The sequence below is a fragment of the Lynx rufus genome, unplaced genomic scaffold, assembly GCF_022079265.1.
Source record: "Lynx rufus isolate CCGP_SWC_20201006 ecotype Redwood Valley unplaced genomic scaffold, mLynRuf1.p SCAF_4, whole genome shotgun sequence".
Taxonomy (NCBI): Eukaryota; Metazoa; Chordata; class Mammalia; order Carnivora; family Felidae; genus Lynx; species Lynx rufus.
Genome location: NW_025814856.1, coordinates 11429383 through 11567906, shown reverse-complemented (window position 1 = coordinate 11567906; position 138524 = coordinate 11429383). Strand labels below are relative to the sequence as shown.

Genomic DNA, 138524 nt, shown 5'->3' with positions numbered 1-138524 from the left:
TAAGACCTAGGATGTTCAGTTACATTTGGACTTCAGTTACACTGCATTTTCTAGCATAAATATGTCCCCAATACGGCATCCCCTCTCCATTAAAAAAGAAAAAGTTAAAATCATTTCATGGATTTTTGTAGGCCTTCCCTATTTCATTTTTCTCTCCTGAGGTAAGAAAAATAGAAGTGTTTTTTAAAAATATTTATTTACTTATTTTTTTTTTATATTTTATTTTTGGGACAGAGAGAGACAGAGCATGAACGGGGGAGGGGCAGAGAGAGAGGGAGACACAGAATCGGAAGCAGGCTCCAAGCCATCAGCCCAGAGCCCGACGCGGGGCTCGAACTCACAGACCGCGAGATCGTGACCTGGCTGAAGTTGGACGCTTAACCGACTGCGCCACCCAGGCGCCCCTTTATTTACTTATTTTTGAGAGAGAGAGAGAGAGAGAGAGAGAACACAAGCAAGGGGGCGGGGCAGAGAGAGAGGGGGACACAGAATCCGAAGCAGGCTCCAGGCTCCGAGCTGTCAGCGCAGAGCCCGACACGGGGCTCGAACTCACGGACCGCGAGATCGTGACCTGAGCCGAAGTCAGATGCCCAACCGACTGAGCCACCCAGACGCCCCAAAACAGAAGTCTTTTTTCTGCCCTAGGAGTTCTTTTTCCTCTTTTTCCTTATTTAAAAGACACTAAGACATTTCTGTGGACTCAGTGTACCAGGGCTCTGGGTCTCTTCTCTCTGATGCGTCAGTCGGGCCCTGGACAAGGTGGCCTTCCCTCATAGCCATGTCCTGGGCTGGACAGTGACAGGAGAGGTTTCTCTACGTGGCGGTGACCAACGTCTCCCAGGCTTCGTGCCTGTGCAGGGCCTGGGCCCGGGTTCTGGGAAAGATCGAGGGGAAAAGTTGCCTGTCGAGGCCGACCTGCCCCTCACAGAGATGCTTCCGGCCCTGGCGGGCTGCGTTTGAATACGAGGAAGCGTGAATCAGACCTCGGTGCCCCGGGAGGCAGGCCTTGGTGAGGTGTCTTTTCACGGGGCTACCCTGTACGCTCACCCTTTGCTCACTGGCCTTCCGGCGGCCTGGGGTTGGGGACAAATTTAGATCGTTTGTCATCTGACCGAAACAGACCTTCAAAGATTTCCCAGGGTCTCAACAAAGTCTTTGTCACCAGACCTCTCTCCAGGAACCCGCGGAGAACTGGAGACGTCTCAGATGTAAGTTCAGGTCCCAGTGGGGGTGCCCTGACTCGAGCCAGGAGGATTGGATGCTTGGGGCCCAAAATGCCCCCGGAGTTGCCTCCGATTTCTGCTTGGCTGTGATTCCGGGGATTTCTCTCTGGCTGTGAGAAGCAATTGTCACGAAGGCCGGCCACCAGACTTAGCAGACGAGATACAGGATGCCCGGTGGAATTCGGGTTTCAGATAAACAACATTTTTTTAAGTGCAAGTATATCCCAAATTTTGCATGGAATGGGATATACTAAAAAATGATCTATTGTTTATCTGCGTCCTGGGTTTTATCTGGGAACCTCACACTGAGGCGATGACAGAAAACTTGGGGAGAGTAGGGGGACGGCAGAGCGGCCACTTTGCTTGAGGTCCCTGCTGGGCTTTTCCTGTGTCACCTCCTTAAATTGTCATTGCGGTCGATGCACCGATGAGGGAGCCCCGGGCTGAGAGAATTTGGCAAGTGTGAGGGCCTTTCCGGGCAGGCAGCTGCGAGGGTTCCACGCACAGCAGGTGGGTCCACAGGGGCACGGAGAATTCTGGCTTAATTCTGGCAGGGTCAAAAGGGGGGAGGATTCCTCGAAAGGGTAAAATGGAGAGTTATCATATGACACGGGTAGTCCACTCCTGGGGATCTTCCCCCGAGAAATGAAAACACGACACAGGTTCACGGCAACTCTGCTCACCATCGCCAAAAGGTAGAAACAACCCAAATGTCCGACAGCGGACGCGGGGATAAACACCATGTGGCCCGCCCACCCGGTGGAATATTACTCAGTCGTAAAAAGGAATGGACCTCTGACATGCACTACGATGTGGATGAGTCTTGAAAATGTCGTGCTGAGTGAAAGCCAGACACGAGGCCACATAGTGTATGATCCCTTTTATAAGAAATGTCCAGAACAGGAAAATCCAGAGAGAGAGAGAGAGAGAGAGAGACAGAGTTGGGGCAGGGGGAGGGGCGGTGAGTGCTCATGGGGACGAGGTGTCCTCTGGGGTGATGGCAGTGTTCTGGAACTCGATCGAGGTGATGGTTACATGACATTGTGAATGTCCTAAACGCCACTAGATTGCACACATGGTTAAAATGGAAGGGGCGCCTGGGTGGCTCAGTCAGTTAGGCGGCCGATGTCGGCTCAGGTCATGATCTCGAGGTCCGTGAGTTCGAGCCCCGCATCGGGCTCTGTGCTGATGGCTCAGAGCCTGAAGCCGCTTCGGATTCTGTGTCTCCCTTTCTCTCTGCCCCTCCCCCGCTCATGCTCTGTCTCTGTCTCTGAAAAATAAAGATTTAAAAAATAATAATAAAAAAATAAAATGGTTAACACGGTAAATGTCACGTTATGTATATTTTTCCACCGTTTAACAAAATCGGGCAGGGCACGTCTGGGAGGAAACCTTTTGTTACACAAGTGGGAGCTGAGGCCATGAGGTCAGGGAGCTTGCCCAGGGACTCAGCGTGGCCAGCTGGGATTCCAATGCCAGCCTGTGTGACCCCTGAGCCCAGGGCGTCCCTTCAGGGACATACCATCTATAGGCCAAAGGTTCTCAGGTCACAGCTGGGGGGTGGGCCCATGGGAGAGCCCCCAGGGGGCCAGCCCCTGCCTGGAGTGGGGGTACTGGGGAAGGATCGGGGTCAGGGCTGCTCCTCCGATGGCACTGCCCCCTCCGAGGCAGCCTCATGGGCTGTGACTCCCCACCCCCCGGCCGGGGGCCTGCCCGCCCCCCGCCAGACCCAGCATGCAGGACTAAGTGTTGATCACAAAAGAGCTTGAACCTCAATAATCAGGAGATACTTTAGTCAAGAGCCTAGCTCCTGGAGCCAGGCAAACACCCTTATTGGGCGGGGGGAGGGACTTCACCTCTCTGAGCCTCAGTTTCCCCTCTGGGCTTGCCCCCAACGTGGAGAAGCATTAGCAGGAGGGTCTGCTGCGCGAGGGTGGTTCCAAGTGGAGCCCAACCCTTCAGGAGCTCACCATCCCCCAGGACTTCTCGGTAAGAATGGGAATTCTCTTCCCAGAGGGGCCTGGGTATCCATTTGTTTAATTAAGAAACTTGAATCACAGAGAGAAGTCAGCTTGCTCTGCTGGTAAGTGGCACCCGGGGACGAGCACACACGGGGCGCTCTGGGGAGGTGATATGGGAACGATTGGTCCACCCGTCCGTCCGTGATGTTTCCTCCGATTAAAGAAAACGTGGCGGCAGAGCTGGTCGTCTCTGTTTTCGGAGGAGAGAGTGGTTCCCTGCTCAGGCAGAGCTGAGCAGAAATGTCCCGCGTCCCACGGACGGGGTGGTCAGAGTGAGCGAGAGTAGGGGAGAGCCCGAGAGCGAGAGAGTGAGAGGGCGAGAGAGAAAGATGGAAAGAAGGTGAGAGAGCCAGAGATGGAGAGAGAGCTAGAGAGAGACAGGCAGAGGCAGAGACACGGAGACAGACGGAGCGAGACCCCCCCAATGGATGGATGGAATTTGGCCCTGGTGCTACTTTGGAATTGAAGCCCCTGGCGGGATGCCCCCATTGACAGATGAGGAAACTGAGGCCGGGAGTGGCGACCGGGCGCCTCCATTCACGGTGGCCCAGGCCGGAGGGCAGTGCCCCACGTGGAGCTCCCCGGCTGGCCTGCCACATCCCTCGGCCTGGCAGACGCCCCCCCCCCCGCCCCCCTTCACCGCGCGCTCCCGGCCCATAACAAGTCCCCTTTGGCCAGTTAAAAATAGATGATGGAGGAAAACAGTAAGTCCTGAAAGGGGCCTCAGAGCGCCGGCCAGAGTCGGCACTAATTGTGGCAACACTCAGGGTACAAAGGCGCCGTTCAGGGGGACTGGCAGGTCTGGATCGGATTTCTGGAGAGCAAGCGTTTCTTTCATTTCCCCGAGCCCCGGCGGGGATCTGCACTAACGGCAGAGGAAAACATCCCCCTGGAACAGGATCTCTTTGGTGGGGGGGGCTGGGAAGGGGGGGGCCCAGCGCTCTGCTGAACAGCAGCACGTAAGGGAGTCCCCAGCGCACCCTGCACCCCCCACCCCCCGTGGGGAAGGAGTCGGGGAGCCTTGTCTCCCGCTCAAGCTGCACGAAAGCATTTGTGCAGAGCTGGCCGTCCTCCCTCCCTGAAATGTTTGGGGAAATTTACCAGTGATGCTCTCCAGACCTGGAGTTTTCCTTGCGGGAAGGGTTTCCACCACACCATCCATTTCTTTCATAGTATGGCTCTCCCGGTGATGATCTAGTTCTTGGGTGAGCTTCGGGAATTTGTACCTTTCAAGGAATTTGTGTCATCTGAGCCACTGAGTTGATTGGCATCGAATTGTTTATAATGTGCCCTTGTGATCCTCTAGAAAAACATTTTTTTTTTAATGTTTATTTCTTTTTGCGAGAGAGCGGGCACGTGAGCAGGGGAGGGGCAGAGGTGGTGGGGGGGGGCGGGGGACAGAGGATCCGAAGCGGCCTCCACGCTAACAGCAGAGATGCTGATGCAGGGCTCGGACTCGTGAACCGTGAGATCATGACCTGAGCTGAAGTCGGACGCTCGACCGACTGAGCCACCCAGGCGCCCCGATTGTGATCGTTTTAATATGTGTAAGATCTGTCATGGGTCACTTCTTTCCTTCCTGATATTGGTCATTTGTGTCTTTTTTTTTTTAAGAGGCTTTATTTTATTTTATTTATTTAATAAGTGGGGGAGAGGGGCAGAGGGAGAGAGAGAAAGAGAAAGAGAATCTTGAGCCCCGACGAGGGGCTCGATCCCACGACCCTGGGATCGCCACCTGAGCTGAAATCAAGAGCTGGGCACGCAACTGACTGAGCCACCCGGGGCTCCCACTTGTGGCTTATTTTTCTCATCGATGTGGCTCAGCCCAGAACGAGGACCCCCAAGCCCTGGCGTTGGGTTTGTCCTAAAGTTCAGGTAGCAGCGGGTTCCTATTCTCTTCACCGTTCTGATGGCAATGACAGCCCCTGCTGAGAAGGTGACCTTGCCCGGCTCAGAACACGGAAAATCTGCCCACTATGGGCAATGATCGTCTACCTCCCCAATGTGCCCTCCTGACTCTCGAAAGTTTAACTTGTAAGGATGGAACAGAGAAAGCACGAGCCTTCAAGGTAGGAAGAACTTGGTTCAAATCTCTGTGACTTTTCATCAGGGCTGGGATAGGGTGAGGCAGGCAAGGCATCATTTCCGGAGGTGTTATCTCCGCAGGCTCCGAAAAAACTCCGGGGACAACCGGGCCCTGCAGTGTTGTGTCACCGTGCCAACACATGACGCCTATCCTCGAATTATGGGGGTGGGGGGGGGCGGGGTAAGGGGGTGGTGGGGCGATACTAGAACGGATGTGCAGGTTAAATGAGATAATATATGGCTGATGATAAGTCACAGTGACGGCTCGGCCTCCTATAAAACACGCACCAGGGCTCTTCTGCGTGTTTAGCGTTGGCAACAACGTGGGAACTACTGTTAGTCCCATTTCGCAGATGAGGAGATGGGGATCCAGAGTTGAATGGCGGAGCCAGGATTCAAACCCTGGCCGTCGGGGCCCCCCCCAGCCTGTGTGAGCCGTGGACGTCACTGCCACACTCCGCCAGAATCACAGCTCAGCGGAGTTCCTGTCCCCTGATAGCGCCTGGGGGGTTGCATTCTCTGCTAGAAGAAAAGCGATTAAAACAGGAACACCCACGGTGTCCCGGACTCTGCCTAAGTTCTGGAAGCCAGCAGCGTCGGGACTCTGAGCTTGGCTGAGGTTTCCCCCAGCCCCCGGCTCGGGACGGGGGTTTGGCCCGCCTCGGGCCCCAAACCACCTGCTCGGCCCTGCGTCCAGCCGGCCTGCGCGCGAGTGAGGGAGAGAGGGGACCCTCCACTGTCTTTATATACCGGGGTTATTTTTAACCCGGCCTTCCAGAACATTACGGAGCTTCCTCTCTCCGACGCGCAGGAAGCCCTACTTGGCTGTGTTTCCTGCTAACACGCGGCCCCGAGATTGCTGAGAACAACAGGCCCAAGACTGCTCGGCTCCGGGGAAAAAACCTGGCCCCCTTTCAAAGCCCTGACAGAAAAGCCTTCAGAACCCTGCACACCCGCCAGCCCGAGCACGGCCCCCAGAGGGCTGGCAAATTGGCCAAGACTGTGCACAGGACTCCCAGGCTGGGGCCCCCCGACTCCATCGTCCTTCCCCCGCAAAAAAAAAAAAAAAAAAAAAAAAGGCATGTGCCCACCTGTACCCACCCCCCGCCCCCAGCTGGGTAGACAAATGCTTGCATTGGTGGATTTTTCTAGGCTTCTGTTGTTTTTTTTTTTTTTATTTTTATCCAAGTATTTTTATTGAGGTGAAATTCACATAACATAAAATTAGCCATTTTAAAGTGGAAACTTCAGTGGCATTTGGTAGGTTCACTGTGTTGTGCAACCACCACCTCTGTCCTGTTCCAGAACATTTTCATGACTCTGGAAGGAAGCCCCGTCCCCGTGAGCTGTCACCGCCCCCCCACCTCCCCCCCCCCCCCCGCCACCCGATCCGTCCTGCTCCCCCAGCCCCTGGCAGCCTCTGTGGATTGGTCTGTTCTCGATGTGTCCCACAAATGGGATAGTGCAGTAGGTGGCTTTTCGTGTCTCTCTTCTGTCTCTGCAAACGACGTTGTCGAGAGCCCCCCACCAGGAAGCACCAGGCAGGGCTCCACTCCTTTGTATGGTGAATAATATTCCACTGCACGGGTCCATCCCTTCTCCGTCTTCTCCATTCATCTGCTGATGGAGGGACTTCGTGATTCAACATCACTTTAAGGCTGGGATTTGGAAGACCTTGTTTTTGTCAATGTCGCGTCATTTTCACCTTGGAAACGAGTCCCTCGGAGGCAGACTAATTCACGCTTGCTTGGGGGCACTTTGGCAGAAGGCGCGGAGCAAAGGTGCCCTGAGACAGAGGCACCTCGACACCCATGTGCAGGCTTGACGTGCTCTTCTTCCCACGGTCTCCCGTGCGCCGTGGCGGTTTCTGTCCGGGAGGGAGTGGGATGCGGGCGGGAACCCAGACGGGGTTCAAATCCGCCCTCCGTCATTTACCAGCCGTGGGGCACTGGGCAGAGACTTTGGTTTCGTTCCTTGTTTTGGTTGGCTTTGTTTGTTTTGGTTTTTAGGGTTTTTTTTTATGCTTTTTATTTTATTTTGAGAGAGAGAGCGAGCGAGCACGTGCAAGCTGGGGAAAGACGGAGGGAGAGGGAGACTCTGAGCTCACTGCAGAGCCCAAAACCGGGCTCGATCTCACTACCTCGAGATCACAACCTGAGCTGGTATCCAGAGTTGGGCACTCAACCGACTGAGCCACCCGGGCGCACCTATTCTCTAAAGTCTATGGGGCGTGTGAATGGCGCAGTCGCTTAAAGTGTCCAAATTTGATTCAGGTCACCATCTCACGGTTCGTGGCTTCGAGCTCCACATCAGGCCCTGTGCTGACAGCTCAGAGCCTGGAGCCTCCTTCGGGTTCTGGGTCTCCCTCGCTCTCTGCCCCTCCCCCACTCACACCCTGTCTCTCAAAAAATAAATAAACATTAAAAATCTAGATAACCCACCCCTTGTGCTCTGACAGCCGCCAGTATCCAGAGGAACTTGGGGCACAGGAGGACCCTTCCTTATGCAGATGGAGAAACTGAGGCTTGGAGAGTCCACGTGACTTGCCCAAAGTCTATGGGTGCAAGACGAGTGGGTATGAGGCCCCCACCCCAGTCCCCACTGGAAGGGAGCTTCTCTCCCGGGGGGCGGGGGGACCCTCATAAGCAGCCCCTCCCTCTGTGCCTCCGGGCCTCTCTGCTCGGGCTGCTGAGAAGCCCTCAGAGAAGCTTCTGCCCCCTTGTTCCCTCTCTTTTGACGTCACCTCCTGGGGTCACCTGTTCCACTGTTTCCTTCTTTGTGGTTTTGTCTCAGATGGGACTTTGTCACCCCCGTCCGAAGACATTTCCCTGAGTCAGGTGATTCTGCGGCAATGTCTGGAGACGTTTTTGGTTGTTACAACTGAGGGTTGGCGGGGAGCTACTCGCATCGAGGGGGCAGAGACCAGGGATGCCACTCAGCACCTTGCGGTGCACAGGACGGTCCCCACCGCAGACGATGCTGGAGCCCCCGGTGTCGGCAGTGACGGGGCGAGAAACCCTGCCCTAGCATGAGAGAGACCCTGTCTGCTGTCTGTTTCCATCTGTCTCTCTGTCCATCTATCATCTAGCATCCATGTACCCATCACAGAGAATGATCTGACCCCAAACATCAGCAATTCTGAGAAACGCCAGCCTGAATGCTCAGATGTCTGTGACAGAAGGAACAGGGGTCCTTCGTGGGCCCGGTCCTGCTTGCCTCCTACCCTGTGTGATCCTCCTGCAGCCCTGTGAGGGGGGTCCCAGTGAGGAAACTGGGACCCAGGGGCCTCATGTGAGAAGTGGAGCTCAGACTTCATTCTGTGGGCAGTAGGGAGCCATGAGAGGTGTGAGAGAAGAGGAGGAAGCTGGTTGGGTCTGTGTGTTGGGGAGATGCCTCGAGGGCCTGGATCTGGACTTGAATGAGGCTGGGAGCCCAGAGAGAACCCCCATGGGAGAGCTGGAGGACCCCTGAGGGCCGGGGGCAGGGAAGAGGGGTAACCCAAGTGGGGTTGAGGAGAGGTATGGGAGAGACAAAGGAGAGGGTCTCTCTGTAAAGGCAGCTGCGGGATGTGGCTGCAGAACGGAGGAAGGAGCCTGAGGACTGGCCTCACAGGACTCCTCCCGGGTCGGGATGGGAGGAAGGATGGCCATCTTCCAGCGGCTAACCTTTGCCTCTCCCACTTGTCACTGGATACACGTTCGTCAACACCTTCTCTAGGACAGGTACTGTTCAGTGGGGACACGGGGCTATTTTAAGTGAGGACCTGGCATGGGCGGGGGGGTCCCAGACTGGGGGACACAGAACTGGACACAGACACTCCCAGGCCTGTGGCGTCAGAGCTGGAAGGACCCCAGTGCTGGAGGTGCCCAGAGGGGAGGCAGGGGCTGTGTCTGGGGGCGGGGGAGCGTGGCCACACCGCACAGTTAAATGATGTTCCGGTCCAGCCACACACGGGGGAAGGGCATCCCAGGCGGAGGGCAGAGCACAGGCAAAGGCCCGGCATCGAGAACTTAGAAAATTTGGGAAATAGGAGGTATTCAGTGTGTCAGAGGGAAATCCAGGGAGGTGAGGCTGGGTTATAAAAGATCATAACGCGAGTTGGAAGAGATGCCTCAGGCAGTAGTGGGGATCAGATCCTCTCCCTGCCAGCTCCCGGCCCCAGAACCCCACAGACGGCATCAGCCTTGGGGCCTCATCTCAATCGGGACAAGGGGCCCTTGGCTCGGGGCTAGTTTAAAAGGTGCATCTAAAGGCGCCTGGGTGGCTCAGTCGGTTAAGCGTCCGACTTGATTTTGGCTCAGGTCGTGATCTCACTGTTGTGAGATCGAGTCCCGTGTCGGGCTCTGCGCTGACAGCTCAGAGTCTGTTTGGGATTCTCTCTCTCCTTCTGTCTCTGCCCCTCCCCTCCCTCTTTCTCAAAATAGATAAATAAGCGTTTAAAAAAAATAAAAGGCACGCCTAAATTCTTATCCCATGTAGCTTCCAAGCCTACAGCCATTTCTGGTCCCCCAGGTTGGGGCCTGCCGCCCGGGACACCTCACCCTCTCGTAGCTGGCTCTGCCCGTCCACCTGCCCCCCTGCTTTCCCCGGCACTGAGCTCGGCCACCGGGCTTCACACTTCCCTGTGCCGGGCCCTGAGCCTTCGCCGGAGGCTACTGAAGCCCTCCAGCAAACCCTCGGGCTTTGGCTGCGTGCGGCCGGGGCCCCTGGAAAGACTCAACTCCATCGGGCCCACGCCTGAGGGGCCCTGAGTCTGGGAAGAAAAAACGCAACATGGACACCCAGCTGGGGAAGTCCGTGCAGGGCCAGGGGAGGGGAAACAGCAGCCCCCAAAATGCACTCTAACACGTGGAGCTGAGAAGGGGAGAGAGACGGGCGGTCAGTCCCTGCGGGGGAACAGCATGTGTGAAGACCGGGGCCCGCTCATGCAGGACCGGGCGGCTGTGCCTGGGGACTGAGAGCCTGGATGTGACTTGAAGGTGAAGGGGGGCGGCCCTTGGAAGGGTTGAGGCTGGGGAGTGGCTGAGCCACTCTCCAGTGGGGAGAGCCCAAGGGTCTGGCTGCTTTCCAATGGGTCAGCTCCTGGGGCCCAGGGGACCGGCCAGCATCTTTTGGCTTCTCACTTCCATGGCCCCCTGGCCGTGTCTTATTAAAATGCGCAGATTTTATTGCCAGCAGCCCCCCCACTCCATTTTTGTCCATGCCCCCTCACTCATCATCCCTTCTCTATCCCAGGAGCCTGGCACTCAGCCTGTTGGCATCTCCCTAGACCCCAGACTCACTGCGGCCAGGGCACCTGTTGCCCTTCCCGGAACAGGTGCGCCCTCACCCGGTGTTGCCTTGTGGGTAAGTTTCCCTTGGCCCCTCCGTGTGGGCCGGCCCAGGGGTCTGCAAACTCTGGCCTGGGGGCCAAATCTGGCTTGCCGCCTGTCTGTGTACAGCCTGCGGGCTGAGAATGTTTGTTTCCTTTTTCTATTTTAACGGTGGTAAAATACACAGAACGAAATTTACCCTTGTAACAAGTTTTTCGGGGGAAGTGCCAAACTGGAATTCGGTCCCCATCGGACACCAACTCCGCGTCCCCTCCCCCAGCCCCTGGCGCCCACCGACTTACTTCCTGTCTCGATGAATCTGACTCCTCTGGGGACCTCATATTAGTGAGATCATACAGCATTTTCTTTTTGTGACTGGCTTATTCACTCAGCATAATCTCCTCAATGTGCATCCACATTGTATCATGTGTCAGAATTTCCTTCCTTTTTGTGGCCGAATATAAGATCACACTGCATGGATGGAGCGCATTTGGCTCGTTCCTTCACCCATCGACAGGCATTTGGGTTGTTTCTACCTTTGGCTATTGTGTTTTTTCTTTTTATAACAGCTTTATTGAGGAGCGATCCACATACCGTACAATTTCACCCACTTAGATTGTCCGGTTGGATGATTGTTGGGTCTATTCACAGAGCTCTACATCCAACACGCAACTGATTTCAGATCATTTTCATCACCCCCAAAAGGAGCCCCGCACCCCTCGGCTGTCACCCCCTGATAAGAATGGTGTTTACATTTTTTTTAAAGCTTATTTATTTATTTTGAGAGAGAAAAGGCAGGAGGGGCAGAGAGAAGAAAGAGAGGCTCCCAAGCAGGCTCCCGCTGTCAGCGCAGAGCCCGATGCGGGGCTCGAACTCACGAACCATGAGATCATGACCTGAGCCGAACACAAGAGTCGGATGCTTAACTGAATGAGCCACCCAGGTACCCCAGTTTTTTCATAGTTGAAAAATATTAAGAGGAATAGTCTTTTGGGACATGCGACGTATAATTTCTCCTCGTATCCCCAGCCGATCCTCTGTCTCGGCCTCTGTATCCCTCCGTGCCGAGGCCAGCCTCCTGCTTCCTCCCCTGCCAGATCATTTTGCCCCAGAGTGTGAACATCAACCGTGGCCGGTGCCAGGTGGGGCTTGCAAATATCCCTCAGGGGGCACGTTGGGACCTCAGCTCAGATGTCCCCCTCCGATGGCTCCCTTAGTCCAGGAATTCTCAACCTCAGCGCTGCTGACATCTGGGACTGGATCATTCTCTGGGTGCCAAACAGCATTCTTGGTCACCCCCCACCAGATGCCAGTGATCTGCACCCGCCCCCCTTCCAGGGGGAGGCGGGGGGGGGGGGGGTGACGGTATCCCCCTGGGAGTAAAACTGCCCCTGGGTGAGATTTGCTAGAACACTTCATTTTTCTAAAAGCAGTTTAACGTCCAATTTTATGAATATATCATTGCATATATTTCGTATATATATTGTTTCCCTGCCTCAGCTGCTTCCAGTGTTTCACCATTGTTAGGAATAATGTAAGACACATACCTGCGTGTAACACTGAATCACATTTTATTTTTTATTTTTTTAAAGTTAATTTATTTTTGAGAGAGAGAGAGAGAGAGAAACAGAGCGTGAGTCGGGAGAGGGGCAGAGGGAGACACAGAATCCGAAGCAGGTTCCAGGCTCCGAGCTGTCAACACAGAGCCCGACGCGGGGCTCGAACCCACGAACCGTGAGATCATGACCTGAGCTGAAGTCGGACGCTTAACCGACGGAGCCACCCAGGCGCCCCCCAAATCATATTTTAAATCGCAACGCCACCTACATGGCAGTCATCCGGATGCATGAGAGAGACAATATTTTTCTCCAGTAGGTTCTTGCCCCCCACCACCGCTGACATTTGGGGCTGGATCTCAAATGGCGGGGCCGTCCTGTACCCTGTAGGGGGCTGAGCAGTGTCCCTGGTCTCCACCACCATGTGCCAGGAGCACCCCCTGCCAGTGGTGATAACCCAAGACGCCTTGAGGCATCAGCCAGTATCCCCTGGAGGCAGAAGGGGAGACACCCACGGGCTGACTCTGGGATGGACTTTTTCCGCCCAGCGTCCCTCCTGCGAGGTGTGAGGTGCTCACCCCTTTAGCAGACGGGTAAACTGAGATTGCATGAGGGAAGCTAGTCATCTCTCTTCCCGCTCCCTTCCCACCAGGCTTTCTCTGCGCAGAAGGAATTACAGCCCTCAGAACCCAAAATAGCTCCTCTCTCTCCCTCCAAGGCCACCAAACACACTGGCCTGCGGTTGGTTCAGACTGCAAATCTGGGAAAGCGCCATGAGTATCTGATGGGGAGAGTCAACATGAGCCCCTGGATGGGGGAGGGGAGTGGCAGTGAACCCCTGGGCTGTCCCGCTGGATGAGCTCAGAAGGAGGTTCCTATAGACCTTTTGGCAAGAGCCTGGGATCCTGGGATCGCACTGGGTGCAGCCACTTGTAGGCATAGCTGACAGCTCTCCTTCTCCAGGGAGCCCTCCAAGAATGCATCCCACCCGTCCTCACCTGGCCCCCTTTGTGAACCTCCTCAGGGCTAGGGACGAGTTTGAGCCGTGCCTGGGTTCCGTTGGCTCCTTTTCAGCTGGCCAGACAAGACGCCAGGGTGAGGAAGTCCCAAGGTGGGTAAAGAGGCTCACGTCAAACGGGGCTTTGCAACTTCTCTGCATGTGCAGCGAAGAGAAGGGATCTAAGGCTGTTGTCTCCGGCTCTGCCAGAATGTTCCCGTGCCCTGGGGAGTCTTTAAGACCGATGATTCCACCACCCGACCCAAGCGAGCACAAGTAACATCACCGGGCACGGGGCAAGCCAACCCCAGGGGCCACGCATGCGTCACTTCTGTGGGACCCACCCTGAGATGCACAGTCCAGACCCGGTTACAAGGAACCAACAGGCCAACCCCCCCGGGGGGGGGGCTGTTCTTGGAAACAACTGCCTCGACTCTCCAAAAATACGAGTGTCTCGAAAGACACGGGAAGGCTGGGACACCGCTCCCGAGGAAGGGAGACAGGAGAACGAAGGCAGCAGGTGAGTCTGGATGGGACCCTGAATGAGAAAAGAAAAGTTGCCATCCTGGTCTGTTTGGGCAGCGGTAACAGAGTACGGGAGACAGGGTGGCTTGTGAACCAAAACTTACTTCTCACAGTTCAAGATCGAGGTGCTGGTAGACTTGGTGTTTGGTGGGAACCCTCTCCTTGGTTCACAGATGCCGCCCCCTGCCGTGTCCTCACATGCCAGACCGGACAAGGGAGCGCTCTGGGGTCCCTCTGATAAGCGCCCCGATTCCCTTCATGGGGCTCCAATCCTCAGGACCCGATCACCCCCAAAGGCCCCACCTCTTCATACTATCTCACTGGGGCTGGGGTTGCAACATGTGAATTTTAGGGGGACACACACGTTCAAACCCTGGCAGGTATTACCGGGGAGGTTAGGGTTATGTGACAACCGTAGATGAGTCATTTTTTTTTTAATTTTTTTTTTAACGTTTATTTATTTTTGAGGCAGAGAGAGACAGAGCATGAGCAGGGGAGGGGCAGAGAGAGAGGGAGACACAGAATCCGAAGCAGGCTCCAGGCTCCGAGCTGTCAGCACAGAGCCCGACGCGGGGCTCGAACTCACGGACTGTGAGATCATGACCTGAGCCGAAGTCGGATGCTTAACCGACTGAGCCACCCAGGTGCCCCAGATGAGTCATTTTTCAATGTGAAACTTGGGGAGTGTGACATTTGTCTGGGGGTTGTGTGGGAGAATCTCGTGGTTCTCAGGAGTCATGGAGAGTGACGTCTGCAGGGCACCTTCAAATGGCCCAAAAATGGTATTATATCGGGGCGCCTGGGCGGCTCTGTCAGGTTCGCGTCCGACTCTTGATCTCGGCTCAGGTCATGATCTCACAGTTTGTGGGTTCGAGTCCTGCGTCGGGCTCTGCGGTGACATCGTGGAGCCTGCTCGGGAATCTCTCTCTCTTCTTCTCTCTCTGACCCTCCCCTGCGCTCTCTCTCTCTCTCTTTCTCTCATTCTCAAAATAAATAAACATTTTTTAAAAGAATTAAAAATGGTATTATATTATTATATTATATTATATTATATTATATTATATTATAATGGACTGAATATTCCTATCCTTGCACCCAAACTCATACGTTGAAGTCCTACCATCCCCCAGCACCTCAGAATGTGACTGTCTAGAGACTGGGCCTTGAATGAGGTGACTAAGGTAAAATCAGGCCGTAGAGTAGGCCCTCGTCTGATCTGACCGGTGTCCTTAGAAGAGAAAGGGGACACAGACACAGAAAGAGGACATCGGGGACGGGTGTGCCCTCAGAGGAAAGATGTGCAGAGCCCAGCAAGAGGGTGGCCGTCTGCCCACCAAAGAGACAGGACTCAGGAGAAACCAATCCTGCCAACGCCTTGACCTTCGACTTCCAGCCTGCAGAGAGGACACCTGGTCGGTAGGGGGGTGGTATTTTGCTGTGGTGGCCTGGCAGACGAATACAAATGTATGTTAATATATAAGCTATGTGAATACACCATTTCTATCCCTGGCATGTATATTTATATAAAAATTGATATATTTATATTAATTGTGCGTTAATTGCATTTATAGTCATTGTATGTCCATGTTCATGGAAACATTGATATATTGATATTAACTGTCTATTAATTGTAATTGTATTGGGAGAGAGAGAGAGAGAGGTAACTTGTTAAGTCTGTGGGTCTGGATGCAGGATAGACAGATGTTCGTCGTATCATTCTGGAACCGTTTCTGTAGGTTGCACATTTTTTCAGAATAAAATGTTGCAGAACGGAGCCTTGGTTCCCCCTCGCACCCACAGCCCGGTTAAGCCAGATCTCTGGGTATGAGGTGGGCACTAGAACTTCTGAAAGCAGCACCCCAGCTTCAGAACGGGGGTTTGAGCTGACTGGAGACATCCGTGGCTGAGGCGGGGGGGGCCAGGGCGGACAGACCCCCTGTGGGGGGGAGGCAGGGGGAGGGTGTGGGGTGCAGGCCTGGGGCGGAGGGTCCCGGGACTGCCCCTTCTCCTCTGCCCCACTGGCCCCCTCACCCACCTCGGCAAAAGCTCAGGTGCATTTGACCGGTCTCTGGAGCAGCCCTGATCTAAGAGCCGCGTTTGCGCCAGTTTGCGGGAATGGGCGGCGACAGGTCTGGTGGCCAAAAGCCGAGGTGCTGCATACGCCAGAGGAGAGGAACCCGCACCTCCCACCGACACGTCTCCAAGCTGGCCAGCACCCATCTCCCCCCCATCTTTGGACATTTCGTATAAATGCGACTATATAACACGAGGCCTTTTGTGTCTGGCTTCTTTTTTCTTAATGTTTGTTTATTTAAAAAAAAATTTTTTTTTAATGTTTATTTTTTTTTTTAATTTTTTTTTCAATGTTTATTTATTTTTGGGACAGAGAGAGACAGAGCATGAACGGGGGAGGGGCAGAGAGAGAGGGAGACACAGAATCGGAAACAGGCTCCAGGCTCCGAGCCATCAGCCCAGAGCCCGACGCGGGGCTCGAACTCACGGACCGCGAGATCGTGACCTGGCTGAAGTCGGACGCTCAACCGACTGCGCCACCCAGGCGCCCCTTAATGTTTATTTTTGAGACAGAGAGAGACAGAGCATGAACGGGGGAGGGTCAGAGAGAGAGGGAGACACAGAATCCGAAGCAGGCTCCAGGCTCTGAGCTGTCAGCACAGAGCCCGACGCGGGGCTCGAACTCACGGACCGTGAGATCATGACCTGAGCCGAAGTCGGACGCTTAACCGACTGAGCCACCCAGGCACCCCAATGTTTGTTTATTTTTAAGAGAGAGAGAGAGAGAGAATGAGCATGGAGGGGCAGAGAGAGAGAGAGAGGGAGAGAAGAGAATCCCAAGCAGGCTCTGCGGGGTCAGCACAGAGCCCAGCACGGGACCCGAACCCACAAACTGCGAGATCACGACCTGAGCGGAGATCAAGAGTCAGATGCCTAACCCAGCTGGAGCCACCCAGGCGCCCCTGGCTTCTTTTGATAATAGTAACAGTGTTGAGGTTCCCTTGGGTTGTAGCAGGCTTCCATCCCCCGCCCCCCCCGCCCCCGTACGGCTGATCAAATACGTTATTTTCTAAAATCAGGGCTTCGCTTATAGAAATGCAAAAATGCTATATTTGGCGAACATCAAACAATGTTTGGTTTTATGTGTTTTTTTTTTTTTTATCCCCTCCACAAATAGCTCAAAATTGACTCAAGCTGCCAAACATCACACACGCCCGACGCGTAAGCCGCAAGCCCGTGGGTCTCCTGGGGAAGGGGTCCCGGGCTGGAGCAGCCTTGCTCGGCCCCTGCGGGAATAACATTTTAATTAAAAAGTCTTACAATGACAGGCTCCAAATGTAAACTCCCAGGCAGCGGAGGCCCCGGCCTGGCAGGGCGCGGGCCATGCCTTGCATTCCAGGCTGGCCTCCTTGGAGCCCCAGCAGCCACAGAAGTCCCCAAGCCGAGCCAGGAATAGTTCTGCCTTTTATTTGGAAAGAGAATTACAGGGCGCATGGCCCAGCCCCGAGCTTGCCGCTTCGCAGCCGTATTTTTGAACACGCCCGTAACTGCACACTTGCTTTCGATCGTCCGCGCCAGGCTAAACGCTGCCAGCTGCCCAGACACTCAGCGCGCGGCTCTAAACACAGGTTCTTTGTCATTCCTGTCCTAAGATCCGTCCGGCTATTTCTGGGCAAAAACAGATTTAAAATCTCACTGCAGGAGTCCACGGCAGCTACCAAGGCCGCCCTCTCCCCTCCGCTCCCTGTTAAGTGGATCTCAGGCCTGCCTTGTCCATGGGGATTTTCTTAGCTGGAGGGGTTGTCTCTGCTTCCCCTGATTCTACCTCCTCCCCACGCCCCACCAAATCCCGAGGAGTCCGGGGCTCTGGGGTTGACAGACCCACCGGCCGGGACGCAAGGGTGATTCCTGGAAGGAGAACTGGGTGTTGCCACCGGGAGAAGCAGGATGCCTGGCGGGGGAAAGAACAGGATCACGTGGTCACAGTGGTGGAGCGAAGATTTGAACTCGGGTCCTAGGCAGGTGAAAGTTGCAATGATGGAACAGTACTGAGCCCTTGCTGAGGGGAAGTCTAAAACGGTACAGTCACTGAAGCTTGGCATTTCCTCAAAAATGTAAACATAGAATTACCATAGGACCCAGCAATTAGACTCCCAGGAATATACGCTCCAAAATCAAAAACAGGTGTTCGAATAAAACTTGCACACGCACGTTCCCAGCAGCACTGATCACAAGCGCCAAACGGTGAAAAAGACCCAAATGTCCATCAAACGATGACGTGAGAAAAAACGTGGTCTGTCTACACCGTGGATTATTACTCAGCCATAAAAAGTCACGGGGCCCCCACACACGCTCCACCGTAGACGAACCTCGAAAACATCAGGCTGAGCGGAAGAAGCCAGACCCAAAGGGCCACCTGTTGTGGGGTCACGTCTGTACAAAACGTCCAGAACAGGCAAATCCATAGACATAGAAAGTAGACGAGCGGTTGCCGGGGGCCGGGGGAGGGGAAATGGGGACGGGGTCTCCTTTGGGGTGATGAAACAGTTCTGGAATTAGGCAGAGGTGACGGTGGCATGACCTTGTGAATGTGCTAAAGGCCACTCCGTTGTTTACTTTAAAATAGTAGGTTTTGTGTTACGTGAATTTCACCACAATAATAAAAAAATAACAAGGCTCAGCCCTGCCCTTGGGTTCAAGGAAAGGAAGTGTCCAGGAGCAGGTGGGGGAGATAACGGCATGTCAGTAGCACCTGTGAGAAAAACTTCAGGGTTCCGTTGGGTTGATATGACTCAGCAGGGGGCGGGGGGGGGAGGGCCCTGGCAGCGGTGAGGCTCTGCCACATCAACAGAGGTATATGGTCCAGATAGAGGGAGGTGGGTTCTCTGGCCAAGGAGTTGGGCTCAAAAGCTGGGGAGGTGGGGCAAGGACACAGCAGGGGTCTGAGGATGGGCTCAGGAGGGCTGAGAAAATTTGAAAGCCGATCCCTTTAAAGGAGAAATCGTGGGGCGCCTGGGTGGCGCAGTCGGTTGAGCGTCCGACTTCAGCCAGGTCACGATCTCGCGGTCCGTGAGTTCGAGCCCCGCGTCGGGCTCTGGGCTGATGGCTCGGAGCCTGGAGCCTGTTTCCGGTTCTGTGTCTCCCTCTCTCTCTGCCCCTCCCCCGTTCATGCTCTGTCTCTCTCTGTCCCAAAAATAAATAAACGTTGAAAAAAAAAATTTAAAAAAAAATAAAGGAGAAATTGTGCCCCGTGCACTTTCAAGGTGGGCGGACTGCATTCAAATCCCAGTTCTGCCACTTAGCAGCTGTGTGACCTTGGGCAAGCCATTTAACCTCCGAGTCTCGGGTTCCTCATCTGTAAAATGGGGATGCCAGTGGTACCTGTTTCACAGCTGGGAGAATTCAGCGCCTCGGGCATACGCCACGCGGGCACGAATACCGTCTCAGGGAGGGAGCGAGTCCTGAGGCACCCAGATAATAAGCAGTAACTGAGGACAGTGGAGCTGTGACCGTAAGAGAGATCACGGCAAGACTGTGGGCTGAATGGGGGCGGGGACTCTTTTCTTGGCCGATGCCACCCGCCCCGTGCCCTGTGTGAATGTGTGGTGGCTGAATGGATACCCGGACGGGAATAAGCAGGAGTGATGTCACAGAGGAAGACGTTTGGGGCTGGGTTTTGATGGATGAGTAGGAGTTTTCTGTGTTGCTGGCGGAGCAGGCGAGAGGGCCATTCCAGGCACAGGGAACTGCATGTGGAAAGGCGTGGAGACGCGAGGTAGTGTGGCAGAGCAGTGAACAGCGAGCTGGTCTCGAGGGAGCCCGGGTCTCCGCCTCGGAGACCACTAGGCGCACAGTAGGTGGTCAGACGGCTTGTGAGGACCTGCCGGCCTTTGCCGGAAGGAGGCCGCCCACACTTGCTCTTTGCTTCCGAGTGGCCCCCAGGAATTAACAACATGTTCGAATCCAAAGAAGATATACAAATGGCCCAAGAGCACATCAGGGAAATGCAAATCAAAACCACCACGAGATACCAATTCACACCCATTAGAATAGCTGCTACCAAAACCCCAGAAAATAACAAGTGTGGGGGAGGATGTGGAGGCATTTGAACCCCGGCGCCCTGTTGGTGGAAATGTCGAAATGGCGCAGCCCCTGTGGGAAACAATATGGCTGTCCCTAAAAAGATTAAACATAGAATTAGCGTGTGGTCCAGCAACCCCACTTCTGGGTGTATCTCTGAAAGAATTGAGAGCAGGGTCTCAAAGAGGCACTTGTACACCATGGCCACGGAGGCGTTATTCACGGTAGTCGAACAAAAGACGGAATGAACCCACCCGTCCAAGGTCGGGTACACAAAGCGTGGCATCCGTATGATGGAATCACATTTGGTCTTTGTGTGTGTGTGTTTTTAACGTTTATTTATTATTGAGAGACAGACAGGGACAGAGCATGAGCAGGGGAGGGGCAGAGAGAGAGGGAGACCCAGAATCCGAAGCAGGCTCCAGGCTCTGAGCTGTCGGCACAGAGCCCGATGCGGGGCTCGAGCTCATGGACCGTGAGATCATGACCTGAGCCGAAGTCGGATGCTTAACCGACTGAGCCACCCAGGCTCCCCAGAATCATATTCGGTCTTAAAAAGGAAAGAAACTTTTTTTAAAATGTTTATTTGTTTTTGAGAGGTGGGGGACAGCGTGTGAGCAGGGGAGGGGCAGAGAGAGAGGGAGACCCAGAATCCGAAGCAGGCTCCAGGCTCTGAGCCGTCGGCAGAGAGCCCGATGCGGGGCTTGAACTCACGGACCGCGAGATCATGACCGGGGCCGAAGCTGGACACTTAACCGAGGGAGGCACCCAGGCGCTCCAAAAAGGAAAGACATTCTGCCCCACGGTACAACACGGATGAACCTTGATGACATCAAATTGAGTGAAGTCAGCCAGCCTTAAAAGGACAAAGACAGCATGATTCCACTTATATGAGGCCCCTGGAGTGATCACCTTCACAGAGACAGGAAGTAGGATGTGGGGCGCCAGGGGCTGGGGGAGGGGGTGGGGAGTTCATGTTTAATGGGGACAGAGGCTGTTTTGCAAGATGAACCGGTTCTGGAGACGGAAGGTGGTGACACCAGCGGCCCACCTATGGGAATGTGCTTCATGTCACCGGGCTGTGTGCTTAAAAATGGTTACGATGGAGTATTTTGTTACAAAAACTACCACCAGGTTTTTTTAAAAAACGTCTGCACGTTCCGAAGTGTGTCTGTATGGGGGTGGGAAGGGTTCCCGGCCCATCCATGTGTCTCTCTTGGGGAATCAGACCCTGCGGGTTCTGTTTTGGTCTAAGGAACTGTACGTCTGCCCCTTTATTCCACGGGCGGATGCTGAGGCCTTCGGGCACCCGTAAAACTAAACTAAACGTATAAAACTAAAACGTGCCGACATTTGTCGAGTGCCTACCGGTGCCCAGCCCGTTCTCCCAGGAGGCCAGCCCTCCACGCGTGTTATAGAAGATCAAACAGGCTCAGAGAGGTGAAGCGACCCGCTCAAGGTCACACAGCAGGATATGGCTGCCGAGCTGGAACTAGAAGCCCTAACCCGCCCGACCCCAAACTTGAAGTCATGGGAGGCTGAGGCTCCCGCCCCGTACGTGTTTCAGGGGGGCTGTCCTCGTGACGGTTTAAAACCACGGGCAGCGTAGCATCTTCGATCTGACCAACGCACCACGGTCGGGGGAAACCGGGCGAAGGGCATTTGGAACCCTGTCATCGCTCAGCCAGTCTGGAAATGCAAAAATGTATTAACTCCCTGGAACGTGGTGGGGAAGGCGGAGAAAATGCTGGTGAAAATTGACGGCTAACTGGGGGTGTCCAGGTGGGATCCTGGAACACCAGAGGGAGACCTGAAGAAATCCGAAGAAGGCCTGGAGTTTGGCGAACAGCGTTGTCCCCACGTGAATTCGTCTGCTTTGAGAGACACATGAGAAGTTGGTGCTCAGGGTGGCGGGGGGTTGGGAGGAAGCGGAGGGAAGGGGAGACCAGAACTCTCTGCACGGTCATTGCAACTTTTCCAAAATCATAATCTGGGGGATCTAAAAATGGTTTTCTTTTAAAACTTCCTTTTTATGAAATCGCTGCAGTTTGGGCCCAGACAGGGATGCGTCTGTTGGGGGGGCCTCTGCCTCCGGCCAGAGAGGACACAAGCCTTTTGTCAGCCTCGAGGGTCAGTGACGTTGGTCAAGACTGCCTCGGTTCACCGGGACTTGGGCCTGGGATCACCCTGGGGCCGAGTGGATTGGAGAGAGGAACGTGAGACAGATGAGATGGGGTCTGACCCCCTCAGAGACGTGAGGGATAGTCGCCCAACCGCTTCCTCTCCTTTCCCCCCTCATTCAGGCCATTGGAACATTCTCGGCCTCCATAATGTCTCCTGACCCTGCTCCTTCCCTCCACTGTCGCCCTGCTCCAGCCTCCCTTGTAGAAGTTCCCAGACACCCTTCTGGCCAACCCACCCTCCCCTTGTCTCCTTCCCCCACTCTGTTCCAGCCACACAGGCCTCCCTGCCTCAGGGCCTTTGCACTGGCTGTTCCCTCTGCTCAGAACACCCTACCCCCAGGAAGCCACATGGCTCCTCTCCCCACCTCCTTGGGGTCTGTGGTCCAGCGTGACCCAGTAGGCAGCCGTCCCCATTCACCTGGAATAAAACAGCCCCCCTCACTGCTTCCTTCCCATGCTTCCTGCCTGTCTCCCCGCCAGGAGCACAGGAGATGCAGGTTATAGCTTTACTGCGATATGGTGCACGCGTAATAAACTGCACTTATATAGACTGTGCAAAGGATGTGTTTTCAGACAACCGGAGACCCACGATGGAATTCGTGGCCAGGTCATCCCTGCACATTTCCTGGGTCCCCTGTGACCCCTGTCCGCCCTGCCCCCAACACCCGCCTTCATCCCAGGCATCCACGGTCTGCTTTCTGTCTCCCTCCGTCTACGCTTTCTGGAATCTCACATAGATGGGATCACCCAGGAGGTGAGACCCTGTCTTCTTCCTCTTGGCATCGTACTCCTGGGCTCCCTCCGTGCTGTTGTGTGTCACAGCACTTCCTCCTCGCGGCTGACGCCTGTTCCGTGCGTGGGTGGACAGTGTGTTCCTCCCTCCACCAGTTGATGGACATACGTGTTCTCCCCCGTCTCCGAGATTACGACTAAAGGCGCTACGAACATTCCAAAGACGTATCTTTTCATTTCTCTTGAGTAAATACCTGCGTGAAGAATGACTGGGTCAAATGGAACGTGTGTTGTTTAATCTTTTTTTTTTTTTAATTTTTTAATGTTTATTTTTGAGAGAGAGAGAGAGAGAGAGACGGAGAGAGAGCGTGAGCGGGGGAGGGGGAGGGGCAGAGAGAGAGGGAGACAGAGAATCCGAAACTGGCTCCAGGCTCTGAGCTGTCAGCACAGAGCCCGACGCGGGGCTCGAACTTGTGAACCATGAGATCATGATCTGAGCCACCCAGGGACCCCTAATTCTTTCTTTTTTTTTTTTTTTAATGGAGGTGAAATTTGAGTGACAGAAACTTAACCGTCTTCAAGCGAACGTTTCAGGGCACTGAGTTCATCCACGTTGTTATGCAACCATCTCGCCCGTCTTGTGCCAGAACGTTTCCATCACCCACAACGGTTCAGGGCTTCAAGCTGCCAGGCTGTTTTCCAAAGTGGTTGCACCCTCTCACATTCCCTCAGCAAGCTTTGAGAAAAGTTCCAGCTCCCCACCTCGCACTCTGTCTCTCTCTCTCTCTCTCTCAAAATAAATAAACACGGAAAAAAAGAGAAATATTTGTGAAATACGCGAGCGAATGAACGACCATGATCATTCCTGGGGCAGCCCAGGGCCTGGACCAAATCCAGTGAGTGGTGAAGGGGGAGACGACCCCCTGAAGCATGGACACCCTGGGGCATCTGGGTCACAGTGGAGCTCCACGTGCCGGAGCTGGGCGGCAACACGTGTCCCGTTCACACAGGGGAAAACTGAGGCTCAGAGAGCACCTGGAGGCTGTAGCGTTAGCGAGGACCCTCCAAGGACCCCAGGGACGAGGACAGAAGGCCTGGCCTGCAGAAAAGCCAGATAAGAGAGGTTGGCGTGGTGACAGGCACTGGGCTCAGTCCCAGCTCTGCCGCTGTCACTGTGTGGACCCAGGCAGGCCAGCCACCGTCCTGAGCTCCCTCTCCTCCTTCCGTGAAGGATTTATATACATGTATGTTTTAAATGTTTATTTATTTTTTGAGAGGGAGGGGCAGAGAGAGCAGGGGAGACAGGATCTGAACTGGGCTCTGAGCTGTCAGCAGAGAGCCCGATGTGGGGCTCGAACCCACGAAATGTGAGATCGTGACCTGAGCCGAAGTCGGATGCTCAACCGACAGCCACCCAGGCACCCCCACGACGGATTTACATTGAGGGTCTTGTGCGTGTGGGGGTCTCAGCGGTGACCTGAACACTCAGGCCCATCAAGCCAGATTCTAGGAGGTGAGACCAAGGAGGAGGGACAAGTCAGGTACCAACTGGGGTTTATTTATGTCTTTCTGGTTTTTTTAACCAGCGAATCTCCACCATCCCTCACTTCCACATATATAATATATAAATATATATTGCATGTTTACCTATATAAATATGTATAGGTCAATATGTATTTATGATATTTATATATTTGTAGTTTAAATACATGGGGCGCCTGGGTGGCTCCGTCGGTTAAGCATCCAACTTCAGCTCAGGTCATTATCTCGCGGTCTGTGAGTTTGAGCCCCGCGTCAGGCTCTGTGCTGACAGCTCAGAGCCTGAAGCCTGCTTCGGATTCTGTGTCTCCTTCTCTCTCTGCCCCTCCCCTGCTCACGCTCCGTCTCTCTCAAAAATAGGTAAACATTAAAAAAAATAAAAAATATATATTTGTAGTCAAATACAGATTTACATACTATGCGTCAATACTTTTATATAATTGCAGATATTATACACGAAGATACGCAGTCACTCCTCATTATTTGCAGATTCTCTTTTTGCGAATTCTCCCGCTCACTAGAATTTATTTGTGACCCCCTACATGGGTTCATGGACACACGCGGAGTGGCAAAAATTTGAGTTGCTGACGCGCACGTTCCCAGCTGAGGCGGACCTGGCGTGGCCTCCTCGTTCTATAGCTCTTGCGTTTTTCGTTGGTGACTTTGCTGTTTGAAAGGCCCCCACGTGTAGCTGTCAGGGGTCTGAAGTGTGAGGACGCGAGCTGCGCGGAGGAAATACGGTCAATGAACTTCATTCCGGCACGAGTCGTAGCGCTGTTGGCCGTGGGTTGTTAACGAATCAGCAGCACTGTATTCAACCAAGAAGTGTCTTTTTTTTTTTAATGTTTATTTATTTATTTGTGGGGGGGGAGGACAGAGAGAGAGAGCAGGAGAGAGAGGCTCCCAAGCAGCCTCCCGCAGGCAGTGCAGAGCCCGAGGCAGGGCTCGATCTCACGATCGTGAGATCGTGACCTGAGCCCGGATCGAGAGTCGGACGCTTAACCCACTGAGCCACCCGCCGCAACAAGGCGCCTGTGAACAGAAACACACATAAAACAAGGTTGTCTGTGGTCCGGTTGATGAACACGTTGTGCCCAGAGGCTTGTAGGAAACTAACCCTGTATTTCCCGTGGGGTGGATGGTCCAGTATTCACGAATTCAGTGTTTCTGGTGAATAATGAGGATTGTGTGCACGTGTGCGTGTGCATATGTGATATACAGATACGAATGGTATCGTGTAAATGCATGTGAATCTAGTATATGCAAACATATGTGAATATATGATGCATGTGAATCATATACAGTATACAAATACACATACACTATATACAAATATATACCAACATTTTAGATTTATATTTGTATAATTAAGAACAAATATATATATATGTTTCTTTTTGCAATTGGTTTGTTTGAGTCCTTTTCGAACCCAGTGTAGCACTGAGTTGCAATATCTCTTACGTCTCTTTAACAGAAAGCTTCTCCTCTCTCCTTCTTTATTTCTCCTTGCTCTTTGTTTATGAGGGTCCCTTGTCCCTTGTCCTGCAGCTCCCTGCAGTCTGGATCCTGCCACTGGTGTCCCCGGCCCCGTGTTGGCCACCTCCCTGTGACACTCAGCTGGAGCCTGAGGGCCAGACCTCCCATCAGTGCTCCCGTGGGCCTGGCCTCTGACGATCTCCGCCCGGAACCAGAACTTCGTCAGGAACTGCATCTGGGGCTGGACGGCCATCCCTCCAAAGCCTGGTTTCCCTCTGGGATTGGAATGGGGACAGTGAGGCAAGATCCCACCCGTGTTGGGTCAGCCCTGTCTTTATTCAGGATGGCCGTGCTCTGTTCGTGGTGGCTGTTTTCGCACCCGTTTTGATTTTCGAAAATGTTGCATCATGTGTTCCTTATCTTGAAGACAGAGTTTTCTGGAGCACCCCGGGCCCCCACTTCCCCTCTCTGGGCCCCTGAGTCTGTTCCTCATCTGCACAGGGGAATAGTGATGGCACCTCTTCTCGCTGCAGGGCTTGGGGAAGGCCGAGAGGAACCCACAGGCAAGAGTGTGTTTGACCCCCGCCCCCCCCAGGATGAGGTGGCTCTGGGGAGGGAAGTGGTTCAAGGGAGGATATTGAGAAAGAAAAGGGTCAATGGGGTCACTGGGGCATTGGTTGGGGGGCAGGGACAGAGGACTTGGGCACATCCCCGCCGCCCCTGGCCCCACTGCTGGGTCTGTAGCATGAAGCGACAGCCCCGTTCTTCTGCCTCCCTCTCTGCCTGCAGGCATCAGCCTTCCCCAAATGGGTGTCCTTGGTTCTCTGAGTTTCCTGAGCACCTACCAGGTGTCAGGTTCCCCCCCTCCCGCCCCCCTCCCCAGCACCCCGGGGACACAGCAGTAAACAAGATAGACCCAGTCCTGCTTCACGGAGCTGACGTTCCGGGGGAAGGGGGGTCTGATGATCCTATTATAAGTCCTGGTAGAGACAGGGAATTGGGTAAACAGGAGCACTGAGAGAGGGGGGAGAGGTGGCCCTGTTAGTCCCTGGGGGGGACCTCTCCAGGGGCCCTCTCTGAGGAGGTGACGTTTGAGCTGAGACTTGAAGGAGGGGAGAAATGTGTGAGAATTGAGGAGACTGGCGCTCTGGGCAGAAGTAACAGCACGTGCAAAGGTCCTGTGGTGGGACACGACTGGGCTCCCGAGGAGCCATGAGACTGCAGATTATGTGAGGCAGGTGGTGGGGGGACCAGGGTGGGGAGGGGAGCAGGTGTTTGCCAGAAACTTCAGAGACCCGGGAGATCAGTTTGGAGGAAAACGTGCTAAACTCGCTTCCAGGCATCATTTCTCGGTGTCTTGCCTTTCTGGGGCCCGTTGGCCATACTGTGCCTCTGACACACCCCTCCCCCGCCAGAAAAGGGCCGGCCTCCCTCTGAAGAGAGATCATCTCACAGATCATCATAATAGCGGTAATGATATCGCAAATGCACAAGCTGTGACCAGAGGCAGGATTTGAACCCAGGTTTTGTTTGCCAGCTCAGCCCTCACGCATGACTGTCCTCCAGGGCCCCGTCCCCAGCCCAGGCTCCCACGTTCCCTCGGCCCAGACAGAAGGGCATACCTGCACGCCTCCCCACCTTGGGGCAGTGCGTTGGGAAACAGATTTGTGTCCGTTGGCCTTGGAGCCAGCTAGAAATGCTTGGGGGTGGGGCAAGGGGGCCCCCAGGTTTCGGGCGGGGGTGTAGAAACCGTGGGAGAGCCCCAGGAACCCCCAACCCGGCTCCGGATAGGCACGGATATCCCGGAGGCCTTCTCAGAGATAGCGTCCAAACGGAGGCCTGTTCCCAAGCGGCCATATGGGGTAGGGACTTGCTAAGGGCCGTGTCCCAGGCCCCTGACTGGGGCTGTGCTTGGGCCCTGAGAGACCCCACGATTTTACATCCCTCCTTCTCCTTGCCGGTGATCTCTCTGGTCAGGCCCTGGCTCAGGAGAACGGTCCCTGGACAGCCAGGAACCGAGCTCCCAGTGATCGTGCACAGAGGCCCGGAGTGAAGGGTCTTTTTCCCCTTATGTTCCTTCTGGTTTGGGGACCACCCGTAGGCAGGCGGTGGTGGGCAATGCAGCTCCGGGCCACTGCGGGTCTCGGTGGGGGGTCCCCAGGGTCCTGCTACTCAGAGTTGGCCTCTTGGAGGTGGGAGGTAGGACGATCCAACCTGACCCTTCTCCGAGCAGAGAGTTTCTTTGAGCTTTAAGGCTTACTCTGAAAACTCGCCTGAAGTTTTTACTCGACTCTCCGACATTTTCTTGCCAACTTGGCTGTAAAGTCACACGCCATGTTCCCCTTGAATTTGTGCACACAGTTTCGGTAGACTGGCTTCCTTAATCACGTGAAGAATAGACCCGGAGCCCCTGCTGGGTGTCAGGGACTGTGGGAGTCCTTTGCTTTACGGGATTCTCAGGCCGCTGGGAGACGAGTGGAAGATATCAGTAGGTAGACACAAAATAGAATTTCAGGTCCTGAGGGGCCCAGGAGAGGAATGAAGTAAGGTGAGGGGGAGAGAGGGTGCATCTGTGCATGAGGGTGGGGGGAGTCGGGGAGGGGAGAGAGTCCAGGGAGAACTGTGCACCCGGCAGGGGGCACAGCCAGTGCAAAGACCCTGTGGCCGCATCCATTCTGGGTGGTTGGCGATCTTAGCCCCGTTGCTTAGGAGTAGCAACCGAGCAGCTCGGCTATCCTGGAGGACCCCCGGGGGGTCAGCGGCAATGCCGGCCCTGACTCTGGACCCCTCTTTCTAGAAAGAGGGTCTGAAACGGATACTCCCTCCCGATGTGTAGGGTCCTCCATAGGCAGCTCACCAGGAAGCAGGACAAGGGAATGCGGGTGGGTGAGGGAGGGCCAGGCCTTGCCAGGAGCGGAGGGGTGGGGCGGGGGGGAAGCCAGGTGCCTGTCAAGCAGACAGACAGACAGGCAGGCGGCAGCCCGTGGAGGAAGTGGCTTAGCAGGTAGACAGGTAGCAAATGTGCACGGAAACCCCAGGCTGGCCCAGTCTCGTGGGCGGGCAGGGGGCCCGGTGCCTGATGCCACATCTGAGGGGCGGCTCCTGGCACCTGTCCCGCCAGAGGAGGGGGAGGCGCCGCTGGGTCGGTTGGAGTTCCCGGCGGAGGCTCACCCGGTTCCGACTTGGGTGACGGGGAGGTTACTACCTCCCTCCTTCAGCACCTCTCCCTGAAACACCTCCTACCGGGAGGCTCGGGTTTGGAGCTCTGCCAGGAGGTGAGAGAGGCCTCCCGCGCTTTCCAGCTCTAAAGCGGAAGGGCCTCCTCTGTCTTCAGTTTTCTGAGATATAACGGCACGTAGCATCATTCACCCACTTAAAGCCTGAAGGCCATGGTTTTCGGTGTATCTGCAGGGCTGTGCCGCCACCACCACGGGCCGCTTCCGAGCATCTCAGGAAGCAGCCCCATGACTCTTAGCTCTCAGCCTCCCAATCCCCCCGCGCCCCCAGCCCTGGGTGCCCACGACTCTACCTTCCATCCCCACGGGGTTCCCATTTCTCGATAGTACTGCCGGGCCGGCCCCCTTCGGCTCATCCCTGCCTGGGGCTCGTCCCTTAATGCGCATCCCGAGACCTTGCACTTTTTCCTCACGGCACCCAGGCGGGGCCGGTGCTCCCACCATCCCCATTTCACAGATGGGAACCCCGAGGCTCAGAGTGCAAGCTGAGGTCCCTTTACGTGGCCAGGGCAGGACGGGGGATCCGACCCTCACCCTTGGTCCCCCCGCCTCGCCCTCCCCGGTTTAAACTGCAAAATCCCCACCGCCCCTGAGATGAGAGCCCCAGCTCTCTTGGAGGTCCTCACCTCCAAGACTTTGACCGTGGGGGTCCCTCTGCCCCCAGTGCCCTCCCCGCCTTCTGTCACGAACCCTCACTCACTCCCCCCGAGACCCTTTCCAGTGTCCCTTCCTCCAGGAAGCCCCGCAGCACAACCCTGCCTTCCCTCTCCCCAGCTCTGACCCCTTGGCTGTGAGACCAGGAGGCATCCGGCCGAAAATCTTAAACATAAGTCCCGTAAACAAGTCTTTGGGGACGTTAAAGGCTCTAATCGGGCCAGGATCACGATGAGGAGGCCTGATAACCTGGCTGTTTTGTGCCACCTACCCTATGATGACATGGGCCCGCTCTTCTGAGAAGCACACATACTTCGAGGCCCCAAAACCACCCTCACCCCTGCCGCTGATAGCAGATAACAGCCCCTGAGCTGTGGTTTTCACAGAGATCAAACTTGTGGTGCCAGATCGACCGAACAGAGCGAGATCAAAACGGTGTCTGGGCCCAGCCACGGTCAGGAATGGAAGGGCACGCGTGGGGTGCTCGGGGACACCGGGGTGAGGCAGGGCCCCCAGCCCTCGACGGTAGCGTTGGGTTGGTATCATGCATATGGGGGCTTTTTCCATCCACTCCACTGATGGGGTAACTGGTGCCCTGTTGGTCCTCATGCCCCATTTCCTGGGTCTGGCTTGGTCATTTGGGTCTCAAATGCCCTTTGCTTTAGAGATGGGGTTCAGGAGTAGTGGAATGAGCCCCCATCGGGCCTGGGACTGTCCGTGGGAAATGTGTGAGGCTGAGTGCTAACAGCTCAGTTTCCTCTGTCCCGCATGGTGGCCTCTTTTCTGTTACAAAGTCAAGTTTCTGTGAAAGGGCAGCACATGGGGGCCAGTTAAGTCTTCCTGGCTTCAGGCTTGAGGTTGGCAGTTGTTGGCTAAGGGCTCAGGTCCTGGAGAGGCCATCTGAGCTCAGTGCTGCCGGGGACAGCCTTGGTTCCTGAATGCACCCGTGCTATTCCACACAGTTTCACACTGTTCCAGCTTCCTCAGGAAAGCTTGAATTCTCTGCACCCCGAGGCCTCCCAGGGCAGGTATGAAGGGTCTGAAGCCCCAAAGGCAGGGCTGGGCCTGCATAACAGCTGTACTGTCCCGGACCCTGCCCTGGGTATGTCCACAGGCATGTTTGGGATAAGATCCAAACTCCTTGCCGAGACCCACGAGGTGCTGTGGTCTGGGCCTGGCTACTCCGGAGAAGACTCCATCTTCTTCCACTCCCAACACTCCAGCCTCCCTCTTGTTCCACGACCACACTAGGCACAGCCCTGCCTCAGGGCCTTTGCACTGGCTGTTCCCGCTGCTGAGAATGCTGTTCCATTGGCTCATTCCCTCACCTCCTGCAGGTCTGAGCTCCGACAAAGGAGGCCCTTCTGGCTAAAATGGCCCTTCTGGCTTTAGCCTTCCTGGCTCAAGCAACCCTGCGAGTTCCACCCACCTCCTTATCCTGATTCATTTTTCTGTAGCATTTTTCCATTTTACCTGATGTAATTTGCATGTTTGTACATCTACTGTTTCTCTCCCCAATATCAGGGATCCTGTCTGTCTTGCTCTGTCCCCAAGCTGGGCCACTGCAGCTGCAGAGGAAATAGTTGTGAACGGATGCATAAAGTCCAGCAGAGGTGTGGGGAGGGGAGGCAGCCGATGGGGTTGGGGGAGGCCAGCCGGGGGTCGCCGGAATCTCGTATTCTGACATTTTGTTTTTCTGCTCCCCCAGTGGGATTTTGGGTGTTGCTGTGTGTTCGTGTCCAGCTCACTCTTTAAAGTTTTTATTTTGGAATAATTCCAGGCTTCCAGAAAGGTCACACGGGCAGTACAGGGGGAGCACTGAGTGCTCCCTTCAACTTTCCCCATCGGTGTCCCACATAAATCACGGTACCTTTGCCAAACCGAAGCAACGGATACTGGGGCATTTACGCTGCCAGTGAATGAAATGTCAGACTTTATTTGAACGTCACCAGCTTCTCTGCTGGTGTTCTTTTTCTGTTCCAAGATCCCGCATTGCATTCCATTGCTCAGCTGTTTTTAAAATACGGATTTCAGGGGCACCTGGGTGGCTCAACCGGTTAAGCGTCTGACTTCGGCTCAGGTCATGATCTCATGGCTTGTGAGTTCGAGCCCCGCATCGGGCTCTGTGCTGACAGCTCAGAGCCTGGAGCCTGCTTCGGATTCTGTGTCTCCCTCTCTCTCTGCCCCTCCCATGCTCATGCTCTTTCTCTGTCTCTCAATAATAAATAAACGTTAAAAAAAATTAAAAAAAAAAAAAAGGATTGATGGGGCGCCTGGGTGGCTGAGTCAGTTAAGCGTCCATCTTTAGCTCAGGTCACGATCTCACGGTTTGTAGGCTCGAGCTCTGCATCGGGCTTTCTGCTGTCAACGCAGAGCCCGCTTTGGATCCTCTGTCCCCCTCTCTCTCTGCCCCTCCCCCACATGCTCACGCATGCTCTCTCTCTTTCCCCCAAAAATAAACATTAATTTTTTTTTAGTGTTTATTTATTTTTGAGAGAGAGAGAGAGACAGACCGTGAGAAGGGTAAGGGCAGAGAGAGAGGGAGACACAGAATCCGAAGCAGGGTCCAGGCTCCGAGCTGTCAGCACAGAGCCCGACGCGGGGCTCGAACTCACAAACCGTGAGATCATGACCTGAGCCAAAGTCAGACGCTTAACCTACTGAGCCACCTGGCCGCCCCACACATTAATTTAAAAAAAAAAAAAAAAAAAGGATGGATGGATGGATGGATAAACAACATGTGGTCTAGCTGCACAAGGGAATATTACTCAGCCATAAAAAGGAACAAAGGGCCGGTTCAAGCTACAATGTGGATGAACCTTGAAAACGTGGTGTTGAGCGAAAGAAGCCAGACACAAAAGGTCACAGGTTGTCTGATCTCATTGATATGAAAAGTCCAGAACAGGCAAATCCGTAGAGACAAGAAGTGGCTGCCAGGGGCTGGGGGAGGGGGAGAGGGGTGGGGAGAGACTGCTTTTGGGGACGGGGTCTTGGTTCAAGCTGGGTGTCCACCAGCCTTCCCCCCCACTACGCCCTGGTGGCCGCCTCCCAGGCTAAGGTTAGGTAAAGGGGGAAGTGGGGCCTTTCGAGGTCGCTGGGCCCCTGGATTTGCATTGGCCACTTTTACATAAAAATCTTTCCAAGCTGTGCCCAGCGGGCCCTGAAGCCGGCTGTGGGGTCAGGCTGTGCATGGGGGTCAGGCTTGCTAGAGGTTTCTGCAACACTGGGCCCAACCCGCTGGTTCCTGTTTTGGGGGAATGTTATCACCACTGGCTTCTTAGAAAGAGCCCGAGGCGGGGGAGCCTGCCAGCCCCCCGATGTCCTCATAGTTGGCTCTGCCCTCTTTTTCCCCGGAGTGGTCATCCCAAGGTCGGCGGGGATGGGAGGTGGGCCCGGAGGGGGGATGCCAGTGGCCATTTATGGAGCACTTCCTGTGTCCCTAGCTCTCTGCGTGCCATGGGTTATCCCCTGGGACCCCCTAGAAGATGTGTCACCCCAGACTCGTCGTTTAGCTGAGGACACTGGGACCCCTGGAAGGGTGGTGGCCGGACTTTTGAGGCCAGGCTGGGCTCAGCCGCCGTGATGCTGAGCCCAGGCCGATAAAGCCTCCCCCCACCTTGAGATAAGACAGGACGCTGACCTACCACCATTTATTTAGGCAACAAATATTTACTGAGCACCTCCGGGTGCCAGGGTCCAGGCCGGGAGCCGGAAATTCGATGGGGAACCAGCCAAGGAGGTCTCACCCTCCCGATGATTGATGGCCGATGGCCAGGGGACAGGCGGAGCCAAAGGAGCAAGGTGACTCCAGACAGCAGAGTGGGGGGATGGCGGCGGGGTCCCAGAGCCGCAGTGAGGGGCCAGGTGGAGAGGGAGGCAGGGCTTGGTGGCAAGCGGGCCCCTGCTCTGCACGAGGAGGGTATCCCCTGACACAACGTCTCTGCCTCAAGGTTCTCTTTTCTGCTTCGGTTTTACCCCCCTAGGCCTGAATTTGCATCACTGGGACGTTTCTTTTTAAAACTCCCACCTCCCACCCTCTCTGCAGAATCTCTCTGGGTGCAGGTTAAGAGAGGCCACCACACGGGCCAAGCGGTTCCTCCTCAGCTTCAGGCTTCTCAGAAAAGCCGCCCCTGAGGTGCCCGGCTGTGAGATGCCCCGTGGGCTGGCCAGGCGCCCGCTGGCCCGCGAACTCACTGCCTGTTGAGCGCCCCCTGCAGGGGGGGGGGAGATGGCCTCCCGGGCTCCCATTTCACAGAGGAGGACACTGAGGCCAGTGAGCTCAGATCGGGACTCAAACCCACGGTGCCTGGCTGCTCTCTGGGCACTTTCTACCCTCCAGCCGCATGGCGACAGGGGACCAGAAAGAAAGGGCCCCTGGGAGAGCCCGGGCAGGCTCCCGGACATGTGGCCAAGCTGTTGGGCCTCAGTTTCCCCCTATGGCAAAGGGGCTGAGCACCCCTCACTTGCTCCTGTTTGTGGCCCTGATGGCCTTTACATGCGTCCACCCCATCAGCCTCCACTTAAATCTCTTGGTGGCATTGCCCTGGCCGCACAGTAATGTCCCCATGCTTGGCTGTGGCTTTTGAGGCTCTACATGGCCAGCCCTTGCCCTCCACCTGGGCCACGTGCGCCCTTACCGGGTCCCTAAGCACATCAGGCTGCCTCAGGACCCCAGGTCTTTGCACCTGCTATGACTGTCGCCTGGGATACCCTTCCCGCGTCCACCCATGCCCCACACCAATCTACGGATTGCCTCCTCGCCAACCGGTCCCAGCCTGTCGCCAAACTGCCTTCTTCCCTTCCCTTCTCTTTAGCCGTTTTATCCAAAAGTGACATATGGACATAAAAGTGCCTAACCCCACTGGTACAGCTCGATCGATTTTCACAGCACAACACAACCCTGTAACCACCACCGAGTTCAAGAAACAGAACATTCCCAGCCTCACCCTCTCCCGACAAAGCTCCCTTTTGAACTGATGATTCGTGATTCCGTGAGGGGCCCTCCGCCTCTGACGTCGCGGCTCAATGAGCTGCTGGATTTATGGGTCGCATTAATAGAGGACGGACGCCAGAATGAGGGAGGTGATTTCCTTCCTCATTCTGGGCTGGTCAGAGCAGGCAGGAAGCTGCCCCTGCCAGTTTGAAAGGGGGTGGGCACATGGCGGGGGGGGTTCAGGGAAGACCATCAGCCACCGTGGTGCGCGTGTGTGTGCGTGTGTGTGTGCACTTCTGAGTGATGCCCGGGGAGAGGGGGTGTTTAATCTAGACAAGGACAGACCCAGGTCCCTGTCACCTGCTCCAGGTGGCTCCATGGCAGAGCAGGGTGGGGTCCGGGTCCACTCTGAGGGAGCCACCAACTCTCAGCAGACAGTCTCTGGGCTCCAGCGCAGGCTGCTTTGAACGGTAGTGAGCATCCTGTCAGGGGAGAGATGCGAGCCCAGTGCCCCCTTGGCCACAAGCTGAGCAGGAGCTCAGAGCCCAGGCTGACCAGGACAGGGTCGCTTTGCCTCCTGCTCCCCCACCCGGCCCCCCATCAGGAAGGCAGGCATGGAGCACTTCGAGGGCGTGGGGCCCGCACCCGAGACCTTCCTGGGGGGCAGATGGAAACCCAGAACCGGACCGCGGCTTGCCCAGGTCCTCTGGCCAAAAGCAGCTTTCCAAGCGCAGGCCTGGCGTGGAGCTCGGGCTTTGGGTGGAGTTCAGGTCAGGTTATATCTGGCACGGCAGTTCCCTCTCGCCGGCTGCAGCTGCCCGGGGCGGGGACGGCTGGCCATGCTCCGCCACTCGCACTGGCTGCTGGCCCGCAGGTGCTGGGCCGGCCATTTACATAGCCACGCTTGGTCTCCCCCGCCTGGCTCGCCGGCCCGCCCCCCACCTCTCCCCAGGAAAAGGCTCAAGGTCTGAGAGCAGGAGCCGACTCTGAGCCCCACTGAGCTCTCTGAGTATTTTTATTTCACTTCTGCGTTTCACTTTTACTGTCCTGGGTGAAATGTGCGTGTCAGTCAGCCCCCCAGCCGTAGCAACTGGGCCTGGGATGGCCCCGTTCTGTGCCAGCCGGGGGTGGGGGTGGGAAGCAGCAGGTAGACCCGGGTTTGGATCCCAACCCTGCCACCGGTTGGCCTGGGAGCTGCACGTGCCCCACCTGAGCCTCCTGGGAGGTGCCCGGGGCGCAGGAGGAGACCCTAGGCCTGCACCCTGGTGCGGCCCTGCCTCCGGCCTGCTGTGTGGCCGCAGGCAAGTCTCTTCCCCTCTCTGGGCCTCATTTCTCTCCTCTGTGAAATGAAGTTAGCTGCAGCCACATCGTCCTCATGTTGTCTCTCTGATCTAGCGCTCTGCAGGGTCTGGATGGGTGCTTGTCCAGGGGCTTTTTTTTGGGCCGGAGAAAGTGAGGAGAGGCCTGGGGGCGGGGAGGGGCGGGACCGGTTGTATGTCCTTGAATTTGAGAAGCTTGCGCTTGTGTGAGGATCTCAGTGTCAGGCCAGCTTACAATGCAGATTCTTGGGCCCTGCCAGGTCGGTGTCAGCAGGTGCCGAAGCAGGCCCAGAAGCGTCTGTGTGTCTTGGGACAGGACCCAGGGAAGGCGGTGAAGAGGGGAAACTGAGGCACGGAGAGGCGAAAGCGCTTGCCCAGGGTCGCTCGGCAAGCAAGTGGCTGCAGCAGGGTGGAACGGGGGGCTTTTAGGCCCGGGACGGTGGCATCTGTCCCGGCTGCTCTGGGCTCCAGGTGCCTGTGTCCCAGCAGCCGCACAAGTGACAGGGGCTGCCGAGGAACGTGAAGCCTCAGGCTTCCCCCCCGGGAACAGCCTGGAGCTGAGTCGGGGTTTATATAGTGGCTCCCAAAATATCTGGCTGCGGATAGGCCGAGGCCCGCGAGGGTGCGGCTGGCCAATGCCGTGGCTTCCTGTCCTGCCAAGATGTTTCCTGCCGATAGCTGGGCCCAGTGGCCTTATCTCTGACCCCAGGGCCACTGGGAGGACAGCCCCCCCCAACACACACACAGGGGACAGGCTGTTCTGGCCCAAACAGGGGCTGCAGGGACCCAGGAGGAGGTCAGAGCAAGCAGCCCCCGGCAGGTGGTGAGTTACTCAGCCAAAACGCAAGCTTTGGGAAGGAGCACTGGACTTGGAGTCCAACTGCTCCGGAATTGAATCTGGGCCTAAAGGGCTGCGTGACCCTGGGGAGTTGGGCCCCTGTCAAAATTACTCTCATCCATCAAGTGGGGGTGGTGGTGTCTCCAGTTTCTTTTTAACACTTCCCACCCTGGGCCCCCCAGTCTAGCCCCTCAAGGATCCCCGGGTCTGAAGAAGACAGAGCTCGGCCCAGTGCCCCCCCCCCCCCCAGCCTCGCCACATCAAGGCTCGGCTGGAGGGAACCGGGTGTCCATCTGGGTTGACTCCCTGGAGGAGGTGGGAGAGGGGCGTCACAGCCGGGGTTTAAAGGATGTGTAGGAGCTCACAGGACAGAACTCGTGGAAGGGATGGCCAGGCTGAGGGAACAGTGCAAATGAGCAAATGCTTGCAAAGGGCCACGCTCCCCGTTTCACAGAGACTGAGATTCAGAGAGGAAATGATGCCGCGTTTCTGAAACCCCACTCTTTCTGCTCAAGACCTGAGCTCCTCGGCGGGGAGGAACACGTCCCCTCTCAGGGGGGACCCTGGGACCTCAGGAATTGTTCAACGTTTATTTATTTTTGGGACAGAGAGAGACAGAGCATGAACAGGGGAGGGGCAGAGAGAGAGGGAGACACAGAATCGGAAATAGGCTCCAGGCTCTGAGCCATCAGCCCAGAGCCAGACGCGGGGCTCGAACTCACGGACCGCGAGATCGTGACCTGGCTGAAGTCGGACGCTTAACCGACTGCGCCACCCAGGCACCCCAAGAATTGTTTAGATTTCAAAATTGGTTTTATTGTGGCTTACAGTGGCCCACGTTAATAACTCAACATGCTTAACTTGGTGTGTGACACATTTTCTTGCCCGTCTCTGTCCTGCTGATTCACTGCCCCCACACTGCTTTATAAACCGATTTGCCGAAGTTAAACGGTACTCTCTTCATTCACACTGATTCACCTCTGTCCCATCAGCAACGCTGTGGTGCTGGAAAGGTCCCCGAGGTCCTGATGGCAGGGGCTGGGGGTCTGACCGGAGCCACAGGGAGGCGAGGGGCTTTGCCCAGGTGCCGGCTGGGGTCTGTGAGCGGGTCTCTGGCCCTGCCTCTGTCTTGCCGTGTGGCTTCAGGGAGGTTATCCATACCCTCGCTGCCTCCAGAGAGGCCAAGGTGCCCCAAGGTGCCAGCACCCCAAGACCGTTCGCCCCAGAAGACCCAGCCCCCACTCGCTCACCCCATCCTTCCCTCACTGGCTCCGGTTTGGGGCTTTTGTGCACAACGCAGGAAGGGTCAGCGGGGAAAAGAGGTGAGGGGGACTTTCGTTTGGGTCTCCTCTTTAATGTTTTTCAAGAGACGTGAGCAAAATGTCGACCTTTGTTCCATAAATCAGCGCTGCCTCCGTGGGCCCGAGCCGCTTGATCTCCTTCCTGGTCGGAGGACGCAAAAACGTGTGTCCGAAGGACTGAAATACACATACGTGAATATTCACAGCAGCCGAAACGTGGAAAGAGCCCAAGTGTCCACTGAATGGATACACAAAACGCGGTCCATCTGTACAATAGAATAGTACTCAGAAAAAAGGACAAAGCCCTGACACGGGCTACGGCGTGCATGAACCTCGAAAATATCGTGGAGCTAAAAGAATCCAGAGGCAAAAGGCCACAGAGAGCATGGTCCCGTTTATATGAAACGTCCAGAAGAGGCAAATCCTTGGAGCAAGCCAACTGGTGGTGGCCGTGGGGCTGGGGTGGGTGGGGGAGGGTGATGGGGAGTGACTGCCTAACGGGCACAGCGTTTCCTTTTAGGATGATGGAAATGTTCCAGAACTAGATGTCAGTGGTGGCTGCACAACTTCGTGAAGGCACAAAATGCCGCTGCATTGTGTGCTTTAAAATGGCTCATTTCAGGGGGGGCCTGGGTGGCTCAGGTCACGATCTCGCCTTTGTGAGTTCCAGGCCCACATCGGGCTCTCTGCTGTCAGCACAGAGCCCGCTTCGGACCCTCTGTCTCCCTCTCTCTGCCCTCCCCCGTTCGTGCTCTCTCTCTCTTTCAAAAATAAACAGTAAAAATAAGACAGGGGCGCCTGGGTGGCTCAGTTGGGTAAGCATCCGACTTCGGCACAGGTCATGATCTCGTGGTTCATGAGTCTGAGCCCCACGTCGGGCTCTGCGCGAACAGCTCGGAGCCTGGAGCCTGCTTTGGATTCTGTATCTCCCTCTCTCTCTCTGCCCCTCCCCTGCTCTCTCTCTCACAAATAAATAAAACATTAAAATAAAAGAAAAATGGTTCATTTCATGCCTGCTGGGGCTCCTCCTGCAACGTCCCCCAAGTCCCCTCACAGAGGCTTCCCTGAGAGGCAAGGGCAGTGGTGAACCCATTTCCCAAATAACGGACTGAGGCTCAAATGCCCATGTCGCGCTCAGGTCCGGCTGGTTCCAGCACCACTGGCTTGGTGCCCTCCCGGCCCCCTGCCCTGGGTCTGGAACCCGCGGCTCCTCCCTTCCCAAGCGGTGGTGCGGTGGGGACTGCAGTGTAACCACATGGCTACACACACACACACACACACCCTCACGTGGCCAGGCTCCTGCTGGGATGCATTGCCAGGTGCAACCTGTTTCTCTTGGAAGGGAGCAGAGTCAGGAGCGGCACGGGAAGTTCTCTCAGCGTCTGAACGCAGGCCGCGCGGGGGCCGGGCTGTGCAGGAACTGCCAAGGGGCTGGGGTGTCCAGGGCTTTGACCTGGAGAGGGAGCTCCCCGGCTGTGGGTCTGGGGGGTGGGGGGTGGGGGGGCGCTGGTCCCACTCCCGGCCGAGTGACCCTGGGCCTGTCTTCTGCTCTCTGACCTCAGGTTTCTGGGCTGTGAAATGGGCTGTGAAATGGGCCGTAGCTCTGAGGCATGAATGAAACGACCGAGGGGCTCAGCAGAGGGGAACCCCACCTTCCAGACCGAGGTGGGGACGGAGAGGGCTGTTTGCATCGTCGATGGGAAACACTGGTTTGAAAGCAAATAACCAACAGCAGGGCACTTCCTCAAAAATTAAAAATAGGATTGCAGCCGGTGGATGGGTGAACAAGATGTGGCACACACGTGCGATGGGACATGACGCAGCCTTCAAGAGGACGGGCGTTCTGACAGAGGGCGCCACGTGGAGGGATCCGGGGGCCGCGACCGGACAGATGCTGTGCGATGTCACGTGTTGGACGTCCCCGGAGTCATCGGAGTCACAGAGACCGCCGATGGTGGGCGCCAGGGGCGGGGGAGGGGAACGGGGGGGGGCGCTAGTGTTTAACAGGTACAGAGGTTCGGCTTGGGAGGATGAGCAGGTTCTAGAGATGGACGGTGGTGACGGCTGCACGACCACGTGCGTGCGCTTCGTGCCGCCGAACTGTGCGCTTAAAGATGGTGAATCGCATGTTGTGTGATTTGCCACAATTAGAAACAAACAAACCAACCAACAAAAAGGCAAACAGCCTGACGATCCTTCCCTGTTGGAGCTGCCGTGGGCTCAGCTGCGCTAAAGGATTTCCCCCAAGCCCCTGGCAAGCTCCAGCTCGACCTGCAGGACCTACTACTGATGCCTCTTCCTCCAGGCAGCCCTCGCTGATCTCCCGGGTAGGTCCCAGCTCTACCGCTGTCCCCGACCCCACCCCCCGCCCCGCCACCCAGCCCTTCATCTGGCCAACCCCTGAGCCCCTGGAGCTGGAGTGTCCAGGAGCGAGCCTAGGCTGGGGTGAGGGGTTGGGGAGTGGGGAGCCCCGCTTTGAGGGTGGGAGAGTAGACAGCAGCAAGGGAAGGGACACTTAGGAGACCAAGACCCCCGCGCTCAAGAGGCACTGTTGACTCACCCGCCTGCACCTGCCGTGTGGCCCGAGGAGACCCCAGTGTGGGGACAGAGCGGGATATGCATTCAGGCCGCCAGGACCGGGCGGGGGCTGCAGGACCCAGAGGGCCACGTGACCGACAGCGACTCTTGAACCTGGCCCGGTCCCGAGTGGGGAGGAAGGGGCCCTGCGGGGAGAAGCGGGCAAGGCAGGAAAGATTGTCCTTTCAAAGGCCAGTTGTGAAAGCGAGCGTGTGTCTGTGCGTTGTGTTCGTGTCTGTTATGTTTGTGTCTGTGTGTCGTGGGCCTGTGCCGTACGTGCGCGTGTTTCTGTCCCCTTGTGTCCACGTGCGTATGTGGCAATTTTGAGGAACTGAATCCCCTGGTCGGATGTGTTTGCCACCCAGAGGGTGTGGGAGGCGCCTCCCTGCCCTACAGCCCCACTGTCCCCAGGCCTTCTGGGCTCTCGGCCACACCCCAACCCTGACCTCTTCTCTCTCTCACCCCCCGCCCCGGGCCCCCCAACTTCCCTCCTGCCTGAGCTCTCCTCTCCCATCAGCTGTCAGGGGAAGATGTGGAAACCTGAAACCCTCTGCGGCTCCCACCGCTGGCTCCAAGTCTCTCTGTCCCCTGTCCCAAGTCGCCGGCTCCACGGAGAGTTCTCTGAAACATCTTCTGGCCCCGTGCCAGGGCCGGGGCCTCCTTGTCCCCACCCAGCCCCCCATGTGCCACGAGCACAGAGATATCTGTCCCCCACACCCCACTGTCCCCCAGAGGAGGGGTTTTTCTGGCTATTTGCCTCCTTGCATTGAGAACAAGGCCTGGTACAGAGCAGGTGCTCAATAAATAGCTGAATGAATGGGGGTGGGGGAGGGGCTGGAGAGGGCAGAGGAGCGAACAGGGTGAGGCCTTTGCTGTGGGTCTGGGCCTGGTGGGGGGGACACATTCTGGGGAGTTGGTGAAACCCCATGAGCCGGGCACCTCATGGTCTAAGAAGCATCCCTTTGATGCGCTGGACTCAAGGGCAAGTGTCATCCGTGGGGTGGGGACCGCCAGGGGCTGGGCTCATCCAGTGCAGTGGCTTAGGCTGGGTGAGGTGTGGGGGACGGGGGTGGGGGGGGGAGGCGAGAAGCAGGCGGTGGGTGCAGAGGTGAGACTTAGGAGGCGGAGCGAGCAGGAACATCACCGCGGTCTTTCCTGGGATGCCGGACGACCTCAAGACCACCTGGCTTCAGGATCCGTCTGAGCGGTGGAGACAGAACCGTGGGGGCGGGAAACACAGGGGGAGAAGGTAGCCCAGAAGCCAAGGGCGGAGGGGGCAGCTCAACAAAGGGGGTGTGGCCAGCACCCCACTCGATCCGCCCCCCCCGCCCCGCCCCCCGGAGCCTGACTGTGGGTGGGCGGTCCAGACCGAAGTGGGGTTAGAACACGAGGGAACCACAGCACCCCCAGCCGGGCTGCAATGAAAACGTCCGGTAACACTAAGCGCTGGTGAGGATACGGAGCCCAGGGAGTGCTCCCTCGCTGCCGTGGGAGGCAGAGTGCTCGAACCACCGCGGAAGGCTGTTGGTCCGTGTCTACCGAAGCCGAACCTAGATCTCCCCTCCCCTCGAACCCAGACATCCTACCCGCGGGTGTTTACCCACAAGAGAAGAAACACGCAGCAGCCACAAGACGCGCCAGGAGCAGGTTTTTCCTAATAGCTCTGAACTCCATCCCAGCGCGCGTCAGCCGGGGAACCGGGCCGACAAGCTGCATCGGCCACACCGCGGAATAGTATGCAGCCGGGAAGAGGGGAGGACGTGGGTGACCCTTAAAGGAGCCGAGCAGAGGTAGATCCCCGGGGTTCTGTTTGCCTGAATTCGAGAACGGGTAGATGAAGCAAGGGCGCCAGCGAGAGCCCCGTGGTTCCCTCTGGGCGGCCGCATGAGGGAGCCTGCGGGGCGGGCCGGGGGCAGGGGAGCGGAGGGAGGGGTGTTATGTGTGCACCTGAACACACGGAGGTAAGCGTGCATCAGGCTTCACACAAGATCTGCGTGTTTGGCATGTTTTGCCGCTTCGTTTTATCACCATCCAAAAGTGAATATACACGGGGCGCCTGGGTGGCTCAGTGGGTTAAGGGTCGGACTTCGGCTCAGGTCATGATCTCCCGGTTCGTAGGTTCGAGCCCCGCGTCGGGCTCTGTGCTGACGGCTCGGAGCCTGGGGCCTGCTTCGGCTTCCGTGTCCCCCGCCTCTGTCTGCCCCGCCCCGCTCACGTTCTGTCTCTCTCTCTCAACAATAAATAAACATTAAAAAAATTAAAAAAGCGTGTGGTGATGTGGATGCGAAGCGGCGTGTAGGGCTGGGGTCACTGTGAGGAGGGGCCGGCGCTCACTCAGGGCGGAGCAGGGGCTGATGGGAGAGGCCGGTTGGCGCAGAGGAAAGGGCTCATCCAAAAGAACTTGCCAGAAATTTCCAGGCACAGTATGCCCAGTTTGGCCAGGTGCCATGGCCTTGTAGCCTTATAACAACAACGACGACAACAAACAGTGAAATCCCTCAAAAAATGAAACGTGAATTACCGTATTTATGGCTAGCAATTCCCCTCCCCAGTATAGACCCCAAAGAACCGAAGGCGGGGACTCAGACAGATACTTGCCACCCGTGTTCACAGCCACGCCAGTCGCAGTCGCCAAAAGGTGGAAGGAACCCAAGTGCCCCTCAGTGGATGAGCTCGTAACACACGGTAGCACATTAGTCATAACGAGGAGTGAAACGAAACGTGCCACAGTGAGGATGAACATTTTGCACAGCGAAAGGAGTGAGTCACAAAGACACAAACACCATATAATTCCATTGACATGAGGTGTCCAGGAGAGGTAAATGGGCAGAGGCAGAAGGCAGATTGGCAGTTGCCAGGGGCCGGACGAGGGGGCGGGGAGCGGCTGCTCGTGGGGACAGGTTTCCTCTTGGGGTGATAGAACGTTCTGGAATTAGAGGGAGGTGGTAGTTGCATAATACTGTGAATGCCCTAAATGCCACAGATTTGCTCACTTGAAAATGGTTAACTCTATGTCATGTGAACTTCACCTCAGTTGAAAAGTGATGACGATTTGGTGGCCCCGTGCTCTTCGCGCCTTCTGGAAGGATCGTGGCCCCTAGAGAGGGCAACTGAATAGTTCCCGCTTGGTTGACAACAACCTAAAACTTCCTTCTTCACGAGACTTTTTCTGCTAATGAAATGGCCTGCAGCAGCCCCGACACAGACGTGGAACCAGGCCCAGAGAGGGTAAGGGGCCTGCTCAAGGTCACACAGTAAGGGAAGCTGGTCTGTGGGGCTCAGTTTTGGCCTGGGGACCCTGGGAAAGCCTGCGTGAGACACAGACCCAGTTCCCTGTTTGTTGAATAAGGAGCTGGAAGGGGTGGGTGAGGGGCACCCAGTCGGCCCTCCTCCAAGGCCCCTGTCCCCCACCCCCCAGAGGGCAGCCAGCACAGGCTGGGTGGGCACCACTGGGCATAGGGCACCTGCCTAGTCCTGGCCTGTCTTTGGGCCTCAGTTTCCCCTGTGTACAGTGGGGGCTGCAGGGCTGGGGCAGGCACTGGGCCACCTGCACCTCGGGTTCCCTGAGGTGGAGAGGGTCAGCTTGACCCCAGGCTGGCCCTGAGTTGATTCTTCTGGCCAGGACAGAACGGCCACTGAGGATCACAGGCACCACCCTGAGATCAGGGCCCCCAGTCACCTCCACCCCCATCTGCTGCTTCCCTAGCTTCTTCCACCGTGTCTGAGAAGGCACCACGGGGCCATCAGGGGGCATTCAGGACCTGTCACCTTTGTGACCTTTCCAAGCCTCAGTGTCCACATCTGTCACAGTCAGGCTGCAGTGAGGACCCCCAGGAGGAACAGCAGGGCTCCAGGGCACCCCTGTGTTCAGAGAGGGCCTGTCCTGCCTACCTTTCCAGGTGGCCCAAGTCCTGGGTTGATTTCTGACCTGTAGGTGCCCCCTTGTGGCGATGACTGGCAGAACCTGGGGTGCATCCACAGGTCCCCGTGCCAGCCCCACGCTGCCCCGGAGCCTGGGGACGCAGCAGTGACTAACCAGACAGGGAACCCTGCCCTTGAGGGCCTTGTAAGGCAGATGGGGGACACAGGAAAATGTGGAACAAGGGACAGTTGCACGTAGGGACAAGCTGGAGTGGCAGCGGGGAGGTGACATTCGAGTTGAGCTGCAGCCAAGAGAAGGGTGCCCCAGGAGAGAGAGACTGCAGGTACAAAGGCTCCGAGGGGAGACAAGCTTGGGGCAAAGAGGTGGGGGTGGCAGGAGCGGAGGGAAGGAGGGTGTGAGTGGAAGCCGTGGAGTTTTACTCTTGAGGGCACTGGGGAGCCATGGTGGGATTTTGAGCAGGGGAGAAACAGGATCTGAACTGCAACCTTTATTAAGAGCCATCCTAGGCCACCACAAAAACACCAATGATACCCATGTATTGAACAAGTCTCCATGCATGTACCACTGACCGGAAGAAATGAACCTGACAGATGCAGTTGAACCCGTGGTCTCTGGCTGTCCCTCTCCACCCCGCAGCGTACCGTGGTCAAGAATTTGGAGTTAGTCCTTCCTTCATATGGTTTATACTTTATTACGTACTATGTTGGCCATAAACAATATGATTTGTGTGACTATAAACTCTGTATTAGTGGGACCACATCCTCCTGCGATCTGCTCATTTCGTGAATATTGTTTGCATTTGTAAACTATTAATAGTTTTATTTTTTAAGCTCTGAAGAACTGAGGTGTAACATGCCCACATGAAGTGTGTAAAGTGCACACGTGTTAAGTGTATGGCTCGGTGCATGTTACCTACACGCACACGAGCGTGTGCAACACGCAGATCAAAATGTAGGATCTTCCCATCATTCCAGAAGGTTCCCTCCAGTCCACAGCCTCCTGCCCCCGGCCGTAGGCGTCGCTCATGCCCGTGCTCCCTTCCGTGGTGGCGTGACGCTGGCTCTTGTGCCTTTTCATTGCTGTGTCCCATCCTGTTGAGTGGGGCAGCCACCGTTTGAATTTCCAGTTTGGGGCTATCGTGAGTCAGGCCGCTGTGAACACTCCATTGGTGAACTTTTGTGGACTCACGGGCTCACTTGTCTTGGGTCACTTGCCCAGGCATGGAACCATGCGGTCGCAGGCTGGGCGAATGTTCAGCTCTGGGAGGGGGGCGGGGAAGCCACTGAGCCCGGCTGTGGGATGTGGCCGGTCAGCACACCCAGCCCTGGCCGTTCACTGAGCGAGCAGAATATCCGCCTGGATGGACACAGTTGCTCGGCCCTCCTTCCCCTGGCTCCATGTGGGTTGTGTCCCGCTGTTCGCTCTAACAGGGCAGCTGGTCGTGAGTGGGCGCCTTCTCGAACACGTCTCTGTCCAGGGGCCTGTGATGGAACTCGGGCCAGCGTGGCAGGACAGCAAGGACATTATGACTTTCACGAGCCCCTAAGTGAGTTTCAGCATCTCCCAGTCGCACCTGTGAAATCCGGGGGACTTTGGGGTCCCCGTTCCTGGCCCTTCCTGCTTGTCCGCGAAAGCCTCCTTTCTGATGCTTGGCGGGAAATGGGATCATTTGGAGTGGGGAAGCTTCTCCCTTTTACTTCTGAGCTCGTTTCCGTTAGGGATGTCGGCCGTGTCTTAACATTTCTTTCTGGAACAAACTATCCGTTTGGTGATGGGACAAGTTACACGGGTTGGGCGGCCCTCTGTGGAAGCCATCCTTGTCCCTGGAGTAGACCCTGCCTAGTCACCGCATATGATACTATCACGCGCTGCTCTATCCTGGTTGCTGACATTTTGTCGAGCGCTTTTGCTTTGTTGTGCGTTAAGTTTCGGCCCCGGTTTCTTTTCTCCCATCCTGAACTTGGTTTTGGCATTCAAGTGCTGGCTGCCTAAAAGAATGACGTGGGGGCTTTCCATCTTTTTTTGATTGTCTGGAATTGTTAACTGACATTAAAGTCATCTGGTTTTTCATGCATTAAATTTGGGGGGATTATAACATCATACTGTAAAGCACATAAAACACAAACATACAGTTCAACAAAATTATGGAGCAAACACCCACGTCACCACCGCCCGCTCAAGAAATGGAGTGTGGCCAGCGTCCCAGAGCCCCTGTGATTGCCTCTCTGTCCCCCGAGGTAGACCCACTTTGACTTCCTCTTCTCCTTCTCTAGATTTGCCCCTTGCGGTGGAAGGATCCCTGAAGAATATAGTTCAGCTGAGCTTGTTTTTGAAATTCATTCTAAAGCACTTACTCTGTAGGTGTTATTTTGTGTCTTTTTTTTTTTTAAGGTTTATTTTGAGAAAGAGAGAGCATGAGCAGGGGGGGGGGAGGGATGGAGAGGCCCCACACTATCAGCTCAGAGCCCAACGAGAGGCTCGATCCCATGATCATGACCTTAACCGACCCTATTTTGCGTCTTAATTACTCTTAATGAAGTAGGTCTTGATGCCCAAACAGGCCATCCTATTTTATTCTCCTTCAAGATTCCTTATTATTCTTGGCTCTTTGACCTTCCATGGAAATTTTACAACCCGCTTGTCAAGTTCCACACGCACCTGACTGGGATTTTGATTGTGAATGCATTTAACCTATAAATAGTTTTCAAGAGTCTATCGGTTTCCTAGTGCTGCTGTAACAAATGATCACAAACATAAAACAACACAGATTTATGAACAAGTCCTAGGGTCCAGAGCCTGAGATGGTCTCACCGGGCTAAATAAAGCCAAGGTGTCAGCAGGGCTGTGCTCCAGCTGGGGACTCCGGCGAGAATTCGTCTCACCCTCTCCCAGCTTCTGGAGGCCGCGTCCAGCCCGCATCCCTGGCTGATGACCCTTCGTCTACACACCGGGTCCCTCACACACCACCACTTTCTGCTTCTCCCTTTTCTATCCCCTTCTTCCACTGTTAAGGACCGTTGTGATTACATTGGACCCACCAGGTCGTTCAGGGTAACCTCCCCATTATGGTCAGCTGATCAGCAACCTTAATCCCATCTGCAATCTGAATCCCCCTTGTCATGCAATTTAACCTACTCAGAAGTTCTGGGGGTTGGATTGTGCACATCTTGCGGGGGGTGGGGGGGAGGGCATTTTCTGCCTACCAGAAGGAATATTGGCATCCTTGGTACTGAGACGTCCATTCAATGCCCATGGAGCACCTCTCTTTCCATTAGGCTTTCCCTAAACACCTCCATAAGGTTCCCCTAGGGGCCTTGTGTGTTTTTTGTTTGATTTAATCCCAGGCACTTCATTTTGGGTACTATTGTCAATAGTTTGTAGTTGGCTTAAGGGTTATTCTTTCTGATCATGAGTGAATGCTTAATTTTATTAAACCCTTTGCCCATACCTGTTTTTTTTTTATTTTTTAAAAAAATTTTTTTTTCAACTTTTTTTTTATTTATTTTTGGGACAGAGAGAGACAGAGCATGAACGGGGGAGGGGCAGAGAGAGAAGGAGACACAGAATCGGAAACAGGCTCCAGGCTCCGAGCCATCAGCCCAGAGCCCGACGCGGGGCTCGAACTCACGGACCGTGAGATCGTGACCTGGCTGAAGTCGGACGTTTAACCGACTGCGCCACCCAGGCGCCCCTGCCCATACCTGTTGAAGTGATCATGTTTTCCTCCCTGACTTAAAAAAAATTTTTTTTTAACTAGGCTCCACGCTGGGTGCTCCAATGCAGGGCTCGAACTCATCAACTCTGGGATCAAGACCTGAGCTGACACCAAAAGATGTGCCACCCAGGCGCCCCAACTCCCTTATCTTTTTAAGGCAGTGGATCGGAGCAATGCGTTTTCCAGCATTAAATTTTGCACACCTAAGATTCAACCTTAGACACAAGGTTACATCCTTTTTATACGCCACCACTTCCCTCTGATTTTTCAAGAGAACGTGCGTGCTTGCATGTGGGTGTACGTGTGTGCATGGGCAAGTGGGGGGGGGGGCGGCAAAAGGAGAGGGAGAATCTCTAGCAGGCTCCGTGCTCAGCGTGGGTTATAGGGCTTGATCCGCAACCCTGGGATCATGACTGGAGCTGGTATGAAAAGTTGGATGCTTAACTGACTGAGCCACCCAGACGCCCCTCCCCCTCAATTTTATTTAGGATTTTCACATCTATGGTCACCAGTGAGGCTAGTCTAGAATTTTCCTGTTTCATATCGTTTTGAGGAAATGCTGGTCTCATAAAACGAGTCAAGAAATGTTTATTTTTCTTCTGAGTTTGTTAAATTCCCTTTTCTCTCCCCTTGAGTGTTTGGTAGGACTTTTCCAAGAACGCCATCTGGGTCCGGAGTTCTGACTAGTTCTGTTTCCTTGCTAGCTTATAGGACTATTCAGACTTTCCCCCTCTTTTTGAGTCAGTTTTTTACCCTCTAGGAACTTGTCCAAGTTAGTTGACATTTTCAAGTGTGCTGGCACCAAGCTGCTCACAGCATCCTCCCCCCCCCCCGCCCGCTGTGGGGTTTTCGCGTGGCTTAGACAGGAGAGCCCCCCCTCCAGGAGGCTGAAGCCCCTGCAGGCGCATGGCCCGGGCAGCAGAAGGCGGCCTGCCTGCCTCAGGAGGCGCCTCTCCTGCTCTAATCTCTCCACGTTTGAAAAGCTCTCTCTCCACGTTTGATGTCTTTCGAGGGATAGCGATTTGGGCCTTCTTTTCATCTTGATCAAATTTCCCAGCAGCTTCTGAATTCCATTCATCTATTAAAATAAGCAACTTGTGGTTCTGCTTTTTATCGAATGTTTGCTTTCTATTCCCCTCCTATTATTTCCTTCTTCCTGTGTTCTTAGGCTTATTTTCTTGTTCTTTTCCTGACTCAAGATGCATGCTTAGCCCAGCACTTTCCATCTTTCTTCTACATATACTATACCTAGTATTACACAGGCACATGCTCACAGTGGGAGGGCTTGCACATAACCTTGTCCCAAGCATTGCTGGGAACAGAGGCCCCACTCTACCCTGCAGATGACCTGTGACCCCCAGGGGTTCGAGAGGCTGCGGCTTGGCCTCCAGCAAGGGCAGTGATGGAAAATGCTCTGGACCCAGGGTCTTCTGGAAGGAGGCCATCAGGGCTTGCTGCGGATGTGGGTGTGGGCAGTGAGGGGCAAGGCATCAAGGGCACTTCTAAGGGCTCTGGTCTGAGCCCCACCAGCCCTCAAAGGGGGAGCTGGGCGATCTGGAGGAGGGATGGGGTGCACAGCCCTTGCAGGCAACAGGGGGTGAGCCGGGCAAGGCCCAGCAGGGCAGCAGGGGGAGATGCAGGTGCCTGCCGCGGGAAGACAGGGCACTTCCTGCCCATGCGCCCACCACAATCCCCTCTGAGGACCAGGCATCGATTTTCAAACTCCAGTGCACATATGAACCACAGGTGGAAACTGTTGAGAGGTCTCCTGGGCCTCGATCCCAGAGACTCTGCCTCGGCAGGTTGGTGGTGGTGGGGGGGGGGGGGGGGGTCTGTGAACGTGCATTTCTAGTGAGCTCAGAGAGGACCTTGATGTGAGTCCAGCACCTAGCCCTGGCCACCCAGGAGTCCGCAGCACGCTGCACCTGAGGGAAGGCAGGCAGTGTGTTTAAGTAATGGAATTTAATGTAATCGTGTGACACGGACACAGACAGGGTGGTGGTGCGGTGGGTGACCCAGCACAGACGGGGATGGCCCGTGCCCCCCGCCCTATGGGGCCGGCGGTCCCCCGGGGGACAAACACTGATGTGGCTGGGTGATGGCCTTGCACGGCACGGCTCACCCTGGGAAGGCACCTCCGCTGAAGCCGGGGGTCTAGGCCGGGAGCCCCGAGGAGCAGTCAGAAGCTGCAGCCACAGACCCGAGTGCCAGGTTCCGGCCGGACGTGGGAGGGCCACCCGGTGCTGGCGCTGCTGAGGGGGGTGGGGGGGCGAGCCCGCCCGCGCTAAGTGCTGCCCAAGAGCGCTTCAGGACAAGGGGCGGGGGGTGCACACAGTGAGGTTCACGTAAACAACGATGGACGAACAAGACAAACTCTGGGGACACTTATAAACCTACGACGTTCAGCAGAACGGCAATAAAACAGCGGCCCTGCCGGCCCGGCCACATGCCGCGTGCGGCCAGCAGTCCGGCGGGCATTTCCCAATCTTTCTGGCGCCTGGGAGCTAAACAGCACAGAAGGCTGCATTTGATCTCTGGAGGGAAAGATTTCATTTCCTTCCCCTCAAACTGACTCAGGGGGCAGAGAGACAAGACTTCTCGAAGATGAGCCTCTTCTGGGAGAAGGGACCTCAGGGACGAGAGTGGCAACGGCAGAGCAGGTGTGCCTGGAGGAGGTGGGGCCCGGGAGGAGCCGGGAGGAGCCGGGAGGGTGGCCGGCAGCCAGGGGGGCGCCCCTCCTCCATCCCGCAGGCTCGGCAGGTGCTTCCTCCGGGTGCTTCCACCTGGAGCGCCAGCGCTGGCCGTGGGGCCCGTCACTGGGTCCGGAGCTGGTAATCTAGAAGCAGGGAAGGAGACGTTGGTTTTCTGCTCCGCACCTGGGGGCGGGGCCGCCCCCCTCCCCCACCACAACCCTGGGGCTGCTCTGTGTGCACCACCTGGGGCACAGGGGGGCGGCCACCAGGAAGCCTGTCTGCACCGCCCGTGGCGGGCTGCACGCACCTCCGTTCTGAGTGATGTACCGGACCCACGGCAGAGCCTGGTAGCCGCTCTTCTCAATGATCTTCAGGTAGCGCACCTAGGGCACGGGCAGCAGGGCCTGAGTACGTGCGTGCTGCCCCTCGCCCCCACCCCGTCACTCCCTCGGGGCCAGGGAGGGGAGGGGAGGCTATGAGGAGGAGCAGGCAAGCACAGGCAGAGGTGTGGGGGGGGGGGAGGGGGAAGGGGCATCTGTCTGGAGTGTGTGGACACCGCGGGAGGGAGCGGTCACTGCCAGAAGGTGCGGGGAAGAGCCAGGCTGTGCCCTCTCAGACACGGCCCTCCAGCAGACTCCTGGAGAGGAGGCCCAGAGTTCACCTCCCCTCGCGGATTTGGAAAACAGGCCCTGTGGTGGCAGGTGCGCGAACACCGGAGGCTCAAACTCTAGTTCTGGGGGCGGAACGACTCTCTAATCTCAGGGCTGAAGTTCAGGGTGAGGTCTGTGTGGACAGGGGTGGGACCAGGCTGCCGAGGAGGGCGGCAGAGCCGGGGCAGCACGTCGGCGCCCTGGGAAGGCAGACCAGCACCGTTGTCCACGCTGGCTGCAGCAACCCGAGCTGGGATGGAGGCCTGGGCCTGTCCACGTGTGCTCTGGGGCCCTGCGGCCCTGGCCGCATGTACCTGGATGCCAGAGGTAGTGAAGTAGGGGATCTCAAACTTGACGCTGATCGGGGGCTTGCCCTCCTTGTCCTCCGCCTCCACGCTCGGAAGGCCAAAGTGGGCCCGCATCAGGTACTCCTTGCCACCCTGGGGGAGCAGACGAGGGAGAGACGGTCAGGCCAAGGCCCCGGCCCAGCTCAGCCAACAGCTGCTCCTGCAGGGCGCCAAGTTGCTGGCCCGGCCACGGAGCCCCTTCCTGCGTGGCCGCGGTCTCCCAGAGTCTCGGCTCCTCAGACACACTTACACTTAGCCCAGCTGAGCCGGCCCGATCGCAGGCATGCTGCAGAAAATCGCCGAATTGTTAGGATCAAGAGAGTGGCACAGACTCTCAGGGAATGAAGACTAGTTGCTTCAAGGATGCCTAGACTGACAGGCCTCAGGCAGGGAAAGGAGGCACGAGGTGTGGACCACCTGCTGAGGCCAGAGCCCGAGGGAACAGCCCCACCTGCCCCATGTCTGGGCGGCACGTGGAAGCAGAGGGGGAAGGTCAAGGTGAGGCATGGTGAACAGAGGGAGATGACAAAAGTGAAAGATGGAGGTTGGGGGCTGACTGATGGGTTGGACTCGGGTCCTGCTCCCAGAGATGGCCCCTGAATGACCGGAAGCCCAGGCCCGGACGGGAGTGAGGCATCTCAGCCCGGCCATCCAAGCGCCCAGGGTGTCGCACCTAGAGGAGTAGGGAGCAAAGAGAGCGCGGCCCTCATCGCGCCCAGGACACCAGGTGACCCCCACGGCTCTGGCGGGAGCGGCTGCTGAGCAGGGCTGCTTCTGGCCGGAGCAGGCAGGGGTGGTCCTGGAGCTTCTCGGGCAGAGCAGAGCGGAGCGGAGCCCCGGCTCCCGGCCTGCGCTCGTGCTCCCCTCATGCTCCCCTCCTTGGGGCGGAGCCAGCGGCCAGTGTGTTCACCACCGCCAGGGCCAGGGCCACAGCAGGGACTCTGCCTGAGCCAGTGACATGTGCTGAGTAAAGACTCTGGGACAATGAGGGGAGAATAATGCGGTCCCGCAGACAAAGCAGGCAGCTGAGGAACTAAAGCCGCTTCATCATCAGCCTGTGTGTATGAAACAGTAACCGGACCCCAAATCTGAGCCTTATAAAGACAAAAGGGGAAACGAAAGCACGAGGACAGGCCGAGGGGCAGCGGCGCGTCGGCTCGCCCGCCCCGTGTCCGTCACACCGATGTCAGCGGGTGCAAGTCCCCCGAGAGCGAGAGAGACCTACAGGCCGGCTCACAGGCCAAAACACAACTCTGTGCCGCAAAAGCAGAGAAAGGCCACACGCGCAGGAAGACCCGGCGAAGGCGCACCAGCCAGAGGCAGACAAACGGCAGGGGAGAACGCAGGGCAGCAGTCACAGGTGCAAGGAGGACAGGCCATGGTCCCGGAGGCCGCGGTCCCGCGGTCCACAGGGAAGACACCATAGCTGCGAGTATCCACGCCACCAACTCACGCGGCAGCAGCTTGTGAAGCAGGCGCCACACGAGGCGCAGAGGGAGCCGGAGGAAGGCCGAGCTGACGGGCAGACGCTACCTCGGCGTCACGCAGACCTCGTGGGCTCTCTCCCCGCCAGCAGAAGCCCTGCCTTCCTCCCAAGTGCACGCAGGGGATCTGCAAACTCTGACCTTCCATTCGCATACAACAAACACTTCAAGAAATCCCAGAAACGGAAACGACAAGAATAACAGTCTGGCCTCAGTGCTCCAAATCTGTAGTGAGGAGAAAAGAAAACAGAAGGCCCTTCCCCGAGGAAATTTAAAAAGAACAACCCACTCTGTTTGATTACAGAATTTCTAGATGATCACATCAAATAGGACATGTCAGAATCTAAGCGTTATATAGCTAAGGCAGGGCTCGTGAGAATATTTATGGCTTAAATACTTGTGGCGATATACATTTTAAAACAAAATCATCAAATGAAACTATCCAACTTGAAAACTCAGAACAAGGATGGAGCCTGGGTGGCTCAGTTGCTTAAGCATCCAACTTCGGCTCCGGTCAAGATCTTGCAGTTGGTGGGTTCGAGCCCCGTGTCGGGCTCTGTGCTGACAGCTCGGAGCCTGGAGCCTGCTTGGATTCTGTGCCTCCCTCTCTCTCTCTGCCCCTCCCTGCTCATGCTCTGTCTCTCTCTCTCTAGAAGTTAATTAACATTAAAAATTTTTTTTAAAAAAGAAAGAAAACTTAGAACAAGGAAAGGATGAAGAAATTTAAACCGAAGACTTATAAAAGACTGGAAAACATTACAACAAAATTAAAAATCAAATCTGGGGGAAAAAAAAGAAAAGAGAGAAGCCACTAGGTAGCTTTATCAAGGAAGACAGAAGGCCCAAATAGACAAAATAAAAAATAACAAGGTAGGGGCGCCTGGGTGGCTCGGTCGGTTAAGCGTCCGACTTCGGCTCAGGTCATGATCTCACGGTCCGTGGGTTCGAGCCCCGCGTCGGGCTCTGTGCTGATAGCTCAGAGCCTGGAGCCTGTTTCAGATTCTGTGTCTCCCTCTCTCTCTGCCCCTCCCCTGTTCATGCTCTCTCTCTGTCTCAAAAATAAATAAATGTTAAAAAAAAAAATAAAAAAAAAACAATAACAAGGTAGAAGTAACCATCATAATGGGAAAAAAAAAAAAGAAAAAGAAAAAGAAAGACCACTTTCTCCAACTTGGCAGACAACTTAAAAACCTGCTTAGGTTGGCTGGCTTTTTGAAGGGAAACAATTTACCCAAACAGCCTGTAACAGAAATGGAAACTCTGAATGGCCCAATTTCCACAGAAGAGAGAAAGTAGTCGAGATCTGGAAGGTCACACAGCCAAATTCTATCAACTTCAAGACCAGACGACATCCACGCTCCTCAAACTGCCCTGCGGCATGGAAATGGGGCATGGGGTAATTACGGAACAGGCAGAACAGAGAGCGCCCCCAAAAAAAGTCAGCCTCGGTTACAAACATCAGCGTGCAAAAGTTATGCACAGTGTTAACGCAGTTCAACGGTGCTTTAAAAAGGAAATATGCCTCGATCGGGTGGAGCTTACCGGAAGGCAGCCATGTTTCGAGATCCACCCGTTAACAGATCTGAACTGAGACACCAAAGGGGCGCCTGGATGAATTTGTTACCCATTTGTGCCGAAAACACAGGAAAGTAAGGGCTGGATCGAGTCCACGGCCCCACGTGGTGTCAGACTTGGGGGGAGGACGCCCAGCGCCTCCAGCTGGGGCCCAGACCAGAGGTCACTCTCCACCTCCACTTACGGGCCCTGGAGACAGCAGCCAAAGCAAGGAGACACCGGAGCCATCAAATGCCCAACAACAGCAGAGAAGGGAAAACCGTATCTGGTTGTAAATGATACGAAGGAGTATCTGAAGATGCACAGGAATTGAAAGAAAAACTACCATAAACCAAAAATACAGGAGGGAACTAGGGCGTAAAACTACCATACAAACATCAGCCACCTGCTGGAAGACACAATGGAAGAGAAGACCCCACTCACCGACACACTGACTTAAAAATCATCCTCACAAGAGGGGCGCCTGGGTGGCTCAGTCGGTGAAGCATCTGACTTTAGCTCAGGTCATGATCTCACGGCTTGTGAGTTCAAGCCCCACGTTGGGCTCTGTGCTGACAGCTCAGAGCCCGGAGCCTGCTTTGGGTTCTGTGTCTCCCTCTCTCTCTGCCCCTCCCCCTCTTGCACTGTCTCTCTTAAAAATAAACATAAAACAAAAATTTTTTTAAAGCATCTTTATGAGAAATGTGTCAACTGGTCGTGAGCCCTGGAGGCTCCTGAGGGCAGGGGATGTTCTGTGGCTTTTATCTAGTTCCAGACACATGGATGTTTCCCCCTGAGGAAGTTCATTGACTCATTCACATTCCATTTGTGTACTTTTCTGCATGTTGTATTTCAATAAATGCACTTTTTTACACCTAGGGAAAGGCTATGTGAAGTATATAAGGTAAACATCCAAACATCCCCAAAAGCACAAAGGTGAGACTGACACAAAGGTCAGTCTCATAAAAGGACACAGGACAAAGTCCTCATAAAGGACAAAGCCTCATAGAAGTGTTCTAACTGACTTTGGTATTTAGTACAAACAAACAGATTCCAAAATTCATTAAGGAAAACTAAACAAGCAAGAATCACCAGGAAACAGACAAGAGATGGATATGGGGGGTTGGGGGGGGGGGGGGAGGTGGGCCTGGCCTCATCAGATGTTAAAACATAGACTAAAGCCCTGAGTTAAAATGTGGCCTCGCTGCATGGACAGATAGACAATAGGACATTCAGAAAGAGACCTTATGCCATATGAAAATTTGATATTTGATAAACATGGCATTTCAAAACCACTGGGGGAAGGTAAGACTTTTTAGTAAATGATGTTAGAAAACTGGATAGCCATTTGGAAGAAGACAAAACTGGACCTATACCTCATCCCATTTACCAGACCTAGCTCTGAAAGGACGTAAAAGCCAAGGTTACAAAAAATGCCACTATACAGGTTCTAGAAGCAAATATGGGTGAATTCCTTTATATCTGGGAAAGGTGAGGCCTTTCAAAGTATGACTTACAGTCCAGACACCATAAAAAGAAAGGACTGAGAAATCTGACTACATTAAACAACAGTCATAAAGCAAAGAAGCAATTTTGAAAAAGTCACACAGCGGCTTCATTTTCTTGGTTTTGGCTCAGGTCATGATCCCACGGTTCGTGGGACTGAGCCCCCCCGGTGGGCTCCGTGCTGACTGCACAGCCTGCTTGGGATTCTCTCGCCCTCTCTGTGCCCCTCTGTCTCTCACAAACTAAATAAAAATTTTTTCAAAAAAGAAAACAGGTCACACAGCAAAAACCACCAGAAACAAAGCCAAAAGAGAACATCAAACTAGGGAAAACCTCCTGCAACTCGTATCAGAGAAAAAGCTTTGCTTAATCTTGCCCATATAAAAAGAGCTCTCAGAAACGAAGAAAATGACCAAACCTGACAGAGAAATGAAGGGGACAGCTGCCGTAATTTCCAGAGAAAGAAATGCAAACGGCCCCCAGGCCTAAGGAAAGGAGTCTCGTCTCGTTCATGACGAGGAAAACGGCAACGGGCTGTAATCAGCACAGCACGGGGGTGCACACTCCCCTTCCCGGCTCTCCGGCTGCCACTGCTACAAACCCAGACTCAAGTGCTCAAAACCCTGACCACAAGCCAGGCATCTACGCCAGCACGAAGTGCTCTACGTTCCCGGAGCTCGTGCTGGAGTCCGAAACCCACGCTGCTCAGGCCTCGAGGCAGTCTGCTCCCCTCAAGGGAAGCGGAGTTCTGACCCGGAGTGCCAGAGGGAGGGCAGGAGGGAGGGAGAGAGGCAGGGGTGCTGCCCTGACGCTGGAGATGGTGCTGTTCGGACAAGCTGCACGTGCCTGCTCCGGCTTTCCCTCCTCGCTTGGCCCGCCCCTCGGCTCTCCGTCCGCGGGGATCCTGGCCCCGTGCCCCGCTTTGAGGCCGCTGTGTGCTGGGATGGGCACAGGGGGCAGGCGGGGCGTGGGAGGAAGTCGAGGGGCACCCCACTGAGAAGGGTGCTCACCGGGAAGGACTTGATGGACCACACGATCTCACTGTTCTCGGGGACCCACTTCACACTCCCCACTGTCGTCTTGAACTTGGGGGAGTCGGCGTCGTTGGGCACGGGGATGTGGATCTCCACGTTGTTGGCCGTTGACCGCCGCTTGAACTGGCTCTTGGCCTGGAGACGAGGCCGATGCAGCCAAGGTTGCAGAAGGCACAGGTGAGAAGGCCCGGCCCCGACCCGGCCTGCCCCGGCAAGGGCCCCACCCCCCTGGCCTGGCCCGGCCCCGGGGGCCCCCTATCAAGCTGACCCCGGTTCTCCAGGCTCAGCTCGTACCCTCCTGCCACCTGAGACCCTCCCTATAGCCTCCAGTCCCCTTGGCCTTCAGGGCTCCCCATTCTCCCCTCTGGGTCAGTGAGGCAGCACGGACCTCAGCCACAGGCCTGATCTCCCCGGACAGGGGTCATAGAGCCCCACGGTGTCCCTGCCCTGGTTAGGCCTGGTTAGGCCTGGATAGTCAGCCCTGAGCCGGCGAGGCTATCCACAGCCCCCCTCTCTCACTGCCCTCGTCCCCAGGTTGGCGTTGTGTGCCGGGTGTGCACGCACCTTGATCATGTACTCGATGCGGCTGTGGGAATGCTTTTCGATCACGGACTCGATCCATATCAAGGGCTTGACCTGTTGGGGAAAGCGAACGCAGCACTCACACCTTTCCCCCAGAGGGGACACTGAGGCCCGAGGCAAGGGACCATCTGCCAGGCGTGAGCCCAGCAAGACACTGCCCGGGGCTGCCGGACGAGTCCCAGCCAGGCCAGATGGACACGCACACAGAGGGGCCTCTGAAAATGCAGAACACGTCACCGGGGCTGCCTGCAGTGGGGGCAGTAGGGCCAAAGGGCTCCGGTCCCTCAAATGGTTCAGAGCCCCGAGCTGTCAAACACCGGCTCTGCAGAGCCGGGCAGCCCATAGGGAGCTGTTCGTGCCCTGGGTGTCAGCTCGGGGACAGGGACCGTTCCCACCCAGCAGGGAGGGGGCGGGAGCCTGTCTGGAGCCTCCCGCGGGCCGCCCTGGAGGAAAGCCTGCCCCGGTGGAGGGCGGGCGCACGCACGTGGGTGTTGAGGCGGTAGGACATGAGCTCGAACTCGCCATCTGGGGGGATGAAGGAGATGGTGCGGTCGTTCTCGAAGCGTGAGAGTCGCACACACTGGTGGAACTTCACATCCTCCAGCTCCACGGACTTGCTCTTGCCACCTGCGGGGAGGCGGGGTGAGGGCAGGACAGACCCTAGCCCCTCCGGGTCACTCCCTCGGCAACACTGTCAATCCCGGGGGCTCACCCCTGGCAGAGCAGAGCTGCCCCTCAAATCCGCGAGAGCGTCTGGGTCACGAATGCCAAGGGGCCCGGGTTCCTGGACGACCTCCCCCGTCCCTCCGCAGCCCCTTGGAAGCCCTGTCACGTCCTGACCCTGGGCTCGGGCTGAGGGCAGGGCTGGCTGGCCTGGGTCACTCTGGCCCCCAGCAGCCAGTCCGTGGCTTAGCTGGCGCTCCTGCCCAGGGCGAGTCTGCTGAATGTATAACAGACCCGGCTGGAGACGCGGGGCGACGGCTCAGGGCTCCCGGTGTGCCCCGGCCGCATCGTCATCCCTTGTGTTCTGGGTTCCTGTCTTGGTTTTCCATCCCACAGAGGAGCTGTGCAGGTGGGGCCCAGCCAGGGACAGGAGCTGCCCTGACGGGCTGACACCCAAGGGGGCCTCACTGCTGATGTGATGGTGTGGCCACCCCTGCCACCACTCCCATGGCCGGGGGGCCTGTGGTGGGCCAGGAGCCAGGTGTCCCATTTGTCAACACAGAGACTCGGCACGCTGGGTCCCTGAGATCACTCTGGCCCCCGCCCCACCACAGGGGGTGCTACATGCAGGCCGTGTGGCAAGAGCCAGAGCCACTGTGTGTAGCCTTCAAACAGCCCAGACCCAGCACTCCAGGTGGGGGCAGGAGCTGGCACAGGACAGGAGAGAACAAGGCAAGGCCTGACCTTGAGCCCGCAGCTCCCTTCAAGATGGTGTAGGGCAGGGTCGTGGACCTGCGTGACCCTTCCCCCACTTGACGTCTGAGGTGATCGCCCGTGCACTCTGGCCCATAGGGTGACGAGGGGACTTGACTTTGGGATCTCTGCTCTTCTATGTTTTCTACGTCCAGTTATGGATTTACTAGTTTTCACAGTTGTCTTGTAAACAACCTGAACATGTTTCTAAAGCAAGTACTTGGGGTACACGCGTTGGCCCACGCAGCTGGGTATTCCCTCAGCTCAGCTGTGAGCTCAGCGCAGGCCCGCTCTGGCCACAGGGACGCAGTGGGGGTGGCGGGGGGTACTCACGGCCCGTGTTGTCGAAGAGAACCTTGTCGTTGAGGCCCAGGCGCAGCTCGGGCATGCCTGAGAGGAAGACCCGCATCTTGATGGAGCCCACAATCTCGCTGCGCAGCACGTTGCCATTGGCACTGACCTGGGAGGCGGCGAGGCGGGCGTGAAGGGAGGTCCCCACTCACCAGCTTCACACCCTCCCGCCACCCAATTCTCGATGCCCTTCTCCCCATCCCGGCCTCCCTCCAGCCTCTGTGCCAGGGTCACAGAGGCCGACCCGTGGGCTCTGCCCTCTAGGCCTCAGGCCACAGCTGAGCGAGGACCCTACCAGTGCCTGCTCAACCACGAGGCTGGCCTTCCTCCAGGCAGGCCACACTTGCTTTTCTAGAGATCTCTGTTTCTCCAAGTGGGGCCTCAGGAGGCCACCTGCCCCATATCCGCTACTTCCTAAAGACGGAGCTTCCCGGGTCCTGACACCTCGCTGCTCCCCAGGGCTGCCCTGAGGTCCGATGACCATGGATCCACAGCACCAGATAAAGTCAGAGGAGTAACGGCTGAGCCCTTCCCCGTGCACTCCAACAGTCTGCATGGCGGAGTTATGCTTCGGGCAACCCTGTAGCTCACGAGCAGGCCAGGAAGCATCTGAGATAGTGATTAGAAAGTCACAACAGGCCACCACGCAAACCCTGAGGCTGTCCTGAGGGAGCCAGGCTGCTGGAACACCTCTTCTCAGGCCCATTTTAGATACAGAACAGAGGCCACACAATGGCTGGCGGAGGCGCTGGGGCCACAGCTATGACGACCACCCCACATCACCACGTCCACACCCACAGGCAAGAACAAGGGCTGCAGATGCACAGGCCTTGGGGCCACGAGGGCCGCTCCTCAGAGGTGCCAGCCACACCCACATGCCGGAAGGCTTGCCCCAGTTGCCTATTTCTACAGAGAAGGAGGAAAATCTGTCCAGCCTTTAACTCAAGCATCTGGAAAGCACCACAGGCAAACATGAGAGCCCTTCGCCTCTGAAGGAGGTGGAAAACCGAGGCACCAAGGAAACGACAACCCGGGAAAGGCACAAAACAGGACAGAAGGCCCTGCAACGTCTGGTTCTGTCACCTCACTGCTCACTATACTCTGGTCACACTGGCCTCTCACTGTCCCCACTGCACACAGCGGCCACCTCTTCCTCCTCTGCCTCTTGTCAGCTCTGCCTGTCCACCTCTGTCCCCACTCTGGTGAGGGGGTGCGTCAGGCCACTCACTGCTGGGTCCAGCACGAAGACAGTGCCTGGGGGCAGAAGGTCCTCAGCAGGTACGTGCAAACGTAGGCCCTCGCTGGTGGGATGGGCTCTGGGCACCCCCCCATGCTCCCAACTGTGACTGCCCCTAGATGTGGAGGGCCGTCCCCCCGCGTGGGGAGTAGGGACTACACAGCCCTCTGGAACTGAACAGGTGAGGTCACCAATGCTGGGAAGGCGGGCTCAGGAAGGGGAGAAGAACTGTGCAGGCCCAAGGCTCATCTCAGCCCTGCAGGCGGCAACCAGGATGGGTGGGTGCAGAAGGGATGTCTGCTGAGCTGCTCAAGTACACCGTTACACCCAGGTCACCGGAAACTGGACGCCGGTGTGGACTCAGCAGCCGGCTCTGTGATCAGACTCAGGAAGACGGTGTTCTAGCGCATCTGGGACACCTGCACCTGCCTCGTGCTGCCCCGTGTACGGAAGAACAGGGTCCTTCAGGCACAGCCACATGCTGGGTGCACTGTGGTCAGGACACCCATCGAACTGCCAGTGTTTTCATATAACCTATTTACAGGCTGTTCCCCCGGATCTGCTTTCATAGGCCAGCACACTCTAGTGCCAGATGGACCATGTTCTGGGCTCAATAAACAATTCAGACAAAGGCAGGAGGGGCATGTGGTTACTGAGGCCACTGTCTTGCTCCAAGACTTAAAAAGTAAAAAGGCAAATATGTTTATGCGCAGTCCACTGGGAGAATCTTTTTGGGGAAGCACCGTCAACAATCCCACACCGGAGGACCCACCGCTCCGGGAGGCCCGCCCAGGTAAGGATGCTGCCCCAAACACACATCTGAGGACGGACAAGCTGGCTCATTTCTGCACTGCCTGCGGCAGCTGGAAAGGGCACACCCTAGTGAGCCGCGTGATGGGACTGGTCTGATCAGTCATGATAATCTCCAAAGTGAACACAAGCAGGCTGCGGGTAACGTGGGGTCGGCTTGTATGCCCTTCCCTGCCACTGGCTACAAGGACGACACACGGGCAGGGTCCATGGGCAATCATCAAAGACTGAAAGGCACAGTGGGTGGATCTGGGACGAGCCACTGAAAGCGCGGCACCCAGGCCCCGTGGGAAAGTGCAGAGGAAACCTGGAAGTGGAAGTGAGCCCTGGGGATGCTGACTGAGCTGGCGGAAGCCTGTAGCTCTGGCTTCAGGGCCAGAAGGGGAACTCCTGCTGCTTAGAGGGCATTTGGAAATCCCCCGATTCCCCCCTTGTCTGTTCTCTCACCTCCAGGCCCCAGGCAACCTAGCTGTTGTTCCCAGAGGGTGGGGCAAGCCCAGGATTCAGGCCCACTGCAGGCAGGCAGGCAGGCCAGAGTGGGGATCTAGAGCCCCCAGTTGGTCACAGAACCCAAAAGGGAAGTCCTAAACAGCTGACAAATACCAGAAAGAGAGTAGAGAGTGAGGAGTCCAGGAAAGCAAACCCATGAAGTTATTTGTGTCTCCAGAGCACTCTAGAACTGGGCATGAGTAGCTAGGATCCTAATTAGCATGCCAAAGACTCTGAGAAACAAACCACCCAGTCCCAGACAGACCACCAGGCAGTGCATACTCCGGACAAACTCAAATAGCAAATGGCAGGAAGGCTTTGAAAACTGAACTGATACTTACGGCCCGCAAATTGGGGGCTGCAACTTGTGGCCTGAACCTAACCAGGCCAACTGTCAGCTCGAACACAAATACGGACATTTTCTGTATAATCTAAATAAGACCTAGAATCTTATAATGTAACATTCAAAAAGGTCCAAGATACAATCTAAAAATACTCAGCATACAAAGAGCCAAGAAAATTTAACTCACACGGAAAATACAATCAACAGATGCCAATGCTGATGCAAATGTTGGAATTATCTGACAAAAGACTTTAAACAGTTATGTAAAAATTACAAACACCCTTGCAACAAATGTTAAAATAGAAAGTCTCAGTAAAGAAGCAGACTATAGGAAGAAGAATCAAATGGAAATTTTAGAACTAAAAGATGCAGTAACTGAAATACAAAACTTGCTGGATGGGCTCAACAAAAGGATGGAGATAAAACAGGAAAGGGTCAGTGAACTTGAAGACAGATCAGAAGGAAGCATCCAATCTAAACAACAAAGAGAAAAAAAAAAGATGGGATAAAAGAAACAGCACCTCAGGGGCCCTTGGGACACTGACTAAAGGTCTGATATTCATGTCACTGGGCAAACATATTTGAGAACATAATGGCTGCAAACATCCCAATTTTGGTAGGAGACATAACCAAACAGATACAAGAAGATGAACAAATCCCAAACAGGAGAAACCTAAAGATATCCATACCCAGACACAGCAAATCTATCTGCTGAAAACTAAAGACAAAGAAAAAATCTGGAAAGCATCCAGAGAAAATCAATGTGTTACCTACAGGGAAATATGGATTCGAGTGACCGTGGATTTCTCACCAGGAAGCATGGAACCTGGAGGGAATGTCACAACATTTTCAAGGAGCCAAAGGACAACTGTCAACCCAGAACCTGTATCCAGTTGAAATATCCTTCAGAATGAAGCAGAAACGAAGACATTCTCAGATGGAGGAAAAGCAAAGTAGACCTGTTCTGAAAGAACAGCTAAGAGTAGCTTTTTAGGCAGAAGGGAAATGATACCGGAAGGAAACCTGGGAAAAGTCAGGAAATCGAGGGAGAGCCACAGAAGTGCCAAATGTCTGAGTTAAATGGGTTATTGTCTTGACTGCTTTAAAGCATGTTTGAGAACTGAGAGCAACAAATCTTACCACTGTCGGAGGTGGTTTCCAATGCATCTAGATTAATGTATAAAACAGCTCTAGCATTGAGGGGTAGGAAACTTTCTGGATTCCAAGTGAAGTGGTGAAATATTGATTCTAAGCAGGTAAGTATGCATTTTATAGCAACCACTAGATACAACTATATAAAGAGATATGGTAACAACCACCATAAAGAAATGAAATGGAATATTAAAAACATTCAAACAGACCATGGAAGGATAGGAAGAAAAAAAAAAAAAACAATGAAAAACAGAGGCAACAAAAAGAAAACAATAAAATGGCAGACATTTTAATCTAACAAATTAACAGTTACAGTAAGTATAAATGCTCTAAACATATCAATTAAAAGACAAAGACTGCCAGAATGGATGTTAAAAAATGACCCAGTTTGAGCACTGGATGATGTATGGAAGTACTGAATCACTACACTGTATACTTGAAACTGACATTACCGTGTATATTAACTAGAATTTATTTATTTATTTTTTTTTCAACGTTTACTTATTTTTGGGACAGAGAGAGACAGAGCATGAACGGGCGAGGGGCAGAGAGAGGGAGACACAGAATCGGAAACAGGCTCCAGGCTCTGAGCCATCCGCCCAGAGCCCGACGCGGGGCTCGAACTCACGGAACGCGAGATCGTGACCTGGCTGAAGTCGGACGCTTAACCGACTGCGCCACCCAGGCGCCCCTTTTTTTTTTTTTTTTTTCAACGTTTATTTATTTTTGGGACAGAGAGAGACACAGCATGAACGGGCGAGGGGCAGAGAGAGAGGGAGACACAGAATCGGAAACAATAACTAGAATTTAAATAACTTTAAAAAAATAAAATAAAAGGATGGGGTACCTAGCTGGCTCAGTCAGTGGAGTGTGTGACTCTTGATCTTGGAATTATGAGTTCAAGCCCCATGTTGGATGTAGAGATTGCTTAAAAATAAAATCTTCAAAAAAATAAAAGGATTAAAAAAAAGAAGTAAAAGGATAGAAAAACACATAGTGTGTAAACACTGATGGAATAATCTCTGAAGTGACAATATTAATAGCAAAATAGACTTCAGAGCAAAAAAATTACCAGGGATAAAGAGGGACCTTATATAATGATAAAAGAAAGGGTCATTTCACCAAGGAAACATATGAATCCTAAATGTGCCTGTGCCTAACAGCATAGCTTCAAAATATGCTAAGACATAATCTGCAATTAACAGCTGGGGCTTTTAACGCTATCAATAATAGGTAGAACTAGTAGACAGAAAATGAGTAAGAAAAGCTAGAAGAAATAAATGTCACCAACCAACAGGATTTAATTGGCAATTACAGAACAGTCCACCCAACAAAAGCAAAATATATATTTTTTTCAAGTGTACCTGGAACGTTTGGCAAGATAGATCACATTCTGGGTCACTAAAACAAACCTTAAATTTTAAAGAATGGGCATTATAAAAAGTATATTTATATATTTTAAAGTTTATTTATTTTGAGAGAGAGAATCCCAAGCAGGCTTCACATGGTCAGCATGGAGACCGATGTAAGGCTGGAACTCACGAACCATGAGATCATGATCTGAGCCGAAACCAAGAGTCAGACGCTTAACTGACTAAGTCACCTAGGCACCGCATAGAAAGTATATTCTTAAACAATAATGTAATTAAATTAAAAACAAAAAAACGACAATAAGGTAACAGAAAAATAAGTAAACATTTAAAAATTAACACACTTTCATTAAATAATCCATGAGTCAGGGTGCCTGGGTGGCTCAGTCAGTTAGGAGTCTGACTTCAGCTCAGGTCATGATCTCGCAGTTGGTGGGTTCAAGTCTCGTGTCGGGCTCTGTGCTGACAGCTCAGAGCCTGAAGTCTGCTTCGGATTCTGTGTCTCCCTCTCTCTCTGCCCCTCCCCTGCTCATGCCCTCTCTCTCTCTCTCTCTCAAAAATAAACATTAAAGGGGCGCCTGGGTGGCGCAGTCGGTTAAGCGTCCGACTTCAGCCAGGTCACGATCTCGCGGTCCGTGAGTTCGAGCCCCGCGTCAGGCTCTGGGCTGATGGCTCAGAGCCTGGAGCCTGTTTCCGATTCTGTGTCTCCCTCTCTCTCTGCCCCTCCCCCGTTCATGCTCTGTCTCTCTCTGTCCCAAAAATAAATAAACGTTGAAAAAATATATATATAAACATTAAAATAAATAAATAAATAAATAAATAATCCATGAGTCAAAACTGAAGTCTCAAGGGAAATTTGAAAATATTTTGAAGATGAAAATCTAACATACCAATTATGGGTCGTAGCTAAAGCACTGCTTAGACATGTACGACATTAAATCTTTATATTAGAAAAGAAAGATTCCAAATCAGCATCTTCGCTTCCAACTTAAGAAACTAGAAAAAGAAGAGCAAAACAAACTCAAATCACAGAGAAAGAAAAACTAGAGCCAAGAACAGAAATCAATGAAATTGAAAATGGAAAATCAATGAAATCAAAAGCCAATTCTTGGTAAAAGCCAATTCATCACCAATAAAATAGATGAAACTCTCACAAGACTGACAAAGAAAAAAAATATGACATAAGTGACTGATATCAGGAATGAAAGAGGGGACATCAGCACCGACCCTGCAGACATTAAAAAGACAGTAAGGGAATACTACAGAGAACACTATACGCATAAACTCAATGACTCTGATGAAGTAGATCAGCTTCTTAAAAACAACAAACTGCCAAAACTCACCCAAGATGAAACAGAAGACCCGAAGAATCCTATAACTACTACAGGATTGAAATTTGTAGTTAAAAATATTCTGGAACAGAAATCTCTAGGCTCAGATAGTTTCACAAGTGACTTCTACCAAGTAAATCTAAAATATACAATTTATGATACTTTCAAAAATATGAAATACTTAAGTATAACTCTAACATAACATATACATGGTAAAAATTACCAAACGTTTATGAATGAAATCAAAGATGACGTAACTAGGGGTGCCTGGGTGGCTCAGTCGGTTAAGTGTCCAACTTCGGCTCAGGTCATGATCTCACAGTTCATGAGTTTGAGGCCCACGTCGGGCTCTGTGCTGACAGCTCAGAGCCTAGAGCCTGTTTCAGATTCTGTGCCTCCCTCTCTCTCTGCCCCTTCCCCATTCAAGCTCTGTCTCTGTCTCTCAAAAATAAATAAATGTTAAAAAAAAATAAAAAAGATGACCTAACTAGAGAGACATACAGCATTTGTGGGTTGTGAGACTTAATATACTAATGACACCAATTCTCTTCCACACTGATTATTTATTTAAAAAATTTTTTTAATGTTTATTTGTGGAAAAGAGGAGAGAGACAGTGCGAGCAGGGAGGGGCAGAGAGAGAGAGATACAGAATCGAAGCAGGCTCAGACTCCGAGCTGTCAACACAGGGCCTGAATCAGGGGTTGAACTCACGGACTGCGAGATCATGACCTGAGCTGAAGTCGGATGCTTAACCAACTGAGCCACTCAGGCACTCCCCACGCTGATTATTTAATAGTTATTTAATAAAATCCCAATCAAAATCCAGCAGGATTTTTTTTGTAGACACAGACAAGCTGATGCTAACATTTTAAACTTTTTAAAAATATATGTACTTATTTTGAGAGAGACAGAGCGTGCATGCGTACAAGCAGGAGAGGGGCAGAGAGAGAGGGAGAGAGAGAATCCCAAGCAGGCTCCGAGCCGTCAGTGCAGAGCCCCATGTGGGGCTCAATCCCACAACCATGAGATCATGACCTGGGCTAAAATTGAAAGTCAGACACTCAACTGACTGAGCCACCCAGATGCCTCCTGATGCTAATATTTTATGCAAAGGAACTAAATAGCTAAAACAATTTTGAAAAAAGAAAAACGCTGGAAGGATCTCATTACCTGCTTTTCAGACTTAATAAAGTTACAGTTGTCAAAGACAGTGCAGTGTTGGTGAATGAATAGATACTACAGGTGAATGCAGACTCACACAAATACGGCCAGCTGATTTTTGACAAAAATACAGCGGCAGTTTAACGGAGAAAGGGGTAGTTTTTCAAAAAATGATGTTGGAACAATTGCAGAACACTGTTCTACATCCACACAATGGACACAAACCTCATAGCTTATATAAAACGTAACTCAAAGTTGGTCATGGACCTAAATGTAAAGCCAGAAAACTTTTAGAAGACAATTTAGGAGAAAACCTACATGACCCTGGGTTTGGCAGCGCGGCACCAAAAGCACACGCACAAAAAGATCGGTAATTAGATTTTCTCAAAATTAAAAACTTTTGTCCTGTGAAAGACACTGTACCAAAAGAATGAAAAGACAAGTGACGGCCTGGGAGAAAATACCTGCAAATCACGTATCTCACAAGAGACTTCTATCCAGGATACATAAAGAACTTTCAAAATGCAACAATCAGAAAAGAAACAACCCAATTTAAAAATGCTCAAAAGACATGAAAAGACACTTGTCCAAAGATGAAATACAGATGACAAAGCAGCACACAGAGATGCATTTAACATCATCAGCCATCGGGAAATTGCAAATTATACCTACAATAAGCTAGCACAATACATCTATTAAGATGCAGAAAATCAAAACAGTGCTCGAGGATATGGAACCACCAGAACTCTCATCCACCGCTGGTGAAAAGGCAAAAATGGAGCAGCCACTCTGGAAGACGGTCTGGCGGTTTCTTATAAAGTTAAATGTACGCTTAGCATGTGACTCAGCGATCCCACTCTGGGTATTTGCCCTCGAGAAAGAAAAACTTCCGTTTACACATAAACCTGCACACGAAATGTTTATAGCAACTCCACTCACAATAGCCCAACACTGGAAACAACCCAAAAGTCTTTCAAGAGGTGAATGGATAAACACGGTGTGGTTCCGAAAATAAAATAAATACAAATGGATATAAGAAGAAACAGGCGGGGCGCACCTGGGTGGCTCAGTTGGTTAAGCGTCTGACATCGGCTCAGGTCATGATCCCGCGGTTTGTGAGTTCGAGCCCCGCGTCGGGCTCTGTGCTCACAGCTTGGAGCCTGGAGCCTGCTTTGGATTCTGTGTCTCCCCCTCTCTCTGCCCCTCCCCTGCTCACGCTCTGTGTCTCTCTGTCTCTCAATGATAAATAAACGTTAAAAAAAAGAAGAAGAAGAAACAAGCTCTTGATAAACACAGCAACTTGGATAAGTCTCAAAGACATTATGCTTAGTGGAAGAAGCCAGACTGAAAAGGTCACATACTCTGGGATTCCACGCATATGACAACCTCAACAAGACAACACTAGAGGAGTCCCCCTTATCTGCAGGAAAGACGGTCCAAGACCCCCAGTGGATGTCTGGGAACCCTCATCACGTGCTATGTTTTCTCCTAAACGTATATACCTGTAATACAGGTTAATACGTAAGTTACACACAGTAAGAGAAGAGCAACAAAGATCAAATGGGACAGTTATAACCACAAACTGTAATACAAGGTACGTGACTGCGCTCGCTCGTGCTCTCTCTCTAATACCTGTACCCGCCCTTCTTGTGACAGGTGAGACGAAAAACGCCTATGGGAGGAGATGCAGGTGAACAACACGGGCACTGGGATGTGGCGCTCTGACGCCAGTCAGGAGCAGGACCCCCGGGCCCAGGCCGCACAGGCTGGCAGAGAGGCGGCATGGAGCATGGGGCCTACTGGCTAGCGACGCGCGACGCGACCGGAGCAGCGGCTGCCAGGGGGTGGAGAGGCGGCAGGAGAGAGGTTTTAGAGGTGACACGTATCCTGATTATGGCAAAGGGGAACAAGAATCTCTATGTGGGCTAAAACTAATAGAAAAAAAGGTCAATTTGACTTAGTGAGAACTTAAAAAATAAAACCAAAGGAAAAAGCAAACACGCACAAACAGAAAAGAAACCTAAGAAAACCAGCTGCAGGAGAGCCGCGACTGCTCTCGGTGCGACGGGAGGACCGTGTGCATTTGTGAACTTACAGCGTGAGGCCCAAAAGGACAGTGGATCGTGAGTGAGGCGGTCTTTCTGAATACGGATCCCTGCGCTTTCCAACCTCCCCCCTGCTTTACACAGCAACGCCCACAAGGCCCCTGCGTGGACCCCCAACAAGAACAGAAGCTAAGGAAGCCTGAACGAGCGCCAGCTGCACCGCGGCCTGACTGCTGCGGATCTGCCGTCACCCAGAAAGTAACGGCTTCCCAGGGCTCTGCTGCTGTTCAAAGTCTGCTTGTTCTCACGTCAATCGTGCAGAAGACAACATTTTTCCACCAGAGGAAAAGAAAGGAGAGGAAGCCCTACCAAGAGGTTGACGGACTCGATGACGTCCAAGAACACCTCGTTCTTCCGGTACTTGATGCCCTCAGACCGCCAGGACACTGCGTTGGTGACGGTGGCTGGGGGCCTTGGGGCCCCCGTCTCCAGCTTGTGGCCTTCCTGGGTGATGTACCTGTGGGACCAGGCCCAGAGTTGAGGAGCTCAGGCACGGACATTCCGAAAACAGCCCCTCCTGGTGGCAGGCTCCAGTTTCACCTGGGCCGTTTAACACAAGAATGTCAGGATTTCCAAAAAGCCCCAAAAAACTCAAGTGACCATGAGCACAGAGCGCTCACTTAGGCCGGGGTGGGGGAGGGGCAAGGAGCGGGCACGGGAGGGACCACAGGGAGTGTGCGCCAGGTGCCACGGCCACGTGCAGAGGGGACTGAGTCCCTGGAGGGGAGCTGGCGACCCCGACCCCCCCCCCCCCCCGGGGAACAACGCACGAGATGCAGACGTGGGCCAGTTCTCTGAGTAACCCTTGCCCCGTGTAAATGGGGAGCGGCGCCTCTGACGGAGAATGGAGAAAAGGGGAGCTGCTCCCGCGGGGCTGGGTTCACAGAAAGTGCTCGATCCGTGTGCCCCGGTGTGAAGGGCAGGATGGCGAAGAAGGACGCGTTTCTCTCTCAGCCTCAGTTACGTGAGTGGAAACAAAGGCGGTCACTCCCTGATAACCAGGCATCCAGTGCACCGCCCTGAACAATGCTCACGTTGTGCAGGGACGCGGAGCGGCCAAGAATCCAAAACCGCCCAACAGAAACCACAAAGGCAAGGAGACAGGGTGGCGGCACAGGGCGCGAAGGCACGCTCGCTTCCCCCAGCCCCAAGCCTGGGTCCCCACCGCACCCACTCACTCCTGCAGGATCTTGCTGTCGGTGGTCTGGGGGTAGCCGAAGTCCATGAGCTCATCCAGCAGCTCGTAGATGATGACAAAGTTGTCACGGATGCTCTCCTCCTCCAGTTCCTTGAAGTACTCTGAAAACACCTGGGCGGGGGCGGCGGGGGGCTGAGACGCGGGAGGGGGACCGCCCGCACAAACCCACTTGTCCTTCATGCCCCAGGGCCCAGAACCAACAGCCCTCTTGCCCACAAGCTGCATCTACCCACGTTCCAGGCTTGGCGACATGCCACAGACACGACCTCAGACTCAGGGGCCGCGGCAGGACAGCGACGGCTGCCCGTGAGGCAAGTCGCGGGCTGCAGGCAGTGCGGGCGTCCTCCGGGGGCCTGGTCAGAAGCCCTGCATCTCCACTCCCGAGGGTCCCTCTCTCCTCTCCTCCCTGACAGTCACCCCCAGTCTGGCTAGGGCCCCATCTGAGCTTCTCTTCAATCCCTGCTGTGAACAGTCACCCTTTGCCTCTGAGCTACAAGTGACTCAGATGAGGGGCAAGAGCCACTGGAGACAGAACCAGTGGCTCTTCCGGACTCTTCCGAGCCCCCTGGGCCACGGACACATGTCCCCCAGTTCAACAGAAAATGAAGTCGACCGAACAAGGGAAGGGAGAAAAGTTTCGTTAGCACCCACACCAAAGGAAAGTCACAGGAAATGCCAGACACGGCAGGAAGGAGAACGTTCTTCCCACCCTCTCGGACCTCCGGTGCCCCTCTTTACTCCTGCGACAGGGCCACCGCCCTGGCACGAAAGCCTACTCCTCAGCCTGCACTCAGGGCTTCCCAGGGGGACACATACTCTCCCGCCCCCATGTCTCCACGGCCCAGACCAGTCCCCCCGTGTTCAGCACCAGTGACTCCTGAGCTAGCTGCACGTGGTACCACCTGAGGGCTCACCGCAGGCCTCCCGGGTCCGATCCTCCATTTCCCTCAACCCCACGGCTCCTGCCCCAGCCCGGTCCCTCCATTTCTGCTCTGGAAGCCTGCAGCAACCTCCTCGCTGGCCTCCTTGTTGCCTTCAAGTTTCCCTCCACTTAGCAGCCACGGAGCCGATCTCAACTCCAATCAGGTCTCATCAGTCCCCCGCTTAAAGTCGCCCGCCATCTCTCGTCAGGAACAAAATCAAAACTCACTAAGTCCTGTTTGCCCCCAACCCTGCAGCCCAGCCCCACCCACACCTTGCTGATCGCAGCCCCCCACGGGCCCCAGGCACACTGGCCAGCCCGATGCTCCCGACCGGACCACACGCACTGTGGCCCCAGGGCCTCTGCCTGCGCTGCTCTCGCACCTCCCCACCTCTGCGCAGAACTGGCTGCTCTGCCCTCCTCCCGGCTAGCCTACCTCCCTAAACTCGGCCTCTCAGCGGGCCACCCTCCACCCTCCCACAGCCAGCTGTGGGGCGTACCTGTCCCTCCTGAGGCCCGGGCGCACCGACCTGCCCTGAGCTCCACCTCCTGCTCACTTTCCTCCCCTCGTCAGGGCAGAGGGACACTAAGGCCATGGAGTCCCACACGCAGGGCAGCTGGAGCTCCCCTTCCCATTCCCTGGGGTTCCAGCCCCGAACTCCCCAGGAGTGCCCCCGCCCTCGAGCACACAGCAAAGCCAGGGCGACCCTCCCCGGGTCAACTCACCTGCACCACCTTATAAAGGAAGGAGAACACCAGCGACACACATGCGTTCTTCTTGGAGGTAGCAACCACTGCATGGCGGCCACGGTTAAGGAGAGTTCAGAGGCCCAGACTGCTGCCTCACAGACCCCGACTCACCCCGCGTCTCGGAAGGACCCCCACCCCCACCCCCGGCTCAGAACCTCCCTCCACCCCGCCCCCAGCCATTCACCAGGCCTTCAGTGGGCTACTGGGTCGGAGCCAGGCCTGGGACAGGCAGTCGCCAGACGTGGTCCCAAACCCCAGGAAGCGCTCGATGACAGAGAGGCAGCAGGGGGCACCGAGAGCCCGCCCCAGCTGCTGGGGCGGGGTGGGGGCTGCCCCGAGGAGGTGATATCTGCGCTGAGAGCTCTAGCCCAGGGTGGGCAGGCAGCGTGCGGCTCATTCCGGGAGCAGAAGGCAGGACTGCGATGATTGGTCCTTCCCCAGAAGCCAACGGCTTGTGTGACCCCCAGCAGGCTCCAGAGGAGGCAGCCAGGGCCGACGCTGGGTCTGGCCCTTCCTGCAAGCCTTGGCCCCTAAAGCAAACCTTTTTAATGGAGCCCCATTTTCTCACTTGCTGGATGGGCGCCCGGCAGCAGAGTCGCTGAAGCAAGGTGTGCGAAGTGCGTGGCACAGACGCCCCTCCGACATCATCACGGGGCAGCATGTCCTGGACACTCCCTGCTCTTTCCCTCAAGGGCCTCGAGCCCCCCGGGGAGGCCGGTTCCTCCCCCGCAGGCACAGGGGCTGCGCCCTGGCCGTGGCCGTTCATGACACACCTGGCCTGCCCGGCCCCAGGGCTGAGCTGGGAGCTGCAGGTGACAGGGACAGCAGGGGCCACGTCCACCTCACTTCCTGCCAGGAGCCGGGACCCACGTATCAGGTGCTGGGCCTCCAGCCCAGGTCGCATGCCTTCGGGTGCTAAGGAGGACCAGTGGGCACCGCAAGGCTGGGCCGGCCGGAGACCGTCACCGGACAGCAGAACTAGCGACAGGCCGGGGAGGCCGGGGGCGCTGGGGGCGCCGGGCAGCGGCACCCGGAGGGGTGAGCCACCGCTGTCTCCTCCCCGCTGCCCACACGTGGAGCCAGGGCCCAACTGGAAACTGGTCTGACGGCTCCCACTGGGCTCACACCCCCCGCCCCACCCCCCCACCCCCCGCACCTGGGCACCCCCCCGCCCAGACCCGGGCGCCTTCACCGTCGTCCAGCTTCCGGGTTCCAAGCCACCTGCGGTACTCTGAGTACTCTGCGAGCAGCCCCCCGGGCCTTCCAGAGAGGTGAGGGAGAAACAGAGGCGGGGCAGGAGCTGGACCTCAGGGACCCAGACAGGATGGTAGCAGGTCCTGCACCTCCACTGCAGTCCGACCGGGGCTTTCTGGCCCCCTCCCCCTCCCCACTCCCACTCCGGCTTCCCTGCAGCCTGGCCTCTGCTCAGCGGCCAGAAACCTTCAGAAAATGCAAATCTGATTTTGTGTCACCCCACCCCCCACCCCCTAAAACCCCCAGAAGGCTTCCCATCACATCTACGGTGACGTCCCTTGAGACCCCACAGCGTTGCTGACCACTTGGGCCTGCTCCCACCACATACCCCTTCCCGGTGTTCTCGCCACCCCTCCTGCAGCTTTCAGAATGAGCTCGTTCCTTCTGCAGAGCCTCTGCCCAGGTCTATCGCTCCTGGCGTCTGCCCACTGCTCTGGATGGTGGACACCTGGCCTTCCTGCAGGGCTCCTCTGGGTGTCACCTCCTCAGGGAAGCCTTCCTGGGTCCCCAGACTAGATGAGGTCCCCTGCCACACCCTCTCCTCGCCCAGCTCCCGTCACACTTGCCACCGTGTTCTCCGTTCATCTCTTCAGGCCGCAGGGAGCTCCGGGAGGGTGTGCCCGACGGCCCTTGCTGTGCCCGAGCCAGCCCCGGGCCAGGTGCCGGCCACTCTCGGTTGCCTGCGGGCCCACACACGTGCACACGCACACACCCACGCAGGAGGCCCCCGGGAGCTCCCCCGCAAAGGGATACGATACAGATTGTTGTGCTTGATCCACATGAAGCGGACTCCCCCGTGGGCCAGGATGGGCGACAGCATCCCTTCCTCCTCCTTCTCCATCAGGATGGGCATGAAGTGCTCCACCTCGGACATGTCCACGTCGCCACGGTAGTTCCGGCAGATGAGCACCTAGGCGGGGGTGGGAGGTGAGGCTGCTTCCATCTGGAGGCCCACAGCCAGATGCGTGCGGTGGGGCGTGAGACGCGCCAACCTCCCTTGCCGCAAGGACCCCACTCACACCCCTGGCCATCAGAGACTCCAGGCCGCGCTGACCTCTATCCCCCAGGGAATCCCTCAAGGAGCGCATTTCCCAGAGTGAACTCCCCAGGGGCCAACTGGGTTCCTCGTGGGGGAAAGCAATACGAGGTCGCAGTCCAGAACTCAGTCAACTGGGAGATGCCAGGTGAAAACAACATCCTGTAGGGTCTCACTGCAGACCTTCTCAGAGCCTTTCCTATGCTAATGCACTCTGCTCTTCTGCCTGTGTCAGGGTACCCAATCAGGGGACACTGCTGAGTGTTCACATCCACTAAAAGCCACCTGTGGCCAAGACTCGCACACAAACGTTCACTGCGGCTTTATTTTAAATAGACCCAGAGACTGGGGGCGCCTGGGTGGCTCGGTCAGTTGAGTGTCCAGCTCTTGATTTTGGCTCAAGTCATAATCTTATGGTTAGTGAGTTCGAGCCCCTCGTTGGGCTCTGTGCTGACAACGCTGAGCCTGCTTGGGATCTTCTCCGTCTCCCTCTCTCTCTGCCCCTTCCCAGCTCATGCACACGCACGCTCTCTCTCTCTCCAAATAATTAAATAAACTTTATAAATAGATAAACAGATCGATCGACAGATCCAGACTAGAGTGAGCACCAATGTCCTTCAACAGGCGACCAGAAACAAGAACTGTGTCCATCCTGGAACGCAACTCAGCCACAAGAAGGAAAGACCACTGACTCGAGCCACAGCATGAGGGTCTATCAAGACCCCTGGGCCAGGTGAGCCACCAGACAAGACAGCAAGTCCCATATCCTGTCCCACATAAAACCCACTTACATAAAACCCTCACCGATGGTGACAGAAAAGTGGTGGCTTTCTGGGAACGGGCTGGACACAAGGGGCGTGAGGAAGCTTTAGGGGGTGACAGGGTGTGTGCTTCTGGCTTCCTGGGTATATACAATGACCGAACGCACCACGCTGTGCGCTGGAATAAACGCAGCTGGGTACACGTCCATCACGCCTCCCTGAAGGAACAAGGAGGCAGCCTGAAGCTCCGCCAGGCTGAGCAAGGCTCCATCTGGAGACGCCGCCTACAGCTGCCACCGCTCTCGTGAGCTCATGTGGGCAGCAGCTGCAGGGCCCGGCTACGTGCGTGCGGAGATCGGCCTTGCTGAGCTGACCAAGCTGGGAGCTGCCTGCGTCACAACCTGGGCTTTTGTAAAATCCGTGGTCGTCATTGTTTCAAGCCAGGAGAGAAGGAGAGAATCAAAACGAGAACCTCCTTCCTGGCTTCTCTTTCGTGGTCCGTGCCCTCTTCCTGCTGAGGTTCACAAGGCCGCTTAGGGCCTCTTAGGCACCCAGTGGGACAGCCAGGCCCGGACTGAGGGACTCCCATGTCCCCTCTCCTGTGCTCCTTGCCCAGAATCTATACTGACCGGCCACGAGGTGGGGCCACTATTTTTACAGAGATGCCCAGTGATGCCTAGAACTCTGGCACCAGCCGCCTGAGGTCACAGCCAGCAAAGCTGAGTCCAGATCCTAACCAGTTTTCACCCCCTGCACGGCCCCTTCTGCTCCCTAACACTGCTTTCCTGGGCTTCCCAAGGCCCCACCTTCCTTCTCAGGTATATGACTTTGGGGACTGTCGCTGGCAGGGAGCCTCAAGGCCCCTAGTGCTCAAACGAAAGAGGAAGCATTTGTTTTGCTTGCCTTCGTGTCCAGGGCTCCGGAGAGGTCCACTCACCCACCCAGCACACACCGCGGGCCCCTCTGCCGCACACCATGCTGGGCCCAGGGACCAGAGGTGACCAAAACAAACAGGGTCTCTGAACTGGGACGCCAACTTAGGAGAAGCTGAGAGCCTCCCAAGGGTGTGACCTTCACACTGAGGCCTGAAGGGACAGGTGCTACACAGGCAGAGGGACGGTGGTGGCTGAAGCCGCGGGACAGAACAGGGGTGCAGTCCAGGGGGAGACCTTGGAGCACTGGTCGGCGGGGCGTGAGGACGGTCTTGGAGCCTGGGCCGCAGGCCCCAGGTGAGAGAGCAGAGGACAGGTTGAAGGGAGACAGGCAATGCTGAGGTGACAAACCTCTATCCCCACGGCTGCTCTGTCCATCTCACCCCTCTGCCCCCACCCCAGCTCACTCCATTCCGGCCATCCTGGTCCCCCAGCTGCTCTCTGAGCCATCCACATCTACTCCTGCCTCGAGGCCTTTGCACTTGCAGTTCTCTCTGTCCAGGATGCCTGGGCCTCTTCTAATTTCTCAAGCCTCACCAAAGATGGCACCTCCTCCAAGAAGTCTTCCCTGCTTGCCCTGCCTGAAAGGTCATAACCTGTCCACTTTTCCTTCACTGCCCACTACACTGCTGCACTATAACCCCTATCCTCCTTTACGGTCTGTCCCTTCCACCAGAGTCTAACACTCCCTGAGAACAGTGACCACTTCCATCTCATTCACGGCTGTGTCCCAGAGCCCACAACAGAGCCTGACCCCAGTGGGTGCTCAGGAAATGTCTGTGGAGTGAACACGAAGGTGAGGAGAGGACGGAGGCCAGGATAATGCCCAGGTCTCCAACGAGGACAGTCGCATGGATGGCGGTGTCGCTCAATGAGGTGGGAGAGAGCAGGTCTGCGGTGGAGGGAGAGCAGGTGAGAGAGAGCAAGTCTGGGGAGAGAGTTCAGGGCAAAGGCCAGGTTTGTGGCAGCTGTAGGACCTCCGAGGTGTCCCAGAGAACAATGCATCTCTAGAGCAGTCCTCTGGGATGCGGCACACATCGAGTCACTGGCACACTGGTGAGAATCAAAGCAGACCCGAAGAGAGGGGCAGTGTCAGGGGGCCGCCCAGGCCCGAGCAGGAGGGGCTGACATCCAAGGGGAGGGGCCAGGAGACTCGACAGAAATGGGCAAAACGAGAGAGAGCGGCAACTCAGAGGCCAATGGACACCCGCTGAGGAGTGTGGTTGTGATGTCAGAAACTGCAGAGAAACAAGAAAGATAAGGGCCAAGAAGCGTCCACGGACGGCCTTCTAGCAGCCAAATGTGGCCATGCTGGTTTCCTTGCGCTCAGAGGTTCCGGGCGGCTGGCAGACAGACATGTTGTCGTGAATTTCCTAATGTGCCTTACCTTATTTTTTGCTAAAAACGGTCCGCACAAAAGGTCGTTTCAAGACCTGAGGTCCAAGGGCATGGAGTAACAAATGGCACGATGGCTGCTGAGAGCGGGAGGCAAGCCCGCGGCTGCCCTGGGAGCTTCCCAAAAGGCAGGTCTGATCACGCTCCTCCGAGGCTTCAATCTCCTCCAGTGGCTCCTCCTTCCTGGGATCAGAGCAGTCCCCTCTGCTCCTCACGCCCACCTGGACATCCTCGACCACCCACGGCCACACCGGTGCCACCCTCCAGGCTCCAGCATTCCCCAGGGCTGCTGGCCCGCCAGCCCCAGCAGGCTGCCCCCGACTCTTCAGGCCTACTGCGGTGACTCCTTGTCCAGCTGACTGTCACCTGGTCCTATGGCACCTCCCTCCTCCAGGTGGCCTTCTGTAACTACTTCTGCAGCCAAAATCGAGGTTGGCAACCATATTACCTAGGGCCTTGTCCATGCCCTTGCAGCTACCTAGATCTGACCACCTGCATCCATCAGCTTCCATGTGTCTCCCCACCTCAAGGCCCTCGATGGGGTTAAGCAGGACTGTGGGCCATGGGGGGGGTAGTGAGCCCGTCTTAAGCGTCTGCTCAGAGAGCTCGCACAACAACACCATAAAAGCCTCGGGTGAGCAATGATGGAAACAAGGCGCAGAGAGAAGTTACTTTGCCTGGGGTTACACAGCTGAGCAGCAGAGGTGGGTTTTGAACTCAGCCATGAGTTTTGAACTCCACAGTCATCGTGAGATAGGCAGCACTGGGCTTGGTGGCATGCTAGGTGCTCGGGAAATGTTTGCTGAATGAGTGATCTGAGATAAGGCAGCCTCTGGGAACTCTGGGGACCCAGTGGCCAGGACGGCAGCAAGAACACGTGCCACAAGGGCTCTGGGAACGCTGCACCCACCCAGCCCCTGGTGTGCCCTGTGACTGATCCCTTGCTTGAGGCCTGAGGAAGGGAGCCCAGCACCAGGCCTCACTAGCTGTTGACTTTGGGTGGCATCCAGGGCAGGCAACCCACTCAAGGGACTCCTGGAAAGTTCTAGAGCCAGGGACTCCGGGAGGGGAGCAGGAAGGGATAGCCACTTCACCTCTTCACTCCCCACGGCTTCTGAGCTAACTCTTGCCTGCCCCACCAAGGCCTGACACCCACCCCTCTCTCTCTCTTGGTGATCCACGCGGGGCTTGGTTAACATTGTACTGTTCCTGTAACTCCCAGATACAAGAGCCCAATACTCACTTGCCTTCCAGACTGGACGGACCGGGGGAAAAAGCAGCAGCCCACTGTGAAAGGCTTGGAGATCCCTCCTCTAAGAGGTTTTCCCAGATTCCCCTGGGAATGGCACTTGGGTCCTAATTAAATTGCCCACCTCTTCCTTCAGGTCTCAGCCAGATTTCTCCCTCCTTCCCGGAAGCCCTCCCTGACCCCCAGCCCGGCACAGTGTCCTATTACATCCTCACTGCTTCATCACTGCACCCAACATTGATTTGTACTTTGTGAGATCAGTGTCCCTTTCTCCCACCAGACTGTGAGCTCCAGAAGGACAAGGACAACTCCGATTTTGCTCACCAAAAGCAGCCCAAGCCTAAACACCCTGTATGGCACTTGGCAGGTGCCTCCCAAATACCAGCCGACTCCTAGACCTGCCACTCTGTAACTGGTATGACCTGGGGCAAGTTGCACACCTGTGTGCCTCAGTTTCTCCCTCTGTAAAATGACCCTCCCATCACCCACTTCACTCAACCCTCGTAACTCGGTGTCACACTGAACGTTAAGAAATTTTTACAGGGACTGGCAAAGAAAAGTCTAAGTATAAACAGGGGGCAGGGCTGGCCCGAGGGCACACTGTCCCCGACACGCCTCACCACCTTGGGCCAAGGGTCGCACGGCACCTGAGAGCCAGTCCTGGCTTCGAAGCCTGATGCGGGCCGCTCTCCCCGCCGCCTCGGGTTCCCGGATGCCCCCACGGAGGCTTGAGAACCCGGCCCATGGTGGGGGGGGGGGGGGTCAGTGCAGCTGCGTTACCTAGCAACAGGGCGGGGCTCGAGGATCGAAGTCCCCGCCTGGTACCCTAGCAACAGGGTGGGGGCCTCAGGTGAGGTCTACAGGCCTCCCTGCCTAAGACTAGGGTGGGTCCCATTGGCCGGTTACCAAGCAACAGGATGGGTCTCACCCCCCCACCCAGGGGCGAGGCCCCTCCGGTTGCCTGGCAACGGGGAGGGTGCGGAGCCATCTGTACCTTGCCCTTTAGGTCCAGCACGTAGACGGCGCTGGCGGACATGACGGCTGCGGGAAGCCTCGGCAACTGCCGAGGGCGGCGGCGACGGCGGGGACTGCCGGGCGTTGAGCAAGGCCGGGCGTGCCCCGCGACAGTTCGCCTCCACTTCCGGCCCGGGAAGCCGCGCGCGAACCGTTATGTCCGGCCGGGGAGGGGCTGCCAGGAAGGCGCAGGCGCGAGGCGGGTACGCGCAGGCGCGGTACGTCCGATGTGCCCTTATTTCCCGCTCCGGCCTCAAGCATCCCGGAAGTAAGGCCCAGAGGGGCGGGCCTGGGCGGCGCCAGGCGGGGCTGATTGAAACGAGGCCCTCTCTGGCTGCCAGGCTGGGAGACAAGCCAGGGCAGCTGGAAACCCCGCCCCGCCTTCGTTGGCCAAGTTAGGTGACATACCGTCGGTGGAACCCCACCTGGGGCCCAGCCCCATGAAACTCCTAGCCTGGTGAGGGAGTCTAGGAAACAAATACAGTTACCAACTGTAATATGCTTTATAGGGGGAGGGTAAGGTGGTTGTTACCTTGAAAAGAGGTCAAACAAACTCTGAATAGCAATCAAGTCTTACCAAGGGTCACGACCTGTCACCTGTCAGTGTCAACACTCATCAGAGCTTGTTTATTGCCTGGAATGATCTGAAAACCACGCCCCACCGATCCTAGGTGAAAAGCACATATTTCATTTCTGTAGTTAGTGACCGCAGTGGGTGATGCAAACTGTGACCCCTGATTAATCAATTGAGTATCTCATCACTTTTATGAACACTCAGGCTGTGGCAAAATGCCTGCATTTTGTCCTATGGAACCATCCATCACTTGCTCTGGGAATCCCAACCCTGCAGTATCAGAACCATTTACTCAGGCTGCCTGCCTGATTTTTAATCTTCCCTCCTATCTCCTTTGGGGTTTTGAAAGATGGCTTTTGCCAACATATCCTCTGCTTAGGATAAAGTGCAAGAAAATCCAGAGGAGAAAACTGGAATATTTAATGACTACTACGTAAATCCTGGGCTGGAAGCATTCTTGCACAAAATGGCCAGGAGAGGGTTTTGACAACTGTCTCGTAAAACACCCTAGCCTCATACTGCACCCAAAAAGAAAGACAAAAAGAAAAATCACCCAGGACAGGTGACCCCTCTTATCATGGAGCATTTCCTTTCAGGCTTGCTCTGGGCATTTTGTTTAGATGTTTAAAATCAGTATTGTGGGGGACTGTGAGGAACAGACTGGACAAAAGCCTTCTGAAAAAACAAACTCTCAGGTACAAAGAGTACCATCACGGTAAACACACCCTACACCTAAGTTACGCGTAACCTCCTTTTTCCATACGTGGGGGAATTCAGGTCCTATCTGAATTTCATCCTTGGTATGTACATTTAATGTGTAAGCCAGATTTGACCTCTGCACCATCTCAAAAAAGATCATACCCATTGTGGTAGGTCAGGGTTTCTCAGACTTTCCTGCCCATTAGGATCGTCTGAGGAGCTCTGAAAATTCTCAGTGACTGAACCACCCCAGCCAGCATCAGTGGTTCTTAATGCTCCGGGAGAGTCTAACACCCAGAAGAGCTTGAGAAACTGTGCTAGACTAGCAGTGATGGCCCCCAATAAACCACATCTCCTGGTGTCCATGCCCAGAGTTCTCTCCCAGATTGGGTTTGGCAATGTGACTTGTGTTGGCCAAAGGAATAAACAACACAGAGAAAGGTTCTGGAGGATGAGATGCCACCTTGGACTTTCTGGCCCCAGGCAAGTCAACGTAGCTACACAAGTGAACCACACCACATGGCACAGAACCGTCCAAACGAGCAGTCAATACACAGAAGAGAAATCCTGCCATTTGAGGTCATTCAGCTTTAGACTGGGTAGGCAGGGAGGTGGAATATCTATATTCCACCATCCTGACACGTGCTTTTCACAGCACATCATGCTCACAAACCCCAACTGCTGGCTCAGGGATGGAAAAGGCCTCAAAGTGCCTTTCTGCGAGGCAATGGGGGAACCTACCCAAAACAGCCATTGCTAACGAGAGTCTATTACCTCTCGGGGGGGGGGGGGGGGGGGGGGGCTATATACCACAGGTGAAAAAAACAGGTCATCTACTTTTTTCCAAAGCGAGGGTGAATGGTCATTTTGCAGCATGCACATTCTTTATGTGCAATAAATCCCAAAAGCAGCATTTCTAGTGATAGTCAAACCGCTTATAATTAAGACACTCAGACTTCTATTTAATAACTATTTTTTGCTTTATTCTCTTCACCATATGACAGCCCCAAACCCAACACGATTTTCTTATTCTTACACCTCCTATGTCAACAGAGACTTCCTCCCAATAGTATATGCAGTTTGATCCTCATCAGGTAGGAACACGTAGGTCCTCAAAAGAGATCACGGCTCTCCAGCACCAGGACGTGGGTCCTCCCCTTTGACTGTATTGTACTGTCTGTGCCAGGGCTCTGCCCAGGTCCTGCCACCCCTGAGATGTCCTTAGGCCAGAAATGCCAAGCAGGCTACAAGTTATGTGCCACTCTGAATAAACACAGGGGCTGCTTAGAGCCTAGGGTTGAGGGCAGTGAGGCAGGCAGTGTCCGGGTTCCATTACAAAGAATGCTGTGTTTGATTAGTGATGTCTGCCAGGGCCACACCCTCTAAACTCATCTGGAATGGGGGCACTAGGGGCAGAGGCTGTAAGTCCGCCAGGAGCTCAGACAGGGACAAAGCGTACATTTCATCCTTTCCTTTGGCAGTGGCTCTATTTCCAGGCTGTGTGGTCTTACACACCAGGGGGCTGAGGAGGCATCTGAAGGCCAAGAAAGTACAAGTGGCTTCCCTAGGCTCAGGAAGAAACAGTACAAGCCCCAAGCAGGAGGAAGCTCAGAAGGACAGCTCACGTAGGGCCTCACGGGGTCTGTAAGCTGCCGGCTGTGTTAGCATTACCTCCTGATCCCCTGGAGTCCGTTTTATCCAAGAAAAGATGGCTGGCTGACTGTCAGAGTTAGATGAAGTTTGGGGGCAAAGACCCTTTTCTGTGACACACAGAAATAACCTCAATCTCTGGATAAACTTTTAAAAATCTCTAGTCCGAACTAAAAAAATTTGATCTTCTACTGAGAAACCAAAATAGAGTAAAAGGACAGTCTTACTTTAATCGAGTTCCAGAAAGAGGACACACTGCTTTGGAAAGCACTTGTCTCAGCAGAAGACGCAAGGGTGTGTGTAAAATAATGTTCTTAGAAAACACCAAAGGCACCAAACAGAGCCCCAATTTCACCTTCCATTTCCCCTTGGTGCCACTCCATACCCTGGGTGGGGAGGCTACTTGGTCCAGCTGACTTTGGGAATGTCATAGTGCTCCGTGAGGGTGTCCAGGTGTCTGTTGAAATCCTGGGAAAGCCGAGGAGAAAACCCACATCAGCAGAGTCTCGGGCAGGGCACCAGGGTTGCGAGACACTGCCCACTCCCGCTTTTCCACATCCTGCCTCTCCTTGCTGAGCCCCCTCCCCTCAAAGCCACCCGGTCCTGAACCCTGGCCTCATCCTTACATGACCCGGGGAGGCGTCGCTTCTGTTGGGCAACCCCCCCCTGCCCAACACTCCAATGGCTCCCTCTGCCAGGCTCCTAACCTCTGGGCCCAGCCGGGACCCCACAGAGCCTGGGGTCTTTCCCCCTGGGCACGTGACTTACCTCCACTCTCTGCTTGTGGGTTTTGGATGCTTTCTTCAGGATCCTTTCCATTTGCTGGAGAGAGGAGAGACACGGAGGTTGAGTTCACACACTTGACACAGCCCAGGCCCGCGTGGGGCGGAAGACAGAAGCCCCCGCCAGCTTGGCTCTGGAATGGCTGGAGGTCTCGGGCGTACATCTCGCCCCTCCCTCACCTCTCCTCAGGTTGGTCTGACAGGGATGCCCGGCCACAGCATATCCCACCAGGAACCCAGGTCAGCTGCCCTTCGGTCAGTGTCAAGCAACGTACTGGCACTGACTCGAGTCGACTCCGCTGGGAGCTGTAGGTGTCCTTCCTGCAGCCCTGGGCAAGGGCAGTCTCTTGCAGGCATTCCCATTCCCATTTGGCAGGAAAAGAAAGTCTCGGATGGGGTTTGAAGAAGGGTGAAAAATGAGAAGCGTAGGGGCACCTGGGGGGCTCAGTCGGTTGAGCGTCCAACTCTCGATTTTGGCTCAGGTCATGATCTCACAGCTCATGAGAGGGAGCCTCATGTGGGGTTCTGAGCTGTCACTCGGAGCCAGCTTGAGATTCTCTCTCCCTCTCTCTCTCTGCCCCTCCCCTGCTTGCGTGTGCACACCCTCTCTCTCAAAAATAAAAAAAAAAATAAACTTAAAAAAAAGAAAAATGGGGAAGATAAAGAGCCCAACACGTAATAGGAGCTCAAGGGAACAGATGCTGGTGACACAGTGCCAGGGGGGCTACAAGATCCAGAGCTCCTTGACAATCAGGATTGCAGAATACGTATCGTGCCCCACCCCCCCTTCCTAATCCCCGATGCTACCTAGGAAGAGTCTAGAGCATGCGATGCACGGCCAGACACACCCGGGGCCGCACCTGGCGCTACATGTACTGACCGGGTGACTGTGGCCGACTCTGGCAGTCCCCCTGTGAACCGTGCTGCCTGGTCGTGGTGCCCTAGTGCGGTTCTCCGTCACCATGACTCTGGGCTGGCCCTGTGACTCAGTTTACTTAACAGAACGCAGTGCCAGTGCTGGGCCAAAGCTGTAAGAGCCGGCCGCCTTTGCTTTGCGTTCTTGGAAGTCAACCACCACGCAGGAAGTCTGATGACCTTACTGGAAAGAAAGGACCCGGAAGATGAGACGACACGCGTGGAGGGAGGAGCAAGGAGGCGCCAGACACGTGATGGTGAGGCTAGCTATCTTGGCTGTTCCGGTCCCGCTGGGCCTCCAGCCCCAGCCGAGCTGAGTCAGCCCACAGGAGATGATCCCCGTCACCCACCACCTGGCTGCCCCTCCCTTTCCTTCCCTGCCTCCTCTTACCCTGTGAGCCCACGTGAGGGCTGTGCCTCCTCACGAGAGGCCGCGCTGACGTGGGCAGCTGACATCAGTGCCAGGCGCTCGGCGGGGCTCCGCCTTCCCTCTCCCCACTCCATGCACCAAGTTCACAGGGTGCCTTGTGGGCTGTCACCACCCCCACTTCCCAGAGAAAAGGGGGAGCAGCATGCACAATGGGTGATGGGGCTGGAGATGCCAAGCCCTACCCCTCCTTCAGCCTGGGACTTCCAAGAGCTGTCCAGCCTTCATGCCCGCTGTGCTCCACGGGACACTCGCCCACAAGGGATTCCGCGTTTCCCCCCTTCACCTGCCTCCGCCCACCCCTTCTCCCTTCTCTCCCCTGGTTCAAACCAGATCCACGGCAGCACTTCCGGTTTTCAACACCAGCACCAAAAACGTTCCCTTGACCTTCCACCACCTTCCAGCTATGTGCTTGTTTCCCTGGTCCTCTTGCTAGATCTTCCAAGAGTTATTTCTGCATCGTCTCCACCTTTGCCTTTCCCTACCCTCCCTTGCATCCCCTCTCATCAGCCTCTCTTCCTCCACATTCCAAATGCCACCGACTTCGGGCTCTCGGTAGTCACCCTACAAGACCTCTTGGCAGCAAATGACACTGTTGATCACTTTCTCCTGAAGACACTTTCTCCACTCAGCTCCTAAGGACACCCTCTCCCGGTTTTCCTCCTTCTCGTGAGGGATCCTTTACAACTTCAGATTCTAGACCTCTTCTTTGTCACTGTCTCTCCTCGGAGGATCTCATCCAGTCAGAGGGTCTCCTCACAGCAATTCCAGAACGTTCAGGAGAGGCCCAGACCTCTCCTCCAAACTGCAGATTCAGGTATCACACTGTCCACGAGAATTCTCCATTTGAATTTCTAACAGGCCCTCAAACATAACCTCTCTAAAACCAAGGTCTTTTTGCCCCGCTTTAGAAAGCTGCTTTAGGGGCGCCTGGGTGGCTCTGTCGGTTGAGCGTCTGACTTCGGCTCAGGTCATGATCTCACCGCTTGTGAATTCAAGCCCCGCGTCAGGCTCTGTGCTGACAGCTCAGAACCTGGAGCCTGCTTCGGATTCTGTGTCTCCCTCTCTCTCTGCCCCTAACCCACTTGCGTTCTGTCTCTGTCTCTCTCAGAAATAAATAAACATTAAAGTCTCTGTCTCAGAAATAAATAAACATTAAAAAAAATTAAAAAAAGGAAGAAAGAAAGCTGCTTTAGAGCCTGCTGTCCTTCTTACTGCGGTAAATAGCACTTTCACTTACCCAGCAACTCCTACCAAAAATCGTGGTCATCCCTCATTCTTTCCCAGCCCACACCCAGTCCATCAACTAATCCTGCTGTTCTCGCTCCAAAATCCATCCCAAACCTTATAACTTCTATGGCTTCCAGTACTACTGTCCAACTCTGGGGCGTGCATATATATATATATATATATATATATATATATATATGGCCTGATGGTTACCCCTCTCCCAAGAGGAGTAACACCCCAGCCTAACCTGTGACTATAACCTCAGGGAAGGAAATTAAGTGCATTCGCTTGTTAAACCCTCACCACAAACCCGTTAGGTAAGGACTTCAGCCCCACTTTACAGATGAAGAAAATGAGGTGTGGGAGGTTAACCGACCTGCCCAGAGCTACACCACCACCAAGAAGCGGCAGAGACACAATGGAACCCAGGTTGGTCTTGCCAAAGTCAGTGTGTCTCACCATTTTTTTTTTTCTTATGACTCAATTAGGCCTGAGAGTAAGGAGTTCACTCTTCCTGATGTTACTGGACCAAACACCCCAGACCAGGGTTAGGGTTTCTCAGCATGGACACTTGATATTTGGGGCCAGATCACTTTTTTTTGTTGCAGGGGATTCTATCTTGGTCACTGTAGGACACTGACCAGCATCCCTGGCCTCATCCCACTGGATGCCAGTGGCACTACCCCCACCCCTGCCGACACACCAAGTTTTATCAAACGAAAATGTCTTCGAACATTGCCAAATGTCTTAAGGGTGGAGGTGGGATACAAAATGGCACCCATTGAGAACCACCAACCTAGACTGATTATTCCCTTCCCCTAGATACCAGGCTGAGCTTATCTATCCTCTGCTAACATCTCCTACCCCCTACTGTCCAAATTTACTGTGTTTACTATTAAGCTAAGTGATTTACTGCGGTGCCTGGGTGGCTCAGTGGGTTGAGCTTCTGGCTGTTGGTTTCAGCTCAAGTCACAATCTCACAATTCTTGAGTTTGGGCCTCGCGGGCTCTGTGCTGACAGTGCAGAGCCTGCTTGGAATTTTCGCTCTCTTGCCCTTTCTCTGCTCCTCCCCCTTCTCTCTCTCTCAAAATAAATAAACTTTTTTTTTTTTAATGTTCATTTATTACTGAGAAACAGAGCGAGACAGAGCACGAGCAGGAGAGGGGCAGAGAGAGAGAAGGGGAGACACAGAACCGGAAGCAGGCTCCAGGCTCTGAGCTGTCAACACAGAGCCCGAGGTGGGGCTGGAACTCACAAACCGCGAGATCATGACCTGAGCTGAAGTCGGATGCCTAACCGACTGAGCCACCAGGCGCCCCTCAAAATAAATAAACTTTTAAAAAATATATAAAAGAATTAAAAAAAAATAAACTGCCAAAAAAGTCATCAAAGTAACAGACTTCCTGGAAATTTAGAGCAGGAGGCATGACCATTTAATATCAACAGCTAACGTCAGCTGAACACTGACTTGGAACAAACCAAGTGCCAAATGCTTTACCTGCATGACTTCATTTAAAGTTCCCACACCTTTTAGGCGACAGCACTATCCTAACCCCTCCAGGTAAGTGAACTGAGGCAGAGAGAAAATGAGTTATTAACCCAGTGTCACTAGACAAATGAAAGGCTGCGCTGGAATCCAAATTCGGTCCCCAGCTCTGGCCTCCTTTCAACGCCAGCTCTAGCTTTCTCCTCTGCCATCCACTCTGGCCAGAGGTGCTTCCCGTCCCCGGAGCTCCCCCAGCGCGGACTCTTCCTCCTCCACGTAGCATCTTCTTCCCGGAATGAACGCCTCTCTGACCGCTCGCCACCCCTTCGAGCGTCCCGGGCTGACCCCAATTTCGAGTCGTCAGGCCCTGTCTCTGCATCCACCTCGGGAGACCCAGACCCGCTGCGCGGGGCATCCCCAGCTTCCCCATCCGCCTTACCCGCTTCTCTTGCATCTTCTCGAAGGCTGCCTGGGCCGGGGTTCGCTTGTCCAGGCCACGCCGCTTCTCCTCCTCGTTCTTTTTGCTCGTTCCCATTGCTTCCAGGAGTTTCGCTTTGTCTTTGTCCTTCTTTTTCTTTTTCCTGGGAGGGGAGAAGCGCGGGGGAGAGGAGGTAAGGGCGGATCGCGGGGCAAGGGCTCTGGAACTCTAGAAGACGGTTAAGGGGACAGAAGACAACCTTTCGCGGTACTCTTGGACACTCACCGCTTGGTGACGCCGAGCTCTGCGACGCCTTTCAGTTTCAGGGGCCCCTTTTGAACCTGCTCGTAGGCCGCCATGACACCGTCTGCGATTCCGTAGGTAAACTGCCACATTTCCTGTTTGAGAACGCTATTTCCTCCCGAACGCCCGCCTCACTTCGTCTTGATTGGCTGAGCTAGGAGGTGCGCGTGCGCTCTCGGCGTCTAGAGCTGGGCCACACTTTTCAGTTGTGGGTGGGGCCGGGAGGGCCTGGAGCGACCTCATTCTTTGCATCCGGTCTTTAGCCACACTTCCGGCTTTCAAGTCCGATTCCAGTTTTTCCGGCCTTGGGCCTCGTAGATCTGCAAAGCTGGTTGGACGGAACCCCGTTTCCTAAAATACAGTGGTCTCTTGATGGTTTTGCGTGCACTTGGGGTTCTGTTCCCTTTTATTGCTGTATTTTGAAAGTTTAATAGATAACCTAGTTTTGTAAACCTAATCAGTACTTACAAGTTTTTAAGTTTTTGGGCGATGGTAGCATTCTGTGAAATACATGTCAATGGCATTTGAAAAAAAAAAATTAAATGTAGTCTATTGGGGCTCCTGGCTCAGTCGGTGGAGCATGCGACTTTTTTTTTTTAAGTTTATTTATTTATTTTGAGAGAGAGTGCACGTGTGAACATGATTGGGGGAGGGACACAGAAGAGAGAGAGAGAAAGAGAATCCCAAGCAGGCTCTGTGCTGATAGCGAGGTTTGATCCCACCAACCCCCAGATGGTGACCTGAGCCAAAATCAAGAGTCAGATGCTTCACTGACTGAGCTACCCAGGCGCCCCTAGTATGCAACTCTTAATCCTAGGGTGGTGACTTAAAGCCCCACTTTAGGCGTGGAGCCTACTTTAAAAATACATACATACATACATACATACATACATACATACATACAAATAAAATGTATTCTATTGAGGTATCATTTATAATCAGTAAAATGCACTCATTTTAATTGTGCTCTTTGATGAATATTATCACATTTACACACCTATGTAGTCACCACCACAATCAAGATCTAGAACACTCCATTCCTACAAAGTCCTCTCTTTTCCTTCCCAGTTAATCCCCCCCCATCGTTCTCCCCAGGCAACTCCAAGTCGGTTTTCTCTCACTATAGATTAGATTTATATTTTGTAAAAGCTTTATATACATGGAATTCTACTGTATACATTCTTTTGAGCTAGAGTTCTTTCTTTTTTTAATTAAAAAAAAATTTTGACATTTATTTTTGAGATACAGAGTCCTAGCGAGTGAGGGGAAGAAAGAGAGGGAGACTCAAAATCTGAAGCAGGCTCCAGGTTGTCAACAGAGAGCCCAGCGCAGGACTTGAACCCATGACCTGAACTATGAACTCATGACCTGAGCTGAAGTTGGACACCCAACCGACTCAGCCACCCAAGCGCCCCATGAGCTAGGGTCCTTTCAAGGAGCATAATGGGTTTGAGATTCTTCCTTTTGGGGGGTATAAAAGGTCCAGAACTTGATTTGGAAAGAACAGTCTCTTGTCTGCCTTAGCTGCGACCTACACACCTTTAAAAAACAAAACAAGGGGCGCCTGGGTGGCTCAGGGAAGCATCTGACTTCAGCTCAGGTCATCATCTCAGCCCACATTGTAACCACTTCAAGTTGTGCAACTCATTGGCATTAAATGCATTCACAATGTTGTGCATCTGTTTATTTGCATTTGATTGCAAAAGCTATGCAAACATTATTTGCAGAATATGTAATTAGAAAAGTACTGAGAAGCCCAGAGAAGACAGTAATCACTCCCATCCGGAAATAATGTCTGTTACTGTTTTGATTTCTCTATTTCCAGTCTCTTATTATCTGGAATGTTAAAAATAAAATGGGATTTTATTCTAAAGTCGCTTTATCGCTGACCTTTCCCCCATCAAAATGTTGTGACTGCTTTTGTATGTGGCGTCAAACACGGAGGGAAACAGAGAAGAAACTCCAAATGTCCCATAATCCTCTGCTGACATTAAACATCTATATGCATGCCCATGTCCCATGTGAGAAAAGCACACAGTACAGAAAAAGTTAAAAGAAGAAAGAAAGCAAAAAAGTAGAAACTTCTCTTCCCACCTCTTTCCAAAATGATTAACAATTTCATTTTTATATTTTTCAGCACAAAAGTGTGTATGCCCACATCTGTACATCTGCACAATGTCTTTTTATCTCTGTCTTCAGTTTGTCATCTAGCAAAATGTCTTGGAGCTCTTTGCAAGGCCCCAGACACCTCCACTCACCCTCGTCAAAGGCTGGGTGTCCTGCGGCTGAGTGAGGCCCCTCCCTAATCAAAGCCCATCTAACGTGCCCACAAATCTTAGCTCACTTTTGCAAGTGGCCTGAATCCGTAGCAGTGGAGTCACTGGGTTCAAGATTATGTAGATTTGTGCATTTTCATTTAGACTGCTACTGCCCAACTTGTGCCAAGGACTTTTGAGGGAGCATGGAGGAGGGAGACGCAAGCGTTCCCCACCCCCTCGCCTCCGCCCCCATCAGGCCAAAGGAGGGCACGGTGCCTGACATTTCCAGTTCTGCCTGCAGGGGGCAGCAAGCGACTGCCCAATTCTCCAGCTGCAGGCGTCTTTGGTGTTCCGGAATTGGATGAGGGCGTCCAGAAGGGGTAAGCTCGTTGGTGGGGCCCTCCTTGACCGGATGAGCTCCCCAGGGAAGAAGAGGACAGACTCAGCTGGGGAGGTCTGTTCTGCCCCAGGCAACCTAGGAGCTTTGAAGTTCCTCTCGGGCACTTCCAAGGCTGTGTGCCCTGCAGGAAGTGGCTTGATCTCTTTAACTTTCGCTTTCCTCTTTTATAAGCTGGGGCTGCTGCTGCGCGGCGGCGGCAGCGGCTGATACCCACAGCTCATACTTTGCGTGGATTTACGTGGATCATCTCATTTGCTTCCACGGCCACCCTGTTACACAAACCATCCTGATTTTACAGGTTGGGAGACTGAGGCACAAACTGTAATCCAACCTATGCTGAGTGCTCCATCCTTGCGTTTGTCACCATAGCATGAGGCCATCCGCTGTAAGATGTGTCACTATTTTATAAACTTCGACGACAGCACTTCTCAACCTTTTTTTTTTTTCATTATCATCCCCTAAAGAGAATTTAGTTTAATTTAATTTAATTTAATGAGAGAAGTTAAATGCCAGTGAATAAGTTTTTGTCGGGGAGGACTGAGCTTTGGAGGGCCACGAGCCATCGAAATATCTAAGGTTCTTTCATCCCTTCCCCACCCCTCCCCCGGAACCAATTTTCACCACCTTAGGAGAGATATTGCCCCCATTGATAATTTATGTTCTAAGGAGTAATTGTTCCAAGTAAACTATGATACGGTGCTTTTGCTCACTTAAAAAAACTCTTATTTTGTATCCATTTCAAGAGTCTTGAGGGGTACCTGGGTGGCTCAGTCAGTTAAGTGTCCTACTTCAGCTCAGGTCATAATCTCGTGGCTCGTGGGTTCGAGCCCCGCATCAGGCTCTGTGCTGACAGCTTGGAGCCTGGAGCCTGCTTTGGATTCTGTGTCTCCCTCTGTCTCTGTCCCTCTCCCATTCTCTCTCTCTCAAAATAAATACACATTAAAAAAAAATAAAGAGTCTTGAGATTTAAATACATAGAGATTTTTATTTTATACTACTCCTGTGTATATATACAAAGAAAATACAATAAATCAGTTAAGGTTTTCTAAAACATTTTCATGCACAGAGTATAACTCACTGAAATCACTGGAAAATCAACTCTAAGTTGGTAATGTCTGTGCTTTATCACCCAACATCCCCCTATGTGCCATCAAGGACCCTGGTAAGGAGCATTTCTTTAAAAGACTCTTTGTTTCCAAAGAACAGATTATGGAAAGGGAAAACAGTTATCGAGGATGGAAAAACATGACAAACACCGCCTTGCCCCAAAGGATCAAGGTCAACATTGTCGATGATGTCTTGTAGCTATCAAGTAACTCCGGGTCTGATGTGATGAAGAGGTGACGAGGAGATCACCTCACCTCTGAGGTCTTTCCTGAACCCATAAATCCAGTCCATTCACGAGAAAATGCCAGACAAATCAAAATGAAGGGCATTCTACAAAGTACCTGACTGGTACTCTTTAGGACTATCAATGTCATTAAGAAAAAAAAAAAGACCAAAAACCTAAAACCAGATAAAACAAAACAGACTGAAGATCACGAGCCTAAGGAGATATCATGACGACGTGTAACGTAGGATCCTGATACAGAAAAAAGAACATTATTGCAAGTATATATCCATGTTCATAGCAGCATTCTTCACAAACAGCCAACAGGTGGAAAGACCCCAAGTGTCCATCGACCGGATGAATGAATAAACAAAATGTGATCTATCCACACAATGGAACATTAGTTAGTCTTAACAAGGAAAGAAAATCTGACACCTGCTACAATGGATGAACCCTGAAGACATCACGCCGAGTGAAAGAAGCCACACACAAAAGGATACATAGTGTATGATTCCATTTACATGACGTTTCTAGAACAGGCAAATTCTCAGAAACAGAAAGTGAGATGGTGGGTTCCAGGGACTGGGGGGAGGGGAGAATGGGGACTTGTTTAACGGGGACAGGCTTTCAGTTCTACAACATGAAAAGTGTTCTGGAGACAGAGGGTAGTGACGGCTGCATAACAATGTGAATGTATTTCGTACCACTGAGTCGGGCGCTTAAAAATGGTCCAAATGGTCAATGTTATGCTGTGTGTATTTTACCACAACAAAAGTTAAAAAAAAAAAACAGGGAAATAATACAGAGCGATCCCGTGTACCCTTTTCCAGTTTCCCTCGATGGTGACATCTTATAAAACCCTAGGGCAATGTCACAGCCAGGATATTGACACTGCTACAGGCAAGATACGAGCAGTCCATCATCATAAAGATTGGTCCTGATGCACTTGCGTATGGCCACACCCACCTCCCTCCACCCCACCCTGCACCCTGGCAACCAGCAACCTGTTCTCATTTCTATAATTTAGTCATTTTAAGAATGCTATGGAAATGGAACCAGCCAGTATGTAACATTTTAGGATTGGCTTTCCCCCCCCCACTGAGCATAACTCCCCAGAGATTCCTCCAAGTTGTCACATGTACCCCTTTCATTGCTCAGTAGTGTTCCATGGAATGGATGGACGAGTTTGTTTAACCATTCGCCTGTTGAAAGATTTATGGGCTGTTTCCTGTTTGGGGCTACTATGAGTAAAACGTCCGTTACAGGTTTTTGTGTGAACGTACGTTTTCATTTCTCTGCGATTGCCCAAGAGTGCCAGTGCTGGGTCATATGGTAGTTACGTTTTTGTTTTTACTTTATTTTATTGTAGTAAGAGCGCTTAACATGAGATTTTCGCAATTTTTTTTTTTAAGTAGGTTTCACATCCAGCACGGAACCCAAGGAGGGGTCATGACCCTGAGATCAAGACCTGAGCTAAGATAAAGAGTCGGACACTTAACCGACTGACACTTAACCTTCCCCTCAGCTGCTGTAAACCACCATTATACTTTCTCCTCACATAAGTGGAATAAGTTTTACTCATAGTAGCCCCAAACAGGAAACAACCCAAAATCTTTCTGTGATTTGTCTTTCTGTGATTGGCTTAGTTCACTAAGCAAATGCACTCAGAGGCCATCCAAGTTGTTACATACTGCAGAGTTTCCTTCTTTTTTTTTTTTTAATTTTTTTTCAACGTTTTTTATTTATTTTTGGGACAGAGAGAGACAGAGCATGAATTGGGGAGGGGCAGAGAGAGAGGGAGACACAGAATCGGAAACAGGCTCCAGGCTCTGAGCAATCAGCCCAGAGCCCGACGCGGGGCTCGAACTCACGGACCGCGAGATCGTGACCTGGCTGAAGTCGGACGCTTAACCGACTGTGCCACCCAGGCGCCCCAAGTTTCCTTCTTTATAAGGCTGAATAATATTCCATTGTACGTGCACACCGCATTTTCTTTCTCTTTTCATCCATCAACGGACATTTAGATTGTTTCCATATCTTGGCTATTGTGAATAATGCTGCAATGAACATGGGAGTGTTGTCTCTTTGAGATCCGGATTTGAATTCTTTTGGACGTATACTGGATCATATGATGGTTCTATTTTTAACATTTATTGATTTATTTATTTCGGAACCACAAGTGGAGGAGGGGGAGAGAGAGAGGGAAACAGAATCCCAAGCAGGCTCCTTGACGTCAGTGTAGAGCCTGATGTGGGGCTCGATCTCATGAACCGTGAGATCACGAGCTGAGCTGAAATCAAGAGTCAGATGCTCAACTAAGCCACCCAGGCACCCCTATGTTTTGTTTGAGAGAGGGAGAGAGAGAGCGAGCGAGCACATCCGCAAGTTGGGGAGAGGGGCAGAGGGAGAGAGAGAGAATCCTAAGCAGGCTCCATGCCCAGTATGAACTCATGAGCGTGAGATCATGACTTGAGCTGAAATCAAGAGCCTGATGCTCTAACAAACTGAGCCACCCAGGTGCCCCTAGGTTTACGTTTTTGAGACACCTCCATACTGTTTTCTATAGTGGAGGCACCATTTTGCATTCCCACACCCATGGTGCGCGGGGTTGATATTTCTCTACCTCTTCACTAACATTTATTACCTTTTGCTCTTTTTTGATAATAGCCATCCTGGCAGTGATATCTCATTGCCATTTTGATCTGGTTATTGAAACGCAGTACTAGCGTTATGATTCTGAGTTCTACATCCCATATGGCAAGGGGGGGGGATTGTTGCATCTTATTTATCGTGATGAAGATGGAATTTATCCATACAAAGATAGAATTAATTTACTTATACCATGAGAAATGACTTCTTGGAAATGCAAAAAAGAAAAAAAAATCCCATCATTGGAGCTAGGTGTCAGAGAGGCAGCCTGTTAGCTGTAATTAATGCTTGCTGAGCTCCTGCACAACACCAGCCTTCTCGCTCTCCTCCAACTGTGTCAAACTTACTCCAGCCTCAGGGCCTTTGCACTCGCTCTTCCCACCGCCAGCGACTCTCTTCCCACTCACTATCCCCTCACTACTCAAATATCACGTCACCAGGGGTGCTTTCCCTTCCCAATCTTTTTGGCCCAACCTCATCTGTCTATCCCTGCCCTGTTTTATTTTTCTTCCTGGAACTTAGCACTCCTGACTAATCATATATTTATTTGGTAGCTTGCCCACTGGAACGTGAGCTCTGGGAGAGCACGGCTTTTGTTCACCGATGTATTATCAGGACCTAGGACAGCACCCGAGACACAGTAGGTGCTCAACAACTAATTGTTGATGGAGGGGCCATATAACCAAATCACAGAGTGTCTGATGGGGTCAGGCATAGGAATCTGGACTTCAACCATGAGGCATGGGGAGCAAGGTCTTTACTAATTAGTTTTGTCATTGTCCTCATTTAAAAAAATGTATTTACATGCAAAAATCTCACCCTTTTTGGTGTACGGGTCTATGAGTTTTGACAAACAAATACAGTCATGTAACCAACACTACAATCAAGATACTAAAACTATTTCATCACCCCTGAGATTCACTTGTTCCCCCATCTGCAGCCCCTGGCAACCATTGATCTGTTTTCTGTTCCTATAGTTGTGTCCTTTTGAGTACATCATATAAATGGAATCATCCAGCAGGTAGCCTCTTGAATCTGGCATCTTTCAGATAGCATGATGCATCTGAGGTCCATTCATTTTGTGTATATCGACAGTTCATTCCTTTTTATGGCTGAGTCTATTGTATGGACGGGCCCCAGGTTTTTTTGTTTTTTTTTTTTTTTTATCTATTTCCCAGGTGAAGAATATTTGTGTTGTTTCCAGTTTTGGGTAATTACGAACAGAGTTGCCATCACTCTTCATATACAAATATTTTTAGAAACAGATGTAATTCACATACCATAAAAATCACCCTTCTAAGTGGGCAATTCAGTGGCATTTATTACAGTCACAGTGCTGTGCAACCATCACCACTATCTAATTCTAGAACATTTTTATCACCCCGGGGAGGAAACTCCCCCCACCTTGAGCTGTCACTCCCCATCGCCCTCCCCTGGTCCCTGGCAACCGCTAATCTGCTCTCTGTCTCCATGGATTTGCCTGGTCCGAATGTTTCATACATGTGGAGTCACACATGACAGTGACCTTTTTGTGTCTGGCTTCTTTAACTTAGCACGATGTTTTCAAGGCTCATCCACATAGTAGCATGTGTCAGTGCTTCGTTCCTTTTTATGGCTGAGTAATATTCCACTGTATGAAGGAACCACAATTTCTTTATCCATTCATCTGCTCGTGCACATTTGGGTTGTTTCCATTTGGGGGCTGTTATGAACAATGCTGTGACGAACATTCACACACAAGTTTTTATGTGGACATATAGCTTCACTTCCCTCCACCTCAGAATGAAAATTGCTGGGTCACATGGTAACTCTGTGTTTAACTTCTTTTTTTTTTTTTTAATTTTTTTTTCAACGTTTATTTATTTTTGGGACAGAGAGAGACAGAGCATGAACGGGGGAGGGGCAGAGAGAGAGGGAGACACAGAATCGGAAACAGGCTCCAGGCTCCGAGCCATCAGCCCAGAGCCCGACGCGGGGCTTGAACTCACGGACCGCGAGATCGTGACCTGGCTGAAGTCGGACGCTTAACCGACTGCGCCACCCAGGCGCCCCTGTGTTTAACTTCTTAAAGAATCGCTGAACTGTTTTCCAAAGCAGCTGCATCATTTCACATTCCCACCAGCAGTGTGTGAGGGTTCCCGTAGCCCCACATCCTGGTCAGCACGTGCTATTGTCTGTCTTTTTCGTTACAGGCATCCTAGTGCATGTGAGTAGTATCTCACTGTGGTTTTAATTTGCATTTCCCCAATGACCAGTGATGTTCAGCATCTTTTCACATGCTTACTCTATATCTTCTTTGCCATTTGTATATCTTCTTTGAAGAGGTGTCTACCCAAATCCTTTACCTGTTTTGTTTTGTTTTAATAGACTTTATTTTTAGAGCAGTTTTAGGTTCACAATGAAATTGAGCAGAAGGTACAGGTATTTCCCATATACTCCTGGCCCCTGCACATTAACAGCCTCCCCACTGTGAACATCCCCCACCAGAGTGGTGCACTCATTACAAGCAATGAACTTACGGTGACACATCATATCATCCAAAGTGTACACGAGGCTTCACTCTTGGTGTTGTATATTCTATGGTTGTGGACAAATGTATAATGACATACATCCACCATTACAGTATCATACAGAGTTGATTCACTGCTGTAAAAATCCTCTGTGTTCCATCTATTACTACCCCCACCCCCAACCATCTTTGCCCATTTTTTGATCTGGGCTATTTGTCCTTTTACTGTAGACTTGTTAGAGTTCTTTATATATTGTGGTGACTAGTCCCTTATCAGATATATGATTTGCAAGTATTTTCTCCATGCTGCGGGCATGAACAGGTTTTTGTGTGCCCGCAGATTTTCATCTCCCTTGGGTAACTACTCAGGAGTGGGATTGCTGAATCACGGGGTAAGGGCATGTTTAACGTCTAAGAAAGCTCTCCATTTTCTGGAGCGGCTGTACCATTTTGCATCACCACCAGCAATTAATGACTTCTAGTTGTTCCACACCCTCATCAACACTTGATATTGTCAGGTTTTTTTTAAAAAATCATCCTAAGGGGGTCTTTAAAGCCTTATCATAGTCCCATTCTACCAGGTGGCTTCACACACTGGGACAGAAGAGAGTTGATGACGCTAGGAAGAACTGTGATGGTCCAGGCCAGGGAGAGTGTGGGGGTGGGGTGGGGTTAGAGGGAGGAGATCCAAGAGCAGTTCAGGGAGGCTGGGCTGTGGAGCTAGAAAAGGCTGAGCAGGAGAAGAAAGTGGAGAGACAGGCGAGACCCAGAGCAAGAAGAGCATGGAGCACCAGGCGAAGGGCTTTTGACTCCCAGGTGTTCTGCCCAAGAGGATTCTGGGTCCTAATAAGGTTGGCAGCTGCTACATTGTATTTACCCGTTGAGGATGCGTGGTGATTATTAGCATACTAAGGGCTCTGACAAGTCCGGCAAAGAAAGAATTCTCTTTGGTATTATTTAACCAATTGTTTCTCAAACTTACACCTTGGATCACTCTTCTTGAGCCATAACATCATCATCATTATCATCTCCAAGCACATCTTGGGACCTCATTTAGCTTGCTCACCCAATTATGCTCCCAGTGCCTAAAACTGGCTTCTAACCAATGGTCAAAAGAAATTGTTTTGATTGCGTTAATGATATTAGATCTTCAGAATGACTCTATGAGTTAGGTACTGATACATCTCCCCTCTTACAAACGAGGCTTAGAGAGGTCAGGTGACTTGTCCAAGGCCACACAACTAGTGGGTGGAGAGCTAGTATTTGAGCTGGGGTGTGCCCGCAGTCTTTCCATCAGGCTGCCTGTCTCTGGAAGGCGTCCCATGCCCCCAGCCTCACCCAGTGGGGGCAGACGTGCTCTGCTGCTCTGTGACCTCCTACACAGTCCTCCTCGTCCTGGTGGCCATGGACATACTCAGGCTGTTGCCCAGAGAGCTGGGCTGTAACTTGATCTCCCCCAGGCTGGGGGTGACGGGGCGGGTGGGCAGGTGACAGCCAGGGCAGGGAGATTTGCCCAGACGCTGATGTGCAGCAGCCTGGCAACCCGTGTGGCCCCGAGGAGACCAGGGGCTTCGGGAGCTTGTTCCAGAGCCCTGGCAGCGGCCTTCGCCATGGGCAACAAGCAGACAGTCTTCACTCATGAGCAGCTGGAAGCATATCAGGTAGGGGTGATGCGCTGGGCCCTCGGCAGGTTTGGCAGCCTTGATTTCTTGGCCTGAGGAATGGGGACAGCATCATCTGTCTTGGGTGTGTGGTCGGCAAGGGTTCCTGGTACAGATCGGCGTGCAGAGAGGGGGTGCAGTGGGAGGGACAGGGAGGGGGCCCCCGAGGCAGGCTCTGGGCCAAGCCAATATCTCTCTCCGCAGGACTGCACCTTCTTCACAAGAAAGGAAATCATGAGGTCAGTCTGGGGGAAAGGGAGGAAGACCTGGAAATAACTTTCTATCCGTTGCTGGGTGATATTTGCAATTGGGCGGGATGGGGTGCTTTATGGTGGTTACAGTGTGAAGGGAGGGATTGCAGCCGTGGTCCGTGGGTGGAGGCGGGGATGGGGAGGCTGAGAAGCCACATCTTGTCATACTGTCACGGCCTCTAGGCTGATAGGCTTGGGCTTTTCCCAAGGGTGATGGGGAGCCACGGAGGGTATGTGAGCAGGGGTGGGGGGCAGGGGCTGGTACGAATCAGCATGTCAAAAAGACGCTAGAAAGATGTCAGAAGGCGTGTTAGAAAGATCCCGCTGAGGCCAGGGTGAAGAGCCTGGCACTGGAGGTTGGGAACCTGGGGGCAGAGTCCAGAGTCGACTCTGGGCTGTGAAGGTAAATCAATGTAAGGGTGTGTGTGTGGGGGGGTGGCCTGAGGCTGCTGAGTTTCCCTGGCGTGAACGAGAGGGGTTGGTGGGTACCCCACATGACCGCTCAGCCCATGGAGCCATTGTCCAGAGGCCCCAACCCATGAACTCGGAGCGGTGAAACCCTAGCCGGCCGGGGTTCAGATACAGAGTGATCGGGGCCAAGGCCCCAATTGTGTGGGCACCAGATATCCATTATTGATGGGCACACCTTTCACCAGTGAGCCCCATTGTCTGGGTGAGGACAGCTCGCAGGGTCACCCTGGCCATCACGATCAGATTACCCATGGGGAAACTGAGGCTCGCACGGGGGCGGCCCACTCCAGCTCTGCAAGACGGGCAGAGCTGCAAGGGGTGTGAGGGCTGGCGTCTCGCCTGCCCTAAGCTTCTTGTTTGTCAGCAGAATAACTGGGGCTCAGAGGGGAAAGCGGAATGCTCGAGGCCATACAGAAACCCAAACCCGGGCTGTTCCCTGAGGGGGGACCAGACAGGGAACGGACGCTCCAGATACCCCCTCCTTGAGCTCCTAGCCATCATATGACCCAGGGGCTCCTGTCTCCCCCCCGGAAACAAACCCTAGCAGCTTGGGGGCCCTCTGGCTCATCAAGGATGGTCTCCACAAGGCTGCTGCTCGTGGCGCCCCCAGTGGAGGCAGGGTGTCAGCAGGTGAGGACATTGGAGTGGACAGCTGGCCTCACAATCCAGGCAGTGCGGGTGGCATTTGCTGTTTTGCAAAATGCCTTTCACGCATAAAAAAAAAAAAAAAAAACCTGAATATTGGCCTTTTGTCTCGGCTCTGCCCCGTTTAGGAGACCCTCCCGTTATGGAGGGAGAGAAGCAAAATGTGAGGACGGGGGTCTTTAGAGGCCGAGTCTTGCCGACAATGTGATGATGTCCAGAGATTCATAGACTCGCTCAGGTTCTCTGAATGCCTGATGCGCTGTCCCTCTTGCCATCCCCCTCTGCCTAGGAATGAGCCCCTACGCGTTCTTCAAAGCCCAGTGTCAGCGTCCCCACTCCAGTCTCCCCTAGCTCTGGGGCCCTCTCTCCACTGTGGCCCTGTCCCCAGCGGGTAGAAGTGCCTGTGTTCGGCTCTGTGTGCTTGAGGACTGGGCTCAGAGCGGATGACTCTTGGGGACCCAGGGTCCTCCAGTGGGTAGTGGGCAGGTGCACGAGTGAGACGGAAGGGACACGTCCTCCCCAGCCCCTCTCCCAGCCCTTGCCGATGTTTCCCTCCCCACACCAGGCTTTTCTATCGCTACCAGGACCTGGCTCCCCAGCTTGTCCCCCTCGACTATACCAGCTGTCCTGATGTGAAGGTGCCCTACGAGCTTATCGGCAGCATGCCTGAGCTGAAGGTACGCCGAGGCCAGCGGGCAGGCGGGGGCCGCACTCCTACGAAGCGGATGCATTTTGCAGATGAAGAAACTGAGGTTCAGAGAGGTTAAGACACTTGGTCAGCGTCATCACACAGCTAGGATGGGAGAGAGACAGGATTCAGAACCTGGGCTGTCGCAACGATGAAATGAGATGAGGCAGGTAAAGGGTGTGGCACGGGGCCTACAGCGTGGCGGGGACTCAGGGGATGTCCGTCCTGCTTTGCATAGAGGAGCCATTAGAAACGTAGGTTCTTCTCAGTTGGATGTTTGTCACGTAGTTTGTGATGCTGAAGGGGACTCGTGGGGTGAGTGACTGAATAGAGAGGATCTTATCACAAGGGACAGAAACCTCATTCAAGAAAGACAAAATCTTGGGGCGCCTGGGTGGCTCTGTCGGTTAGGGGTCGGACTTCTGCTCAGGTCATGATTTCACAGTCTGTGAGTTCGAGCCCCAAGCTGGGCTTTGCACCGGCAGTGTGGAGCCTGCTTGGGATTCTCTCTCTCCTTCTCATTCTTTGCCTCTCCGCCACGGTACTCTCTCTCTCAAAAATAAATAAATAAACTTTAAAAAAAAAAAAAGGGCGGGGCGCCTGGGTGGCTCAGTCGGTTAAACGTCCGACTTCGGCTCAGGTCATGATCTCGCGGTTCGTGAGTTCAAGCCCCGTGTTGGGCTCTGTGCTGACAGCTCAGAGCCTGGAGCCTGTTTCGGATTCTGTGTCTCCCTCTCTCTCTCTGACTCCCCCTTGTTCATGCTCTGTCTCTCTCTGTCTCAAAAATAAATAAACGTTAAAAAAAAATTAAAGAATAAAGGACAAAATCTATTGGATCACGTGAGCAAAAACTCCAGGGGTAGAGCTGGCACCAGGTATGGCTGGAACCAGGGTCTCAACATGCTCAGGAATCTCCTTCCATCTCTCAGTGCCTCCCAGGAAGAGGCTTCAGTCTCAGGCAGCTTACCCTCTTGAGATAGTGAGGGAAGCCCCAGTGGTCACAGATTTCCTCCCGTCAGCTCTGCAACCAACAGAAGGCAGGGACCTCCATCCCCGTCTTTCAGAAAACATCTCAGGGCAGCCTCTGATTGGCCAGCTTGGGTCACCCTGCCTACTCCAGAGCCAATCAGGGTCTCCTAGTGGATGGTGATCTCTGATTGGCCTCACTCGGGTCATGTGGCTGTGTCTGGAGCCGGAAGGGTGGTCAAGGCCACGCAGACCTCAGGGGCAGAGAGAAGAGTTGCCTGAAGTCCTCTCCTGGGTCCGTGAGAGGGAGGAAGTCTTGGTGGGGAGGTACTTGCAGGTTTCAGGAAGGTGGGTGCTGAGAGCGATTCCACCTGGGGCCCTGAGACCCTGGTCAGGGATGGCCACCCTGCTTCCTGTCCCCAGGACAACCCATTCCGCCAGAGGATTGCCCAGGTGTTCTCTGACGATGGGGACGGCCACATGACCTTGGACAACTTCCTGGACATGTTTTCCGTGATGAGCGAAATGGCTCCCCGTGACCTCAAAGCCTACTACGCTTTCAAAATTTATGGTGCGTGCAGGGCCCGGGGCTGGCGGAGCGCGGGGGTGGGGAGTGGGAACAGACCAGGGCTCCAGCCGGGGGCTGTGCCTGCCGCCACAGGGCTTCGAGGCCGTGCGTGGCCCCGTCCTGCCCCACCTTGGTACCTGCTGACCTCACGCCCTTACTCCTTTCCAGCCACGCTGGCCTCACTTTTCCTCCAACACACCAAACTCGGTCTCCCTCTGGGCCTTTGCCTCTGCTGTTCCCTCTGCCTGGAACACCTTTCCCTTGACTCTTTCTTACCTTGAAGTCTAGGTCAAAAGCAGCCTCTGCCCCACATCCTATTTCTCTCTCAGCATGAAGCAGTGCTTCTTAACTTCTTGTTCATAATCTGTTCATTTCTCTTCTTTTTTTAAATTGTATTTATTTATTTGGAGAGAGAGAGAGAGAGAGAGAGGCAGTGGGAGAGGGGCAAAGAGTGAGGGGGAGGGAGAGTCCCAAGCCGACTGTGCACTGTCAGCGCAGAGCCCGCTGTGGGGCTCAGTCTCACGAACTGTGAGATCGGGACCTGAGCCAAGATCAAGAATCGACCGCTTAACTCACGGAGCCACCAGGCGCCCCTGTGACCTGTTGTTCATTTCTTACTGACTTCTCTCTGATGAGACCCAAGGGCCGCAGCCGTAACTGTTTTCTTCCCCATCTGTCTCGCACGCCCGGCACATAGTAGGTGCTCAATTAAAGCTTGTTGGTTGGAGGGAAATTTATCACAGTGCCTAGAACATAGGAGGCACTCCCTCGATTCTTGTTGAGTGAACGAATGGCCTCCCAGCAGGTCCCTGCCCAATATTCTAAAGCAAGACTCCAGCTATTGCCCCAGGGTCCTGGGTTCCCTCCGCTGCCTCAGTTTCCTCCTCTGTAACGTGGGGACAAGAGGCCTGCCGCCAGATGAGCCCCCACCCTACATCCCCGTCCATCCTGCGGCACAGACTTCAACGACGACGGCTACATCTGTGCGTGGGACCTGGAGCAGACGGTGACCAAGCTGACGCGGGGGGAGCTGAGCGCCGAGGAGGTGAGCCTGGTGTGTGAGAAGGTGCTGGGCGAGGCCGATGGGGATCACGATGGGCGGCTCTCCCTGGAAGACTTCCAGAACATGATCCTGCGGGCACCCGACTTCCTCAGGTGACCTTCCTGGCGATTCCCACGTCTGAGAGGGGCTCTCACAGAACTAGAGCCCAGACCCCATTTGTGAAAGTTCCTCCATTCGTTCATCTGTCATCTTAGAGAGCATTCCCAGCCTCCCTGGCCTCAGTCCCTGCATCTTTAAAATGGGGATAATCGGGGACCCCTTGGGCACGCCCCGTGGGCGGACGCAGCTCTTTGGGTGAATGGAACATGGCTGGTCTTCAACCCTCACTTTTCTGAACATTTTGCAGTGGGCAGAGGGTACAACTGTGCTTGGCAGTCCTGGGCGGAATCAAAGCCCCCACCGGAGGGCTGAGAGCGAGTGAATACAGGGGACGGCCAGCCACCTGTTTTTGTACCTCCCGTGAGCTAAGAATGGCTTTTACATGTTTTCAATGGCGGGGGAAAGATTAAGGAATAGTAACACTGCGTGACGCATGACCTGGATAGGAAGTTCCAATTTCCGTGTCCATCGAGGGTGTTATTGGCACACAGCCACGCCTGAATGTGTACGTACCGTCTCCGGCCGCTTTCTAACTACGAGACCCAGCTGAGCCGTTGCGCAGAGCTGAAAATGTCACCTATGTGGCTCTTGACAGAAGAAGTTGGCTGACCCCTGAGTCAGCACACGGAAAGATTTTAGAGCCGTGCCTGGAACACAGCAGGTGCTCAATGTGTGCTGTGGTTGCTGTTGCGGCTGTTATTATGGGCGGTGTCCTTACGTGCGCAGAGGGCCCCCTTCCTCTACCTGGAGAAGCACGGTTGGTGTCTTAGCGGAGACGCGGATAATGGCAACTGAATGAGCCCTACCACGGACGGTACCCCTATGTGACCGCGCCCTGTGCATTCGCCCCCTTAGCCCTCATTACAGCCCCATGCGGGAGGGATGGCTATTATCCCCATTTTACGGAGGGGTAAACTGAAGCCCAGGAAGGCACAGCCACTCACTCAGAGTCCCATAGCAAGTCTGGGGCGGAGCCGGGATGTAAACTGATCCAAAGAGATATGCTTTCAGCCCCTGTGGGAGCTGGGGGTGGGGGTGGGGCTGGGGGGACACGGCCTGGGGTTTTTGAGAGGATCCGTCTCCCCCCTTCCATGGCTCCTTGCCTATCTCAGGGACCCCCGGCGGAAGAGTCTGGGGGAACGATGAGGGAGGGTAACCCTTCGCCCGATGATACTGACCCTATATCTCTTTGCACCCAGCACCTTCCACATCCGCATCTGAGGGCACCGTGGAGAAGCCGGGTCAGAGGAGGCCGGCGTGACCCGTCACTCCACTGTGGAATCCGGCCTCCCTGGGTTCTGGGAATAAACACATGGCACTGAGTCACATCTGCTTGGAGGATGTATTTTGCACCTTAAACCTGCCGGATGGGAGACAGGAAGCCTGAGATCTCACCTCTGCCCTCACTGTGTGGGCTCCCAGGTGTGGCTGCGCCCTCTGTGGGCCTCGATCTCCCCATTTACACAGGAAAGGGGCTGACTTCCAGCTCTCTGTCCGCTGTGAGGGCCGGAAGTGCCGGGTAGTCATGAGTCTCGGTGGACAGAGACCAGATGTGGAGGTCAGGTCCACGCGATCTCACCCCAGGGCTGCCCAACGTGGACCCCTTCCCCCAACCTCTCAAGTCCCCTCTCCCCCCACCCCCCGTCCTGGAGTTTCTCAAGGGGACCAAAGCTTTGACTCCTTGCCGATTAGAACTGCCAGAGGAGGCCTCGGTGGGGGGGGGGGGGGGGCGGGCAGCAACGTCATTCACTGAGGCTGGCACCGTACTTTACAGTTTACGAGGCACCTGTCTCTCTGCCATTGCACTGGCTGCCTATGACATCCCAGCGGGGCTGACCGAGAAGCAGTCACCCTTCATTCAGGGAACAGAGTGATCTGCCCAAGGCCACACCTCAAGTTGTCTGCAAAGGCAGCCTTGAACCCAGGCCCACCTGTGCCCAGATCCCAGACATCTACGCTTTGCAGATTTGAGAAGCCCCACACTCACTCCACTTGTGGTCGCCCTGGGGCCCCATCGATAGCCCCAGTCAGTCCAAAGAGTGCTCATTCCTGCAATCGAGACTCGCCCCCAGGGACCTTCCACGTGCATCATTTCTAGACCCCACTCCCACTCTCCAACCTTCACCTACTAAGCACCTTCCGTGAGCCGAAGTCTCAGCTTTCTTGTGCATCCTGCTGGTTCATCCTGAGAACGAGGGACTGCTTGCGCCTCTCCCCATTTTCCAGATGAGCCCGCAGGCCCAGAGAGGTCTAGTGACTTGCCAGAGGTCACACAGCCCTGTGACCTGGGACTTCCTCCAGAGCTCGCCACCAACCACAACCCCGGGCTTCCTCTCCTCCTTTAAAGGAAAGAGGCTCGTAAGCTTCCCCTAGAGCTGATGTCGGTGTCTGCACTGTGGGCCAAGCCCTCTGCAAGTCTCACCTCCTTCATCGGCAGGGAACCCCAGGAGGAAGGGGTGAGCAGCTCCATTTACAGGCGAGGACGTACTTGGAATTGAGCCGCGCGCAGGGGACGTGGGGAAAGGGCGCCACCTGACCAGCTTTCCAATCCAGGCGCGGACACCCTGTATCTGGGTGACCTTGGCCGCGCCTCTCCTCCTCTCGGACCCTTAGTCTCCTCTTTAAAGTGTGCAGCATGAGCCTACCTGCTGGGTCTGCTTGGGGGTGTAGAAGAAATCATGAACTTGGCACCTACTGTGCCCCTGGCTGTAACTGATAATTACTATTCGAGTAACCAGGTCACCCCCCTGGCAACGGCAGGGCCGGACCCAAGCAATGTCTTTATTACATTTTTCAGGTTCCTGCGGGCTGGTGGGCAGACAACCAGGGGTCCGGTGTGAGCAGCCCCTGGCAGCAAGGGTCCCAGAGCCAGGGCGAAGCTCTAACAGTACCCAGGGGCAAAGGGTGGCGGCGTGAGGTACTCTTCAGGGAGCCAGTCCCTCTGGGCTTCTGCCAACCCTTCTGTCTCCGGTTTGGATGCTTTTGAGGACAGGGCCCTCATTACCACTCGGTGCCAACTCCTGACCCTCGGGGTCACCTTGCTCCCGCTGGCCAATCTTGAGGCCTTCCCGGAGGGGTCACCTCCGTCTCTCAGATCCTGGGACTGTGCGGGACTTGTGAGGGACGTGGCCGCAAAGTGGGCTGTGGAGACGTCGTCTTCCCAGTGTGTGTCACCTGGCCTGGCCCCTGAGCTGTGTGCCAGTGCTGGTGGCCCAGCATTCCAGAGCGATGACAAGTTCACAGGTGCCGAGTGGGGTTTCAGCTGCTGCTGGACCCTCTTGCCCATCTCGGGGAGCATCCTGAAGTTTCTCCAGAGTTTCTGGCAGGCCTCCTCAAGGGGGGCTTTCGGGGGGCAGGAGGAAGTGGCCTCCTCCTTGGGGTCTCTGCTTGTCTTTGCCGATGGCCTCCTTCCCTTTGGCCGATGGAGCAGGATGGGCCTTCCTGAGGTCTGAAACCAAGCGCAGGTGAGACCTGGGGCCATCCCGCCCGCCAAACCTCTGAATCTGCCCTGGAGGTTGGGACACGGGTCCCACTCAGGCATCTTGGGGCTGAGAAGGACCCCGGGTGAACCCAAGCCTGACCCCACGCCCCATCCCTCCCATCCCCATAACCAGCTTCACTATCCCCCCCCCCTCCAGGGATTGGCAAACTTTTGTCATAAGGGGCCAGAGGGCAAACGTTTTCAGGTTCGTTGGTCATACGGCCTCTGTCTCATTCCCCAGCTCTGCTGTCGCGGAGCAAAGCGGCCAGGGATAGCACATCGACCAGAACATGTGCCCGTGCTCCAGGAAAACCGTATGGACGTGGAAATTTGGCTTTCGTCCGACTTTCACGAAATAATATCGCATGAGATATTACTTTTAGTTTTAATTGTTTTAACACTCTTCGAAAACATGAAAGCCATGCTCAGCTCGTGGGCCACTGGGACGCAGGGCCATACGGAAACTGGCCAGATGTGGTCCTCGGGCCCTAGTTTGCTGACCCCTGATCTACCCGGCTGTTCAGGCCAAAACCAGGTGACGTTTGTGGCAGATGGCCGACAATGCCGCATCCGTATCCCTCTGCCCTGGGCACGCAGGCGCCCCCAGCTCCGCTCCCAAACGCCAGCAGTGGGGACTCTGCTTGGGGTCATTCCTTGGCCACACCGGCAGGCCACAAGTGCCAGAGAATTAAACTCTCCCAGGAACAGCGCTTGACCAGTGGCTACCGGAAGCTGGAGGATCAATACCCCAGCTCCTCACCCCTAGGGTGGGATAACTGAAGTGCCCAGTTCCACGCAGGGTCCCAGACTTCCCCGGGAGACTGAGCCCTGGTTGCCTACAGGGGAACCTGTTCGCTAAGACGCCCTTCATTGGCTCCCCCGTGGTACTTCCTGGGATCACCTCCCAAACAATGGAGGGCCCAGGGACTCAAACCACGACAACGTCCAGCTTCTCCTCCCCCTCCCCCTCCCCCTCCAAGCCATCGGCAAGCTCCCTTCCAAAATGTCCCAAATATCTTCTTGTTCCACCCCTAGAGATCTTTTTCCGGTCCCTCCCACCTGGACAGTCCCTGCCTCCTTCCTGCCACCTCTACCATTGCCCCGAGGCACCGCCTTCTGCAGCTGGCAGCCACAGGCTCTCCCATGGCGGGTCCCCCTGCACACCTGGAATAGAAGAACCCCATGTCCTCACCCTGGCCCCGAGGTCCTGCGTGATTGTCTCCTCCTGATCCTGGCCCCTTACTTCCCGGTGACCTCCTCTGCACTCACCGCACTCCATCCGCACACTGGCTTTTGTTGTTCCTTTGTTTTCCAAACATACAGAGCCTCAGGACCTTTGCATGTGCTCTCTTCCCTGCCTGAAACACCCTCCCTGCATCTCTGTGTGTGGCTGACTCCTCCTTATCCTGCATGTCCCAGCCCTATGCCATGTCCTCTGGGAGGTCTTCCCTGACTGCTTCCTTCACGCTTTAGCCCCACACCCGCTGATGTTCATCGCACTGGCCTGTTTGATTTCCACTGCTGCTGGAACTTCCCTGCTGTGTGGGGGGTTAGGGGCTCCTGAGGGTCCAATCAGCCCTGAGGAGATGGGATTCGTTCATTTATTCATTCACCTACTCCACAGATTCATTAGTGGAGCACTTAGGCATATGCACGAGACAGGGTGGATAAGCTAGCCAGACAGATTCCCAGGTCTCTCAGAGCTCACAGTCTGATAGGGAAGGCAGACGGGAAACATGAAAGCCAACACATAAACAAGACGTTGTATATCGTGAGGAGTGCTCCGCAGCGCGTAAACAGGGTGATGGGATGGCGAATGCAGAGAGGATTACTTTCAGCCTGGAGCTGGGGAGGGAGACACTTGAGGAATTGAAGAAAGAAGCCGGGCATAGGAAATCTGGGGGCAGAGCGCACACAGCATGTGCAAAGGCCCTGGGGTGGGTGCCACCAACATGTGCAAAGGTCTTGGGGTGGGACCAGCACATGCAAAGGCCCCGAGGTTAGCTTGATGTGTCTGAACAGCAGAAGGGATAGCAGAGGGGCTGGAACTGGGCCGGGATTTTAGTTGCAGGGTCCTGCAAAATCACCGGAAGCTTCTTTAGTTGGAGCTATAGGATCTAATTGTCGCTCTAGAAAGTCTCCTCTGGTAGCTGTTGGCCACCGCTGCTCCAGCCCCTCCCGTGTGGGAGATGCCAGCTTTCTGTCACATACCTCCTCAGGTGCAACCGTGGAACAGGAGGAAGGGTTCTGATGTTTGCTGGGGCCATGGGTGGGGCTGGTGACTTCCTCAGTCAATGCGTTGGAGTAAAGGAAGAGATCCTCATAATCCACGTTCTCTGGATCCTTCTGCGGGGCAGAGGGGACTTGCAGCTCCGCCCCAAGGAGGGGGACGCGGTGGTCCCGGACACACTGGGGGTGGTGGGCTCAGGAGCTGCCTTGCCCACGGCCCTGGTCAGGAAGCATGCCCCTCCCACGCTGGCTTTTGAGGGCTACACCCCTCTACCCCCGCTATAAGCCTTATAGGGAAATACTCTTTTCCTATAGATCGGCCAAGGTTATACCCCTCGCCACCCGCACATGAGCCCTTGGAAAAATTAGCTTGGGGAGCTGGTGGGGGGGGTGCAGGCAGGGTACAAGGCAGGAAGGGTGGGGCCGTGGGAGGACAGGGACCACGAGAGTGACAGAAACACAAGAGGCTGGATGGGATGAGTGGGAACGAATCTGGGGGCTTGGCCCCAGCAGGGGGCGGGGGGCGGCTATGACCCGGGGGGGGGTTGCAACCCTCACCTGCCCACAGGGCTGGGTCAGCAGGTCCCCGTGTGGCCGCATAGGCCGCTGCTGGTGGAAGGTGACCAGGGCGTGCAGCGAGGCATGGACCCTCTCCTCCCCAGGGATCATGAAGCTCCCATCGTCCAACAGCTTCACCATGAAGTGGCGGCAGCAGCTTTGGGCTCTGCGGAGACACTGCTGGGGCTGGGAAATTCCGTTCCTCCTCCTTCCGTCCCCGTCTCCCAGCCCTCGAGCCGCCAGCACCAGCTGTTCAGGCTCCCATTAGCCTTCTGTGCTTTTCAGCCACGTGACACTCGGTAAGTGACTAACCGCACCATGCCTCAGTTTCCCCATCTATAACCTGGGGCTACCAAGGCTAACCTCCGGGGTTCTTACGAAAGTGGAATAAGCTACTGCAGACAAAAGCTTAGCTTGGTGCCTGGCGAGGGTCACATGATCAACGGAAATGATAATAATGAAAATTTGAGTCAGGCCCCAGGCTAAGGCTGTATGCCTGGCCCACAGCAGGTGCTGGATAAATGCTCTGTTAATGAATGGATGCACTTATTAACGGCCCACTATGTGCTTACTATATCATATTTAATTTTCGCATTGAGACTCTGAATTGATTTTAGCATTCCTATATTAGAGACGAGGACTTTGAGGGAGGCACAGATAGGTTGAGTAACTCGTCCTAGGTCACACAGCCAAGCCTTTGACTGTGTGACTCGGGCCCTAAGGTCTTCTCCCTGTGGGCCCAGCTCTGTTGTGGGGCCACTGGACTTTTTATTCCTCTGGCCTAGAATCCTTTCGAAAAGCCAGATCAGCTTTGGAGGCCTTAAGGAGCTGGACTGCCCTGAGTTTCCCTAACACGTCCCTCTGGGTGGAGTCAGAGAGTTGCCAGGTAGATGGGGGTGGGGGTGGGGGCTGGTTAGGCGAGGGCAGTAGCCACTCTTGGGCTCCCAGCAGCCCCTGTTTTCAGACACACAGGCTCAGTTACCACCAAGCCCCCATATGCTGGTCACAGCCAGACCCGCAGCTGCTCATTGCAGCCAGAGTTGGCCAGAACTTTTCACCAGTTGCTCTCTGAGACGTCGTGGCATGAAGCTTCCCCCTCCGAGGAAGCCCGGGAGCCCTCCTGCCCCCTCCCTCGTCCCTTGCCCAGGCCTTACTTGTAGGACAGCGTGTAGCCCACGTGGCTGTGACTGACCCTGATGAGAAAAGATCCCAGCGGCTGTGACTCCAGCAAACTCTCGGCATCCCTGGAAGAACACACACGGGAGGGAGACGACTGTGACCCAGCTGTCCCGCGTACTGGCCAGACTCCTGGTGCACCTGTCATCCCGGTACTGAACAAACCTAAAATCGTGTTTTCTTCTCAGCTGTTTCAGACCTTGGGACGTTCAGGGGCAGGGGTGTTCCCAGCTGTGGTGGGAGGCCTCTGATGACCTTGACCCCAGGACAGACTTGCTCCCATCCCCCACAGCCCCTGCCTGCCTTCCCAATGCCTAAAATACCCCCACGAAGGCATCTTTGGGTGGATCAAGGTGTCATAGGTGACAATGCCTGTTCTCCGACGCGTTGGAATTCAGACCCCAGCTCTGCTGCTCATCAGCCGTGTGGCACCTGACATCAGTCCCTTTCTGACCTTCAGCTTCCTCAAGGGGAAAGTAAAACCCTCACTCCCAGGACTGACGGGAGAGCAGATCAAATGTGTGGAACACGAGCGTGAGAACTGCTCACCAAATGCTATGATTACTACTCCTATTATCTGGGGATCACAGACAGGAAGGTGGCCTTCTACGGGACAAGCTGGGGAGCCTATGAACCCGAGCTAATCCTGACTACGGGTAGCTACTGAGCACTTGAAATGTGGCTGGTCCGAATCAAGATGTCCGTTCAGCCTACGACACCAGATTTTGAGCACTTAGTACAAGATAAAGGAGTGCTTACTAAATTATCAATGAGTTCTGAGTACTCCTATTGAAATGATACTGGGTGGAATAAAAGATAGGATCAAAACGAATGCCACCTGTTTCTTTTTACTTCTTTTGCTCTAGCTACTAAAAGCTTTAAAATTACAACGTGTGGCTCACATTGTATCCCTACTGGCACACCCCAGACCTCAGAGACAATGCCTGCTTCGTCCTCTCGGTGGCTTTCACAATGTTCTCTCAATTTCCTGCACGCCAAGGGAGGCCATACGCAGTCTTTTCTCCGTTCATTTGGAACCAAGTGGGTGACTAATGAGGTGAGTTTGTTCATGGCCTCAGAACGCAGCCCAGTGTGGAAAGTCGAGAACTCTGTCCGGTGTGGACATGCTGCTCATGTCCCTGATGCATTGAGAGAGAGCAGCTGTTTGGGGGCCCTGTGTGAAGAAGGATTCTGAGGCTGCACCCTGCCAGCATTGCTTGGTGATGCCTGGCCTTGGGGGAGGGGTGCCTGGCAGTGCTGGGGTGGTGGGCACTTGTGGAGAGAAAGCTGAGGTCCAGAGATGGGAAGTAACTTGCCCTGGTCACCCAGTGAGTCCACAGAAGAGGCAGGGTTCAAGCGTCAAGGGCCTGAGGGCTCTTTTTTTACTCTCTTAACACCCGGAGCTGAGCTGAGCCCAGAATCCTGCAGAAAACCCACCCACGCAAGGAGAGAGGGTGAAGGGCAGGGTAGAAGGTACGGGTGTGTCCTCACTCTCTCGAGATGGCACCATGGAACCATGCAGGGACCCCTCCTTGGGCCAGCTGGCCCACCTGCGTCTGCACGAACCAGTCCAGTCGTGGGGGCAATGGCGGGGGCAGCTTTCCGGCTTCGTTCATGGCTTCCTGGGGAGCAGTTACCTGGCAGCAGGAGAGAGAAGAGAGAGTCACGCCTGGTCCACTCCCCCATACTTTGCTCTATTACAGTTCTTGGTGCCTCCTCCTTTGACAAGTCCTCTAGCTGGCCAGGGCAAGGGGCTTGTGTTTCTTTCTTTCTTCCTTCCTTTTAGAAAAATTTTTTTAAAGTTTATTTATTTTTGACAGAGACAGAGAGAGACAGAGCATGAGCAGGGGAGGGGCAGACAGAGAGGGAGACACAGAATCCGAAGCAGGCTCCAGGCTCCGAGCTGTCAGCACAGAGCCCGACATGGGGCTCGAACCCACAGACTGTGAGATCATGACCCGAGCTGAAGTTGGATGCTCAACTGACTGAGCCACTCAGGCACCCCGAGTTCTTAACAGTTTTAAGCTCAAGGTAACACCGGACTTTGTGAGCCAATGACAGGGAGAAAAATAATAGTACCGATTTACAAAAGAGTATCAAATCAATGCAAAACCAGCGATGGGGTCAAGCCCTCCTGGATGGTCTGCTCATGACCCTTTATGCTCACCCTTAACCGTCTCCCTAACTTGGCCCCCCCCTCCACCTTGGCCCTATCTAGTGTTTTAATATTTCAGAAGGTCGTTGTTACTATTTCCAGAGGGTGGGGACATATTGACTAACTCTGTCAATATTGACTTTCTTCCACCTGAAGACAGATGCTGAGACTGCCCTCCAAGGGGAGGCCCAAAGAATTCTGGGACAAGTAAAATTAAAGAGAACTATTAAGAAAACATTTAATAGGGGTGCCTGGGTGGCTCAGTCGGATAAGTGTCTGACTTCGGCTCATGGTTCGTGGATTGGAGCCCCGCATCAGGCTCTGTGCTGATGGCTCAGAGCCTGGAGCCTGCTTTGGGTTCTTTGTCTCCCTCTCTCTTTGCCCCTCCCCTGCTGTGCTCTGTTTCTCTCTGTCAAAAATAAATAAACATTAAAAAAAAAAAAACAGAAGAAGAAAGCATTTAATAAAGCAGGTGACAAAGCAATTAAGAACCTGCAATCAGAGCCAGATAGCCTGGGCTCAAGCTCCAGCTCCCCAACTTAGCTGCTGTGTGACCTTGGGTAAGTCACTTAACACCTCTGTGCCTTTATTTTCATCTGTAGCTTGGGGACATGATATTTAGCTGGGAAAGTACAGGTGGTACAGAACTAAGCACTGGATGTATATAATAAATATTCATGAATCCACTAATGGCTAGCATGGGGTTGTGTACATAGGTTTGTTCTTTGTTCTACCTGGGAGAACTCCTACATATCCTTTAAGACCCAGCAAAAATATCCCCTCCTCCAGGCAGCTTTCCTGTCTCTTCTCTTAGTCAAAGCCCTGGCGCCCTTCTCTGTCTCCCACTTTCTCCTCTGCTCCTACCTAAGCTTCGCCTCCTGGAGCTCAAGTGTCTGTGTTCAGTGGAAGCCTTGACAGTTGGCTTTTCTTTCTCTACCGCAAGTGCTTGACTTAAGCTTTGACTGCTAAGTCATCGGCTTTAACTGGATGAAGTCTATCTGGGATAAACACATTGCCAGCCACAGAACTAGATAAAGAGCCAGGATGCTCCCCGTCTCCCCTTCCCCCACCACGTCCCCACCACCAGGCTCCTTTATTTTAAAGATCCTGGTTGATTTAGGTAACTGGTCATTGGGTCGCTTTTTATTTTCCCTTCCCTTCTTTCTTTCTTTCTTTCTTTCTTTCTTTCTTTCTTTCTTTCTTTCTTTCTTTCTTTCTCTTTCTTTTCTTTCTTTCTCTTTCTCTTCTTTCTTTCTTTTCTTTCTTTCTTTCTTTTCTTTCTCTCTCTCTCTCTCTCTCTCTCTCTTTCTTTCTCTCTCTCTCTCTCTTCCCACGCTTTAAATTCTCTTATGTTTTAAATTCACCAATAGGAGGTGAGCCCCAGAAACCCTCGGCCCCCACCCTCGCCCCCAATACAAGCAGAGCTCCAGGCACATGTGTGCTGGCTTTCTGTCTACTGGCTACTCACCTGCTTATCTTGTACGCTCCGGGGCTGGCAAGCAATAGATTTTCTTTCTTCAGAGTTTCCAGAGGGTTCTTGCTGATGTGCAGCTTGTGGTCATGACCACAGGGGTCCATCCAGCTGTAATTGGTTTGGCAAGGGGAGATATGTGTGGTTAGCTCAGGAGGCCTAGGTGAGCGCCCCCAAGGCTGAGACTTGCACAAAGCATTGTGTCTGGCTCTGTCTCCCCCATATTAAGGGACTCTAGGGATGGGGCCCAGGGCTAGCTTCTTTCAGATTTTTCTGGGTCCCCAGCACTACCTGGCACTGGGCAGGGACAGCGAGGGGGCAGGGTGTTTGCTGAGGAATAACTGTCTAGGGCTGAATGAATCTGCACTAAGTTTCAAGCTCCTGACCCTGGCATTGCGGCTCCCCTATCTCCTTGCCCCCGTATTACAGCCCTAAGGACATCCTCGCTCTACTCAAAACTGACCAAGCTCTCTTCCCCTCCACGCCTTCACCCATGCTGTTCCCCTGCCAGGAAAGCCCTTTTTCCAGCTCCATTGTTCAAAGGAAACTGAAAATTCCTCCCGCTTTTCTGGGCTCTGCCAGCCCTGTCCCTCCTTCTGGCCCCACCTGGGCCCCATGCTCTGTCTTCTAGAGGTCTGGGATGGGGCTGAGGCTCTCGGGGTCCCGGGCTTGCCCGGCAGGGGGCAGGCACAGAAGTGAGCACGTGGCCGGCTGAGGGATCCCCACCCGGGCACGTACCTGGGAGACCCCTGGGCAGCCGAGGCTCTTACTCTCGCTGTGCAGGGAGCCTGCAGGAACCTCGGTTTCGGTTCAGGGTCTGCACGTCAGCGGGGGTGGGGCTGCTGCCCCCAGGCTGTTCCTGTTTCCTTAAGCAGGTGAGCCCCAGGGGTGGGACCGGGACAAACCTGGTCGCAAGTGCTGTCCGCAGTCCACAGAACTGCTGAGCTGCAGGTGGAGGGAGGTCCCTGCTCTGTGAAGACCGTGACCAGACTTTATTGAGCACCTACTGTGTGCCAGATCCTCGGGGGACAGAGAGGTGATCCCAAGAGGTGCAAGCCCCACCCTCCTGGCTTCCAGAATCTAGCGAGCAATGAAGAATAAGAAATTAATTGCTAATGTCTCAGAGCAGACAGACTGCTGGAAGGGGGAACGGGAGTTGCAAGAACCTCAGAGGGGGCTTCGGTGATCGGGAGGAAGTGGCACTTAGGGACAGAGAGGAGTTCACTTGATTGAGGGGTGCAAAAAGAGAGGGCTCTAGGAGGCGGCTCTGAGGCAGCGTCAGGCCTGGACAGGCTGGGGCCACATTGTGCTGTCCTCTGTAATGAAACAAAGCACCGTCTCTAAAATGGTATTTTATGACCGTGTTGGCAGAGAGTCCAGGCTGGATTTGTTACTCTATGCTCACTATTATTGTATTCATTTTTTTTTTCCTTCTGATTTTAAAACACCGCAACGGTCTGGGGAGCCCTACGCACAATGTGGGCCCTGCGTGGAGGAAATAGCGCTGAACGGGTCAGGCAGCCCCGGATGTGTGCTACAGCTCCTTCCCCGGCACATGGGCAAAACCACTTCCTTCTCCTTTTTCAGGCAGAAAGGGGCTGAGCTGGGGGCCTCTCCTCGGGCCCATCGCCCTGGTCCAGGGTCAGTGGCCTCCCCACCTCGTGCCCCAGGGGTGGGGGTGGGGGGGCACGCGCCTGTCCTAGAGGCGCTGTCACTTTAAAAAGCCTGGCCATGGGGGTCTCATTTGCACGAAGTTCAGTCTCCAGAAACGTAGGGTGTCTCAGGCCACTTCTAGCCTGGCCAGCTGAGGCCCCACCACAGAAGGCTCCATTCTGATTACCTTGACCTGCTCGGGGCATGTGGTCTTACACACAGTAAAGGCCTCCCCTGAGCATGTCACAACAGAATCAACCCCCAGCCCTTGGTGACCACAGTCCTCAAAACCGTGAACGGGCAGGTGGCCCCTAGAGGGACTTCCAGGAAAGGACCAGCCAGCCACGAGATATGGGGCTGGGACTCCAAGGCCCCTTCCTCTCTTGTGCCACATTCTGGGCTTTTCACTCGAGGCCCCAGCTGGTGAGTAGGACTTCCATGGCCCCATGTGGGGTGGCTCTCTGGGTAGGGACCACAGTGCCTTCTCAGCCCTGGGGACGTGCGGGGGTGGGACAGCCAGGCTCTGCCAACGCTGAGCTTTCTGTGTTTTCAACCGTTCTATTCGTCCCACAATGCTTTCATTCTATTTGTTAAGTCATTCTCTCCACAAACATTGGCTGAGCCCCAACTGTGGGCACCATGCTAGATGCTAAGGATGGAGAAGACAAGACAGGCACTGTCCCTGCCCTGCTGGAGCCCACAGTCCACGGGGAGACGGTTGTCGCGCAAGTCCACATGCAGGCCAGGCTTGCACAAGTGGGAACAGCAAGGGCAAAGGCCCTGTGGCAGGAAGAAACCGGGCACGCCCGCGGAACAGACAACAGTTGAGGTGTCCAAAGAGCGGACATAACCGGATGTCCCATCAACGGATGACTAGATTAAAAAACTGTGGTCCATCCTTTCAACGGATTATTCGGCCGTGCAAAGCAGTCTTCACATGTGCTACATGATGGATCTAGAAAACTATGCTGAGTGAAAGAAGCCAGACACAAAAGGCCACATCACGTGCGATCCCGTTTATATGGAGTGTCCAGAACAGGCAAATCCAGAGACAGAAAGACTAATGGTTGCCAGAAGGCTGGAGGAGGGGGTCTGGGGAGTGACAGCTCATGGGGACCGAGTGAGGAGAATGTGTTAAAATGGACCGCAGGGATGGCGGCACATCGCTGTGAATACGCTGAAAGCCGCTTAATTGCACTTCGGTGGGTGGACGGTTCAGTGGGTGGATTAGATCTCAATAAAGCCGTTACTAAAAAAAAAAGAAAAAAGTCGAGGAGTCATCTCTCCCTGTCTGCCACTGCATCAAAGCTCCTCTCTCAGCAAAAGGCCGGGTCTAAGGCAGGACGGAGGTTCCGGGACCCCAGCCTGACTCGGCGGGGGTGGGGGGGAGGGGGGCAACAGGTGCAGACATGGAGCATCTCAGAGCCGTGAGCTATTTACGTGACTTGTGCCCCGTTAAGAGACGAGATGCGAAAAACAGAAGTGGGTTCTGCTCTTGGGGAGCAAAACAAATAGCGATGCTAATAATAACGATGATGAGCACGATGCTGACAGCAGCCGATCCCTCAGTGACATGTGTCTATCCCAGGCTGAGATGCGCCATCCAGAGAGAGAGGGAGAGTGAGAATCCCAAGCAGGCTCCGTGCCATCAGTGCAGAGCCTGATCTGGGGCTTGACCTCACAAACCGCGAGATGACGACCTGAGCCGAAATAAAGGGTTGGGCGGTTTGCCGGATGAGCCACCCAGGCGCCCCCAGGCCTGTCTTTTAAATTAACGGGCATCCTGAGGACCCCGGACCCAACACCTGGCCACAGCTGCGTACCTGCAGGGAACGTGGGGACATAAAAATCCGTTAACGCTGATCTAGTCCAATCTATGATTTTACTGATGAAATTAAAACTAAGGAAAGAGGGGCGCCTGGGTGGCGCAGTCGGTTAAGCGTCCGACTTCAGCCAGGTCACGATCTCGCGGTCCGGGAGTTCGAGCCCCGCGTCGGGCTCTGGGCTGATGGCTCAGAGCCTGGAGCCTGTTTCTGATTCTGTGTCTCCCTCTCTCTCTGCCCCTCCCCCGTTCATGCTCTGTCTCTCTCTGTCCCAAAAATAAATAAACGTTGAAAAAAAAAAATAAATAAAACTCTTTAAAAAAAAAAACAAAAAAAAACTAAGGAAAGAACTAAGATAAGCTGTAAAAAAAAAAAAAATCCGTTAACTTTAAAACGAGCTTTAATTTGTTTGTTTTCCTTAAGTGCATTTATCAATGTAAACAGAGCATGTTAAGAAATTTCAGGGGAGAGCAGACTATTGCTGGTATGTTGGTTTTAATTCCAAAAAGAAGAAACTACAACGCCAATGGCTTGGACTGACAGCAGCTTGGGGCAGGGCGGGGGGGGGGGGTGGCGGAGAGTGGGGGGGGGAAGGATAAGAAAAAATAAAGGCTCCCTGGTGACGCCTCTCCGACCTGGCTACCTGGTCCAATTGCACAGTCTCTACAGGAGGGCAGAGCTGTCACAACAGAACCTGGTGACGGCAGCTAAAAACCAACTCCGACTGCTATGCGGCCAGCCTGTCGCCTTGGGCCTCGGCCAGCGCCGAGCGCGGCCTCACGCTCTCGGCCACGTCCGGCCAGAGGTGCGCACGGGCTCCCAAGCACCTGGGTCTGCCGCTGGAAATCAAAGACGGAATCACTTCATGGCACTACAGATCTGGAAAAATAAAAAATCTCAGCTAGAAAGAACGTCCAGTTTGGAGACAGCAGGAGGGAAGAGGACGCGGGGGGCGGGGGGCGGGGGGGCTGCCCGGGGGCCCAGAGGCAGACAGATGCCCCAATCACAGGTGGACCGTGTGCGGTTGGTTGCGTCTTCGGGGTCACGCGTGGCGTCCCCTCGGTGCTCAGGCGGGGAACGCCGAGAGAGGCCCACGGAGGGCTCCCCCCACGCTTCTTTCCTCAGGATTTCCGTAATTTGTGCTTCCCTTTGGTCTGGCTTGACAGTTAAGAAGAGAAAAGGGGGCGGGGGAAAGAGAATGGTTTTTGTCACTTGTCCAAAACTGACAGAAGAGGAGAAGGTAGGCGTCAGATGTGCTGGCTGGACGCTTTGTGGGCCCGGCACGCGTCGCCTCGCTCAGGGTGTGGGGGCCCAGCACTCCTGGAACCGTCGCTGGGCTCCGGGGCCCGGCTTCTGTGGTGGGGACGTGGACGGGCTTTCCGGTGGGGCTTCGGTTGTGCTGCAGGGAGGCCTGGAGACAGAGGCCCACCGTGCCGGCTGATGTTGGCGGCCACAGCTCCGCTCCAGCTTCCTCTCTGGTCACGTGGTGAGAGGGCCCGTTCCGCAGACCAGAAAAATAGCAAATCCTTAACTCATTCCATGTCCAAAGTTGAAAAAAGATCAGACAGTTACTAAAATCAACAATTTCTCAACTGTGTCTGGTGGCCACGGGCCCGGTGGCCGCGGCACGGCGGGGAGTGTTGGGGGGGGAGGGCCCCCGGCCGAGCGAGGGGCTCGCTCAGGACAGGCACAGTCAGCTCAGCTGAGCGAGGCTCAGAGTAAGGCAGTGCTCCTCACAGAAGAACACATCGGAAAAAGCTGCTTCTCTTCTGCTGGTCTGGGGTGATTTTGACTCCCTGGCTGCTCCCTTGGGGGCTGTTGCCTTCCTGAAATTGCAAAGGGTTTTGCAAGGTCATGGCTGGGGATCAGCACTAAGTCTCTTGAGCAACCGGCCCACCGACCAATGAACCAACCACCCACCCGTCCCCTCCCATTTGTCAAACCTCTGCCACCTTCCAACCATCCATTCATCCAACTGTCCCTTCCAACGCGCTTTTTACAAACCCCAGATCTGCTACGTTCCTCCCCTTTCCAGCCACTCATTGTCAGTCTTTTCAGTCGCCTGCCCATCCCCCGTTCCATTCATCTCCTCGACAACTTTCCCACCATTTGTTGACCCATCTCATTCTCCTTTCCCTACTTCCGTCCCTCTATCCATCTATCCATCTGTGCTCAGCCCCTCCCGGCGAGGCAGCCCAGGGGCAGTGGAAAGACTGCCTCCTGGGATTGAGGGGAGGCTGGGCTCAAGGTTGCAACGCCACTCACACAGGACTCCCCGTAACCGTGTGCCAAGGCTCGGACCCACCTCTCCCCTTGTCCACCTTCTGCCCCGCAGCTGGTGGCATAAGCCGTAATCTCTGATCTCGTCTGCTCAGTCCATACTGACACCCATCCACCTCCCCCAGGTTTCTGAGGAGTGGCCTAAATCCGTCACTTGAAGCCTCTGTGAGCTGGCCCCTGCCTACCCTGGGAACTCAGACCCTGCTTTCTGCCATTCTACTGTTTGCGAGGTTTGGTCTCCTTTTGACTAGTTTCTTCTCGCCTTTGTGCTCTTAGGTAAAACCTGAAGTTTTATTCAGGCAACTACCAAACACTTATGTGGTGCTAGGCACTTTTGTGGGCGCTGGGCAGGCAGGGGTGGACAGGACAAAAGGTCCTGCTGGGGGCAGACAAATCGCACAGGTAAACAAATGAGCGGTGAGTAATGAGACAAAACAGGTGAAGGGTGGAGAAGTGTTTCGATGGCGATGTCTGAGCGGAGACCTCTCGGAAGCGAGGCCAGGGATGGTCCAGGGGCCGTGGTCAGCGGAATAACTGCCCCCCAAGATGTCCACGCCCTCGTCCCTGGAACCTGCACAGACGTGGTGGCAGAGACTTTGCAGACGCGATTGAGGAGGGGTGGGGAGAGCGGCCTGGATCACCCAGGTGGGCCCCATCTAACCCTGTGACTCCTTAAAAGCAGAGAAACTTTCCAGCCGTGGTCGAGGACGAGTGAGACGAAGGAAGCAGGAAGCAGGAAGCAGGGTCAGGGAGGTGCTGGGTGGCTGGCTCGGAAGACGGAGGAAGGGCTCACAAGGCAAGGAATGTGGTGGCTTCTAGAAGCTGGACAAGGCAAGGCGGCGGGTCCTCCCTATGGGGAGGGCACCCCTGCTGACACCTTGGTCCCAGTCCAGTGAGACCCGTTTCAGACTTGTGACCTCCAGAACCGTCATGCTCGTGTGTCGTTGACGCTACTAAGCTTGTTCTGGGAATGCATTCCAGCAGCCTTAGGACACGGATGTGCGAGGGGGGCGCCCACTGGGCCACTCCTGCCAAGTCGGACCGCCACTCTCCCCGGTGGAGAGGAAAGTCTAAAGGAACGTGGGGCATGTGAGGAACAAAAAAAGGCCTGGAGTGGACGGCAGGGAAGCGGCAGGGTGACAAGGTGGAGAGGGTGGCAGCGGCCCGGACGGGTTGTGGGGACGCAGTGTGTGCTCAGCGGCGAGGAGCGCTGGGTTGAGCGGAGCAGGAGAGCACCAGCGGTCCGGGAGGAGGGTGCTGGCGGGGCCTGGCTTCCCCTGATGCTCTAGGAGGGGAGGCAGGGGTGGTCAGAACTGGCCGTCTGAGTACCACAGATACGAACTTGCAACTAGCACATAGACAGTTCTGGAGATCTGATGCACGGCACAGCGATTACAGTCAAAGTTGCTTAAGAGACCAGATCTGAATTGTTCTCAACGCAAAAGAGAAACGATAAGTACGCGAGTATGTGAGATAATAGAGGTATCAGCTCCCAACGTGTTAAAACCAATGTCCTGTAAGCCTCAAATTTACGCAACGTTCAACGTCAGTGGCATTTCGATTAAAGAGACAGATAGGAAGCCGCGGAAGCTGCAACTCTGCATGTGAACAAAGGCGACAGGGAATGAGAAGGCGTTTAACTGTGATTTACAGTTCAGCTCAGAAAAAGAGAGGTCGCAAGGAGTGTGGCTGCACATCCGTGTTTCACAGTCTGGGCCGTGGAAGGACACGGCACGTTCTAGGGGCAGTCGACAGGCCGATGCCGAAAGCACAGGCTACGGAAAAAGTGAGTGTGATGCTTAGTGTCACCGCCAGGGGGCGAGTGTCAGAAGGATCCTCTAGAATCAAACTCGGGCTGAAGAGAAACAAAATTACAGGAACACTGCACGCCGTCGTCGGGGCCGTGCGTCTGCTTGCGTGGACACGGTCCTGTTTTGGCTAAAGGGCTGCCGCTAAATGGATCCCATCCCTTATGACTGAATTCGCAGCATCTCAGAATTCCGGAGGCATGTTTTCAGTCAGACGTGACCTACCCGAGTGGCATTTTGTGTCATGTGCGCACTCGCGGGTGACCAGGCGTAACGCAAGCCAACGAATAGCTCACTTCACGCCCTTGAATCAGACAGCGAGGGGTGTCACCTGGCTGGGAAACAGGGGCCACTGGAATGGAGGGCTCCGGGCCAAGACTCCCAGCAGTGTTTAGGGGCTGAACACGCCCAACGTAAACTCGAGTGTGTAGATGTGACCAAAGAAAGTGGTAGTTGTAGAGAGTGGGGACCATGAAACAAAAAGGCCAGAAAACAGACAAAAGGGCGGATACGGAGGGATCCAGGTGGGACCTCTCAGAGGCCCCAGGGCCCTGGCACCCACCGAAGGCCACAGAACTGTCACAGCCAGCAGAACTTGGGGTGGACTCATCAAGACAGAAAGCTGGTGGCTGTCAGCCCTGCGGGGGGGGTGGGGGGGCAGGGGGTGTCTTGTCACGGACTGGGGGGGGTGGCGGACTGTGGCTCTGGGCCTGCCTGGGGCTTTTCTGCAGGAGGCTCTCTCTCCTCACACGTGCCATCTCCCAGGTAGGACGGCAAGGGCCGCGTGTCCCCTGCTGGCCCATGAACTTAGTAGGGAGCACCTGTCACGGAGCAGCTCCGGGCCCCAGAGCAGCGTGTCCTGTTGTGGATGCCCAAACCACTCCTGCTAACTCCTGCCCCTTTCCCAGAGATGCTCGACTGGGTCTAGCTGGGCCCCGAAGAGCAGGATCTGCCCGGGGAGGTGTCACAGCACTGAGGCCAAGGGTGGCTGGCTCCAACAGGACCCATGCAAGGATTCAGAAAGCACATACACTCACCAGTTTTTTGTCCATTTTTGCTTTGATGTCTCTGGCGAGAGTGAAAAATGCCTGTGGAATAAGGATGTTGTCAGGGCCGCGGGAGCAGGAAGCGGGTAGGGGCCTGCTGGTGCTGGGCCACTCCCGTGTAGGAGAAGTGGCAGGACAGTGGGGTGGGCAGGGGAGCAGCGTCAGGGTGGCTTCCCGGGTGGGGTCTCACCTGTCCAGCCCCATCTCCTGCCACCACTGGGCCACTCCTGCCAAGCTGGACCGCCACCTCCCCTGAGCCAATGACCTGGGACATGGGGTCACCCTCGACTGGACACAGAGGAAACTGAGGTTCAGAGGGGTCGAGTGACTTGTCTGAAGGCACCCAGTTCCTAACTGACAGAGCCAGAAGGATCCAGGAGGAGGGCCCAGTTTTCCACCCCCAACTCCTGTGCTCTGTCCACTTTTGTCCCCACCTCTGACGGTCAGGTCAGGGGCCAGGCAGAGAGAAAAACAAGCCATTCTTAGCCAAACACACTTCGCGTGGGGTCCCTGCCAGCAGGGAGGCCTGGGAGGGCCAGTGCCAGGTAAAGGTTTGCCTCCCCATGCTTGACGAGGCTCGAGCCGGCCCCTCTTGGTAGGGAGGCTGAGTCTCAACGAACGCCCACATGACGTGGAATATTCTGTTGTGAAGGCTGGTTTCGGTGCTAGGGAAGACCAAAGTGGTGGGCCTAAGGGTCTGGGGGACAGTGAAGGTCTCCCTGCGAGGGGCCACTTGGGCTGGGCCCTGAGGGGAAAGGGGGTGCAAGGAGGGTGTGGCACGGGTGGCCTGGGATGGAAAGTTGTGGGCAAGGCCCAAGCTGTGGGTGGCACACACCGCCTGGGGCTGGTGAGGGAGGGCCTTCTGTGCCAGGCGTGTTGGGAGCAACATGGAAGGTGCATTTTGGAAAGACCACTGGGGCAGTGGGATGGAGGTCGGCAGATCAGCTCCACGGAGAAGAGCGGGTGGCCCGGGCCAAAGCTCAGTCATCTGGGCTTGTTGACCGGGGCCTGTCTGTGAGGGTGGCAGGGCCGAGGGCACATACGTGGAGCTGGGCCTGGGCACCTGTCAGCTGGGACTCTCTGAGCCCGTTTCTCCATTGGTAAAACGGCGCCTGCTCCCCAGGGCTGCCCAAGAACCACTGAGGTAACAGCCTAGGTGCCCAGCCAGGGCCTGCACCTGCTGACGTCAGAACATGGCAAGTCCCTCAAGGGGCCTGGCACACTGCCTAGAAAGTGCCGCGCGGCCAGCCGGATGAGGGACCGACCTTAGGCAGCCCAGGGCCTGAGGTCGGTCCCTCTGGTAGAGCCTCCCTAGAGGGTGCAGCCTGTCCCTCAGCCCGGAGGGCCCAGGACTCACATTCTCCACGTTGATGTTGGCCTTCGCACTGGTCTCCATGAACTTGATTCCATAGTCCAGGGCGAGCTGTGTGGAAGGGAGATACACACGTGCGTGTTAGCCACTAGGTACCCCTAAACCCCACAAACCCTGAGCCAGGAGCAGTGCAGGGGTGGGAGTTGGGGGGGGGGGTCTCAGGCCATGGATCTGACACCCTGGGCTGCTCCCTCAAGTCCCCAGTGGAGAGCAGGTGGTGAACATCCCTGGCAGGAGGGTGGAGGGGGCGTGGCTCAAACCACGGCTCTCTCTTCTGCTTCCTGTGGGTCCCACAGGTTCCAACCGGATGCCGTAAGGGAGCACACAGAGCACATCCCAGAAGCCGCTGCGTGTGCAGTCTTTAGACGGAAGCCCAGCGGAGGGAGTGCCTTCCACTCTCCCTTTGTCCTGAGTCCCAGACCCCCTCAGTCTTGTACAAGCCAGGCTGGCCGGTTATCGTATGCTTGTAGAGACAGTGAGAGAGTCTCCCCCAAAGCCCACTCGGCGAGTGAGCAATCGGAGACCCTCTGGGGCAGAACAGGCCTCCATGCAGAGAACCCTAAAACCCTGAGGTCCCTGTGCCACGAGGTGCCAGGCCCACGCCGGTGGCCATGCCCACCTTCTCTCCCCGTTCCTTGGACACTTGTCTCTTGTCGTTCACGTCACACTTGTTCCCGAGTATCATCTTTTCGACATCTGCAGAAGCATGCTGAAGGGGCAGACGGATGGTGAGAGGTCAGAGGCCAACACACAGTCTGTCTCCCAAAATCCGCGTGGTGGGCCAAGACTGCTGACACACCCTTGTACAGGGGACGAGCTGAAGATCAGAGAGGCTGAGTGGCCTGTCCCACGTCACACAGCCAATACAAGAGCAGAGTCCAGGTTCTGGCTACTACTCTGACCGAGGACATGCTCTCTGGCTGCTGAGGACAGCTTCCCTACGGGCTGTGTCACCCAGGCCCCGAGGCCATCCCCGGGCTCCTGGCAGGGTCTGGCCTACGGAGGCAAGCGAGGCTGGGATATTTATCCCCGCTCGCCTACCTCCCTCCCTGCCTCTTGTGCTGGAGGCCCCAGCTGCTCTCCCAGGACCTTCCGCCCCACTCCACCTTGCTCCGTTTGGACTCTGGAAGTGGGCAGCGCCTGGGGTGGCAATGGCCCCCCACTGCAGCCAACCCCGGGGTGTCCCCATCCCCTGGCGCCCCCCACAGCTGCCTCATGCTTGTAAAGGGCTCCTCCTCCAACCCTTTCTTGGGCTCCAGTGGAAGGTTCCACGCTTCCTGAAGGAAGAGGGTATGGAAAGGGACCTCGTCGTGTAGCTCAGATCAGGTCTCGTGCTGTTAACTGCAAGACCCTCTTGCCCACTGGCCAGAAACAGTTTCCACAAGGACCAATGGGAGTGGTTCCTTGTCCTCAGCCCAGGCACGGCCTCCGGCCAGCAGACCATCAGGTCTGACAGTGGGCCTGTCAGGATGGCGGCCTGGTGCCACTGCTCACAGATGTCAGCCGTGCCGTGACCTTTGGTCGTGGCTTTATGGATGGGTGAAGTCCTCTCGCTGCACCTCAGACCCGAAGCCCCACCTGCTGAGTCACCGAGAGGCACAAGTGCTGTCGTCCAAGAAGGCTTTGGGGTGAGCCTGTCTGGGGAGCCAGAAGGCGGGGACGCCAGCTTTGGGACGGGGAGGCGGGGCTAACTGCCTTCTTTTCCCTCCTGGGTTCAAGGTCTGCTTTCCCAGCCAGCTGCAGTCGAAGAGCTGCTGGCTTGAACTCGGGTGGCTCAAACTAGCTCACACCCCGCTCTGCTGAAACTCAGAGAACAATCTGAAACGCCTGTCTGCCAAATGCAAGGGTCATGCCTATCCTGGAACCTCCCGTTTCTAGAAAGCACCAAATGCTCACAGTGATCAAGAGCTCAGGTATCTCTTCTCTCATGGCTGAGACATTGCCCAAACCTGACAGCCCCGGTGGGGAAATTAATGGGCTCTCAGGGCCACCCTATGATGACGTGAGGCCCATGTGTGGTCTCCAGGGTCAGCCACCTGGGTTCCGGTCCCCATTCCGGGTACATCCCTGGCCATGGAGCTCTTGGCAAGTGACTTCTAGGGGTCTCTGTGCCTCAGTGAGCTCATCTCTTATCCGAGGAGCTCTGGGGTGGGGACCGAGGTGGGGACACGCATGAAGTTCCTCTGCACGTGAGGGGCGCAAGCCTTACCTCCTCAATATTCCGAATCCAGTTCCGGATGTTGTCAAAGGATTTCTCGTTGGTGATGTCATAGACCAGCATGATGCCCTGGGCGGGAAGGGAGACAAACGTGTGCTCTGGACAAGCTGCGAGCTGAGGGGGAGGCCCCAGCAAGGTGGGGTGGCCGAGACCCCAGCAAGACACCCCTCCTGCCAACTCCCTCCACTCCACCCCTGGGGCCCTTCCTTCTGCTGGACTCTAGGACCGGCTCCTCCCTGGTCGCCCAGGCTCTAGTCCTGCCCACCCCGCCACCAAGGTGACCCTTCACCCTGCAGACCAGACCCTACCACACTCGTGCTTGCAGACGAGCCTCGCGGGCTCCCCAGCACCAGCAGGGCACATGTGCCCATGGCCTGGCAGCTCTCGGCGTCCCACCTGCCTCCCAGCCCCGTGTTCCACGGCCCCAGGGCCCACAGTGCTCCCCTTCACTCAGCCCGCCCTGCCTGAGTCTCCTCCGAGCACCTACTGCGCACCGTGTTCTATGCTACGGTCTCGTTGAAGCCTCACAGCCCTCACAGGTGGGTCCAGCTGTCCCCACTCTGCAGACGAGGACCCAGAGGTGTGGGACGGCCAGGCCCGCCTCCCTTCCCATGAGAGAGTAAAGGGCGTAACTGGGGTCTGAACCCTGGATGGCCTGATTCTGACACTCTTGTGTGTTCCAATGACTCCACCCATGGGGCCAGCTTGAAGCGTGGGGCTGGGCGGCACTGAGGCCCCTGAGGGTCCGTTACCCACGTGTGAGCAGGTGGGAGACAGCGCAGGAGTCCCTAAAGAGCTGCAGAGTGAACCCACCTCCACCTGGGCCCGTGACCTTGCCGTCACTGCAAAGGACACGTGTCCCTGTTTGATACAGAGCAAACTGAGGCCCACAAAAGCGCCCTTAAAGATTCAAGCCCAGGAAAGACTGACCCTGAACAAGTTGGTCACACCAGCTCCCATTAGGAACCTCCCTGGGCCCTCATCAGGACCAAGTAACGCCGAGGGCCACCTTCCAGGCACAGGGCCCCAGCTGTCCTGGGCCGGTCTGGCTTACTCCATGTGCTCAGGCCACCCCCTCCTGACGGCCCGGCCCTGCATCTGAGACTGCTGGTGCCGGCCAAGACGTCCCTGAGGCTGCCCGAGTCTGCAGAGTGAAAACGTGGGCTGCAGGCACTGGGTGGAGAGCGGCGAGGACGTGTGATAAGACCTCAGGGACGGGACAGGAGAGCCCCTGCAATTCCGAAGCCCCACCGTGAACCCAAGGAGACATGCAGGGGCCTCACAGCCTGCCACAACCGAGGCCCCAGCCAGGACCCATCCGGAAGGCCATCTGGGGGCCCCCTTTGGGGAGACTGAACGGAGACCACCTGCAGGACAACCAGGAGCTTGTAGAGGCCGTGCTGTCGGCCACTCCCCAGCCAAGGCCAGCTCGAGTACGAGATCCCGGTGCGCAGACTCCCTAGGTCAAGCACCACGGAGGCCTCTGGCCGTCGGGGCAAGAAACGCCACGAGGTCATGAGAACTTTCCTCCCTTTTATCCAGGGACTGGCCCCTCGGGTGGCCCAGGGCTCTGGCCACCACCAGCAAGTTGACACCCCATGCTCCAGATTCCAAGGTCCCAGATATTCACCAACCGAGGGGTGGGGGCGGCGGGTGGAGCTATCAGGAGAGAGAAGTGCCGAGAAAACACGGGATCACCCTATTCCAGGTCCTCCGTGGAAACTCTCCTCGGGGCCCCAAGTGACCATGTTCCCAGCCCCCACTGGGCACGGCTGCCCCTATCAGCTTGTAAGTTCCCAACGGGACAACGGACACCCAATGTCCCCAAATTTGGGACCCAAGAGTCGAGTACCATGCAGGGAGAGGGCAATGGCTGCGATGGGGGCAATGTTCTCTGAGCTATCCGGTAAGGTCACCCCTGGCCACACGTGGCTCTGCAGTGCCTAAAAAGTGCGACCAAGGGGCTGGATTTCTTACTTGCGTCAATTTACACTCAAAGAGCCACATGTGGTCGCTGGCTTTATATATGGGTTCTATAAGGCTATATATATCCAATCTAGGACTGCAAGCCACCAACACCCTGGCTCAGGCCAGCGTCATCAAGGGCTGGCTGAGGATGTGGGCACTGGAGACAGCCAATCGGCACCGGCTCAGTCATTTCCCCTCTGCGTGAACTGAAGCAGGACATGGAACCGTGCTAGGCCTTAGGTCCCCTGTCAGTGAAACGTGGACAACCGTGGCACCCATGCTCCACTGTTAATGGCCAAGACCTGGGCCCAGCAGCTGGCACACGAAAGGCCTCAGAGAAAGGGGGCGGTGGGGGGGCTATTTCAGCCCAGATGGGGAGGGGGCCTACCTGAGGCCACAGAGCAGAAGCTCCCCCAGGACCCCGGTTCCCCGAGGCCCCTGCCTCACCAGAGCACAGCCAGGTGGGAAGAAAATTAGTAAATAAATTTTAATGAGGAGTGCTAAGGTTGCAATGCACACGACTGAGTTTCTGTTATGTTTCAAAAGCTGTGTGGGATACTCTCAATGCCTCCATTCATTTCTGCCGTCCACCAGTATTTCCTGAATACCCACCACATACCCAGCGTGGTCCCAGGCACGGGGCATACGGCAGTGACCGAGACGTGGCACTGCCCTCACAGAGCTTGTGGTCTTGCAGAGGAAACAGGCATGTATGCGGTCACATGATGGGGTGTGCACCGGGCGCCGGAAACGGGGAGATGGCCATCCGCCCTCGCGGCTGCCCGGAACGGAGTCCTGTTCTCTGTTCCACTTTCCAAGTAAGGAGATGCAGCTCAGAGGGTGACCCAGGGTGCTGAGCCAGGGGCCAGGGCTCTGCCTCCCGCTCCCAGACCCTGAGCGCTCCACTGTGTGCACACCTCACATGTGCTCGACCCACTCGGAGGGCAGGAACCCGGCCTATTCCGGGTCCTCCTCTGCATCTAGTTCAGGCCTGGCCTAGAGAAGGTGCTCCGTAAAAGTACCTGAGGGATGGGGAACGAGTCTTCCTGTGATAGCACCCTGACTCTGGCCCGGGGGACCATACAACGGCCAACTGCCCGGAGCAAGCCAACTCCTGGATGATGTTCAAGTTTTCAGTAGCAAATTCCACAGAGACTGACACAGGCCACGTGAGCGCTCCTAAGTGTTGGGGCATGCTATCTCCAATTTCACTGACCTCACCTGGAAGAACCGGCTTCCTCTGTCTTCCCTCATTCCCAAAGAATTAACCGTCCTTAAACCCTGCATTGTCCCTGAAGCAGAAGAGGATGTATGTCGGGGTGGGGGCAGGGCACATAGCCTTTTCCTAAAACTAACCCGGGACCGAGGACCCCGGAGGAGCCCGCGCACGGACTCCCCAGAAGCAGCCGGGTTCGGGCATTCACAAGAGTAATGTTCACGTGGACTTTAAAAAAAGAAACGAAAACCAGTCCATACCATTGCGCCCCTGTAGTAGGCCGTTGTGATCGTCCGAAACCGTTCCTGACCAGCTGTGTCCCTAGAGGAGAAGAAGGGAGAGTGGTGACAGCAAACACGAATCGTCATCACTGTGGGAACAATGGGTACTCAGCCGGGATGGACGCGGGTCGTTTCCTAATTCACTGTCCGACTGTGGGACAGCACCTTTGTCCTCTACTCTCACAGAGGAGGAAACGGTGACTCAGGGGTGTCAAAGACCTGCCCCATAGGGCATAAAGTCATTCCCTCCAATGACCCCTCTGCTGCACCTCTGTTTCCTGGGGATTCTTCCCAGAGTTTCCGGCTCACAGAAGAGCCGAGTTCGGATGTCAGCTGTGAAAATCCAGGGCCATGCAGGCATGGAAGGGGCCGGTCACATGGCTGGAGGGGTGTACCTTCATGCTTGCTTGCTGTCTTGGCAGAAGCCAGGGAGCAAGTCTTCCCTCGTTGGTGCAGGGCGACACCTGGGTGAGACACATCGTGCCCAGCCCAGCTCCTGGCACAGGGGGCATTCAGTGCTCGGTGTAAAGATGGCCTAACTGATTGGTGGCGGGGCCAGGGCAAGCCCCGTGTCTTTTGTCTCTGGATTCGGGGTTCCTTTCGTGACCCTGCGAGGGCTCTGCATGGCTGGGCTGCACGGAGGCCCCTCAATCTGGGGCTCGGCTGGCTTTCTGACACCAACGGCAGGTGACGTTAGTGGTTAGGAACAGTCATTTCTATCCTCCGCCACGGCCCTAGTCTAGAGAAGCGTTAAGAGAGTCACTGACCCCATCGAGACTGCTGAGAGCAGAAGTAGGAAGAGAGGAGAAGAGGAAAGTGAAACTTCTGCCAGCTGCCGCCGTGTCACCTTGGACTCCGGGCGCCGAGGCTGCTGGGGAGCCACGTGGTAAAGATGGAGATGCTTCTAGGGCTTGTAACTTATGAGGCAGCCAGAGACCAGAGACCAGAGACGGGCAGATTACCGGCTGACGAGGCGTCTGGCCTCATCCAGATTTCCACTCTGGAGTCAGACCAGAGGCGAACACCACGGGAGCCGAGGGGGCGCCCTGGGCAGGCAGAGCGATGCTCACGCTCTGAGACTCGGGGGAGGGAGACGGGCTGCGGGGAAGGTGGCTTCGTGGCCCCCCTCACGGCACTCCCTCCCACCACAGGTGCTCGCTAGGGCAGGGAGCCTTCGCCACCCTCTCACATGTGACTTCTCTTTCATTTCGCTCAAGGCTCATACTTCCCCGTGGGTGATGTGGTTGCAGGGCGGGGACTCCCCTTCCATCTGACCATCTGAGCTCAGCCTTCCTGGCACTTCCGAGGGGCTACAGACCCCAGTCAGCGACAGGGACTCACAACCTCTCCGATTTCATGTATCACGAGAAGTCAGCTCCAGGTAAGCGGAATAGAAAACGGGTCTTGCCGCTGGGCCTGGCCTCAGCTTATTTTTAGTTCTGGGATTTCAGGTCTGTGGGCTAAAGAAGTAAGGCTTGGGCTTCCCCGGGGGTGGGGGAGAAAAGAGGAAATGATGTCTGGCCTTCTTCAGCGAGCTGATAGGGTCAAAAGGAAACACTGGGCTGGGGCATGGCGTTGTCCCAAAGCCTTCACCACCGCCCAGGCACAGAGGGCACGCTCCAAGTCCAATGGAAGCAGGCCACTCGGAAGCCCAGGCCCAGCGGCGCCCACATCGAAATGCTGAGCTAACCCGGACTGGCAGCTATGTCCCCAGAAGGTGCTGACAGACTCCAGGCCCCATAACCAGCAGAGCCCAGTCTCTGGGGTTTTGGAAGAAAGCCTGATGCGTATGGCTAGGCACAAAGAGGTGGAGGCCATGGTCACAGGGAGGGGGAAAGAGAGAGGCACCAAGGCTTCTGGCTCAAAGCACTCCCTGGGTGAAGGGGCGGAGGATGCCAACGCCTCTTACCATATCTGTAGCTTAATTCTCTTGCCATCGAGCTCTATGGTCCTAATTTTAAAGTCAATTCCTGAAAGAAAAGGAAAGAAAAGGCACATCACGGTCAGCCCACTGCCCAAGCTGCATCTGAGGCAGCCGCTGCCAACCTGTTACGGAGCACCTGCCTGGTACTGGGGCACCTGGGATCTCGGAAGCTCCCACAACAAGTCTGGAGGCGCCTGGAGAGAACTTTCTCCTCTCCTGGAAGGGGAAGCTGAGGCTCAGAGGGCAGACCGAGCTGCCAGGAGTGAAGCCCCAGGTGGCACAGGCTGGCGGGCAAACCCAGGTCCTTCAGGCGACAAAGCCTTGTTCTGTCCCCTCTGCCCACCAGGCAGCCTCTCGGAGTCGGCCTCCATGGAATCTTTCGAGGGCCAGAGCCCCACGCCTCCCGCCACCTAGCACCAGGCCCTCCCAAACACACAGGGCATGGAGCCCCAGGATGCCCCCCAATACTGCTCTCACAGACCTCCAGCCTTTGCACATGCCGTTCCTTCTCTGCGGGTGGTCCCTATGCCACCCACCTGTCGCCCTAACAAACTTCCTCCTTTCATTTTTTCAAGTTTATTTGCTTGCGAGAGAGAGAGAGAGAGAGAGAGAGAGAGAGAGAGCGTGCATGCGCGCGTGCATGGGGGAGGGGCAGAGAGAGAGGGAAAGAATCCCAAGCAGGCTCCACGCTGTCGGCACAGAGCCCAACATGGGGCTCGATCCCACGAACCATGAGTTCGTGACCTGAGCCAAAAGCAAGAGTCGGACGCTCAACCTCTGAGCCTCCACCAGACCTGCTGGAAGGTCGCCTTCCAAGAAGCCTTCCTGACCCTGCCCTCCTCTCCCACTCGTCGGCTGTAGTCCCCTTTCCCCAAGACCAGGGTGACCTCTCAGCCTCCTACCCCCTCAGTCCCCTCCCCAGCTTTCCTGACCACATTCAACCATGTCACGAAGCTAACCTCTGTTCCGAACCTGCCAGCGTGTCCACCAACGGATGGGCAGATAAACAAAACGTGGCCCATCCGTACCACCACCCGGCCGTGAAAAGGAATGAAGGCCTGACACACGCCGCGACAACCAAAAACACCTTCCAGATGCTTCCGCCACCCCCTCGGCCCCAGGATGAAGTGAGAACAGTTGAGCGTGTGCGCCAAGGTCCTGCCTCGCCAGGCCACCGCGCAGCAAACAGCTCCCATGATTGTTTCCTAAATATCCCGCGCACAGTCTGGACTCAGGGCTCTCGTGCTCGCTCTTCCCTCTCTTGGAACGTCGCTTCCTTCCATGACTTCCTGGCTCCCCCGGCCCTTCACTCAGGCCTCTGGTCAAGTCACCTCCCCAGGTGAGCCTTCCTGACCATCCTCACTCTCTCTCCCCTCACTTCTTTTCCTTCTTCGGGTGCACACCCTTGACAGTGCATATTTGTGCATTTGCTCCACGGATCTTGGGGTGAAAGTTGCCCATGGAAAACAGCCCAACCCTGCCTTTACCTCTGCGAGTTTGTTCTACATCTTTGCCCTCAAAGCCTGGAGGCGGGAGGCTGGCTTGAGCCCTCAGAACTGATGACAGGATGTTAATTCCATCGCTGCCCACCTCAGGAGCTGTCCAGGGGACCACAGGGAATATCAGTCTGCACCTGCAATGTGCCCACTGGGACAGAAGCCCCAGGAGAGCAGGGACTCAGACGTCTTACTCATGGCTGTGTCTCCGGTAATTCAGCATGGCAGAGGCCAGCTATGTATCTGCTAGAAACTGATCACCGAGTCCCGCACACACACCTTGACTACAGGCCTTGTTACATTGGTTTCCCTCTGATTCATCCCAGTCATTTCTTCAGCCCCTGCAGCCGTGCTGGCACACAGCAGGCGTTGGGGAAAGATGGCAGGGCGAAAGAAATAAAAGCCACAGGGTGCCGTGTGGTTTACGGAGCACGTTCACATCTGCCATGTGTCTCCCTGAAGGTATGAGTGAATGGGGCCCCGAGGAAGCCGTGGGAGCTGAGCCAGGCTGTGAAGAACCAATTCTGAACTTGGCCGCCGGGCCAAGTTCACACCGCCAATGATCGATGCAGCTTTTGAGAACGGGCTCTGGCAAAACGAAAGCTGGGCAGGAAATGAACAGCCACTTAATCCCTGATCCATAAAGACAACCCAGAGGTGTACTCAGTGCCAGTAGAGAATCACCTTTACACATTCAGTTGCATTTCAGGACTAAGCGGCCCAGTGTTGTTCCTTCCTAAAACATCCCCTACCTCCTGTCCCAGGTCCACAGGGACACGTGAAATCAAGATGCCCTGTTTAATCGGCAAAGCCCCACAGCATCACTCTGTCCTAACCTCTTCCTGGGTTTCATTAACACACCAGATTTAATTAGGAAGTGTTAAATTTTACAAGGCTAAGAATTATGAGGCCATCACTTCAAGGTCAGGATGAATTAAATTTGCTCAGAAGACAGAGGCCTACTGGAAAACTACAAATATAATCAGAATACTGAGGTGGGAGGGAAGGATTCTGGGTTTAAGTGCCACCTGTACTTCCCCTAGACGACCTTGCCCAAGCCATGTCTTTGTCTGGAAGTGGAGGCCGGCCTCCTCGGAGCCCTAAAGAGCTAGACTGGGTTTCCTGGACAAGAATGAGAAACCAACAGAAAGATCCAATCTCCAAACTGATCTCACTAGTGCTTGTGCTGAACAGGAAGTTTCCGACGCTGGGACACTGAGGTCTGGGTCAGAGCAAGCCACAGCCTGCCAGGACGTAACATCACTTCCTGATTCATGGAGATGCAAACGCTATCCCAAAGTTGGACCCTGGAGTGGTGGAGGGGGAGGAATCAGAAACATCTGGGTCCAGGGATGAGATGCTGTCCAGAAATTCTGCTTCCTCCAGGCCGCCTCCGGCCACGATAACAACCTCTTATTCGTTGTACATTTACGATCCTCAACCATCCAGGGCACTAGTCAAGGCAGAGAGCATCACTCCTAAACTGAAGAAACAGGGCTCAGAGTCTAAGTGCTTGTTCAGGGTCGCCCAGCGCCTGGAAAGCTGGAATGACCATTTCCAGTCCAATTCTCTCAACTGTCAAGCGCAGCTCCTGGAGAGGGGCAGGAATGGAATGAGCAGCTCATGGTGGGGTTCAGGGAGATAAATAAGGTGATTGGGCTCGAGTTACACAGGGGGTAAAGCAAAGCCTGGTTCCTAGGCTTTCCCCATTCAGAATCAACTCCTGGGCTTGCTGACTATTCTGGAACAAGGCTGCATAGCTCACAGGCCACTCCATTTGATTGGTGTTACTTCCAGGTCAAACGTTTTCACATGGGCAATGGCTGTTTTTGTGACATGGGGACAAGTCAGCTCCACTTTTGTGGATATCAGAACTGAGAAGCAACAAGCCAATTCTGTTCAACCACAACGTGGGCTGGCTTTGTGGGAAAGGCTGTTCTGCAAAGTGACAACTGGTGTCCCGGGCCTCAAGATAGGGAAGTCAACACTGTCTGTGGCAGCGGCTGATTTTGGTTTCTCACTCAGGTTTTTATCTGGCATCTCCTTGGGGATGACAGGTCCCAGGGCAGGCAGCTGTCAGTCATCATTGCTATCACCTTCTAGTGGGATGGAAGGTCGGGCAGAGAAAGGCTCCAGACTCTTTCTTGCCATTCCTTCTAGAAGAAATTCACCCATGGGGGAAACAGGGTCAGGGAGAGGGGCTTAACCCCTGAACATTACAGAGGAAAGAGCAGGAGAGGGCTGGCTCTGGGATGGATCAGCCGTGCTTGCCCTGGGGATGAGTGCTCCCATCCGGTGGTCCAGTCTTGATTTTGGGCGTTAGACCCACACGGATTCAAATTCCATCCTTGCCACCTGCAGACTGTGTGACCTTGGGTGAGTCGCATGCCTCCCCGAGCCTCAAATTCCTCAGTGAGGCTCATAACAGCACCTAACACAAAGGACTGGAGGGTGTAATAATGCACATAAAGGGGCTAGCGCACAGTACATGCTTAATAAGGTCAGATGTCAAAGGCCTCTCCCTACGGCCAACTCCCCAAGCCTGTTTCACTTCTGTAAGACGGCGACCCCAAAAGAACAGCTTCGAGGGCTGCTGTGTGGACAGCACGAGATGACCGGCGCCAAAACCCCAGCCCAAGACCTGTACTTCCTGACGAGCAAGCTGAGAGTTGGGGCCTCAGTCTCCCCATCTGTAAAATGGGCCCTTGGTTCCTATCCCCTTCCCCATAGCCCAGGAACCCCCGAAAAGAGGTGGAAGCGGTTGCTCTTTTCCCCTCCGGTCCCCTCGACCCTCTCTAATCCCTGGATCCGTCCGGCCCAGCCGCTCCCTCAGCCCCAGCCCTTCAGGGGCGCGCCCGGCCCGGGCCTCCGGCGTCCCCGGCCGCTCCCCGGCCCCGCTACCTATGGTGGAGATGAAAGTTGAGTTGAACGCGTCCTCGGAGAAGCGGAACAGGACACAGGTCTTCCCCACCCCCGAGTCCCCGATCAGCAGCAGCTTGAACAGGTAATCGTAGGTCTTCGCCATATTACACTCTCTCCCCGACGGGAAGTGCGGCCAGCGCCTCGCCACTGGCCGCTGGTTCCGTCCATCAGCGCCGAGCCCGCCCCCTATTGGCTCCCGGCCCGCGGCGCGTCACCCAGGCCGACACCCTCCCCCGCGCCCCTCCCGTCGCGGGGAGACTTGGGGAAGGGGAGAGCAAGGCGCGGTGCCGGAAGCGGCCCGAGCGCGCCGGTCATTGGTCGGCGCTAGGGACAGGGCGGGCTGCAATTGGCCAGCCGTGAAGAGTCCAGGGGCTTCAAATGAAGACCAGGGGGGGCGGGGCACCGCGTGTCCCCGCCTTCTTCCCCGCCCCCGACTTGGGGGCAGCCACGCCCCCGGGTGGGAGTGGGGGGGCGGGGAACGTCGCCAACGGCTCCGCGCGCCCGCAGTGGGGCGCGTGCGCATGCGGCCCGGGAGACCGTTGGGTGCCGGCAGAGGGCGCACGCGCGGCGGGTTCTCCGGCTCCCGCCCTCACGGCCCGCGCAGCCTCCGTAGGCTCCGGGAAGAGCGCGGGAAGGGAGTGCGCGGGTGGCGGTGTCGTCTGGAGGGCGCTGCGTCCATCCAGGGGGAACCGAAGAGGAAAGGAGAGTGGGGACGCTCGTCATCGTCGAAGCGAGGCCTCTTCGGGACGTCTTCCGGGGTCTCGGCGCCGGCCGGGGGGACGACTCCGCCGCCTGAGCGGCTTCACTGCCACCAGCCGTACCCGCGAGAACTCCTCGCGACGCGCCTTTGGACCTAATTAGGGACTGTCCAGACCACTGTCTGCCTGCAGTTCCCCCCCCCCCCGACCCCCCGCCAAGCCTCAGCCGCCAGGGGAGCTAGGGTCGTGAGGATGCTAGGAACAGTCACAAGCGTTGTCCTTTGCCTGCCTGTTGTCGGCACGTACGAAAACGACACCAAAAGTCCTTAATCCCCACCCTAACCCACTGGGGTCAGTAGTCTGATTCTGCCTTTTAATGCTG

The 138524-nt window shown here is 54.8% G+C and overlaps 5 protein-coding genes and 1 long non-coding RNA gene across 11 annotated transcripts; 2 read left to right on the top strand and 4 right to left on the bottom strand.

The window, feature by feature from the left end:
* Positions 1 to 50141: 50141 nt before the first annotated feature.
* Positions 50142 to 80444, bottom strand: AP1M1 (adaptor related protein complex 1 subunit mu 1). 2 transcript variants are annotated; one of them, XM_047095337.1, is made up of 13 exons: positions 80306 to 80373; positions 78055 to 78245; positions 74692 to 74848; positions 72661 to 72728; positions 70993 to 71123; positions 70124 to 70271; positions 59798 to 59924; positions 58533 to 58675; positions 58031 to 58102; positions 57443 to 57601; positions 51856 to 51981; positions 51199 to 51274; positions 50142 to 51034 (listed from the first exon to the last, which is right to left on the bottom strand). In XM_047095337.1, exons 3-13 carry the CDS (start codon positions 74810 to 74812, stop codon positions 51012 to 51014), a joined length of 1194 nt encoding a protein of 397 aa, XP_046951293.1. In that variant the 5' UTR covers positions 74813 to 74848; positions 78055 to 78245; positions 80306 to 80373; the 3' UTR covers positions 50142 to 51011. The 2 variants fall into 2 exon arrangements, with proteins under 2 accessions (XP_046951293.1, XP_046951292.1); XM_047095336.1 differs by lacking the exon at positions 78055 to 78245 and having other exon boundaries at positions 80306 to 80444.
* Positions 80445 to 82559: 2115 nt separating this feature from the next.
* FAM32A (family with sequence similarity 32 member A) lies at positions 82560 to 88901 on the bottom strand. The gene is made up of 4 exons (XM_047096112.1): positions 88792 to 88901; positions 88528 to 88669; positions 84017 to 84070; positions 82560 to 83716 (listed from the first exon to the last, which is right to left on the bottom strand). The coding sequence occupies exons 1-4, from the start codon at positions 88899 to 88901 to the stop codon at positions 83648 to 83650; spliced, it is 375 nt and encodes a 124-aa protein (XP_046952068.1). The 3' UTR covers positions 82560 to 83647.
* Positions 88902 to 99433: 10532 nt separating this feature from the next.
* Positions 99434 to 105684, top strand: CIB3 (calcium and integrin binding family member 3). Of its 3 annotated transcripts, XM_047095680.1 has the most exons (7): positions 99434 to 99616; positions 99821 to 99855; positions 101549 to 101660; positions 103061 to 103208; positions 104165 to 104250; positions 104615 to 104727; positions 105567 to 105625. In XM_047095680.1, the coding sequence occupies exons 1-6, from the start codon at positions 99479 to 99481 to the stop codon at positions 104687 to 104689; spliced, it is 594 nt and encodes a 197-aa protein (XP_046951636.1). In that variant the 5' UTR covers positions 99434 to 99478; the 3' UTR covers positions 104690 to 104727; positions 105567 to 105625. The 3 variants fall into 3 exon arrangements, with proteins under 3 accessions (XP_046951636.1, XP_046951635.1, XP_046951637.1); XM_047095679.1 differs by lacking the exon at positions 104615 to 104727 and having other exon boundaries at positions 104165 to 104360; positions 105567 to 105684; XM_047095681.1 differs by lacking the exons at positions 99434 to 99616; positions 99821 to 99855 and adding an exon at positions 100179 to 100270 and having other exon boundaries at positions 101568 to 101660; positions 104165 to 104360; positions 105567 to 105684.
* A 1414-nt stretch (positions 105685 to 107098) lies between these two features.
* On the bottom strand, positions 107099 to 116323 carry HSH2D (hematopoietic SH2 domain containing). Of its 3 annotated transcripts, none has more exons than XM_047095676.1 (7): positions 116176 to 116323; positions 115435 to 115548; positions 113303 to 113448; positions 111790 to 111879; positions 110636 to 110801; positions 110060 to 110194; positions 107099 to 107815 (listed from the first exon to the last, which is right to left on the bottom strand). In XM_047095676.1, exons 3-7 carry the CDS (start codon positions 113425 to 113427, stop codon positions 107249 to 107251), a joined length of 1083 nt encoding a protein of 360 aa, XP_046951632.1. In that variant the 5' UTR covers positions 113428 to 113448; positions 115435 to 115548; positions 116176 to 116323; the 3' UTR covers positions 107099 to 107248. The 3 variants fall into 3 exon arrangements, with proteins under 3 accessions (XP_046951632.1, XP_046951633.1, XP_046951634.1); XM_047095677.1 differs by lacking the exon at positions 116176 to 116323 and adding an exon at positions 115729 to 116019; XM_047095678.1 differs by lacking the exons at positions 115435 to 115548; positions 116176 to 116323 and having other exon boundaries at positions 110636 to 110812; positions 113303 to 113417.
* A 1097-nt stretch (positions 116324 to 117420) lies between these two features.
* Positions 117421 to 118358, top strand: LOC124523794 (uncharacterized). The gene is made up of 2 exons (XR_006965098.1): positions 117421 to 117513; positions 117686 to 118358. It is a non-coding gene; the product is annotated as an uncharacterized LOC124523794 (long non-coding RNA).
* A 1033-nt stretch (positions 118359 to 119391) lies between these two features.
* On the bottom strand, positions 119392 to 137580 carry RAB8A (RAB8A, member RAS oncogene family). Its single transcript, XM_047095647.1, has 8 exons — positions 137424 to 137580; positions 133012 to 133072; positions 131082 to 131142; positions 127629 to 127706; positions 126039 to 126128; positions 125405 to 125470; positions 124039 to 124089; positions 119392 to 120739 (listed from the first exon to the last, which is right to left on the bottom strand). The coding sequence occupies exons 1-8, from the start codon at positions 137545 to 137547 to the stop codon at positions 120647 to 120649; spliced, it is 624 nt and encodes a 207-aa protein (XP_046951603.1). The 5' UTR covers positions 137548 to 137580; the 3' UTR covers positions 119392 to 120646.
* Between the last annotated feature and the right edge of the window lie 944 nt (positions 137581 to 138524).

What these genes read in the sequence shown, in the direction of transcription:
- CIB3 (XM_047095679.1), top strand. Translation starts at nt 99,479, where the DNA reads ATGTGCAGCAGCCTGGCAACCCGTGTGGCCCCGAGGAGACCAGGGGCT. An exon ending in CTACGCTTTCAAAATTTATG is followed by an intron (nt 103,209 to 104,164) that starts GTGCGTGCAGGG and finishes CCTGCGGCACAG; the next exon opens with ACTTCAACGACGACGGCTAC. An exon ending in CGGGCACCCGACTTCCTCAG is followed by an intron (nt 104,361 to 105,566) that starts GTGACCTTCCTG and finishes CTTTGCACCCAG; the next exon opens with CACCTTCCACATCCGCATCT.
- HSH2D (XM_047095676.1), bottom strand. Translation starts at nt 113,427, where the DNA reads ATGAACGAAGCCGGAAAGCTGCCCCCGCCATTGCCCCCACGACTGGAC. An exon ending in CATGGTGCCATCTCGAGAGA is followed by an intron (nt 111,880 to 113,302) that starts GTGAGGACACAC and finishes GTGTTCTTCCAG; the next exon opens with GGATGCCGAGAGTTTGCTGG. An exon ending in TGACCCAGCCCTGTGGGCAG is followed by an intron (nt 110,195 to 110,635) that starts GTGAGGGTTGCA and finishes TCTGCCCCGCAG; the next exon opens with AAGGATCCAGAGAACGTGGA.
- FAM32A (XM_047096112.1), bottom strand. Translation starts at nt 88,901, where the DNA reads ATGTGGCAGTTTACCTACGGAATCGCAGACGGTGTCATGGCGGCCTAC. An exon ending in GAGCTCGGCGTCACCAAGCG is followed by an intron (nt 88,670 to 88,791) that starts GTGAGTGTCCAA and finishes CTCCCCTCCCAG; the next exon opens with GAAAAAGAAAAAGAAGGACA. An exon ending in CCCACAAGCAGAGAGTGGAG is followed by an intron (nt 83,717 to 84,016) that starts GTAAGTCACGTG and finishes CGGCTTTCCCAG; the next exon opens with GATTTCAACAGACACCTGGA.
- AP1M1 (XM_047095336.1), bottom strand. Translation starts at nt 80,347, where the DNA reads ATGTCCGCCAGCGCCGTCTACGTGCTGGACCTAAAGGGCAAG. An exon ending in TCCTTTATAAGGTGGTGCAG is followed by an intron (nt 71,124 to 72,660) that starts GTGAGTTGACCC and finishes GCCCCCGCCCAG; the next exon opens with GTGTTTTCAGAGTACTTCAA. An exon ending in CCTACCGCCTCAACACCCAC is followed by an intron (nt 58,103 to 58,532) that starts GTGCGTGCGCCC and finishes TTTCCCCAACAG; the next exon opens with GTCAAGCCCTTGATATGGAT.
- RAB8A (XM_047095647.1), bottom strand. Translation starts at nt 137,547, where the DNA reads ATGGCGAAGACCTACGATTACCTGTTCAAGCTGCTGCTGATCGGGGAC. An exon ending in CCTACTACAGGGGCGCAATG is followed by an intron (nt 127,707 to 131,081) that starts GTATGGACTGGT and finishes CTTCCCGCCCAG; the next exon opens with GGCATCATGCTGGTCTATGA. An exon ending in CCAACATCAACGTGGAGAAT is followed by an intron (nt 124,090 to 125,404) that starts GTGAGTCCTGGG and finishes CTTATTCCACAG; the next exon opens with GCATTTTTCACTCTCGCCAG.